The sequence below is a fragment of the Crinia signifera genome, chromosome 2 (assembly GCF_055691185.1).
Source record: "Crinia signifera chromosome 2, ASM5569118v1, whole genome shotgun sequence".
Classification (NCBI taxonomy): domain Eukaryota; kingdom Metazoa; phylum Chordata; class Amphibia; order Anura; family Myobatrachidae; genus Crinia; species Crinia signifera.
In genome coordinates this window covers 247,111,565-247,229,728 of record NC_139218.1, presented here as the reverse complement: position 1 = coordinate 247,229,728, position 118,164 = coordinate 247,111,565, and the positions used below count along the sequence as shown (strand labels likewise).

The 118,164-nt window shown below is 42.0% G+C and overlaps 3 protein-coding genes across 3 annotated transcripts; 1 reads left to right on the top strand and 2 right to left on the bottom strand.

Annotated features, from left to right (window-relative positions):
- Positions 1-16,738: 16,738 nt before the first annotated feature.
- Positions 16,739-33,107, bottom strand: IFT57 (intraflagellar transport 57). The gene is made up of 12 exons (XM_083174198.1): positions 32,950-33,107; positions 30,506-30,732; positions 29,406-29,568; positions 29,204-29,322; positions 27,837-27,927; positions 25,529-25,597; positions 22,953-23,075; positions 22,456-22,527; positions 21,995-22,126; positions 18,823-18,885; positions 18,166-18,232; positions 16,739-17,104 (listed from the first exon to the last, which is right to left on the bottom strand). Exons 2-12 carry the CDS (start codon positions 30,658-30,660, stop codon positions 16,926-16,928), a joined length of 1,233 nt encoding a protein of 410 aa, XP_083030324.1. The 5' UTR covers positions 30,661-30,732; positions 32,950-33,107; the 3' UTR covers positions 16,739-16,925.
- Positions 33,108-42,740: 9,633 nt separating this feature from the next.
- Positions 42,741-44,810, top strand: LOC146059017 (uncharacterized). The gene is made up of 2 exons (XM_083171178.1): positions 42,741-43,614; positions 44,655-44,810. The coding sequence occupies exons 1-2, from the start codon at positions 43,407-43,409 to the stop codon at positions 44,762-44,764; spliced, it is 318 nt and encodes a 105-aa protein (XP_083027304.1). The 5' UTR covers positions 42,741-43,406; the 3' UTR covers positions 44,765-44,810.
- A 4,265-nt stretch (positions 44,811-49,075) lies between these two features.
- On the bottom strand, positions 49,076-113,252 carry MYH15 (myosin heavy chain 15). The gene is made up of 42 exons (XM_083170789.1): positions 113,162-113,252; positions 111,297-111,400; positions 109,437-109,580; positions 107,215-107,371; positions 105,707-105,734; positions 105,118-105,223; positions 104,001-104,009; positions 102,936-103,028; positions 101,315-101,378; positions 100,627-100,725; positions 98,555-98,658; positions 98,303-98,441; positions 95,818-95,936; positions 95,287-95,436; positions 94,434-94,604; positions 94,143-94,322; positions 93,752-93,884; positions 92,252-92,310; positions 91,162-91,249; positions 90,246-90,363; positions 89,485-89,608; positions 88,753-88,889; positions 84,451-84,706; positions 83,594-83,836; positions 80,265-80,441; positions 80,024-80,169; positions 77,496-77,586; positions 76,188-76,577; positions 75,633-75,759; positions 75,281-75,399; positions 74,627-74,823; positions 73,616-73,965; positions 72,078-72,202; positions 62,754-62,869; positions 59,693-59,885; positions 58,519-58,722; positions 55,650-55,775; positions 53,427-53,597; positions 51,274-51,378; positions 50,247-50,342; positions 49,874-50,005; positions 49,076-49,150 (listed from the first exon to the last, which is right to left on the bottom strand). The coding sequence occupies exons 1-42, from the start codon at positions 113,250-113,252 to the stop codon at positions 49,133-49,135; spliced, it is 5,799 nt and encodes a 1,932-aa protein (XP_083026915.1). The 3' UTR covers positions 49,076-49,132.
- Positions 113,253-118,164: the final 4,912 nt, after the last annotated feature.

Here is a 118,164-nt window from a genome sequence, read left to right as displayed (position 1 = left end):
CTGTTAATAAATAAATAATTAATATAGTTACAACATCACTTTTTATTTTTTCATTTTCTACTTTTAGCACTGCTTGGAACCATTAAGGTTCACCATTTTCTTTGCATTTCCTATGTCAATTTGCATTAAATCTTGTCCGTCATGATTGTGGGGGGATGAAGGCTGACCTCACCGTTTGTAAACTCCTAAATCTCCTGTTTGGTTTGTTTGCCATTTAAACAATAGAATGGGAAACATAGATGTGCTTTAGTTAAAGATGACCCAGACACACAGTGAAAGCAGACATGCTTGGCTATAAGGCTGTTAGGTAACTGTGCCATTGCCTTATTATTATGTATGAGGCTAGAAGTGTATTGTACTGAATGAACATGCTAAATTGTTATGAAATCAGTTTAGCCAGTAAAATGTATGTGTACGAAACAGCTTTATACTAAAGCTGGCCATATGATAATACCTCCAAATTATATTTCAGCTATCCAACTAGTTATATCTGGTAATGTACAGAATAGGAGTCAATAACAGTCCATCATTCATTCCCAGATCTTGGAAATTAACAAAATCAAAAGGATTTAACCAAGTTGTTTAAACAGCCATTTAGTGGGTTTTCCAGTTTCTGGGAGCAAATGGGCATTTGTCATTAAATCCTACACATTACCGGATTTTCATGCCAACCAACTACCTTGGAATCATAATTGAATTTTAATATGTAAATGATTGTAATTTTACAATGGGCCTAGTTCATCATCAGTTAAGTGTGCAAATCACTAATCTGTGATTTCTGCACTTCTGCGTGAGCCCTAAAACTGTGTTTTCAATGGGGAAAATGCAATCACAGTGTAACGGCCAGCAGGGGTGGCTATGTCGCGATGGTGGGGCGTGGTGCGGACAATGCAGCCCCGGACCATTTGGGGGGGGGGGGGTTGTGGGGCCTGAGTCACACGCAGCTGCTGCAACCACAAACATATCTGCCTAGTGCCTACCTGCACAGCTAGGCTGTGCAGGTAGGGGCTACCATTAGGATGCTTCACTGCTAATCATAGCATTTCCATTTTTTTGCGACGCAATTGCAAAACTTTTCAATCACATCCCAGTGAGGGACCATGCATGCAGTTGTAGTTTGGTATTTCTTACAAAAACTAATATTCACCACTTTGCTCAATCCACAAAAGACAAAAAGAAGTAAAAGAAACAAACAAATTATCAGAAACATAATTAAAGAAAAGTGCCTTTATATATCATGTCCATTAAATAGAATGTGTAAGGAAGGCACAACTTGGATACAGAAATTAATAAGTTACCAATCTGAATTGGTGATTGCATTGTAAAACTCTGATAAGACCAGCAGAGACAGACAGAGAAATGCGGTACTTACCAATATCCAGTACCTGATCTGGTGTATTCTATTCCTTCTGTCTCATAATACATCTATCCTCTTAGAATACAAACCTCTTCTTGATGGACTCCACCAACATGACACACTCAGCAATCACATTACACACTGACATTCAAAGGGCATGCTTTTAGGTGACTGTCACTTAACCCTGTTTGTTTGTTTATTTATTTATTTATTTATTTACAGTTTCTTATATAGCGCAGCAGATTCCATTGCGCTTTACAATAGTAGACAGTGACAACAGACAGACTTGGAGGTAGGAGGGCCCTGCTGTAAGCTTACAATCTATAGGGATATAGGGGGGAAACACAGGACAGGCATCAGTAATAGCATAGCAGTCCCACCAAGTTACAAGTTCATCTTGTTTAAACCCGGTTTATCTCAAATAGTACTATACATACACCTCTAGCCAAAATGTATAGCCTGTGTCTCATGTGACTATACCATATAGGGATGGCCATTGACCATCGATGATCTAAACCAGATGGTTTCCCACCATCGATGTCTGGCTTAACTGAATAGTTATTTTAGTTTTTTTTATCTAGGGGCCGGGACACGGAGCATAGCTCCAGAGGCCAATCTTTCAAAGCAAATGGATGACCATCGATATGTAAAACATCGATGGTCACCCATTGCATACTTATACACCATCGACGTTCAGTTGCACTATTGCCATCGATGGCAAAGGCAAAGATGGCCATCCCTACACCAGAGCTACAGTGCTTTTATGGGCTGCTGCTTGTGCAGCCCAGAAACAATTCCTCTGCAGTGAGCATGCCCAGACTTTAGTGAGTCACTCAGAGTGATGCAGCTAAAGGTAAGAATGCATTGCACAAGAGAGGTGGAAGTTTTTTTTAATTTTAATAACTGAGCCACTGTAAATAATATTTTTTAAAACTGTTATTTGTGTGTAGATCTTTATTAAGAGTATAATGTACTTTACTTAATATTAAAGTTATTAAAATTGTGTATTTTGCTCTGCTCTGTTACTGTGTTCATAGGCGTGCGCAGCACATTTAATTAGGGGGTGCACCACCTATTGAGCATGTGTAACACCACCCATAAGGTGTGTCTAGCACCAATCAGGCGTGTCTCCCATTATCTATTGGCACTCGCTACAGTATAAAACGTCTCTCAGCCACACCATAATCTCCTGCCTATTTCAGTTTTAATCTTCTAATTACTCTGTGTAATAGTACATGCAAATTAAATAAAACAAAATATATGGATGATGCCGGTATGTAGTGATATGACAATGGTCTAGTACAATTGACAATGCAAAACACACATAATTGATTGATGGATGCTTCTTTTAATAGAATACAGTTCTAAAAAGCAAAAGTCTTTAGTAAAAGGTATTGGTGGTTGCTAGCGGCAGGGAGGTGTTCCTAAGGGTGGGCAAAGCATTAGGGGGTGCCTGTGCACCCCTAACTCTCAATGTGCGTATGCCTGTGTTTGTGTGAATATGAGTACATAATGTATTCATAGTAAATGCACACAAACACTGGTACAGAGCAAATCAAACTAATAACCTGCAAATATATAATGTCCGTTTGCAATGAGCAGCACCCAGAAAATTGCAGCCCCCCTTAAGTCTAAAGGCAAAAGCCGCCACGGAGGGGGGCTGCTGGAGTACCACGATGACGGCACCTCCCCCTGTCGCCGCTGGTCCCTGCAGATTCCTGTGCTCTGATGAGAGGCGCCGGAACTGGAATGTATGGTGGGACCTTGGACTTTACTTTGCATCATTACTATATACCATCAGCCTTAGTAATACTTATACACCTAGAGTATATGGATTCTTCTAAGGGATGCAAACTTAAGACACACGAGAACTGCCACTGTAATAAGTTTTATTATTCATGTATATTAGTGTGGCACCTAATAGCCTTCTGTAAGGATAAATGTGTAGCCCCTCGACCTGGTGGCCCCTTAGGTACCCGTGAGAATGTAATCTTAACACTACACACCAAACACACGGTGGCGAGTCAAGAAACATTCTGGTTTATTAGAAGTTTAACAGTAAGTTAAAAAGACATGATACATGGGTGTGGACAAATGTGTGGTACTTTGTTATTGGCTGTTTAACAGTTGCTGGGCAGATTAAACAGGAGGCATACAAGATATTATACACAAGAGAATGGGTGAGAGAGGGGGGTTTTCGATTATAGAGGAGTTTATACATGAACACACTGCATAGCAATTCCAAGAGGGGGGGTTGGGAGCAGAAGCTCAGTGCCGAAGTGATAACGCACACACAGGCTTGTTATCTGTAACCTTGAAATGTAGCTATAGAGAAACAGTCTACTGAAAATGAGAGCAGTCTACGTGCAAATTCTTATATGCGACATGGGTTCTAGATTTTAACCCTTCAATCCCCTCTTAGAATCATGAATTTAGATGATATGATTCTTCTTACTGAATTCCTTATTTCTATGCTTAGCAAGATATTGTTTATAGCCTTCAGGGGAATTTGCGTGTGCAGGGGCAATGGATTCATACATAAGAGTATTTTCAATACCTTTGGTAGCAAGTTTTCTACAACATGGTATAATGCAAAATACAACAATACAGATAATAGTAAGAATAATCAATATATAGATTGCTAATTGAACAAGGGCCTGCTTCCAGTTTTCAAACCATCCAAACCATTGGCTCCATGGGTTATCGATGCCTGAATTCTTCTTCAATTCTATTGATAAATCCTCCAGTTTTTTAATAGCTAGAGTAACTTTACCATGGGGGCCTGTGTTGTCAGGGATATATGTACAACATCCTTCAACTTTTACTATATAAACACAAACTCCTCCTTTCTCTGCTAATATCATATCTAGAGCCATACAATTTTGAAATGTCATTTGTGATATGGCTTCTAATTGTTCTGCAATGCCTTTTAAAGCATCTCTTGTATCATTTACAAATCTCTGCTGGTTGTAGTAAATGTAATTAATCCAAGCAACATTTTTGTTTGCAGTGATTATGGGTATGATGGATTCAAAGCCAGCCGCAACTTGATCTCTGACCTTAAATTCATCTGGGACCCCTCTTGGGACACCAATTGCATCAATATATACATGTGGATCAAAACTCCCTAAAGGTGTTTCCCTTTTCTTTCTATTAATTGTGTCTTCAGGCAAAGGTGCCTCTATTTCTGCAGGTAGTATGTGTAAGGGCATAATAATTTTGGCTAGAGCACACTGTCCCTGCCAAGGAGTATCTAGCTTAGTTCTTATCTTCATATCACCGCAAATATAGTAAATGTCACCAAGGGATTTAGTCTGGTTGACAAGTACAATGTGTCTATATTTACTACAGTATCCATCAGGAAAGGTTCTTAAATTCCTTCCTGTTGTGTCATTGGATACATAACATGTGTAGTTACCTGGGTAAATGGTGATGGTGTTTCCTGGGTTAGAATTCTTTGACAATATGGGATATTTCATTTTCCATAACTCACATTCACTATCATTTGTACGAGTACCATTATATAAACTGAAAAAAACAATTCTCTTGGGATTCTGGGATGTTTAAAGGTACAGTGCCTAGATGAGGCCTGGATTTTGCACAGACATAACAATTACTTCTATTATGTGTATCAGCTAGTTTTGGGAACTGGAAATAATCAAGTACAAATGTGGCAGTATGAGTGTTAGATGAGTTAAACCATAGGGTTAGTAGTTCACCATTTTGGGTTTTATCTACTTCAGCTTTAAGGGGAATGCAAAGAGCAAGAACGAGCAAAGTTATTGGGGTCAATATCAGGGGCTGGTCCAGAGTTGGAGTCATCATGGAATGGGTCCTCTTCTCCACGTTGGAGGTCAGGGTTGTCTACCCTCGTTAGTACCTCGTCCTGTTGGAGGTCAGGGTTGTCTACCCTCGTTAGTACCTCGTCCTGTTGGAGGTCAGGGTTGTCTACCCTCGTTAGTACCTCGTCCTCGATCTGTTCTCTATCCGGGACGTTACTCGGGATTCTCTTTACCCTGGATGCGTGTATCCACACTGGACTCTCTTCTGTAAGGACAGTCGTCCTTGTTACCGCTACGATCTCTGTTTCTGGACCATAGGTGAAGTCTCCTGGGCTCTTATTTCTGGCGAGGACCTTCACAACGACCTTGTCTCCAACCTGGAAGGGGTGTGTTGGTTCCTGTGGATTAGAAGGATTTTTACAAATAACACCATGTTCAATTTCACTAAGTCTGGTGATGAGGGACCTAACATACTCTTCTCTAATCTGTTCTAGATCTCCTTCCTGGACTATCATTGGTTTCTTGGCCCAAGGTGTGGGAAAAAGTCTTCCCATCAGAATTTCAAAGGGTGAATAACCCAGAGTCTTTTGGGGGGTCATTCTAATTTCTGCTAGGACTATGGGGAGGGTTTGTTTCCATTTATTAAATGTTCCTCCTGTGGCTTTCCTAAGTTTGTCCTTTAAAGTCCTATTTATTTTTTCCACAATTCCTGAACTTTGGGGATGATAAGGAATGTGAAATTTCCAATCTATTTAAAGTGCTTTCACTAAAGCTTGTGTGACTTTGGCTGTGAATGCAGCTCCTTTGTCACTATCTATTTGCAGCGGGCATCCCCATCTAGGGATGATTTCTTGTGTTAGTATGCGTGCAACTGTTTTTGCATCTTCTGCTTTTGTGGGAAATGCCTCTGGCCATCTGGAAAACATATCCACTATAACCAAAGCATACTCCTGTTTTGTACCTTTGTTAGGTATGTGTGTAAAATCAATTTGCAAATGTGTGAAAGGAGTAGTTGGGTACTCCGGGTGTTGATGCTTTGCTTTCATTGGGTTATTAGGGTTGTTGCGCAGACAGGTAATACATCTGCTAATGTACTAATCTACCAATGTTTTAGCATCTGTGATATAAAAGTCTTTGCTCAAAAGTATAGCTGTGGTGATTTTGCTATAATGTCCTACCCCATGGTAGTGAGCAATGAACAATGGGGCGCTTGATTGTGGTATGCATGGTCTCCCCTCTTTGCAGATCAATCCTGTTATAGGATTTTTCTGCAATATTGGAAATAACCAGTCATCCAAGTCTTTTTGTGATGCTGAGCTTTGTAGTTCAGTGATCAGGTTTATCTTTCTACATTTGGCAAGCTCTTGTGAGCGCTATGAGTTCTGCAGCTTGTGCTGATTGATATGGAATGGGTCTCGCTTCTAAAATGTCATTTGGGAGGCGTACCACTGCGTAGCCTGCCTGATATGTCGAGTCATTGGGTCTACTACAAGAACCATCCACAAATACATGGTCAGAACCTGGTATTGGTACAAGGGAAATGTCAAGTCTAGGGGAGGTCTCTGACTCTATTGATGCAGAACAGTCATGATCGTCAGGAATGTCATCCTGGGAGCCCTTTAGTCCTAAAAGTGCATTTAGAATGGGTGCGGGGCCTGAGGATGCGTTTGCATACTTAATGGTGAGTGAGGGGCTTCCTAGCAACAGGACCTCATCTCCACTAAGACGCTGGGCTGACATGTGTTGTGTGTGTAGCCCTTTAAGTAATGCTACAACATTATGTGTGGTATGGAGAACAGTGGGTGAGCCTAGGGTGAGTGTGGTTGCCATCTCAGCTACCATTGCACAGGCCGCCAGTGCCCGAAGACAGGCAGGCATACCTTGGACCGACACCGGCATCACTTTGGAAAAGAATGCCACGGGGCGCAGCTTACCTCCATGTTCTTGTGTCAGCACACCCGCCATGGTTTTACATTTTGTCCCTTGCATATAAATGAAATGGTTGTACATAGTTTGGGAGGGTCAATGCCGGACTTTTCATCAACATACATTTTTAAGGCTTTCATATGCATTTAACATTTCTTGTGACCATTGTATCTGTTTAGGTTTGTCATTGAGTGTGGCTTGTCTCAAAATGTTATCATAGTAGGAACAGTCAGAAATCCACTGTCTGCAATAATAGTGTTTGGGCGGACCAGACCCAGTACAGACTGAATGCGTTGTGGGCTGACTTTCCTTTCCCCTTTTGTCAAGACAAAACCTAAATAATCAACATTCTTTTTGCACCATTGCATTTTTGCTTTTTGACACTTTGTGCCCACATTCACAGAGCCAGTTTAACAGTGATATACCATCCTCTCGGCATGCCTCCTTTGTTGAACTACAGATAAGCAGATCATCTGCATACTGTAGCAGGACTGAACCATAGGGGGGGTGCCAGGGGGGTTGTGGCTTGGAGCACGATGCTGTACACAACAGGGGAGTTAATATACTCCTGTGGCAGTCTGCATCATGTTAACTGCTGGCCTCAAAAGAAAATGCAAATAACAGTTGTGTCTGGGTGTCCACAGGTATGCTAAAAAATATATTTTTCAAATCGGTTACTGAGAAGTAGGCGGCATCTACAGGGATGGCTGAGATGAGTGAGTTTATATCAGGTACAGTGGGTGCAATGGGAACAATTAATTGGTTTATTGCTCTGAGGTCCTGTTGACCATGTCTGAGGATTTACAGTGTCTAATTCTGTGTTTGGGTCAGAACTGTCAGTCATGAGCAAGTGTGGTGATGAAACATCAATTCCCTTTCCTGCTTCTGATGGACTTCTAGCACAGAGAGAAGATCTCTGCCTAGCAAATTCATTGGGCAGTCAGGTATTACAGTAAATTCATGTTTTCCTATGTCATGGCCCTTTAAGGTCTGTCTCTAGGTCTGGGTTGGCTGGGCTGCATGGGGTTACTGACCTGTCGGGGTTTGTTTGAAGGGAACGGACAGTCTCTAGCCCAATGGCTATCCCTTTCACAGTTATAGCAGCTTGTCTGCCTGTTGGGTGGGGGTCCCGCAGGAGCCCTCTGAGGTAGTCTGTCTCTAGGAGAACGGAATGGTTTATTCTGTCTCCTAGGATTGTTTTGATTTTGGAAGCGTGTGAACGGGGTATGTGATGGTGTGACAGTGTTTCTTTTAACTTCAAAACAACCTGCTGCTTCCTTTTCATACAAATGTTTTTTTCAAAATCCTTCACTGTGTCAGAGGTCCAAGTTGAAACATTCTGCTTCACAGCGAGGGTATATATCGGCAGCAGATTATTAATGAAAGTAGAAACAAGTAAATTATCATTATGCAGAAGCGGCAGACCTGCTTCCTCGGTCCCGCACTTCTTGAATCTTTTCCAGAAATTTGTCACTGTTTCTGTTTACAACTTACAGCTATGGGGAGAGATGAGCGTGCTTTAAACACTTCATTCATATGTGCAGCAAGTTGATCCCACATAGCATCTATGCCTTCTTGTGTATTAAGTGGGTAACCTACAGTTGTTTGTGTGACTGAGGGTACACTGATAAGTGGAACTTTTTCCCAGTCTCATTTATTGTAATGGTCAATTATATCATTAACAATGAGTCTCATATCTCCTTGGGTAACATGCTTTCTTTAAATATATTATACATCCTATTGGTGTTATTATTGTTTTGGGACAATTTTTAATTATCCTATCTATCCCGCTAAATTGTCTACTCAAGGGTTAATGAAATAGTAACTTGTGGGGGAGACACGGGCAACATATTCTTTACATGTCTCTCCTGGTAAAAGCGGGGGATATTCTGTTTCTTTACTCTAATATAATCCCATAATATAACAGTATGTCAGTCAATATAGTCACAATAATATCTGTCACAAGTCAAGTCGCAATTGTACTTAAAATTACTTTAAACAAAATGACATTCAGTAGCCAAATCACTTTGCAAATCTACTTAGAATCGCTCTACACAACAAATGACACTCAGTGGCCGTACACTCACCACCCGTTCACTGAGTATCCCTAATACAAAAATATGCAGTACAATTGTATATAAGACAGACAGAACACTTCAGCGTACGTGCACTTACCATCCGTCTACTGAGTGTTTAAACAAATACACAGTTTGCAACATTAACAGACAAACATGTACATACATATATTTAGGTGATCAGATCGAGGAGGCTTTCTCTGTGAACCCCTGGTTCAATTGCGGTATCCCGGATACCTGTTTCGTAATCTCAAGTCCCGGACTTGAATTACCTTTACGTGGACCCCAGGTCCTTTTTTTATGACGTGGACCCCTGGTCCTTGTATCCCTGATACATTTATGGCGTCATAAATTTCCTTACATACAATTACGTAATATTAAGTCCCGGACTTAAATATTACCTTGTCACGTGTTCCCGGAACACGGAGTGAGTTCAGATTCTCAAATTCAGCAGGTGGCCGCAATCCCGTGGAGGGGACGGCCGGCTGAATCCCAGACGAAGCCCTCAAATTGTAAGGATAAATGTGTAGCCCCTCGACCTGGTGGCCCCTTAGGTACCCGTGAGAATGTAATCTTAACACTACACACCAAACACACGGTGGCGAGTCAAGAAACATTCTGGTTTATTAGAAGTTTAACAGTAAGTTAAAAAGACATGATACATGGGTGTGGACAAATGTGTGGTACTTTGTTATTGGCTGTTTAACAGTTGCTGGGCAGATTAAACAGGAGGCATACAAGATATTATACACAAGAGAATGGGTGAGAGAGGGGGGTTTTCGATTATAGAGGAGTTTATACATGAACACACTGCATAGCAATTCCAAGAGGGGGGGTTGGGAGCAGAAGCTCAGTGCCGAAGTGATAACGCACACACAGGCTTGTTATTTTTTTTTTTTTTTTTTTTGTTTCCAATTTCTAAGGGGTCTGGTATTCCCCTTAATTAGAAACAGCTGCAGTGCATAATCCCACAATCTGCGCTCAGAACCCATCTTTTGTTTTGATCTTGTTATCTGTAACCTTGAAATGTAGCTATAGAGAAACAGTCTACTGAAAATGAGAGCAGTCTACGTGCAAATTCTTATATGCGACATGGGTTCTAGATTTTAACCCTTCACCTTCCTTCTGACAATCTTTATTTTTTATGTTAATAAAAATAATGTAATATTTTCTATTAAATATATTGTTTTCACTATTTTGTCCTATTTAGTATTGTGTAGCAGCACTTATGTATTTCCTTACTCAAGATGTATCAGTCAAACTAGAAAGCATTCAGAAATAGAATGTTCACTGTTTTATTAACAATCCTTCAAATAGTTTCAGTGTATAAAAAAGTGTTTTTTGGCAAATGCACATTTAAAAAAGCATATTTTAAATAATAGAACTTATAAAGAGATTATTTGTTTCTTTATCAAGCAAGCTTGTTCACTGCCCTGGTGCACGGCTGGACAGCAGAAGGTCATAGCCTCAAAACTGGACAGAGTTTGTTTTACCTCCCTGTATCCTACACACCTATGACTGCTGGTATTTTCTTATTACCATTACCCTTGAAAATTATTTGGGAATAGTAACACTATGGGCCTGATTCTGAGTTGCACACATTTTTTTCAGCAGGGATCGCCTACTGTACTTACTTTCTAATGCTAATGCAAGAATCAGCCTGAATATACCAAAAATGGTTTCCTTTGCATGTGTAAAGGCCCCATGCATTAGTGTGACGTATCTGAGCTCCAAGTCACATACGACTTCCCTTGAACTACCCTGGCTCATTCCTGGAAACCCTTCTTTACGATTTGGTTCAATAAGGCAGATGTATTAAGCCTTAACAAGAGATAAATGCAATGGTGATAAGGAGAGATAAACGTCCAGCCAATCACCTGCTAACTGCCATGTTACAGGCTGTGTTTGAAAAAAGTCAGTCAGGAGCTGATTGGCTGGACATGTATCTCTCTTTATCACCCTTGCATTTATCTCTTGTTAAGGCTTAATACTGCCCCAATATGTGCTATTTGTACATGCAAAATATATTAAACAGCAAGAAATCATATGTGATTTATCAAACTGCATAGACATTTACCATACGAGTTATCTGATGTGCTGGACTACAGGCTGCTAGGGGGTCTGGCTTAAATAGGCATATATAAAGCAGGCGTCACGGTACTCTTTACTTAGAACGGCGCCCACGATTTTGATCGTGGGCATCGTTAGTAAAAAATTTCGGGCATTGAATGCACTTAAAAATCGGGTGCGATCAACCGACGAGATGCCCGCGATTTCCCATAGGGAACAATGTTAAATGTCTCAATTGACCCAATTTTCCTGTTCAATGCCTCAATTGACCCGGTTTTTCCATAGGAAACAATGTTAAATGGGCCACAGAGGCCAAATAGGCACCCTGAAGTGTATAATGGCCACCCGAATTGTTAATGCCACCCCACGATCAACGTCAACCCGATGCGTGGCGAGCGCAGCGAGCCCGCGAGGGGCGGCGGTACGCGTCCTACGACCTTTTCATACCCCCACTATCCACGTCGGCGTGGAGTTGAGAATAGAAAGTGTGGCGAGCGCAGCGAGCCACCGAGCCCGAAGCGTGGCGAGCGCAGCGAGCCCCGCGAGGGTGCGCGGACAGCTGTGAAGCCCGCGAGGGGACGTGGATACCTGTGAAGGTATCCGCGTGCGCTCGCCACGCTTCGGGCTCGGTGGCTCGCTGCGCTCGCCACACTTTCTATTCTCAGCTCCACGCCGACGTGGATAGTGGGGGTATGAAAAGGTCGTAGGACGCGTACCGCTGCGCTCGCCACGCTTCGGGTTGACGTTGATCGTGGGGGGGCGTTAACAATTCGGGTGGCCATTATTCACTTCAGGGTGCCTATTTGGCCTCTGTGGCCCATTTAACATTGTTTCCTATGGAAAAATTGGGTCAATTGAGGCATTGAACAGGAAAATCGGGTCAATTGAGACATTTAACATTGTTCCCTATGGGAAATCTCTGGCATCTCGTCGGTCGCATCGCACCTGATTTTTTAGTGCATTCAATGCCCGAGATGGCCGCCCTTCTAAGTAAAGAGTACCGGCGTCACTTTGTGCACACTGCACTGTGATTAGTGAGGCAGGCTTACATGATGAGCGCTCCTCATTGCTTCCATGCTTTGCTTTATTTGGCTTGTCTCAACAAAGTGCTAAACCCTATTCTGTGATGGATTCCTATAGTTAGCAACTTTTGCTAGCCTATGGCTTTCTGAAGGGAAGACGCGAGAGGGATCAGGAATGGAGGAGTATGAGGCCCTGCTGGACAAAGGAGTGCTTGATAAAGAGGCAGACTCTATCGCTACCTTCCAGGAGTTGCTGGGTCTGGGTACTCCCAGCACCAGGCTTTGCAACTCCAGGTTCAGTATATTAAGATGCAGAAGATGATGACTGGTGGCTTCCCTGAAGTTCCTGGATACAGAGGGTTCACTGGAATATATAGCATTATATATATATTCAGAGCTTCTCTGCACAGGCTTTGGAGTGTATCATCCCTGACACCTGCAAGGCTATCAATAAGGCGCTGCAGAACCAATTTTTAATGGTAAGAAAATACACACCACATCTGTTTAGTTACATAGTAAAACTTTATATAAGAAAAACAATGTAAGTTTTTATTTTATATATTTTTGTTACTTAAAACATACCTTAAAATACATAACAAAATGAACAATGGTCTATTTAAAAATTTAATAATTCCCAATAAATATGGTGCAGGATATATACCCAACATTGGACGGGGAGAATATGTTGTTTTGGTCACAGACTTGAATAGAAGGCATACATGCTGAGAATCCCAACTCCATGACTATGCACTTACAGAATGTGTGTATCCACCACCAAAAATCTGCAACCAAAACACCATTTACCATACAGCTGAGGAGTAGGATGTGTTATCAGTAAGTCACTGGCCAACAGCTGGAACTGCTATGCTTGTTCTGGAGCAGGATCGCACAGAGGTGGCCAGGTACTCTGCAAATTTGTAAAAGCAGTTGGGGGGTTTAATGTCTGCTTCACTTGCATGAAAATGAGGTCATCCTCCTGGTTGGTATTTTTCTGCTTCCTGGTTCACTTCCTGGAAGCTTGAAAAGGCTTGCCAGAACTGCTACAAGAGTTTCCTCTAGTGAAGGCATAGGGGTTTGGGTTTCCTCTGTGTCCTTAAGTAGACTGAGGTCTGGGGTGTTTGGGATGTCTACATCCTGACTTTCAATCACACTTTAAAATACATGTAATAATCCATTTGTTTTCCATTTTTTAGCTACCTGCAAGCAGGGAAGAGTAGCAAGCTATGGTAGAGGAGATTGAAAACCATTTCCCTAACTGTGGTGGATGGCAAGCTCGTCTGCATAGCCCCTATTGCCAACAGTGGATTGGTTTATTATAACCAGAGGTTAAAGTGGTGGTGGTGGAGGGAAATGGGTGGAACTAGTTCAAACTCTACCTTGACCCCGCACAGGGGGATGGGAAAAGGTAGTTAGGTAAAAGAGGAAAATTAGTTCCCCTACCAGTCCAGGATTATTTTAAATCGTGATTAGAACTACAAGGGCTACTTCAGTATCATGCTGATGGTAATGGTGAATAGCAACTATCAGTTTATCTTTATTGCTGTTGGTAAAAATGGATGTGCTTCGGATGATGGCTCCCTGAAAAATAAGATATTTACAAGTGTCTTACAACAAAGACCCAGAAGATGCCTTCCAGGGTGGAAACAAAACACATTCTCAATTTTGTTTTCATGGCTGACGAGGCCTTCGCTATCCTTGAGAACATAAGGAAGCCATTTCCACAAAGGTACCTAACTGGGGAGATTATCTATAATTACAGGCTAGCAAAGGCACATTGTATTGTGGAAATGCCTTTGGCATATGCTCCAACCACTTCCGCATTTTCCATATGGCTATCAACCTGCCGATGGACAAAATTGACTGGATGCTGACTGCATGCTATGTCCTACATAACTACAAAGCTACCCAGCATAGAAAAGGATCAGAAGAACCGGACCATACAGAGGAGTTTGGACAGTTGTTCTCTGTGGAAGTACCTCCACTCCACTCACGGCCACACATGCCCATTAGTGGGTAGAAAACACTTTGGGCCCACAGTAATTAATAGGGTACAGTGGCTGCGGAAACACATGGCCATTAGCGGGTAAAGAAAACATTTTGAAAAAACAGCATTAAGTAATGGTGCGTTATTAATACAATGGTGACAGTGGCATGGCCTGCTCAGTGTGGCCTCTGATCACATCAGCTGCGCAGAGCCGCACGCTGGGGTCAGAATAGTCGGGCAGGGTCTAAGTGGGTGCTAGGCGCTGCCCGGGAGTCTAACCTCGAAATTAAAATCTCCAATCCCAGCATTTAAATCCCGGCAATTTGGGGTCCAAATACCAGGATTGGCCACCCTAGTGGACAGTGTGATTATTAATACATTGGTGGACATTGTGGACCTACTTGCAAATCTATTTATTCACAGGATCCAAATGAAAATTAAAGCACTGCAATACTCCTGGTGACACTGTGTGGGTGGATGTTCAGAGTCAAGTGACTCGTGACACATCGCATGTAATATATCGCTTTTCATCCGAATTATCATCCCGATGAGTCAGAATCGTCGATGAAATTGTCCAAAATTGCACTAGTGTGGGCACCTTAAGCCTATCCCACCCACTGGTTTTATACCTGAAGCCGCAACCTTCATCATTATTAACGCTGCAATGCCATAAAACTCCCCCAAGACATGGTCAGTACCTAATTTCCATGCAGAAACACCTATTACACAGTGAACTCCGTCAATGGATGAATCAAATCTGTGCACACTAGTAAACTGTTCATATGTGCACCTGATACGGCACATGGCAGAAGCCTATTTCTTTGATGTATGCTGGAATCCCCAAGATCTACAGTATGTGCCTCAGAATGCAGGCCACTGTTTGCAATTGATTTTATACATTTGATGGACAGATATATTCAACTGCACATTGGGCTTAATTCAGTGAAAAGTTAGCCACCACCCAAACAGAAAGAAAACCCACTCACAAATCTGCGAGTGAATCCGATATCCTGTCGCACATCCATACGCAATTCAGGAACCATCAAATTATTTTTTCCCTTCTTTGCAAATGTGACTAAATTGTAAGTGAAGAAGAGAAAGAAAGTACTCTCTTGGTCTGACCCTTCCATAACTCTGCAACAGGTTCAGGCTAATCGAGGCTGGCGCTGCCATCACACAACCTCCCTTAAAATGCCTGGCACTCCCAGAGAACGGACAAATTTCTATACAGCGAATCGCTTGCATATCACTGGTAGCCCCTGGCTGCACCGCCTCATTGCAAAGCCCCCCATTATCCCTTTGAACGCAGTTGCATTGCTTGCACTGCGATCACCGTTTAAAGGATGTGCATATTACCGGGGTAATACCAATTTCGCAATTAGCGTCGCTTTCTAAATTATGCCCCTTATCTCTTGTTTTGCCTTATCCACAGAGATCAGGCTGGTTTTGTTGTTCAGGAATCCCATGACACCACCACTTAATTGATGATTCAATATCTTACAGGGCCTCCTATGTAGGGAATAGAGTAAACTGTAAATAGGCCACTTGACAAAAAGAATGTCATGACTTTCATGCATTTGTGTGAAGCTCCCACACCCAACACATACTATAAACTGGTTTTGGTAGTTTCTGTACTTGGAATTCACCACTTGAATCAATCATGTGACACCGCACAACGGAGTGGAGCAAGGTCTGAACACAGGAGCCCTATGGACCCTTACCACACTCTGGGCACAGTGGCTCGCTCATATCACCACCTACTTACTGAAGGCAACAGCTGGTTGCGAGGATAGTGACAGTGCCAGGCCACCGGCCATTCTCCTCCTCATCGGCATGAAAAGTCCTTTCTCCAACTTGGATCTACAGTAGCAAATAAGGAACAGGATTTTTTGCTTCTAGGACTCTGGTCTCTGCCATTAAGATCCTCTAGAAGTCACTGGGCCTGCTGCTATCGTGCTGCTATTGAGATGTAACCAGGTGACTCTGTGAACAGCTATTCAAACCATAGGTACAGATTGTTCTACGCTTGTACGAGTAAGGACTGCTTTGTACAGCCAGTTACAAGCACTGGCTACAATTAGCTGTCACTTATAAAAGCGGGATGGATTCTGTATGCACACCGGATGTCAGCTGCCCCCCTACTTCCCCCCGAGGCAACCTTACATATGTGTGAGCCTTTGCCATGATGGGGGCAGATCCCACCAGGCTGCGAATGTATGTTACTCTGTGCAAACTTGCCTTGCGATTGAGTGTCAGGCAGACACCATTTGCAAGGCATGGTTTGGTAGACTCACAATGCTGCGAATTTGCAGCCTTGCGAATCAACCAGAATTACCCCCTCAATGTTAAATGCTCACATTAGTATTTTACTCTTTGCCATCCTCTCTTTATACCCACTAAAGTATATCTGCAAAGGATTTGTGCCTGACTACAAGCTCAATAGAAGTACATTTATCTTTGGTTAATTATTTTTTATGGTCACAATAATGAGCATCTCCCTGTATTACAGTCAACATTAAAACTACTATAAAAACAAAAACACTTTATTTGCAAGTAACCAATGAGTACTTACTGTATGCTTACAAAATCATTACAACCTGGCAAAAAATAATGTATTATACAAAATGAAAATATATACATATACAACTATAAACCTCAAATGTTCATAAAAAAACACATGTAATAAATTAAGGAATATATTGCAAACGACTAATAGTCTCCAGTGGCTGATTCCAGGATGGCTGTAGCATGCATGTCTCTGGTCATATTAGATTTTTCATTGAGCTTTGACTGAAGCAGTGTATGCTCCACAACACCAATCCTAATATCCATCTGGACGGTCTCTTGCTTCAGCTTCGTCAAAGCTTGCTTCATTTTCACAAGCGGAGCTGTGTAAAATAAACATATAATAACCAGTGATTATATTATATATAGAGGCCTACCAAACAAGAAACACAACAAGGTATTCATGCAGGCACTTATGTTACCTTATTACACATCACAGGCCGAGTATTACAGAGCGTAATAGTATACATTGAATAACTTTTATACGTAATGAAATATTATTTTTTGCACATGTTAGAGGGGGATCTTTACAACTATAGCAGGTATAAATAAATGTGCGGATTGATGGAGTCATACACAGTGTTGGTAATGTCAGCTTATCTCGGTTTTAAACCTTTGAGTGCCAACATCTGTGAGAGATGTTCAAAATATCCGCTAAGAAGTAAGCGACGCTCACATTTGTTATATAAATTCAAATAAAAAATGTTGTGTAAAAAATGACTACATTTCCGATATATAAAAGGTAAACATTACAGGTCATTATGATGAATAAAAATGTTTGCTTGGCAATTTTCGCACCTATTTTGACAAATTCAGTTGACACTCAAAAGGGTTCATTGCACCTATATAAGATTCTAGTAGGATACTGTGCTAAGTAAGTGGAAGAGGCTGCAGCTGTTTTCAATGGAGGAAGAGGGAATTGTTAATAGCTGCAGTGGCATTGTTAATGATCAATGTATTGATGATTCTTTTAATAATGCACGGCCCTGCACTAGGGCCTGGAGTGTTCGAGGTTTGGCAGCATGCAGGCCAGTATAAATGCTGGAAGCAAGGCCGCAGAAAATATTGGTTATATCACATCTGTAACTCGTAGTTGCTGATTCCCGAAGAATTATTTCAGAGTGAAGGGAAGCACTGGGACCATACTGTCCGAGGTACTGTAGGGGTAGAACTTTTGGTGGAAGGATAAGAGCAAGCCCAGAAAGTGCATCATACATGTTATTTGCAGCATCAGAAAATGAACTCCTATGAGAAAGCCTAGAACATTGGATAAAAAGCTTCTACAGGATTTACTGACAGATCTGCAGACAGAAATGAGAGAACAGCGCCTTTGGCAAAACAAGGTTATTGTACTGTTTATTGTGAGCACAATGTGATAACTCACCTCCATCTGTGATGCTACTTCCTTTCTCTTCAATTTCCTGCTTTACTTTTTCTAACTCATCATTCAGCTTATAAAAAAAAAAAAAAAAAAAATAGCTGAATTCAGAATTTCTTTTCATTTTAGTTTACATTCAATGCAACTATATAACTGGGAGGAATGTAAACTAGGTACATTTTGGTTATTTTAGCTATAACATTAAAACCAGCAATCTAATATTGGGCATTCTGTAGGTCCCACTCCTGCACCAAAACAACTCTGTCCCAGTTGAAACATGAACAGAAGAATTCTGTAGGTGTGTGCTTTGGTATGATCATTTGCTGCCTAAGAGGTGCCATTGTAAAAGAGATAATACATGTTATTCACTTCACTTGTCAGTGGATTTAATCTTATTGCTATAATTACACCTACATATATATATATATATATATATATATATATATTTATATATATATTATTACTACTACATACTGCATCTTTCACCCACTGTGACACATTCATCCTAATTTTGTAACCCCCTATGTGTCATGACACAAAGGTTGGTGAACAATGTTAACATGAAAATTTCTCTGAAGAGGTTACCTACGTTGGTATGTTGGAATTAATCAGCCGGTGGAATACAGAATGAGGCATGAAAAAAAAATATATAAAGGCTTTTACCTCTGACAGGATTCTCGACTTTTCTGTAACCTTTGATGTTAATTCTTGGTGTTGCTCTTTCAACTAAGAGGAGAAACAAAAATAAAGAATTATAAAACATTTTGTTTGGTTAATGTTGCATGTTTCTGCCTACAAATAACACCAGTCTGATTTTCTATTGTCAGCATGAACAGAAACAGAATTCAATATACACAAATTCATTTTTGCCATTCACACCATGTACCAAGTGAATGTAATAGCACAAACTACTTTCAGCATGTTGTATTAGATACTACATTTATGACATCTGAAATACTAATGGAAATGTTTTACTCCTGTATAGCAATCCTGTGTATCCAAGTATCCTTTCCAGAGTACCCTCCAGCGGGTCACCACTTACCATGCTCTTATGGGCAGGGTACTCTATCCTCTAGTACAGTGGTGGCCAACCTGTGGCTCTTGAGCCTCATGAGGCTCTCCCCCTTGTAAAGTGCGGCTCCTGCTCCCACTGCTGCCCGCCGCCCGCCACCCACCGTCTGTCCCAGTCCCCCCTGCTGCCGGTTCCCTGAATCCCTTCTCCTTCTGAGGGGAGGACAGCGCGCATCTCTCCTACCCCTTACTGTGCATCCTTGTGACTGGGTCATCCGCCAATTAGAGCTCGTGGGCCAGCAGCCAATCAGCGAGCTTTGATTGGTGGACGGCCCAGTCACAGGGAAGTGAAGGGGAGGAGACGCGCGGTGTGCTGTGCTGTGCTCTCCTCCCATCAGTGACATGACAGGAGGACTGCAGGGGGACACCAGACTGTCCTCTCCCCGCCTGGCAGCGGCAGCAACAACGGTGAGTGCTGCTGCTGGGAAATTTGCACTGTGGGGCATAGCAGCTTGTGGCACTGTGTGGGCAGAGCAGTTTGTGGCACTGTGGGGGAATAGCAGTTTGTGGCACTGTGGGGGCATCCCAGCTTTTTGGCACTGTAGGGGCATACCCGGCACCGTGTGGTGCATACCTGGCACCGTGAGGGGCATATGTATATCTGGCACTATTGGGGGCATATGTATATATGGCACTGCACTATTGGAGGCATAATTGTATCACACCCACCCAAGGGGTCAAAATAGAGTACGCCCCTTTTTTTGGCACATGCGCCTTCGGCGCGCGCATGATGTCGGCTCTTTAGCTTGACTACCGATATTTTTCGGCTCTTTACCTCTGACCGGTTGGCCACCCCTGCTCTAGTAGTATCCACATCCTCAGCGCTCTGCTCCTGTCTCCTACTTCCCATCAGCAACAGGGACACAGATTACTTGCATACAAGATTTGTACAGGAAGACTGATTTCTGCTCTCACCATCTGCTTACTCCAACACAAAGCTGAGTGTTGCCCTACAAATGCTGCTGTTACTGTTTTAGGCCAGTATCCAACTGCCTGCGGTAATTGGGCCTGATTCAACTTTATTTGCAAAGCAAAAAAGCATGCAAATAGGCAAAACCGTGTTACACTGCAGGTGGTGCTCATATAACAAGTGCAGCAAGAATTAGATTTGGGTGGGGTGCGTTTAAATGGAAATCTATATGGTGGTGCAAAAATAAAGTACATTGGTCAAACAAAAAGGAAAGCTAAAGCAAGAATAGCTGAACATATTTATAATATCAAAAGAGGATTGACCACACACAGCGTCTCAAATCATTTCTTAGAAAAGCACAATAAAGATCCCACTGGATTAAACCTCATTCTAATACAAAAAATCAATCAAAATTGGAGAGGTGGCGACATCGTCAAAGACCTCCTAAAACATGAAACAAGGTGGATTTTTGAACTTTCCACCCACGTGGATTAAATATAGATATTGCACTCAATGCCTTTTTAGAATAATAAAACCCATGCATAACTTCAAATAAACTTCACATACAATATGAGTGACACCTGTCAAAATGGAACACATGTGGTTCCCACCAAAATATTTTAACTTCCTCTATGGAACTTCTGTTTGATCAATAAAGTTTTAAAATAAAAGAAGGGAATTTCCAAACAAACTGTATCCTTAAAAAAGTGCCCATGTGGCATTAAACGCGTTGGAGCAGAGAACAAGAGAACTCACCCCATCAGCTATCCCTACAAGAAACAGCTGCAGAATCGTAGATTGTGCAGGGACGCCGGCTGAACTGACTTAGGAAGCTGCAACTCCGGTGCGACACGGAGCCGCGGGAAATAAACATCTGACAGCCGCCGAGCTGCCCCGCTGGCTAACCGGAAGGTAGGGAAAGTTAGGCAACTGGGGACTCTCCACTTACTCCAAAAGGAGTGTAAACATTGTCTTTTAACCAAAATTCTTTTTCAGGTGTCACTCAAATTAGCATAATCAGAGTGCTCCGACCTATTGCACATAACCCCCATTTTTTTTATCAGGAGCTGCCCAAACATAGAGCGCGGTCATTCCTATATTTTATAGCAAAAATAAAGTTGTCTAACATCTGTGAGCTACACACAAACACAGACAGTATTTAGCCTGCAGAGAAACAATATAAATGTATTTGCTTCCCTTATATAGCAACATGGTTTATTCCTGACACAAAAAGACATACTTTTTTTTGTACTGAATCTGGCCCAATCACAGGCAGGGAAAGCCTAATCCCCAAAAGCAGCCCAGTTTTTGGGCAAAAAACGTGGCTGCGGCCAGCAAACACACACACGGGCTTCTCTGAAACTGTTTGTTTTTGGAATAAAATGCATTTTTGTGGGGTGGCTAAATTTTATAGCCCGAAAAAAATATCAGAGGAACATCAAGAAAAATCGCTAAAACCATCAGTTTTACACTCCAAATGTTTCTTCACAGATAATAGGATACTCCCCCCATAGTCTTTGATCCCTGCAGTGGTGCCTTTATTTATTATTTCAATACACTAGAATGATTTAGTAAGTTAGTTTTGTATATTATTGAAATTAATTAAACTAGGGATCTCCATATATTCTATAATGCTGCAAGCCTTTACGAAAAGAAAAAAAATAGCTCACCATAGCGCATCAGTGAAAAGTGGCAGATCAGTTACTTTGCTTCTCATAGGAAAGCATCAGCATCCTAGCTACACTGTGACAGTACAACAATGGCTCTGAATCAAATCTGCAGCACCAAGCACTTTAGTAGTAAAATACTTAAATGGAGAAAAGTGTAATTAGGACTGCACAATTCCACCTGTACCTCACTCAATTGGGCTTGTGCAGCTCGATACTCTTGGACCAAGGAATCCAGCTGATTATTAATATACCTCTCACGACTGCCCACTTTCTCCAACGTCTTACTGATCTCATTGTGGAGCTTGTCCAGATAAACCTGAGAACACATTTGGAACAGGTGCATATAATAAGGTAGTTAGAGCAGTGCAATAGAGTGTAATGTTCTTATGTGTTCGTCTATACGGAGATTGAAACTTTCTGACAGATTCAGATATGGGGCACTTCCACTGTCATGTCCACTGATCTGCACATGCGCAGTGCTGAACCTGCGCATGCGCAGAGGAGTAACCATCAGGGATGTAAGCAAACCAACGGCTATACGGGCGTCTCTGAATCAGCCATTTTATCGAACTAGTCCTTCATTTTTTACATTGCATTTAATTTCTTATTCCATTCACAAATATAGTACAATTAACTTATACACACCTTTGTTTCTTTTAATGATGATTCAATGCCATCTTTGTGTTGATGCATTTGGTCAACATGAACCCTCCAGTCCTAAAAAAAAATGAACATAAATATTTGATAATTCAAGTAATCCAAAAAGTAGTTAAAAAATACAATAAAAATCACTACCTTCACTAAAACATTGTATTTATCAAATGACAATTATATATATATATATATATATATATATATATATATATATATATATATATATATATATACATATACACACATACATATACACACAGTTAATATTACTAGCAGATTTTTTCTATAAACCAACTTGCATTTGAGATTTAAAGGATCTCTTATATTTTAGGCAGAGGGGCCGAGTTACAAATGCTGTGGCATTTAAATGTAGGACCGGCTGATTCACTCAAAAGTGCTCGCTGCTCTATGGAGTAGCAAACACATTTGAGTGAGATCCCCCACCCATAAAGTGCACCGGTTGTCATGCAAATTCTGTTACAGCTCACCTTGTTATCTGTTCTGACTGTGACTTTCAGCTGTGGCAGAACACGCTCCACCTCCAGGTACCACTCTGCTGCATCAGTATTAGACTCCAAAATCTCCTCTGGCTTAGAGGAGTCACCGTTGTTCTATGGGAATAATGATATTGATGTGTGTTAGTTCTATAGGTAAACAGTATGGGTGTAGATCCAGAGTGTACATATGAAGGCAAACAATGGAGAGCATATATTCTTGTGTATGTGTCAATTGTCTGTTCTGCACAGCTCTCCTCATTGTCTCTTTCTTTACAATCATATTATAGTAGTATATTAGTATAGCCATCACCATTTTGCAGGTAGCTGCAGGTCATAACAGATAATCTGACATTACGGAGTTTAGATGTATGTGGACACATATGTAGATCTATAGATCATTTTGCCTTTTTGCACATTCAAAAGCCCTTCTAGTCATATCGTGCATAACACATAACCAGCTTCTGCTGATTAAAATGATATGTGGCATGCCTATATTCTGTGTGTGTGACTGTATCTGCATATTAAATGCTATGTTACAGTTTTTTCCAGTAAAAACACTTTAGTGTTACATTTCGGATGCAGATAAAGCCAGTCAGGCATGTCGCATATCATTTTAATCAGCAGAAGCCAGCTCTGCATCCAATATGCAAATAAGACATATCAGAATGAAAAAAAAAATTACCATACAGACAATATGCGCTACAGAGTCATACAGGCCCTTATTCTGGTTGGTGCGGTAATATCCGCGTGCGTTCGTGCCGCCGATATTTGTGTCTGCGCATGTGCAGAGGCGTCTCTGCGCATGTGCGAGCGGGGCGTACGGCCAAATCCCGCATGAAATGTGAACACTCCGACCAGGGGGTGGAGAGGGGCGTGAAGGGCTATTTGGGCTCATTACCATATGCGTACGCCCCGCGTTTCATGGGCGTTCCCATGCAAACTCTGGGCGTACGTATGTTAATGCGGCCGTGACGCACGTGTAGGGGGCGGACATATGACATCGCCGGATGTCAGCTGCCCGCCCAGATCCCTGCTTTTGCACGGAAAAATGTCCGTGTGGTCTGAGGTTGCGGGAGCTGGTGGAACACTCGGTCCTGCATTCGATGGTCTGCGACCATCGAATGATGGGGGAGGTTCCCTGAGATGGAGGAGGCGTATTCCATGAAAAATACACGTGCGGTCCGTTCGGACAGCTTCTTGCCGCGTATGGACGGAGTTGGCGATCCGTATGGAAGGCGGGGTTTCGCACGCACGGTCCTGGCCGCATATTCGGATCCGGCCGCACCGATCAGAATAAGGGCCACAGAGCTTATGTGGTTACTAATAGATGATAGATGTATGTGGAAACATCTGTATATCTATCTATATCTATATCACACACAGATATATAAAAGACAATCTCCAAAATTGCGCTACTTTGATGAATAGTGGTCGCTATTGGTTTCCAACTAGTAGGAACACACACACCACCTTTTCACACCTATAGTAGTGTCTTCAGTGCCCCAAACATGCAATGTTCTTTTGCAATTTATAACAAATCAAATAATTTTTAAAACATTTATTTAAAATATATATAAATAAAAAAATGCAAGCTTCTTGTTGTTGGAGTGATTTTTTTTAATTTATTTTCAAAGATTTAACAGTACCCATGCAATTGGTCTCTAAAAGAGATTTCATCAGGGATGTTTTATCTTCATTGGAGCTTGGGCCCTATAGGCCTGAATAAATTAACATATATACTCGAGTATAAGCCTACTTTTTCAGTCCATTTTTTATGCTGAAAAAGCCCCCCTCGGCTTATACTCGAGTGAGGGTCCCACTTGAGTCAATACGTTTTCCCAGGTTTTTGTTTTAAAATTAGGTGCCTCGGCTTATATTCGGGTCGACTTATACTCGAGTATATACGGTAAACCTCAATATAGTTTATTGGCAATTCTATGTAGGTGGCTGTCTTGCAAAAAAAAAAAGAGAGGAGATCCTAAATATCTACTACGAGTGGTTTCACTCCATGTGGTAAGGACATGGTAAATGAATACTTTAAATGGTTTGATAGGTGGTTAAAATACGATAGATTAAATGAGCCTTAATGGATGAATATGGCCAAACCTTAAATAGATCAATCCCCAACAAGTGTCAAGGTGAACTATTAGTCAACCATTTTAGAAAATGTATAGAGTTGAATGAAACACCATTCCTAGTTACTGGTGTGTGTCTTCCTGTGTGTCCAGCCAACAAGTCTACATGTCAGCCATACAGCGGCTGAACCGGACAAAACTGGACTGTTGTCAGTTGAAACGGTTGTCAGGTGAGCCGCTGTATGCCTGATTGTTAATCATGCTGTAAAAAAACCTTCAAATACAATTCTTTTTTGCATCTTCAAACTTGTGAGTGCTGGTTCGGTTCTCTCTCTCACCTGGGGGAGGTAAGTGTATGTATCCTGTGTTTGGAACTTGCACCACACCAAAAGGTTAATTACTCCAATAACAGACCACCCCAGGAGATATTTATTTAAAAAACAGTGTACTGCACAAACACAAAGTGCTCTAAATAAAAAAAAAATGACTTACCAGATTGTTAGTTTGTGCCTTAAGGACATTTAAATCTATGAGATGTTCCTCATCATCTGACTCTTCTTCCTGGTAAAACAGTAACAGTTTTAGCTGTACAGATGTGAATATGCCTAAGGTCTGGTTTCAATGAGTTGAGTTTTCCATACCGGCCAGCATTACTTTAACATTTTCAGTACATACTCAGGGTTAGATTTGCCAAAATAATAAGAACAGCTTGCACAAGCGAATGTCGTGAATGACAAGTCCACTGTGCAAACTATATGAAGAGTGGGAAAAAACCCTGAACCCCCCCAATACTAGAGGACAGTGTAGAAGGTTGACAGTGGTCATAAGCAAATGTACTGGAGTATAACAATTTTTGCCAACAAGAATATTTCTGCAACTAGTTTATAGTAGTTTGGGCTACATTAAAAATAACTATTTTTGTAGGTATTGGCATGACTCTGGGGGGTGCAACTTGCACCCTGGTGTCACTCTATAAGGGGTGACCTCAAAATGCCAGCTTCTCCTCAGTAGAAGGGAGCAGTCCGGTCTCTGGGCCAGGGGATGCGGTCACTAGGTCTACAAACATTAGGTGGACCAATATAGGGTGACACATGAAATAGGCTGACATGCATTAGGTCGACATGAGTTTTTCATGTTTTTTTTCTTTAAAAAAAAAGGTGGTTTTTGATACTTTAACCCCCAAGTGGGCATACGGCGAGAACATAATAGTGTGCTGAGCACCGTGCCCGAAGCATGGCGAGCGCAGCAGTATACCTCTACCATGTCCATGACAACTGAGGTCAACATAGACAAAACAAAACACGAAAAATTCATGTCAACCTAATGCTTGTGTCGACCTAGTGAATGTCTACCTATAGTGGTCGACCTAAGTTGTGTCCACCCTATGAACCATACCCATGGGGCAGACCAGCATCTCTAGTCACCCCCTTTTTAGTGCTGCCCTTACATTCAAATTAAATATTGTAGAAATGACAGGTAATTCCCATCTGCAAGTTCAAAATTCTCATTCCCATCAATGCAACACCTCAACATAAATCAATTAGCTCATATTTCTGATGTTTAGATCAAATATCTAATAAATGGTTACATTGAACTATATAAACAACTCTAAATACATTAGTATTCATTGTAAGTGGTGTACCATAAATACATTACACAAGACACTATTCATAGTTATCACCTAGACCAGTGATGGCTAACCTTGACACTCCAGCTGTTGTTGAACTACACATCCCAGCATGCCCTGCATCAGTTTTACTATTTGGCCATGCTAAAACTGATGCAGGGAATGTTGGGATGTGTAGTTCAGCAACAGCTGGAGTGTCAAGGTTAGCCATCACTGTGCTAGACTGTAATAAAAGTCACAAAATTTCCTATTGAACAGGGAAAAGCCATAGCGGCAGGTTTTACCTGCAGTAACAATATGTTCTTCCTAGTTTGTTGCTAACAGAGCTGTGTGCTATATGCTGGCCACAGGCCATGTGACACTGGGCATAAGTCCACAGGATCGTTACTGCTAGAACAAACGATCAGAAGAGCACTGCCAGACCACATGCTCAGCCATCTATTATTATTTATGTAAAGAGCCAAGAGGACCTGACAGAGTCATAAATGAACAACTGGCCCCAGTGACTAATGGTCAAATATTGTCCAAGTTGATCATTAGTGGAAGTGCCAAATTGGACAGTGAACATGATGCTTGGCACTCTGGCTAGGTAGTATGACTGCAGTGTGTGGACAGCTCTAGATATAGATGCTTATATTCTTCTGTTAATACAAAGTTTGAAAATTAGTTCCTACAAATAATTTTACACTAAAGTTATAATAGTTGCTGAACAACAGGAATAAAAAAAAGGACACCCTGAATATATACATACAGAGGTTATTCTATGGGCAGTTTAAGATGGTGCAAATTAAGGCAACAAATCCACATTTACAGGATAGCATTAATTATGGATAGAAGGATTAGGATAGAAGTGAAATATCACATGTGTACACATATATTACAATTGAAATTCGGCACTATGCAGAAGAAGAAGATTTACTTTTTTTCCGATGCCCCCACAAACAAGCAAAAAAGAATGGAAAAAATAACTTTCAATAGGTGCGGCACTCATATGTATGTATACATTATATATATATAATATATATATATATATATATATATATATATATATATATATATATATATATATGCTGATAACTTGCGTCTGAGTCTGTTATTTTCCGTGAGTGCCATAACCCTATTGGAGTCTATATATATATATATATATATATAAATATATCTTACAATACTCACAGCAATTTCATCTTCAATTTTATTCAATGTTAGCTCAGCATCATCTTCTGCTACAACCTCTTCATCTAACTCTTCTGATGGGTAGACAGGCCTGAAATGGAACATCTCACATTGGGCCTTATTCTAGTTCACTCTTTCTGACAAATTCCTTCTTAGATGGACAAAACCATGTGCACCGCAGGGGGGCAGATGTAAAATGTGCAGAGAGAATTAGATTTGGATGAGTTATTTTGTTTCTGTGCAGGGTAAATACTGGCTGCTTTATTTTTACACTGCAATTCTAGATCTCACTTTGAAGTAAAACCCCACCCAAATCTAAGTCTCTCTGCACAAGTAACATCTGCCCCACCTGCAGTGCACATGGTTTTGTCCATCTAAGAAGGAATTTGTCAGAAAGAGTGAACTAGAATAAGGCCCATAGTAACATAGAATAGAGAACTGTGCTGCCTGGAACACTGGTCCATAGATTATAATAATAATGGATTGTAAAAACTGAATGGAGTACATCCATATAAAAAGGGGTTAAGAACCTTAACCCTTTTTATATGGATGTACTCCATTCAGTTTTTAAAAAAATTTCTTACAACTTTTCTATTATTCTTAATATTATTATGTATGATAAATTTGTAGAACAAACTAAGTAAATAATAAGCCTGCAGGGCGTGAGCCTCTTTTATGGTTACAGCTACAGATATGTCCACTTACATCTAGCCTCCTTGCGCATTGAACTGCCCTTCTAGTCACGCCAAGTGTCTTTGCGTGTGAATTTTTCTGTTACAAAGCGTCTTATACACAAAACTTGTTTGTTCAGCTTTGCTAATAAGACACTTTTTAACTGGTAAATTTTTTTTGTAAAAGGTGGCTAGTACATGGACACATCTGTAATATCACAGTAAATATGACAAAAGAATAAACTTGTATAACATAAAAAAAAAAAATGCAACACCAAAACTTGCCCCAGCCCTATGGCAGGTGTAGTTACTCTATGAGAGTATGACCTCCTGTGTGAGTCTGTGTACGCAGTCTCTTTCACCGACCATATTGCCCACGATGGGAGTGTGCAACGGCAATATATTGCCGGGTGCGCGCTCCCGTTTTTACCCCTGTAGTGATCGCTGGTCGCAGGAACATGCTGCTGCGACCAGCTGATTACCACTGCCGGGCTCCCCCCCGGCAGTTTCTTTTTCATCAGCGACCATCTCTGGTCGCTGATGAACAGGAGACACAGAGCAATATATTGCTCATCAATATATTGCTGAGCAATATATCTCCCCGTGTGTACGGGGCTTAAGTACAATGGGAGTCGCTGATGTTAATTTCATATGACTGAATCCAATTTTGTATTATAAAATTGGGAAATATCTTACCTCTTCCAGGTAAATCCTATATGTTTCAAAGCTTCCTCAGCTAAAACATCAAGTACATAGCACACTTGTTCTCCATAGCCTGCCTTTAGTTTGGAAGGGGGGAAATCTGCTGTACCTCCCTGAGAAACATAAAAAGTAATGAATATATAATGTACATTTATAGCGTGCTATGCTTTCAGCAGGAGAGGAGCAAGGAACTTACTAATGAACGCAACTCTGTGAGAATTTTGGAAACAATTGCATTTGGATCATCGTATTCTTGGGGCTGTTCAAAATGGTGGCCAGCTTTATTTATGAGCCAAGCGGACAGTGTGCAAAACATGTAAAATTGCTCTCCGGGATTTGTTGCTAACGCAAAATATATCCTGTTGGTAAAATAATAATAATAATAATAATGAAATACACATTACAAACATTTGGACCGTATCAGATTTCCAGGGCAAAACATAGTTTATACAATGGAGTTAATTAAATCAAAAACATCCAAAAGTTGGGTCATGCAAGTCATTTTTGTGCGTTTTCTGATATTTTTAGAAACTAGCATCTAGTTCAATTGGCCACAATGGAGGTATCCAATTAAATCTGAAGATAATATGGGAAGGGGGGGGGGGGGGGGGGTGTCCATGAATTTTTCAACATTTTTCCTGATGTTTCTTTTTAAGTCCCTGAAAAAAAAAAAAAAAAACCAAAACGGTGAAACCTGTGTTTGCTCACAAAAATGGAACTGCTTTCAGGATTTGGTGTTACCTACCAAGGCAGATGAAAAAAACTTATGATAAGGGGAGGCTCGTCCCAGCTTATCGGGGCTAATGGTATAGACTCCAACATGACAATTAAGTAATTTACTGTGGGTAATTGGATACCACCCAATGTATGGTATAGACAAATAGGGGGATTTCAAATGTTCCCTGGGCGACAGTAATTAATGGGCATCCAATGGACCAATTCAATTGTTCCAGGCACCTATTAATTATCACGCTTTGTCTTGCTCAAATAGACTGGATTTAGCCACATATAGCAGTTAAATCCATGTAAAGTCCTGGATAGGGTGCCCAAAACCATGTACTTTTCGCACTTTTTTTGTTGCTAGCTGAGGACACTGAGAGAAGAAATGTTCTCTCTCCCTCACGAAGCTGGTACCCAAACAGAGCAACAATTGAATTGCTCCGTGTGGCACCCAGTAGTGGCAACCAGGGGGGCAAACAATCAAATTGCTACCATGGAGTAAAATATACAATGTTAAAATATATGTCCTCATCCTTGAGAAATGGACATTGGAGAATATTTATACATAAACCATACCTTGACACAGGCCTCATGTTGTGTTTTCTTAGTACTTCCTCTTCATAGTCAAGCAATTTCAATTTCTCTATCAAGTCCTCCATGAGGATAAAGACCTTGAAAGCCGCTCCAGGGCCTTGATCATCATCCTCCATTCTTCTACTATCTTCTGCCATTATCAATCAAAACTCTTCTACTTCAATTAACCCAAGAAAACGTTTTATTCCTCTTGCTGTCCTGTGCTCATGCTATACATTTGAATTATGAAATTCTGGTGGTTAATATGCTGTATTGCGTACATATATTTCACTGAAAACTGTTTTAAATATTTTCAGTAACTTTTAGCAACAAATATCGAGGGTGATATAATTCTCCACAATGGTTGTGAATTGCCAGTGTACAGGCCTTACCACAACTCATCATCATTGCAGATTTCATTTGGCATCACATAGAGCAGGCATGTCCAAACTATGGCCCTTCAGCTGTTGTGAAACTACAAGTCCCATCATGCCATGCCACTGTTTTGCTAATAGGGAATGCTAAAACTGTGGAAGGCATGCTGGGATGTGTAGTTTCACAACAGCTGGAGGGCCACAGTTTGGACATGCCTGACATAGAGCATAATGTGTAATGTTACTGTACCAACATTCTTGATAATATAAACTTTTGTGCACATTACTAAAATTGAATCATCCCATTGTGTTCTAAGGGACTGATTCTGAGTTGGGAGCAAAGTAAGAAAGAGTAAGTAACTGTGGGGTATGGGTAAAAACCGGACCAGGACAAAACCCCCGGACCGCCGGACCAGACATCAAACTCTGCATTTTGGAGCTTGTTGCGAATGGTACGGGGCGTGTCCTGTCTGGAGGTTCTGTCTGTGAGAGTGTGAGGAGGAGGGGTAGAATAAAGTCTCCCTGTATGGTCCGGGCATGTAGCAAAAACTGGACGGTCCGGACCACACGGGGAGGCTGTAATCTCCCCTTCCCCATGTACCTGATGATAGCTATCACAGGGAAACCCCCCCCCCGGACAAGACACCCCCCGGACCGGACCCTATAAGCTCCGGACTGCAGATTTTGATGTCCTGTCCGGCGGTCCGGAGTCTAGTCCGGTCTGGTTTTTACATAGTCCCATAACTGTGCAATGTAAAATGTAATAGGGTGAGAGAATCAGAAAGTGAGATTTGGTAAGAAATCTCCAGGGTTTTTTTGCAGTGTAAATGATTGCCGCTTTAAGAAACCTGGAGATTTCTTACCAAATCCCTCACATTCTGATTCTCTCACCCTATTACAATTCACCCAAAATGTGCAGAGAGATCTAGATTTGGGAGAGACATGCACAAACTGAGATCTAGGCATTTGTGGGCTACATGCAAAAGCAGTCAACATTTATCCTGCATGCAAAAGAAATCTATGTATTTACACACATTTCATTTAAACATTGTCCAGGTAGACAACACTTACTTACACTATACTTCTAATGCAAACGTAAAGGATATCTGATTCTGGTAATTATTTACTAACAGGTTTTTATAAATAGTGCAGCAAATCCCTATTGGAGAACTCTGTGGCCACCAGCCACCACTGTACGATTCCACATCCCCTGGTTCCATTCATCCTCTCTTCTGCTCTGTCACAACTCTGCCTGGTTCCATCACTCCTCTCTTGTGCTTTGTAATGCCTCCATCATGCTTCCCTCTAGCTCTGGCTCACCTAGTGTTCATTCTTGCACCAACACCCAAGCAGTTCCTCTTGTCTGCCTGGGGTGTTAATTTGCCTGAACTTTGCAGGTCCCTTCCACTGGATAGTCACATGATAGCATACATGCCAAAGTCAGCTATCCAGACAACATGGCATGACAGCTGCTAATAACTGTCACCATCTCAAACTGGGTACACACCGATAGGTCTGTGAACAACGTTGTTCACACACATATTTGGTGGGTCCTGCAGCACAGCTGATACCTATATATCTGCATGTCTGGCTGTATGTACATGCGACCGTGCTGACTCCGTGCATACTAACATTACAGCTGGGCAGGCATGCCTGCCAGTTATGGTGTCAAGAAGGAAACATTGACCAGCCGATTGGTAAAGGTGTACACGTACCCATGGTTGCTTACGTGACTATCTCTAGTTCAACTATCTCCTCAGTCTGCACATTACATGGCGGTGCTATGGCTTTCCATGGTCAGGATCAGTTAGGGCCACATAGACGTATCCACCAAGATGGTAACTCACAGCAATGAAGATAACCGAGAACCATGAAACAATAGTACTGAATGGTGAAAACGTCTAACACTCCCTGACAGCTAATGCATGCCTTCTCATAGACAAACGGCTACCACACAGGCATGCAGAGTACAGTACATGATGACACACTGAAGCACTAAGCCGCCGAGTTCCACTACACAGGCATAAAGCAAGCAGTGACTACCAGCAGGAAAGCGCCATCATTCCGCCTTACCCTCCATGTTTCCACAGCGCCTATGTGGCCGCTACACTCGTCTCCAGGCAACGGTGGATGTGACGTCACGCACTGCGACGCGGGATCTGAGCGCCCACCGCTGCTGTCTCCATGTTTTCTGTGGGCAGTACTACACTGACAGGCAGTGGGCGGTCCCCAATGTAGTAAATGAACACGGTTTGGCGTTACGTTATGGGGTACAGACTAGTTACTAGGAATACAAGTGATTCGACTCTAGTGCGTACATGTAGGAAGTGATATATTGAATCATCAGGGAAAAACAGTGTGTTGCCTCGAGGAAAAAAAACATTTAACATTTCCACTTAATATTTGTTATGGCTAAGTATGTAGTTAGTGTGTAGTAAGCAAGTATATGCACAGGCCCATCTTAAACGTATGGGCTCAATTCTAGGGGCCTTCAAGCCTGGGCAGATTGGGTTGTGGGCATCTGCCTCCTGCGCTTCTTAGGAGGCAATAGAGAATGCTGCCTGGTTGTTCTGATTGTGAATTACACACAGTCAGAGCACACAGGAAGCATTATTTTCCTGTATCCCAGCAATGCTGTTAAGATGGCCCTTTTTATGCATAGGGACACAAGCCTGCTTAGCCCACTCATGCCCCTGGCCTTTTCCACCCAAGTCACGGGTTTGTTTTTTTCTGGATTGATGCTGTTCACACTGTGCACAGGTGGTGGGGCTCTCATGCTGTATCCATTTACGCTGCAGCTCAACTGGGTCTTTGGCATGTAAAACCTTGGGTATCCAGGAAGGATTCCCGAATAACTGGGCCCGTGTGGAGTAGCTTCCACTTATACCCCTTTTCTACTAAACTTCCTAGTCTAACCTAAGAGATAGAACACCAGTGAGTTCCAGACCAGGTTAGATGCAAATTACCCCATTTCCACCACAGCTCCAACCATAATTATTCCCTGTTAGGAGCTGTTTATAATTCAATGGAAGCTATGTTGAATGACCCAGGTTACCAGTTTACACTGTCCATTAACTTTGTGGCCTTTCCGGGGACCAACCGTGCAAGCTAGCCAGGTTACATAATTACATAGTAGTTAAGGTTGAATAAAGATGTGCGTCCATCAAGTTCAACCTTTGTTGTTAAAGTGCATGATCTATTTGCTAAATCCCTTATATAAACTGAAATCTGATTTAATTATATGCAGATTATGATTGTTATTTGTACCTCTGGATGTTTTTGTCCAATAGATGTTTGTCCAACTTTATTTTAAATGAATTTATTGTCTCAGCTGACACCACCTCTCCAGGAAGAGAGTTCCAAAATGTTACTGCCATGACTAGAGACCGGATTATATGCATTTGCATATTTGCATATGCATTTGCATATTTGCATATGCATTTGCATATTTGCCCGATTTTCAGCAGAAATTGCATATCTGACCTAAATGTCCTGATGGTGCATATTTGGCATAGCGCGGTCGGCGCGGAGCGTTCACCCTCACTTCCTGACTTTTTTTTTCTTTATGTGAGGAAACGCCGCTGATAGGCTGACAGAATCGCCCATCAGAGGAATGGATTGAGCGGCCTGTCAGCGCGGCGGGGGGTGGGATGTGGGTGGAAGAGCTGATATGCCGCAGTGTGTACTGTAGGCTCTTCCAGCTACATCCCACACCCGCCGCCCTGACAGGCTGCCCGCCGCGCTGACAGGCTGTCCACCTCTGCTGACACGCGGGGAATCACTGCGCGCCACACGGGTGCTGGAGGCCCCGAACAGTGGTGCTTCTGGACAGAACACTGACCTCAACCAACGGATGGCAACGGTGAGTGTAACTAACAGCAAAGTTTCTGATGGGGCATTACAGTATGTGCGGTTTTGCTGGGGGCATTATGTGCACTTCTGCTGGGGGCATTATGTGCACTTCTGCTGGGGGCATTATCTGTGTTATACTGCTGGGGGCATTATCTGTGTTATACTGCTGGGGGCATTATCTGTGTTATACTGCTGGAGGCATTATCTGTGTTATACTGCTGGGGGCATTATGTGGGGTATACTGCTGGGGGCATTATGTGGGGTATACTGCTGGGGGCATTATGTGGGGTATACTGCTGGGGGTCATTTACTACTTACTAATTGTATGCTGATTTAACCCCTTCCCGACGAGGCCTTTTTTGTTAACTTTTTTTTTTTTTTCCTCCTCGCGTTCAAATAAGCGTAACTTTTTTAATTTTCCGGCTATATAGACACATGAGGGCTTTTTTTTTGCGGGACAAGTTGTACTTTTTAATGGTACCATTTACTATACCGTATAATATTCTGGGGAATCAGGAAATAATTCAATGTGGGGTAAAAAAAAAAAAAAACGCCATTCCACAATTTTGCGCTGGTTACGTTTTTTTTGGAGTTCATAGTTCGTTTAAAATGATGGGTTATCTTTATTCTATGGGTCGTTACGATTCCGGTGATACCAAACTTATATAGTTTTCGTTACGTTTTACCACTAAAAAAAAAAATAGAAAATGTTACGGTTTTTCTAATTTGCGTCGCGTCGCCATGTTCTGCGGCTTATAACTTTTTTATTTTTCCACCTACGGACCTGGGTGAGGGCTCATTTTTTGCGGGCTGAAGTGTACTTTTTAATTAATACCATTATGGGATATGTGCGACTTTCTGATCTCTTTTAGTTACATTTTTTTGGGTAGGCGATGCGACCAAAAAACGTAGTTTTGGCGTTGGGAATTATTTTCCGTTTACGCCTTTAACCGTGCGGGATAACTAATGTTATATTTTAATAGATCGGACTTTTAGGAACGCGGCGATACCAAATATGTTTATTTTTTTTATTTTTTATTTATTTTTATTTGTGAAATGGGGAAAGGGGGGTGATTTGAACTTTTAATATTTTTTTTTTTTTTTTTTTTTTAACTTTATTTTTTTTTTTTTTTACTTTTACTACAAGGCCCCCTAGTGTACTTGACCACTAGGGGGCGCGATCGCCTGTACTAGGTTCAGCCATAGAGCTCTATGGCTGAACATAGTGATTTTCAGCACTTCCTATTACATCCTGCCTCAGGCAGGATGTAATAGGAATGCTGACATGGCCAGCACAGGGGTCTACATTAGACCCCTGGCTACCATGGCAACCGATCGGCACCCTCCGATCTCGCCGCGGGGGGCCCCGATCGGCGCCGGAGGGGGGCGCCCCCCCTCCGATCAGCTATTAAAGCACTGCGGGCGCTTTGCCCGCGGTGCTTAAAGGGTTAAACGGCCACGATCGGCGAACTCGCCGCTCGTGGCCGTGAGAGCAGGTACCTGGCTGTAATATACAGCCATTACCTGCTCTCTTTCAAGCCAGCTCACTCCGTGAGCTGGCTTGATTCCCCCGCAACCGGCATATGACGTACATTTACGTCATATGTCGGGAAGGGGTTAAATAAAAAATTTCACTTTATTTTGTATTTTTTATTTAGCATATTTTGACGCTTTTCATGCATATTTTAAGTATTTTTCATGCATATTTGCATGCATTTTCGAGCTTTTTATGTTGCATATAATCCTGTCTCTAGCCATGACTGTAAAAAAGTTTTTTCTTTTGAGAAGACTTTCTTGACAGTGATGACTGTCACTGCTGGTGGCCTTCATCAGGCTGCCTTTAATGTTTTACCAAGCACTTGTTTTCATTAAGAACCCATAGTATACCTCCCAACATTAGCCAAACAGGAAGAGGGACACTGTGCTTGCTGAAGGCACGCCCCTGAAAATTTTGATGCCAACATGAAACCATGCTGTGGGGGCATGGCATGGGCTCTGTGAGCTGCTGGCCATGCTTCCAGCCCTACTGGCTGCAGGAATACACACAGCGTTCATTCACGGGTGACAGGGGGACTCCCAACTGCCCACCCAACGCGGGACACTGCCGGCCTCAGACAAAAAACAAGCATGTCCCAAAAACGGGGAGGGTCCTATGAAAATCGGGACAATTGAGAGGTCTACCCATAGGCATATCTATAATAGGTGCAGAGTGTGCAGTGCAATTATAACAAGTCGGTTTGTATTTTTTTTTCCCCAATTTAACCTATTATACTGTAAATAAAAAATAAAAGTGCTTGGATACAAGTCAATGAGATTACTTTGAAAACTGTATTTCAGTAATTTAGGACACTAAAATCACATCACAATTAAACTTTGAACTTTTCTTAATTGCACCCAGTAATGGGTTATGTTCTGTGTATGCTAGACACAGAGGGGCCGACTCATAGTTGATGACTATTTAGCTATTGATGTTCCCTTTTGAGTGCACAGAAAAAAATGATAGTCATACATAGACACTTTGGGCCCATTTCATTGTTGCACACAATGTGGATGTTCTCAGAGTTGGCCGAGTATTTGATAATGCACAGGTGTCTAAATTCATCAAACTTGAATGGTGCATGTGTTACATTTTGAGTACACAGAGAGACTGTGGCATCACTATGGGGGTGTGGGCTTCATCAGGGTGACACCAAAGTGCTTACTCCTCCTTAGTGACAGGAGCCAGCTGCTGTACTGAAACATTATGTGTAGCGCCCGTCACAGTGTAGGAGCTGACAAAGACCTGTGAGGACACACACACTATGGGGTTAATTTACTAACATGGGAGTTCTATTGAAGATGGGCAACATCCCAGCTTAGTAAATGTATCCCTATGTGTCTTCCTGAACTAGGTGTTGCCTCAAGTAGGGACACCAGTGCATGGAGATGCAGTTGCGATTGAGACGCACAGTAGCAGAAATGGTTGCATATGCAGATATTTAATCGGAGGCATTACTTCACTGGAAAATCTGCCCCTAATATGTTGATGGTGCACATTTTGGTGGTGGCATCTAAAGAATACCAAGTAGTAATACATAATCTATAGACACTCAAAGCGGGTGTCTCGGTCCTTGCATTCAGACACATGCTTTTCCACTATTAGAAGGACTTTATCTTTTCAATCAGTCCTTTGTAATCCTGTTTTGGATCTACCATTTATTGGAAAGGTAGATACATCTAATGCTGACCATACACTAGGGCGATATTGCATACAATCCTTCGATTTCGACTGCATCTGTGCGATAAATCGAAGGACTGTATGGGTCCTCCGATATGATGCGTGGGCCCGCTGGTTGCATTGCGTTGATACATATTACGTGCTGCACATAATATTTATCGAATTGCTTGAGCGATCGCATGTGGTTTTTACCCACATGCGATCACTCGCAATGTGACGTGTCAGGTTTGGGGAGCGGGGTCTGGAGTGCGGATTAGTGAAACAGGGGCTTGAGCGCAGGTGGCGGTGGAGCCCATCACTGTGAAGCACTCTCTCAGCCAATTGGCTGCTGCCTGAATGTGAGGCCTCTGATTGGCTCTCTCAGCGAATCATAGCCACCCAATGTTTTAAATAGTTTTTTCACATTCTGCCGCTGCCAGTGCTCCTTCACAGCGCTGCGCTACTCCGCCGCCCACACAAGCCCTCTTCCAGCTCCAGTGTTTTGGATCTAATGCTGCTCATATCAAATCCAGGTAGATGCATCTAATGTTGCCCATACACTAGGGCGATATTGCATACAATCCTTTGATTTTGACCACATCTGTTCAATAAATCAAAGGATTGTAAGGGTCCGCTGATGTGATGCGCGGGACCGCTGGTTGCATGTCGCTTCCATAGATATTACGTGCTGCATACAGTATAATATTTATCGAATTGCATGAGCAACCACATGCAATCCCTCTCAATGCGACTGGTGGCAGGTACGGGGAGCAGGGTCTGGAAGCGCATCGCTGTGAAGGAGTACTGGCAGAAGGCCCGTGCCAGCCCTTTTCCAGCACCCAAAGTGCAATCACAGATTGATTGTAGGGTAATTTTTTACCATCTCATATGATGCACATCCAAAAGGGTGAACTGACATTTGATGAGGTTCTCTTGATACTGTAACAATATATCATATCATATGGGCACAATATATATTTACATCGTATTGGCCCGTCGCATGATAGAATCATTTTGTTATCAACTTGAAACTTTAGGTTTAAACAGCCTTCTATGAAATTCAGACCTAAGTAGGGGACCTCTAAACTTGCTGGGAACTAAGGTCATAATTCAAAGTTGTACACTATGCTGTTGTTAACGCAGTAGAGAGATTATCAGCAGACTGGCGTTTTATCAGCAACTGGCATTTTTCACGATTTTCCTAGGATCACCACAGCACCGTAAAGCTACTCGGCCACTGCACACGGTGGTGGTGGTGGTGGTGGGAATCTATTCGATGTGAGTGATTGCAAATGGATTTCCCTATATTCACACAGCTGTGATGCCATTCCCAGCCGTGCACAGAGGTGGGATCTCACTTTGGCCCTTATTCTGATCGGTGCGTACTTTCCCGAATTCTTTCGGATCGCGTTTTTTAGCCGTCTGCGCATGCGTGGGGAACGCTATGCGCATGTGCCATGTATGGTCTCCGTACTTGTTCTCACTAATACCGTACAGAAATGTGCACCGCAATCAGTCGGCCAATATGGGTGTGTTATGGGCGTCATGCGGAATGACACAGGGGCGTAGTTTCAAAGTGGGCTAAACTGGGCGGAAACATGGGCGGACACGGGGGAGTACACTTATTTTGGTGGGCGTGCATTCGGACAGCACACCGAATGCACGCGAACAAAAAGGGAAGAAATGTGCGGTGTCCAAAAGGCTAGTATTGCTTAGCGGACACCACTCGGTCATGCGCTAGGCAATCGGAACGCCTAATCAGGACGGACGCACCTCAACCAATGTCAGGTGAACACAATACAATCACCTAATTTACTCATTACTTGTAAATTACACGCTTCTCACTGCTTCAATTGAAAGCAATGCACCTTAAATGGACCATTACTAAACACACACATATATGCTGCAGTTTGCACACACTTTTACACTGCAAATAATGAACACAGCTTCATATTACTAATACTAATACACATGTCACTTCTGCATGTATCAATTAATCCAGACATTTTGGGGCCAAAAATAACATTTATTAAATCAACAAAGAAAATATTTGCAAAACCATCACAAAATAAATGGTACCATAACAGGACAAAAATTAAATAATATATAAAAATAGCCACAGCAGAATCATTAGGAACACATCAGGTGGCTTCACAACAAAAGTACAGCAACAACACTTCAAGTACAGCACACAGTAATGCTAGGCCAAACAGGGCAACAGGGGAATCAAACATGACATTTGAACCGCGGGGAAATGTGGTGACCCTCGGCACGGAATTTGACAGCGGATGCTGACACACACAGCTCGATGGAAGATTTGGGAAGACATAACGGTGGAGATTAATGGGGACACAAGTTCATTTGCGAGCACGTTTGCCCCTGGCAGGCTCCTTGCCACGTGCAGCAGCTCTTCGGCCTCGCCCACGGCCACGCTCAGATGGAGGGTCACGTGGAGCACATGCTGGGGAGGGGGGGGATGTTCTTCCCCCTCTGGCAGCAGGGAGTGATGATGTTGTTAATGCACCCGAAACGGATGCTATCAGGACCCTATTGCTGATAACTAGCTCCACCATAAGCTCATTATGGCGGAGGAGGAGGTCATTTTGCCGCAGGGCTTGATCAGCCAGCACCTGCAGGCTAGCAGCAATGGATTGCTGGGTGACAGCCATAGCCTGCAGGCTCCCAGCGATACTCTGCTGGCTGGTGGTCAAACCCTGCAGCACCTCCTCGGCCCTACGCACCCGCTCGAATGCCGAGTCTCCCTGCTGCACAATACTGTCTAGCACACGGCCCCACGTGGACAATTCAGCCGCGGACATTGGCGCCTGCTGCTGTACGGGCCTGCTACTGGGGCCAGGTGGCACAGACTTCACAACCTCCTCAAGAGATTCTTGACCAAGCGGTGGGGATGCTGTTGAAGGAGAAAATACCAATTACCACACATTCCATGCAAAATTCAAAACATCTACTTATGGCCTGGCAAATAATTACCTTCAAGCGTAGAAGCCATCACTTCCGCTGGGGACTCGCTGTCTATGGTGCTCACCCCCCGGACCTCCTCCACTGCTATGCAGCACTGTGCAATCTCTTCCAGGGGGGTGAGCTTCAGCTTGGCAGGCATGGGGCCAGCCCCAGAGGTGTGGCTGTGTTGCCACCGCTCGGTCAATTTCTTCTTGAGGTTGCCTTTGAAGTCGTGCCACCTGCAATCAAAGTGTACATATTAATACATGTCACTCCTCATGTTTGCTGTAGCACCCATTGCAATGTGAAACATAATACAACATGTGCCTCCTGACACCAAACTTACATTATATTCTTTTTGAAAAACAACCCTTAGAGGATATAACCACAGTCACCCTACAATAACTATCAAATCAATATCATGGCAAACATTTCTGTGCCTCCAAGCAACGTGACCACCCATTGACCAACTCCATCTAATATTGAATGTAAACATTACTGGACTTGGACTGCTCAAATGTAAAACACATGTACTTACCTCTTCTTAACGTGCTCCGTCTCACGAACTTGTGGAGCCACTGCATTAATCTCCGCCGTTATCTCCTCCCAGATCTTCCATCTCCTTGTGTGTGTCAACTTTACCGCTGGGCACTCTATCAAATCACGTGCCCGGGTCACCAGGATGTCAAGCTCCTGCGGTTCATATGCCATGTTACTTGTGGTTGGTTCCTCTGTTGCCCGACTGCGGCCACGGCCACCGGTTGCTGTACTTGAAGTGCTGGCCTGGCTACTCTGTTGGGAAGCCACCTGCTGTGTTCCCAATGATTCTGCTGATGCTGAGGATGGGCCAGCTGCAGCTTGGCCAGATGTGGATGGCCCATCTGGCTGCTCTGGGTTGAGGGGGACATAGGTGGTGTTGGACTCCATGCGGGCCAAGAGGTTCTGCACCACCTGTTCTTCCTCTGACTCTGAGCCAGCCATGTTTGCAACAATTGTTTGCCTTTCTAGGACAACTTTAAATACTATTTCTGTAATTGGCGTTAATCAGCTGCAACCTGCGTTCCGTACGGCCGCGTTCCGTACGCCAGCGTCAACCGTGCGGCGCATACGGGAAGCCCCTTGGTGTGGAAAAATATTTCTCAAAAACCAGGAAAACTGAGTAAGTCAGATTTAGTAGCTAAATGCAGATTCCAACACCAATTACAAAATAAAACAGAGGTCACACATGAACTGTATATTTGAATGTACATCTGTACTGTGCACTTGTTTGGTATGTAGTACAACTGACACTACCCATTCCATATGTCAATCCAGTCCACCACTTAGCCACAAGTAATCAGTGCTAGCATCCAAATCACATGTGAAAGCACTCCAAATTCAGGTTGGATGCTAGCTACTTTTCATTCCACCTCTGTAGTAGGGGCCAGTAGAAGGTAAGTGTACACATGGCAGCATGGGCTAATTTTTGTAAAAGCTCTGCCACTATTTGCTATGTTTCTGCTGCATAGCTTTCATTATAAAATAGCTGTTTAGAACCTTGTGGAGTTAGGTGTAAGTGTCTACTGATGCAGACTATTTCACCTGGTGCTTCTACCCATGTTTGGTGGATGGTATCGATTATATATAATGTGTTTCCATCTTATTTTACACTGTCTGTTTAGGATGGGTGTGCGATGCAATGGGTTAGCCGTCTGTTCTGGCGCATACACGCTGTTAGTGTAAAAATGAACAATAAAGTTAATACCAAATATCACTCTGATCAACCAATGACAGCACATGATTGTTTGATTTGTGCCATTGCTAAGATGGCGGCCTATGGGTAGAGCAGCCCCATTCTCTTCCGTGGAGCTGCGAACTCTGGTCTCCGTTATGGAGACCAGGCTGGGGCGTGCCGGCCCTTTTATTACAAACCGGCAGAAGCGCCAGGCATATGCATCGGCCCGCAGGCGCATATTCGCGCGCACCCAGGTGCGCAGGACCATCGCACAGCTGGAGCGGCGATGGTCTGATCTCAGGCGGCGCCAGCCTGATAAGCTCCAGCAAATACGGGCCAGCATTGCTCGATGTAAGTGTTTACCCATTAAATGCCCAATTGTACAATATTGCTGACATGACCATTTTTCAACCAATAAGGTAACCTGCCTGATCCATGAGTTAAACATGGCATACAATATATGAGTGCTACTTCCTGTTTGACACCCTGTAATGGTCATAAAATATGTTATTGGGGAGGATTAATGCTTGTGATGCTTACAATGGGCCAAATGTCACAGCATACCTGCCATGTTACAGGCTGTGTTTTGTAAAGGCCACTAAGGAGCTGTTAGCCTGTACAATTATCTGTACTTCTAACCTTTGCATTTATAGCTTGATAAGGCTTAATAGTAATTACCACTAATTGTCACTTTTTTGATTTTTCACATACACAGCACGTGCTCGCGCAAGACAGGCCCGGGAGGAGGCAGAGGTGGCCCTCGAGGACCTGCCGCAGGAAGGGAGCCCGGAGGAGGGGGCGCAGGAAATGGAGCAGGAGGAGGCAGCGGTGGCCCTGGAGGACCAGCCGCAGGAAGGGAGGCCGGAGGAGGGGGCCCAGGAAATTGAGGATGACGAGGGGTGGGCTGTGGAGGCACTGCCACCCGAGGAGGACGTCATCGAGGCCGAGGATGGAGCATTGGAGGCCCCTGAGGAGGAGGTGGAGGCCGATGAGGTTGTCCAGGCAGCCGGAATTGGTATGTATACATAAGGATTAATTTATCCGTTTGGCATGTACTATTTGCTATGTAGCACTGGTGATTCAATTGATTTTTACAATACTATAAAATGACAAAACAAACGGGATAGCAACAGACACACTTTGGGGTTAGATAGGGTGGGCAAACCATCCCTTTCAGCCAGGACACATATTAATGACACAGGTTGTGAGGATGTCTTTCATATCGATTTTAAGTGCCACTGAACCTGTGTAGTTAATCTGTATCCTGGAAGAAAGGGATGACTTGCTAATGTAAGTGTTTCATGTCCCTGCTGCTTGCCTACAATCTGTAGCCTCATATAGGTGAGTAGAGTTTACTGGTGAATGATCTTTGTAAACTAGATTCAGTATGGCATAAATGGAGTATGGACAGGCGTGGCTTAGACTGGAGTAACAAGTGGTCAGTGCCCCTGGGCCCTCCTCTAGCTAACCACCCCCTGCGGCCTGCATGTATGTTTTGCACCATAATTGTGTGTGTATTTGGTCTTAGTAATGCTTTTGTGCATGTGAGTGGGTTAGTGCTGCAGCTTCCCCTAACTGGCATTCTGACAATGATTTCTGGAGCACACCATCAGCAGGCAAGCCATGCTTGATTGCACAAATGTACTGAGCATTCCTGAGAGTTGTGTAACTCCCCTGCCAGGCTCCATCATATAAGAGACACTGAACTTTGTTTGCCGAATTGTGATTGGTGCAGCGCATGACATGCTTCTCAGAGCTTAGTCATGGGTGGGTTTGGATTGAGAAGGAGCAGTATGACTGTGAGGTGTTCGACAGAGTAAAGGGTAGAGGGCCAAAATCAGGCTTTCCATGTAGTATGTATGCATGTATGTATAGGTGTATGTCTCATATATATAGTTAGATATGTGTGTATATATATATATATATATATATAAAAATATATATATATATATACACACACACCTGTCACAATGCATGTTTAAAAAGTAGGTTTGACTATGTTAAATGTATGCATGAATATCATTAGTCATTTTTTAATTTGAATTTCCTCCACAGATGAGCCTGCCCAAGCAGAGGAGGGTCGCCGTGGGGCCCTCCTTAGACTGAGAGACCTGATGAGGCAAATGATGGATGAGATGGACCGCATAATTGATGGGGAATTTTAATTTTTTGGTTGGGGCCAGTTATTTTTGAATAAATCGTTATTTAAAGTTCAAAGTTGTCAGTGTTTTTTTCTAACATGCTAAAGTATATGTGCAACTTGTTTAAAATCTTTAAAAGAAGCAAAATGTACATAGTGTATCTAGATGTATGTTAGGGTCACATGCTGTAAGGGTTAATGTGTGTCATGAATGTAGTAGGAATGTGGGTCAGTATAGATGAGCATTTAATTGATTGAAATTGATAACAATCCCTTTTTCAGGAGGTTGGCTAATTGCCTAAGTGGGTCATGTGATCGCTGTGTGTACTCAGTAAAAAAGTGTGGGATTGAGCGTAAATACTCCGCATCGGGGCGTACGGACAGCTTCCCGTACGTTCTGACGCGGTAAGACCGTGCTTGTGCGGGAAGACCGTGCAAGAATCTGTACGTTTCCACCGCACACGCACGGTTTGTATGTCGTCCGTACACACGCCCTGTTCTTAAAGAGTGAGTCCGTCCGAATGCGGAGGACACGTGGGCGTTTCTACGGACGAAGCCCGCACGCCGCCGCACAGCGTGGCGTGCGGACCGCACCGAAAGAATTCGGGAAAGTCCGCACCGATCAGAATAAGGGCCTTTGTGTGGTGGCGGCAAACTGGCTGCTGGGCTACAAAAAGTAGACACCCAGCGATCAGGTCTAAATTACCCCACAAGCGCTGACCTATATCCTCTAATTTATGGCTTTGTGAAGTAAATCAGGGCTACTACAGTTATAAACTTTACATCAGCCTATAAACATTTTTAAATATATAGAAATATTTTAAATTGTAGTAATACTAAAATTCATATAGGCCGATGTAAAGTGTATTATTGTGAAATCTAATTAAAGTGTGTAATTTTTTACCATTTCAAAAGCACAAATTTGTTTGTTACTTAACAAAGCTATACTGTATATTGCATTGGACTGATGCACTATATAGTGAATAGTAACAATTCTGTTTCTCTTTCTTCATGAATGAACCAGAGAGAGATGGAAGAGGGGCAGATGTGAAAGACACACGGACAGCATGAGGCTGGAAAAACACAGTGCCGTGCGGTGGGGTTAGTGGTTGGTGAGGCACAGGCTTGGTGGAGCCAGTGGCGATGGGCTCTGTGGGGAGTGCTGGCTCCCTTCGGTTTTATGAAAAAGACAGAATGACACTGTAAAAGGCCAGACTTACATTATTCATGTCTGTACACATACCTATTATTTGTTATATTATTGTGAAAGCACATCCCTGTCACTGAGGCACTTCAATAGGTGCCACTTATACAGCTTTTTTGAATGGGCTTTTACAACCTGGTGCTCGGGCCCGCCCACTGCCCACCCCCTGTTTCTGCACCTTTACCATTGTCAGCCGAAGGCACCACTCTTGGTGCCTTCTCAACCATTTAAAATAAAAGGGGGGGTTAAAATGATTATAATATTATAAAGCATATACTTATGATATAAGTATTTTCTGTATTCTCTTTGTATTATTTTATTTTGTTACTCATTAATGACAGGGGAGGCACTGCCTCCCCTGCCTCCACTCACAGCACATCCCTGGAAAAAACACAGGGGTGTATGAGGTAGGAAAAACACAGGTGGCACGAGGCTTGACAGATATGGGGACATGAGGGTAGAGAGATGTAGTTGGGTCTTGAGGCTGTAGAGAACGTTGAGTGAAGTGGCTGGAGAGGCACACAGTTACTATATTGTAGTCACACTGGCTAGCAACCCTGCGGGAACTGTAAGTGCATGACTCCCAACATTTCTGTTGTCATAGCCACCAATCATATCTGTGCACAGTATTTTTAAGACCGATGAGAAGTGGGGGTAACGCAAGCACTCCCAGTCATTTTAAAAATGTGCTTTTGCACAATTGAGACAACTCACACAGTTTAACTTTATTTTTAGTGCCAAAGCTGCAGGAGTGAAGTAGGCCTATATATTAAATGCAATTGTTTTAATTAATGTTGAGGCTAGTTGGGAGAAAACGTGCATATTAATGAAATGTACTGTAGTTGTTGTTAATTTATCTGAAGCTGGTTGGTGGAAATCCTACATTTTGAAAATTGCAATTCATTTAATGTAAACATTAAGGGAAGGAAGCAAAACTATTATGTGGTTACTACTGATTTAGTGTTGAATATAGGGCAGGGGCAGTGAAGTAATTTTTAATGAAGTCCGGATATCTCGAATTATTTTGATCGAGGTCCACAAAATCAATTATCTATAATGTAATTAATAACAAGTTTTTATTTTGGTGCTAAAACTTATAATACATTCCTTAAAATGTAAGTATAAGTTTTAGCACCAAAATAAAAACTTGAGGCTTAAAACTTTTAAACAAGCCTGCACTGCTGAGTAGCTTGATTTCAGTCAATCTCCTGTGCCTTTATATGTGTTTGCTGGGTCCTTGGGGCTCCTCCATGTTGCGGTGCACAGAGGACTGGGATGCACTCAGAGCCTCAGCCTCCACATCAGTCACTTCCTGGGATGCCGCATCAGTCTGCTCACGTGACTCATGTAACCAATCGGTATATTACTGGCAACATGGTGAAGGAAGAAAGATGGATGCGGTGGCCTCTCTGCATCACTACAGCACGACTGCTATGCTACTGTAGTGCTGTGGCACTAATCTATATTCTATAGAAGGTCCAGTTACCTGTACTTCGTGGTCCGGAGTTAGACCACGGTCCGCCAGTTGCCTACCGTTGATATAGGGGAAAACTAATTGGCATATTGGTAAAACAAATGACGTTGACATTGACACTTACTTAGTTGGCGGGATTTTTGTGCATGCATCCAAATCTCTAAAAAACCAAATGGCACATACATCTCATGGTGTGCAAATGGCAGTTCATTATTTTAATTGCTTTAGTAAAAGCCTGCCCATCGGCATCAAGCAGGTCTTACGTCCCTTAAAGTGATTTGCCCGTCTGGTAGTCTCTTACCCTTTACAGAACTAATAGACAAATTTAATTTACCTAGACAAGACTTCTACAAATACCTACAGTTGCGTCACTGGCTGACCTCGAGCTCTGGGGGACCATATGTGGCGCTTTCCTTTCCTAAAAGGATGGTAGCAGGATTGTCTTCACAGGTCCATAAGGGTGGTGTTTCCAAATGGTACATTTACCAGATTGGTAAGCTTAAATCTGGTAAACTGGTGGCCCAAACTAGATGGGAGAATGATTTAGGTAGGACTTTAACTGTGGAAGAATGGGATTATATATCTCACTCATGCTTCAAGATATCCAAATGTCTCAACCATTCCGAGATGTTCTATAAACTATGCCATAGAGCATATTTCACCCCAGACGGCTGCACAAGATATGGCCATCAGTTTCTAATTTATGCTGGAGGGGATGTGGACATGTTGGATCTATACTACATATCTTTTGGGAATGTCCAAAGGTATGCCCATTGTGGACTGGGGTATTTATTCTTATGGGAGAGGTCCTGGGTTTTCATATACCTAAAGATCCTGTGGTAGCCTTGTTTCACTACTCCCTATCCGTTTCCCAAAAAGATGCATATGACTTAGGACAGATCCTGATAGCTACTAAAGCTGCGATAGGTCAAGCCTGGAAATCACCTTGGGTCCCTGATAAACAACATGTTATAAATAGAAGCATTATCTATTCGAGACAGCTGATCATAGATGCAATCCCTTCGCAAACTCTACCCATTATAAATGGATCAAGTGGAGTGAGTATAGTGAGAGAATGAGCATTCCCCTTGGAGTCCACCACCAGACAGATTTATCTATATTGTCATCCCCTGAACATGAAGCCGAAACATGAACTATACTTCCATCCTTAGTTGCATAATAGATGGCCGTATTTTTCTTTTCTCTTTGAAAAAAATAGTTGATATGTGCTTGATATACCTGGAACACACCCCTCTCCCTATACCCTTTGACCCCGTGTCTGTATACCCTTGTGTATCTGTCTCGTACGTCAATCCCTTTTGGTTTGCTTCCTTCCTTTACCCTCCCATTATACTAATTCTTTAAGTATAAGTCGGTAGTACTACCACTGGAACTAGCACAATTTAGTTATACCTCCTCAGAGACTTTATTAATTCTTGTCGCACAGTTCTGTATCATTGTGATTTGGTGATGTAAAAGTCACTTGTTTTTTCTACCTGACTTAATAAAAATGTATTATGGAAAAAGCCTGCCCATCTACAACTATATATCCAGAAGCATTTCTTAATACAGATTTGATTCTGAAGTGCTTAAATGTAATAACAGACAACACCAATACAGAGTAAATGTTCTATGAGTTTTATTTCTCAAAGTTTGTATGATAGCAGTGGCAGTTCAGAGAGTGTATTCTTCTGAGTCCAGCACAGTCTGACTGTTTATTCTTCTTCACGCACCTATATATAAAATACACACTATGAAAAAAATATAGTAGACTTATAGCACTTTACATGTGTCCACTTAAGGATGAGGGTGTGGGGGGCTGCAAGCAGTGGCGGAACTTGTGAGTGGTGGGCCCAGGTGCAAAAGTATAATTTAGGCCCCGCACCAGTGGGTGACAAGGGTACAAGCTGCTTGTCTGGGCAGCAATGGGCCCCTTAGTCCTCAGAGGCCCCGGTGCAATGCACCTGTTGCACCAATGGTAGTTCCGCCTCTGGCTGCAAGTGTGGACAGGAGGGAATTGCCTGCTCTTCACAGCACCTCTCCAAGTATAAAAACACATGTCTCTGTGACCACAATCTATAACAGGAAAGGGGGCAAGGGGAAATAAGGAAAGAGGTGGGACATGATGGCAACAATCAAATCACTGTAGCCTTGCCTCCCACTGAAGGTGGCATCGCTACACTTATAAAATTCGGCCAGGACCACTGCTCGGCCCACCCACTTTACTGGTTAAGTTGTCAGCTCCTTAAAAAAAACAGGAGACTTGCCTATCCTTCCAAGGGGGCCAGGAGGGTGCTCTGATTTTTATGAGCCTCTTGGCCATTCTGGGGGGAGGGGGTAGGAAAGTATGCATTATGATGATGGAAAGATCCTTCTAAAAATACAATGTACATGCAGTATTCAACATGTGGAAAGTGATAAAGAAGTGGACAGATGTGACACAGGTAACGGCTTACCTTTCCACCATCTCTTGTTTTGCTCCTTAATTTATTCACTTGAGATTCAGCAATATCAGCCCTTTCATGGGCATCATCAAGTTCATGCTGCAGCTTCTTATATTTTGTTAGATACTGATTGGCTTGTTCCTCCTGTTTATGGCAGCAGATTATTAACCAAGTAAGGAGACATACAGTATATTTTCCCATCTGCATGCATAAATCATATCTAATTCTGGTCCAAGGTAAATGCCAAAGGGATAAAAGATATCCAAGAGCAAATGTGGCCAACCCATGAAATTGGCATCATTTGACATCAACAAACTATAGTCTGTCCCAACAGTGTGTGTATTTATTGTATTCTTCTAGTGCATGCATTTGGTTATATACTCACAGTTTCTTCAGCTTGATGCTTGTAACTCTTTACTTTCAGTTGTAGCTTATCAATTAAGTCTTGCATTCGGTTAAGATTTTTCTTATCCTCATCTCCCTTTAGAAATAAAAGAAAAAAGCATTTTGCAGAGATGTCTAAATGGTCCTGAATGAAAAATGTCAGTCCGTTCCTGGTTATTGGTGACTATTTGGTGGTGGAGTGAGAGGTCTAAAGGAGGATAAGTCTGGATAGGGCCCAGCAAGTGAATCTATGCAGCTGTTTGAACAACAGCATATATGTGTATTACCAGCATGGAGTTTAGTACTGTACACATAACCGGACACTGGCAGAATGGTTCACTAGCCATAATTGGCACTATTAATTGTGTAGTGGTCATTAGGTAGAGCTCAGCAGTGTGGAAAGGACACTACTCATAATACTAGACTCTACTGTATGCTAAAATTCAGGGGTGTGATATTATATACTGAAATTCAGAATCTCAACACATAAAATCAACATGTTGGGAATGTCAACAGGCACAATATCGAGACTGATATTTTAGCCTAAAATGAACCCTAATCCTAATTACATGCGTCAGCAGTCACAATGTTGGTAAAATTGGAGGCTATTTCAAAGAAAACACCCATTTTTGGAGGTTAGCCAGAAATATTATGTATCACCATTCTATACCTTCTCCAATTCCATTCCCACCGGCAGTCAAAAGTACCAATAACAGATTGAAGCTGTAGTTCCAGCAGGCATCCCCAGGAATCCTCTACTGCAAATGGCCGCTGTGCATGGGGACCAGCGTGACTCTTCATGAGCAGCAACCCTGTCACCACCGTTGACACATCGCAGATAAGGGCTCCTTTCTGAGCCTCTGTTCCTGCCTGTGCCAGGTGTTTCATTCACTAATGTCGCACCCAGATTGCATTGTAAACGCAATCAATGATAAATGGGCCCCTTAGTTTCTATTAGTGTCTCATATTTCATTAATAAGCATTACAATGGCCTATCTGGCCTCATTTCTAATACTTTCCCATAATACCTGATATGTTAGTTCCTTGATGCGCCGTTCAAACTTGCGGACTCCCTTCAATGAGTCTGAATTGCGACGTTGCTCTCCTTCCAATTCATTTTCTAACTCACGCACCTACAGGTATGGAAAAGGATTATCAGTGAAAACAGAATAATGACTTCAAGATTAATACTTGTTTACACTGATGTTGTAAGGTATAGTTATAAAATCAGGGCAGAATTATTACAGGCACCAGTTGGAATGGTGCATCACACATTTTACAGGTAAGGAGTGTTCTTATTGTTGTGAACTTTCCACTTTCTGGTTAATGTCAGTTACCTCCTAGCAATGTTCCTGTGAGAGGATGCGTGGGATTCGGTCTCGTGCTCTGTGCATGAGTTAGAGTCTGAGTCTAGGGAGTTTTTCTAGGGGCCTCACTAGATCAACAAAACACCACAGGCTGATATTGAGCGCTGATTGAATATTCTGTACTGCTGCTGAACCTTAAGGGGGATTACCAAAACCCCTCACAGTATATGCACAAGGAAAAAAGAGAAAAGTAGGAACAGCGCTGTACTGAATATATAAAAATATTTAATTAAAAATTGCAATTTTACATATTATCACAGTCAATTTAAGACAGACAAGACTTACACACATATAACACAGAGAACTCCCCCTTATATAACTGGGGCTGGTTAGACTTTGTTAGTTCAGTATGCAATTGCGGTTTTCTTGCTCATATGCAGAGCCAGTTAGTAGGTTAGTACTGAGTTCAGTCCCCACAGAAATGTGCACATTTAACGTGGTATACCTATTTTATAATCCTGGGGAGGAAGCCGCTGAAAGGACTGTAAGGCGGAGAAACGCGTTGAGAGGGGACACTGAGGCTGCCAATAGCATCGGGCTGATAATTGATGCTCGGATATGACCTAGTGCTAAAGGTCGGAGAAATTCACCATTGCCTACAAGCCATACTTGACCCCAGGATTACAAAATAGGTATACCACGTTAAATGTGCACATTTCTGTGGGGACTGAACTCAGTACTAACCTACTAACTGGCTCTGTATATGAGCAAGAAAACCACAATTGCATACTGAACTAACAAAGTCTAACCAGCACCAGTTATATAAGGGGGAGTTCTCTGTGTTATATGTGTGTAAGTCTTGTCTGTCTTAAATTGACTGTGATAATATGTAAAATTGCAATTTTTAATTAAATATTTTTATATATTCAGTACAGCGCTGTTCCTACTTTTCTCTTTTTTCCTTGTGCCTCACTAGATCGCTTAGAAAATGCCCCTACATCGCTCCTTGTGTAGGGGCCATAGCGATAGCATGATGGATAAATCTAGTAATCGCTTGTGTCAGGGCCAGTGTTCTCACCAGAGAACACTGGCCCTGACCGATCACTCAACACACAGTGCTAGCAAATGTTGCTGAGCGTTCTGAGCGATCGAACATCGCTCAGAACGCTCAACATATCTCCCTTTGTGTTGGTCCCATTATGGTACAAAGTAAATTGTGTCCTATGGCCTAGACTCAGGGTCTTCCCACTGGAAGTCAGCGACAGCAATACAAGGTAACATAAGTCTAGTAGGTGCTTAACCAGTATATGATTTATTTGTATGTTTTCTTTTTGCTGGTCTCTGTAAAAAAAAATAGATGTGAGTGGGTTACATTAAAATTCTAGGCCTATTTGAGTTATGTAAGCTGCACAAATGAACCGTTCACCCAGGGGATGGTGATACTGATAAGTGACTAAGGCCCTTATTCTGATTCACTCTCAAATTCCTTCTCAAATGGACAAAACCATGTGCACTGCAGGAGGGGCAGATGTAACTTGTGCAGCGAGAGTTAGATTTGGATGAGTTATTTTGTTTCTGTGCAGGGAAAATTCTGACTACTTTACTTTTACACTGCAATATAGATCTCACTTTGAAGTAAAACCCCACCCAAATCTAACTCTCTCTACACAAATTACATCTGTGCCACCTGCAGTGCACATGGTTTTGTCCATTTGAAAAGGAATTTGCCTCTGAGAGTGAACTAGAATAACCCCCTTAGTCACATTATAGTAGAACCAGTTTTGTCTGTGCCCCCCTTGTGTGCGTATTCATCTATGTTTCCCAGAAATGCAATATATTAACTAAATATGTGCCAAGTAACGAAGATACTGTACCCGGGACTCCAACTTTTGAATCTGCTTTTTCCCCCCTTTTAGTGCAATCTGCTCTGCTTCGTCCAGCCTCTTCTGTAGGTCTTTAATGGTCTGCTCCATATTCTTCTTCATTCTCTCCAAGTGAGAACTGGTATCTTGTTCTTTCTTTAGTTCTTCCGCCATCATGGCAGCCTTAAATGTAAATAAACTGTAATTTTCCTCGGAACATATGCATTGATTGATTGCAATATAGCAGTTCCCACAAATCAGGAAAGCTTTGTTGTCTGTAAAATAAGTTTTGCTGAACATTTCAGAAAATATGAGGTGACAAATCCGCTAACAAAAATTATGCATTTTTCCTTTAGCAAAAGTAATTCAAGAACAATTTTATATTTATTGTTGATGACAATTACCCAAAAAATAAAACATTTCTTCTAACTTGTAAATGAGCTGTCTTAAGAAGAGGTACAAATCACCTTTATATGAACATTCAATTTACGCAAGTACATATGAAAATAAATCACGACTGTCAGTTTACTAAAGCTCCCATTGTGTGAAATTACAAGGGAGGTGAATCCTAAGCAGTTTTGGAGCCTTTGGGATATATGCAGGCGTGTTTGTGGAAAGCATCGTGCAGATAATATAAATATAATATAATAGTGATCTGTGCATGCTTTTTTTTAAATGACAGGTTGGGCATTTTTATCTTTCTTTTATTTTGGTTTTGCATCACGATAGGACTGATGGGGATTGATCACATATTCTATTCAGAAGGTCAAACCAACATCTAGTGTATATACTGTGTTTTCAATTTAAAACCCGCTGTCAATCTTCAAGTGGGTTGTTCCTGTTTCAAAACACCAGCAAAACTGACATTTATTAAATTTACCCCTTCGTGTAGTTCAGCTTTTATTTTTCCCTCATTTATTTGAGCTGTGTTAATAATTTGTCTACAAATCAGCTTTAAGTGTAAAATGAGTAATTCATAGCAAATATTCGGATCTGGCGGGTATTGCACAGATGCAAGAAAGTGGCTGTGCAATATCGTACAACAATTCTCTGCTGGGAAGCATCTGTATCAAATAGACGCCTCCTGTCAGCATCTGGATCCAAGTTCAGCATCTAAAGATGCAGAATCAGATTAACATTGCAACCTTTGTAGGAACTCCTGTTCCAGGTCCAGGAAGTATGCGCCTGGCATCACCTACAAAACAGGAGCGCCACATTCCTGTTTGGTAGAACAGTCCAGGATGCTGACCCCAAATGCGGCATCAAGTCCATCATTCGGTGGCTAAGGGAGGGGTGGGGGGAGTTCTGCACATACATAAAGCCTCCCTCCTCCTAACCTCTTTTGATCCTCCTATCCTGCCTCCGTTCCCCTCCGTTCCTACTTATCCTGTTGTTTTTCGTACGTCCACCCACCTATTTTTAGTATGTTAACTCTTATGAGCAGGGCCCTCCTTCCTCACGTACTCACCCTACCTCATTACCTCACCTGTGCTCCTGTCCTGTTCTTCCCTTCCTCTACTTCATCTTCAGTCTCCTTGACAATTTTGACACCTACTTCTGAACTGATGCTGATTTTAGTTCGACCAGCTATACCCCTATTTATACTGTATCTTTCAACACACCCTGTATGTTACCTTGTAATTTGTTTTTTTTGTTTGCTATGTACAGCGCTGCGGACACTTTGCGGCGCCTTATAAATAAACGTACTACTACTACTACTACTAAAGCAGGTCATGCACATGGGCAAGAATTATACTTTTGTGTAGTAATCTGTATAAGGCTCATTATCCCCATCAAGAATACACTACGTAGTGCAACCACAAAGCACATGGGTTTATGTGGGGATTAGATGATTCAATAGGATGTATTGTGATTTCAGCATTAACACTATGAAATAAGTTGAATATGAAAGAAACATGTACAGAAAAGATGGAGACAGAAGAATATATAAAGTATAGTCTGCTAACATGACAGTAATTACATTAAGTAACAAATTCTATTTTAATAGGAAGCCTGATTCATTTGCATTTCTGAAATGTAGTTTATGTATGTTACTACTGAACCATTAAGGACAATACAGTTCTCATAATCATATATGAAGACATTGTCAGTGTTCATAATCCGTAAACACTGATCACAGTGAACTAAGTCTGTTAAGCAAGCAACGTGGTCATGAAAAATGCAAAATATGTCCCCAATCTTGGAATATATGTTTTGGATGTGGCCTAGACTCACATCAGTGATGGCTTTCTTGGCTTTATCTTCTGCATTTCGGCATTCCTGAATGGCCTCCTCTACTTCATTCTGCATATGAGACAAATCGCTTTCCAACTTCTTCTTCTGGTTGATCAGACTTGTGTTCTGTGCAGACATGGAGACAGAAATGTATTGGACCAGTGCAGTAGTTTGTGAGTTGTACAACGTGATGGATAATTCCTTTTACATAGAGGCGGAACTACCATTGGTGCAGCAGGTGCATTGCACCGGGGCCCCTGAGGATTAAGGGGCCCACTGTTGGCACCCACTGGTGCGCAGCATATTGTGAACTAGCAGTGGCGGATTCAGGGGGGGGGGCACCCGGGCACGTGCCCCTCCTGTCATTAATTTTGTATATGAGGACCAAAGCTTTCCAACGAGCCCAGCCCCATGTCTCTAGCCCCCCGGGAACCGGAGATATCGCCTGGCAAAGCTGTAACATTTTTTCCCCATAGGATAATATGGGACCCGTCAATTCCGACCCCCACCCAGTTCCGACAGCTGCCAGTTCCCCCCCTGGCATCACAGGAGCTTGTGATTGATGTTATTCAATTCCAAATCGCTGGGCCTTCAATATGATACCAGGATGGTCCATATTGGTCAATCGGTTCCAGAGATATAGCGTGATTTTTTTATTTTTGAAATGTAATTTCATGGCTGTTCATGTTCTTTGAGGGCAGATTACTCTGGAACCAAACATTCCAGTTTTACTGGACCAAAATCATTCAAAGCCCACTCAAAAGTTCTTCAATATGATACTTGTCTCATGTAAATGGGTCAGTTAGTTCCGAAGATATAGCCGGTTAAATGAGATAACTGGTTAAAGGGGGGGGGGGGGTGGTTTTCTCTCCCCCTCACACCAGAAAATGCAGAGACTAGGCTGGTGTAAAAGGGGCCAACCTGGGAATGCATTTTCTGGTGTGAAATGGGTATTATTTCGAATAGCTGGGACCTGCAGTGCTCGGAATACAGCCAGGCTCTGCCACTGTCAGTGGCTATCACTTCTGCCTGGCAGGGGCTGTCCCCCATTTACCACGAGCATGTATTCTCCGTTGGCAATGAGCATGTAATCCCACATGGCAACGAGCATGGAACCTCTGGCAATGAGCATGGAACCCTTGGCAATGAGCATGTAGATAAGTAGCACTTACTGTATGTAGCATAATTTTTAATAGGCATTATGGTGTTTGGCATAATACATAATGGACATCATGCCGTGTAACTTAATGTGCAATGGACATTATGGTGTAAATGTTTAATAACGCCTTTGGTGGACAATTGTCCCTGTTTATGAAGTTTATTGTGAATTTTGTCTTAATCTGTGTGGCATTATGTGAATTCTGGCTCAATCCGTGTGGCATTATGTGAATTCTGGCTCAATCCGTGTGGCATTATGTGAATTTTGTCTCAATCCGTGTGGCATTATGTGAATTTTGGCTCAATTTGTGTGGCATTATGTGAATTTTGGCTCAATCCATGTGGCATTATGTGAATTTTGGCTCAATCCATATGGTATCTTATGAATTTGGCTCAATCCGTGTGGCATTATGTGAATTTTGGCTCAATCCATATGGCATTTTATGAATTTGGCTCAATCCGTGTGGCATTATGTGAATTTTGGCTCAATCCATATGGCATCTTATGAATTTAACTCAATCCGTGAGGCATTATGTGAATTTTGGCTCAATCCATTTGGTATTATGTGAATTTTGACACAATCCATGTGGCATTATGTGAATTTTGACACAATCCATATGGCATTATGTGAATTTTGGCTCAATCCATTTGGCATTATGTGAATTTTGGCTCAATCCGTGTGGCATTATGTGAATTTTGACACAATCCATGTGGCATTATGTGAATTTTGGCTCAATCCATTTGGCATTATGTGAATTTTGGCTCAATCCGTGTGGCATTTTGAGAATTTTGACACAATCCATGTTGCATTTTGTGAATTTTGACACAATCCATGTTGCATTATGTGAATTTTGACACAATCCATGTGGCATTATGTGAATTTTGACACAATCCATGTGGCATTATGTGAATTTTGGCTCAATCCATTTGGCATTATGTGAATTTTGGCTCAATCCGTGTGTTATTATGTAAATTGTGGCTCAATCCGTGTGGCATTATGTGAATTTTGACACAATCCGTGTGGCATTATGTGAATTTTGGCTCATTCCATTTGGCATCATGTGTAAGGGGCAAGTATAATGGGGTCTAGTATTTTGTTGCATAATGTGTAGAAGTTGTATATGGTGTTGTACACTACACTCAAGGACATGCCCCCTGTTGAGTGGCCACACCCCCTTTTCCAGAGCGCGCCTTAGGCGCGCGCACAACTACATCCTTCACTTTTGTTGCCATGGTGGGCCTGCGTACTTTAAATGCCAGGGCCTATTTTTAATCCCATTCCCACCCTCTCTCTGCCGCTCTCTTAGCATATACACTGGCACCACTAACACTGGCCCTCCCCCACCTAAACCCTATTTTAGCATGGTGCCCCCCCTGTCATTTTATCCTGGATCCGCCCCTGTGAACTAGGGTTGGAATGGAGGAGGGGGCCCAAATTAATTTTGCCCCTGGGCCAACCACTCACAGGTTCCGCCACTGCTTTTACACATACATTTCATGGCAGTCATTCTACTAATCATAATTGTCTAATATCTAAGGTTCTTTAAGAGTGGACACAAGTGATTTAAGATAAGCTGTGAAAGTCAACAGGTACAGTTTGTGTTCAAATGAATTTATGCAGTGTGTATGAATACTCATTATTACTGAAAAAGTTTAATGACTAAGACTGGAGCCAAGGGAAAGCATTGGTAGGAAAACACTGATTGTAAACCTGTGAATGAAGCAAGTTGACTCTTTCTGTAGCTTCTAGGAGTTCCTGCTCTGCCAGCTTCCGTGCACGTTCTGTTTGGTCCAATGCCCCTCTCAGTTCTTCAAGCTCAGATTGAAGCAGATTGCTCCTCCGCTCATTGACTGCAGACTGTTCCTTCAGGTCCTCAGTAAGGTGCATTGAATCATCCAGTTGGACTTGCAGCTCCTAAATGCAACAAACAGCATTAAAAGATAGAAAAAACAATCTCAAGTGTCACTGGAAATTATAGACAAAACTGAAAAACAACTGTGTATTTATAGAGGCACTAAGTGATCGACACAACTGTAACCAGGAGGCTGGATCCTCCTTAAGTTAAAGGTAAAGGATCCAAAGATGTTTTTTATAGCTCTTTTTCAATGAAGGGGTACTGTCTTTCGAATTTGTGAAAGATGGCACTAACATTATTATTATTATTGTTTATTTATATGGCACCAAAAGAGTTCAGCAGTGCCTAACAATACATAAATGAGCAAAAACAAGAAAACAATGACTTACTGTACAAGGCAATTCAGAGTCAGGACATGAATAATAGTTATCAAAGTGGACAAGAAAAATTGAAATTATTTATGGTCAATTTAATAAGGAAAATCAGTGCTTGTGACCTCCAATTATAAAATATGTGGATAACCAAAATTAAATTCTGTTGCTCAGAGTCATCATAAAACTGGACCTAAGGATGACATATAAGCGCAACTTATTTCATTTAAAATAAAAATAAAAACCTGAAACTCTCTGTTACAAACTTTTGGCCCTGAAAGTATTCTGGTGTGCCTTGATCCAAAAAAGTTTGGGAACCACTGAGCTATTGTATTAAAGACATAACATACCCAATGCTATATTATACAGCATATAGAGCATAGTGTCATGTGGTGAGAAACACAGAACGCATTAGTTAGCTTTCATTGGGCATCTGAAAACCATCCATAAATTTGAGAGGCCACTGATATGATAGGTAATAATTACTATTTCCACTCCCTTAATCTCAGCCAATAAGCATTTATTCTGTATATTTTTATTATAATTATTATTTGTTATGAAAAATTATAAAAAAAAATATTTTGATGGTCCATATCCTTATCTTGATGAATGCCTGCCTGAACTGAACACACAACCTGCCATTCAATTCCATCAATACCTTGATCTGTGACTGTAGGTTCCGCATGGCTTTAGTTGCCTCTGTAGCCTGTCGGGTTGCATGGCTCAATTGAATTTCCATTTCATTTAGGTCTCCTTCCATTTTTTTCTTCAATCTAATTGCCTCATTTCTGCTCTTGGCTTCAGAGTCCAGGTTAGATTGCAGTGATTCAATCATACGCTGTTGGTTTCTCCTAATGTTTTACAAATAATTAATAACAGGGTAGCACATATAGCTTCACAATAAATGTAACACTATATACTGCTCGATAGAGCGAACACTTGTATTCATGTATGGTATATCCTGGACAAATTCATCAATCTTACCACCAAGTATTAATTAGTACAGTAGGTCCTATATCAGTTGTAAATATCGAATATCAATCCCAAATATGAGATGAATCTCCCATTGCTTCATATTTCTGATCGATACCAGACATTTATATCAGTACTTGTTTCCTAGCACGGTGCCAGCGATTTTAATTGTATCCATCAGGTCCAAAAAAATCGCATGCAACCAAATCGCATGCGATGCGATTGACGCGATTTTTACATTGGAACCAATGTAAAATGTTCCCTGAGACCCGATTTTACATTGGGCCCAATGTTAAATGCCCCCAGACCCCAATTTTCATTGTATACCCACCCTGATAGGTCAAATCCCCCCCCCCCATTGTTAACGCCACCCCACGATGAACGCCAACCCGAAGCGTGGCGAGCGCAGCGAGCCCGCGTGGGGCAGCAGTACGCGTCCTCCGACCTTTTCATACCCCCACTATCCACGTCGGCGTGGAGTTGATTTTATATAGTGTGGCGAGCCACCGAGCCCGAAGCGTGGCGAGCCCCGCGAGGGGACGCGCATTACTTCACAGATATTACGTGTCCGCTCGCCACGCTTCGGGCTCGGTGGCTCGCTGTGCTCAACACACTATATAAAATCAACTCCACGCCGACGTGGATAGTGGAGGTATGAAAAGGTCGGAGGACGCGTACCGCCGCCGCTTGCCACGCTTTGGGTTGGCGTTCATCGTGGGGTGGCTTAAACAATGGGGGGGCATTTGACATACAAATTACCCATCAGGGTGGGTATACAATAAAAAATCGGGTACATTGGCCCATTTAACATTGTTCCCTATATAAAATCGGGTCTGTCGCATTGGTCGCATTGTATGCCATTATAATGGCATACAATGGACCCGATTTTACATAGGAATTTAACATTGAGTACAATGCATTCAATGTTAAATCGTGTCGGTCGCATCGCATGGCATTATAATGGCATGCGATGGACCCGATTTTTTAATTGTCGGAAAAAGGCTAATAATAGCCCAAAATCACGTCAGTCGGGTCCATCGCATACTTTAACTTAAGGTATGCGATGACCCACGATGGGCGCCGTGCTAGGAAACAAGTACCTTTATATCTGCTATATCCTTCTTATGCAGCTGTGTTTAACACTTATACTTGGTGTTAAGATTAATATGCCTGCTTCAAAGGCTCAATTATCGTCCCGGTTCCCAAGAGCTCAACTGCGAAAGACCTCAATGACTACAGGCCGATTGCACTAACATCAGTGGTCATGAAAGTGCTTGAACGTATGGTGCTGAACCACCTGAGAGTTGTTACAAATGCTCACCTCGACCCCCTGCAGTTTGCCTACCGAGCAAACAGAAGTGTCGAGGATGCAGTCAACCTAGGGCTGCACCACATTCTACAGCACCTGGACAGTCCAGGCACCTATGCAAGGATACTATTTGTTGATTTCAGCTCGGCATTCAACACTATCATCCCTCACATCCTGGAGCCAAAACTCTGTTCACTAGGAGTCCCAGAACCTACATGCTCCTGGATCACTGACTTCCTGACTGAAAGGAAACAGGCGGTGAAAGCAGGCGCATTCATGTCAAACACATGCACAATTAGCACCGGTGCCCCTCAAGGATGTGTCCTCTCCCCCCTGCTCTTCTCCCTCTACACAAACGACTGCACCTCAGCAGAACAGTCAGTAAAAATTATAAAATTTGCAGACGACACAACGGTTATCGGCCTAATCATGGATGGAAACGAGTCGGCATACAGACGGGAGGTGGATCGGCTAACTAAATGGTGTAGCGGAAACAACCTTGACCTCAACCCCCTCAAAACGGTGGAGATGGTGGTGGACTTCAGAAGGAAACCAAATGCCATGCACCCACTCATAATATCTGACAGAGTAGTGTCGAGGGTCGACTCCTTCAAATTCCTAGGAACAAAGATTTCCTGCGACCTCAAATGGGGTCCCAACATCATTACAACTGTCAAGAAGGCTCAGCAGCGGTTGTTCTTCCTGAGGCAACTCAAGAAATTCAACATCCCGCAGGAGCTGCTGCTCATCTTCTACACTGCCATAGTAGAGTCTGTCCTTTGCTCCTCGATCACAATCTGGTTCGGAGGAGCAAACGAGAATGACAGACGAAGGTTGCAAAGAGTGGTGAGGATGGCAGAAAAGATCATTGGGGCGGAGCTCCCCACTGCCCAAGAACTATACCTAGCCAGGGTCAATAAGCGTGCAGGAAAGATCTTGGCGGACAAGCTACACCCTGGCCACAACCTGTTTGAACCCCTTCCGTCAGGCAGACGTTTTAGGTCCATCCCAGCAAAGACGACAAGAACTACAAAAGGCTTCTTCCCAATAGCTGTCCACCAACTAAACCGTATTGGACGTACCAAATACTAACTCGAACTGTTCTAGATATATGTGAAATGTATGTGATGTATGTTTATGCCTCTCTTTCCACCCCCTTTGTGTTCCCTGATTGATGCTGCACTGTTACCACAAAAAATTCCAAGCAAACGCAAGTATACCTGGCCAATAAAGATGATTCTGATTCTGATATATTTGTAACAGCTTTACAAGGATACATACATTTGCTGATTGCCATATGTCCTGGCCCATGGCAAAACAAGATATGCAGATACATATTGATTAAGGGTTAACTTTTACTACCTCTATACAATAATTAATTAAGACATACAGTACATTTAATACAATTATCAAATATAATAGTTTTAAGACATAATACCTTATATTTTCCATCTCTTCCTCTTTTTCAGATAGTTTTCTCTCAAACTCTGCTTTTATTTGAGATAGTTCCAGCTGAAATCTGAGGGTTTTGCTTTCTTCATGCTCAAGGGCACCCTTAGGAAGACGGTAAATAAAAGTATTATAATCTATTAACGGGCTGTTTTTTATAGTCTAAAAATTGTGTGAAACTATAAAGTGTATTCTCTAATAGTGTAATGAGTAATGAGAGTAACAACAAATTTTCTGGGCAGTATGTATTGCGTTGCGAGTCCAGCGGGTCGGGGTGACACCGACTGAACGCAGAGTTTAAAGGGGCATGTAAATGACATACTGCAGCAACAGCAGTTTGTGGATCTAGTTGCAGGTTAATGCAGATAATGATGCTAAACTGATGCAACCACAGAGATATTAGCCACAGCCACAGGATAAGGTTTAGGGTACGTCTCACCAGAATAGCCACATTGCCGAAGCCTCGATTGTCATCATTGTAAGTATCTCTACATTGAATCCGTGTCCCTTTGCTTAACCCCTTCCTGACAGAGCCAGTTTTTGCGTTCCTGACAGAGCCCTTTTTTTCAAATCTGACATGTCTCACTTAAGTGGGGATAACTTTTTTTTGCTTTTACTTATCCCAGTGATTTTGAGATTGTTTTTTCGTGACACATTGTACTTCAAATTAGTGGTAAATTTGGGTCGATACAGTCTGTGTTTTTTTGTGAAAAATACCAAAATGTCGTAAAAAAATGGAAAATTTAGCAATTTGCAAAATGTTAAATTTTCTGCTTGTGAGACAAATAATCATACCACTCAAAATAGTTAATAACTAACATAGACCATATGTCTACTTTATGTTTCCATCATTATTTCAACTTCCTTTTAATTTTTTTGGACACTAGGAGGCTTACAATATGAATAGCAAATTCTCAAATTTTCAAGAAAATTTCAAACACTGATTTTTTTAGGGACCAGTTCAGTTCTGATGTGACTTTGAGGGACTTGTATGTGAGACACCCCCATAAATGATACCATTTCAAAAACTGCACCCCTCACAGTATTCAAAACAGCATTTTGGAAGTTTGTTAACCCTTTAGGTGTTTCACAGGAATTAAAACAAAGTGTAGGTGAAATTTCAAAATTTCATTTTTTTTTGCAGATTTGCAATTTTAATACATTTTTCTAAGGAACACAGTACATTTTACTAGAGAAATGTGACTAAAAATTGATTCCCCCAATTCTTTTGTTTTCATAAATATCCTATATGTGGCCCTAGTGTGCACGTTGACCAAACCACAGGCTTCATAATAGAAGGAGCACCTACTTGATTTTGGAGCCTCCTTTTTATGAGATTATTTTTTAGGCACCATATAGGTTTCTAGGCACCATAAGATGCTAAAATTTAGGAACCCCCCCACAAGTGACCCCATTTTGCAAACTACACCCCTCAGGGAATTCATCTAGGGGTATAGTGTACATTTCAAACCCCCAGGGGTTTCACCAATTTTGATACAACTGGGCAGTGAAAATGAAAAATTACATTTTTTTACACAAAAATGCAGTTCTGGCTCAAAATTTTTCATTTTCAGAAGGTATGAAGGAGACAAAGCACCCCAAAATCTGTGCCCCAATTTCTCCCGAGTACGGCAATGCCTCACATGTGACCAAAAAATACCATTTGGGTGCATGGCAGGACTCAGAAGGGAAGGAGTGATTTTTGGATTTTGCAGCTCAGATTCTGGTGGAATTTTGGTGGGTGCTATGTCGCATTAGCAAGACCCCCCAAGCACCAATACAGTGGAACCCCCCCACAAGTGACCCCATTTTGCAAACTACACCCCTCAGGGAATTGATCTAGGGGTATAGTGTACATTTCAAACCCCCAGGGGTTTCACCAATTTTGATACAACTGGGCAGTGAAAATGAAAAATTACATTTTTTTACACAAAAATGCAGTTCTGGCTCAAAATTTTTCATTTTCAGAAGGTATGAAGGAGAAAAAGCACCCCAAAATATGTGCCCCAATTTCTCCCGAGTACGGCAATGCCTCACATGTGACCAAAAAATACCAGTTGGGTGCATGGCAGGACTCAGAAGGGAAGGAGTGATTTTTGGATTTTGCAGCACAGATTTTGGTGGAATGAATGGTGGGGGTGCTATGTTGCACCAATACAGTGGAACCCCCCCACAAGTCACCCCATTTTGCAAAGTACACCCCTCAGGGAATTCATCTAGGGGTATAGTGTACATTTCAAACCCCCAGGGGTTTCACCAATTTTTATACAAGTGGGCAGTGAAAATGAAAAATTACATTTTTTTACACAAAAATGCAGTTCTGGCTCAAAATTTTTCATTTTCAGAAGGTATGAAGGAGAAAAAGCACCCCAAAATATGTGCCCCAATTTCTCCCGAGTACGGCAATGCCTCACATGTGACCAAAAAATACCAGTTGGGTGCATGGCAGGACTCAGAAGGGAAGGAGTGATTTTTGGATTTTGCAGCTCAGATTCTGGTGGAATTTTGGTGGGTGCTATGTCGCATTAGCAAGACCCCCCAAGCAGCAATACAGTGGAACCCCCCCACAAGTGACCCCATTTTGCAAACTACACCCCTCAGGGAATTCATCTAGGGGTATAGTGTACATTTCAAACCCCCAGGGGTTTCACCAATTTTGATACAAGTGGGCAGTGAAAATGAAAAATTACATTTTTTTACACAAAAATGCAGTTCTGGCTCAAAATTTGTCATTTTCAGAAGGTATGAAGGAGAAAAAGCACCCCAAAATATGTGCCCCAATTTCTCCCGAGTACGGCAATGCCTCACATGTGACCAAAAAATACCAGTTGGGTGCATGGCAGGACTCAGAAGGGAAGGAGTGATTTTTGGATTTTGCAGCTCAGATTCTGGTGGAATTTTGGTGGGTGCTATGTCGCATTAGCAAGACCCCCCAAGCACCAATACAGTGGAACCCCCCCACAAGTGACCCCATTTTGCAAACTACACCCCTCAGGGAATTCATCTAGGGGTATAGTGTACATTTCAAACCCCCAGGGGTTTCACCAATTTTGATACAAGTGGGCAGTGAAAATGAAAAATTACATTTTTTTACACAAAAATGCAGTTCTGGCTCAAAATTTTTCATTTTCAGAAGGTATGAAGGAGAAAAAGCACCTCAAAATCTGTGCCCCAATTTCTCCCGAGTACGGCAATGCCTCACATGTGACCAAAAAATACCAGTTGGGTGCATGGCAGGACTCAGAAGGGAAGGAGTGATTTTTGGATTTTGCAGCTCAGATTCTGGTGGAATTTTGGTGGGTGCTATGTCGCATTAGCAAGACCCCCCAAGCACCAATACAGTGAAACCCCCCCACAAGTGACCCCATTTTGCAAACTACACCCCTCAGGGAATTCATCTAGGGGTATAGTGTACATTTCAAACCCCCAGGGGTTTCACCAATTTTGATACAAGTGGGCAGTGAAAATGAAAAATTACATTTTTTTTACACAAAAATGCAGTTCTGGCTCAAAATTTTTCATTTTCAGAAGGTATGAAGGAGAAAAAGCACCCCAAAATCTGTGCCCCAATTTCTCCCGAGTACGGCAATGCCTCACATGTGACCAAAAAATACCAGTTGGGTGCATGGCAGGACTCAGAAGGGAAGGAGTGATTTTTGGATTTTGCAGCTCAGATTCTGGTGGAATTTTGGTGGGTGCTATGTCGCATTAGCAAGACCCCCCAAGCACCAATACAGTGGAACCCCCCCACAAGTGACCCCATTTTGCAAACTACACCCCTCAGGGAATTCATCTAGGGGTATAGTGTACATTTCAAACCCCCAGGGGTTTCACCAATTTTGATACAAGTGGGCAGTGAAAATGAAAAATTACATTTTTTTACACAAAAATGCAGTTCTGGCTCAAAATTTTTCATTTTCAGAAGGTATGAAGGAGAAAAAGCACCCCAAAATCTGTGCCCCAATTTCTCCCGAGTACGGCAATGCCTCACATGTGACCAAAAAATACCAGTTGGGTGCATGGCAGGACTCAGAAGGGAAGGAGTGATTTTTGGATTTTGCAGCACAGATTTTGGTGGAATGAATGGTGGGTGCTATGTTGCACCAATACAGTGGAACCCCCCCACAAGTCACCCCATTTTGCAAAGTACACCCCTCAGGGAATTCATCTAGGGGTATAGTGTACATTTCAAACCCCCAGGGGTTTCACCAATTTTGATACAAGTGGGCAGTGAAAATGAAAAATTACATTTTTTTACACAAAAATGCAGTTCTGGCTCAAAATTTTTCATTTTCAGAAGGAATGAAGGAGAAAAAGCACCCCAAAATATGTGCCCCAATTTCTCCCGAGTACGGCAATGCCTCACATGTGACCAAAAAATACCAGTTGGGTGCATGGCAGGACTCAGAAGGGAAGGAGTGATTTTTGGATTTTGCGGCTCAGATTCTGGTGGAATGAATGGTGGGTGCTATGTGGCATTAGCAAGACCCCCGAAGCACGGTGAAATTATGAACCTAATAATCCATAGATGTGTGGTATATTTTAAAACACTCCTTTATACATAGGCCGGGTTTGTCGGGGCAAGTGTCACACTGGAAAATAGTTTGCTTTCTTATTCCCTTTTTATAGCAAACTTTGCACCTTTTTTGTGTCCTGCCCTTTTTTCCAGTGGAGGGGATTTCATCAGGAAAATGCTGCCCTGGTACAATACGGGGGCCAGTACTAGAAGTACTGGGGCCCTCTGCCTGCTGGTTCCCAAATATTAGGCCCTTTATGACTTCCTCTTGAAAGTGCATAAATGTCCCCCTCTGGCCGGTAGAACGGAATAGCACGTAAGCGTTATACAGTGCCATCTGGATGATATACACGGCCAGCTTCTTGTACCAGATTTTTGTTTTCCGCAGGGCACTGTACGGCTTCAGTACCTGATCTGAAAGATCCACTCCGCCCATGTACCTATTGTAATCCAGGATACAATTAGGTTTTGAGGTGTGGGTACTGGTACCTCGTACAGGGACGGAGGTGGTACTGTCTCCGTGAATTGTTGTCAGTATAAGGACATCCCTCTTGTCCTTATATTTGACCAACAACATATTTTCGGTGCATATTCCCCTGCTTTCACCCCTTCTCATTACTTGGGCAATGTGCGTTTTTGGGAGGCCTCTTTGGTTCTTGCGCACAGTACCGCAAGCTGCTGTACCTCTTGAACCAAGGGCCTTAAACAGGGGGATGCTAGTGTAAAAGTTATCCACATAGAGGTGATAACCTTTATCCAGGAAGGGGTGCACTAAATCCCAGACAATTTTTCCACTAACACCTACGAGGGAGGGGGGGCATTCTGGCGGTTCAATTCTTGAATCCTTCCCTTCATATACCCTAAACCTGTGAGTGTACCCTGAGGTGCTTTCACACAGCTTATACATTTTTATGCCATAGCTTGCCCTCTTACTGGGAATGTACTGGCGGAATGTAACCCTTCCTTTAAAATGTATAAGGGACTCGTCTATGCAAATGAATTTATCTGGGATGTACATGTCTTCAAATTTGGCACTGAAATGATCAATGACCGGCCTGACTTTGAATAGCCGGTCAAAGGTGGGATCATCTCTGGGTGGGCACTGTGCATTATCGTTGTAATGCAAAAATTTAAGGATCGTCTCAAATCGAGCCCGGGGCATGGCCATACGGTAAAATGGGGTGCTGTACAGAACATCTGTACTCCAATATTGCCTAATTTCTGGCTTTTTTACTATGCCCATATGAAACACCAGACCCCAAAACGTCATCATCTCTACTGCATCTACAGGGGTCCACCTATCAAATGATGACGTGGGGTTTTGAGCAATAAACTGCTGGGCATATAAATTAGTTTGGTCCACCATTAAATTTATAAAATCATCAGAGAAAAATAATTTGAAAAAGTCAATTTCTCTGAGACCTGTGGAATCAAATTGGATTCCTGGCATGGCCAAAAACTCAGGAACCTGGGGCTCAAAATTGTCTGGTGGTGGGGTCCATACGAGATCAATTATTGGGGGGGGGGTCTCAGCTGCTCTACGGGGGCGTCTTTGAGGGGGTCCCTCATCACCAGAGGAGGAAGAGGAGCTTAAGGCGAATCCTTCAAATTCCCCGCTTGCATCACTGGCTGTGTCAGAGTCAGAAGCAAGCATGGCATATGCCTCCTCCGCTGAATACATTCTTCTGGATGACTGGGATGACATTTGGGATGACATTTGGGATGCCATTTTTATTTTTGTGTTACTGGTAATGAAATGTTTCAACACGTGTATAGTGTAGGGGGGGGTACAAACTTTATTTCAACCCGGGGGGTATGTAGTGTGTAGTGTGTATGTAGTGCAGAAAAAAAAAATACTTTATACAAAAAAAAAAAATTGAAGGGGTTAAAAAAAAAAAAAATGGAAGGGGTTAAAAAAAAAATGGAAGGGGTTAAAAAAAAAATTGAAGGGGTTAAAAAAAAAAATTGAAGGGGTTAAAAAAAAAAAAAAAAGGTCCTGCGCCAAAAATTGAGCACAGATGTTGGTCAGTAACGTCCGTCACTGAACAGCGCTCAAAGGCAACAGGAATTTGATCAAAAAAAAAAAAAAAAATAGATCAACCCTGTGCCGAAAAAGATGATCAGTGATGTACGTCACTGATCAGCGCACAGCGGCCACAGGACACCCACAAAATCACAGTGTGTGTAAAAAAAAAATTAAAAAAAGACCCCACAGCACACACACAAAAAAAAAAGGTGATCAGTGATGCGACACTGATTACCAGTGAGGGGCAGCAGGTGCACAACCTTTGTTGCAACTGACAGTGCAATTGGCAGGTATATATAAAAAAAAAAAACCTCTGCACCCCCAAAAACTTGCTGATCACCTCAGATATAGTGATCAGCACAAAAGGCGGGGGCAGCAGACACAAAATTTAGCACTCTCTATCACTCTCTGTCTCTATCTCTCTATCTCTCACTATCTAACACTCTATGACACTGCAGCAGCAGCAGTGACAGGTATATATATATATATATAAAAAAAAACCTGCGCCCCCAAAAAGTTGCTGATCAGTTAATTTATACTGATCAGCACAAAAGGGGGGGCAGCAGTCAGTTATATAAAAAATATATAGCACAATCTGTCACTATCTCTATCTCTCTCTCTCTATCTCTCTCTATCTCTCTATCTATAACTATCACACTGCAGCAGCACAAAATATAGCACTCTCTGTCACTAGGCCTCTCTCTCTCTATCTCTCTCTATCTCTCTCTATCTCTCTCTATCTCTCTCTCTCTATGTCTCTATCTATAACTATATCACACTGCAGCAGCACAAAATATAGCACTCTCTGACACTATCTCTCTCTATCTCTCTCTATCTATCTCTCTCTATCTAACGCTATTACACTGCAGCAGCACAAGTTCACAACACAGGAAATCACAAGTAACAGGATCCAGGAAGCATCCAGCACACTACAAGCAGTGATGAAGCAGTGATCAGGCAAGGTATTTGCAAGGATCAGGTAAGTATTTGGCAAGGTTCAGGTCAGTATACTGCGGCAGCTAGGCACGGTGACCGCACTGCACGCAATTCCAGACCGGAATGGCGTCTGCAGTGCAGTCACCGTTAGTTTAAATCCCCCTCCTTGGCTGTGATTGGTCCGTCGGTCCGACGAACCAATCACGGCCTTTGGGGGCGGGCGGGGTGAGGTGGGGTGACACCAGTGTCACCCTTACACCCCGCGGTGATTGGTGCTGTACTTTACAGCACCAATCACCTCCGATCGCGTGTCACCGGCGAACGTTATTCGCCGGTGACACAGAAAACGCTGTAATTGGCTGTTCACACTGAACAGCCAATCACAGCGATCGCCGACGGGGGGGCGGCATCGCAGCCCCCCCTGGGCATGCACGGACATGTCTGCTGTCAGGGACAGCAGACATGTTGAAACTGTCACCGCGTCTATAGACGCGGTGACAGTTACAAGCCATGACGTACATTTACGCCATGTGTCGGGAAGTACTTCCCGACCATGACGTAAATGTACGTCAATTGTCGGGAAGGGGTTAATGTCGGCATTTTGAATAATGGCGTTCTGCCAACAAACAATGCTTGTTACTCCCTATCCTGAATTAGTGGGGTTGCAAACAATTTCTTGCCTTGTTCCAACATACTGAAGCTCCCTCAGGCCTTGTATTCTATATTAGTATCCAAAATAAGTAAGCAGAGTAGTTAAGGATTATCCCTATTGGTTTGTATTACAGCAGTCACCAACTGAGTAGTACAGGGAGCTTCAGTATACCAGAAAAGGTGATAATTTGTCTGCTTCATTAACATGAGGTCCCTTATACAGTTCCACTACGATGTCCACAAATGTCTTGTTATACCCCTGGGTAGGGGATTTATTTACTAGTCAGGGATTTTTTGAATGGTACTGATTCGAATTGTAAATTAAATAAACTAGGGTTTTACTGTGTACTTTCATATTCATGCTAGTGGAAACTTCATTTATTTACCTTATACCTGTATGGTAATATATTATTGATATGTAACGTGCTATCTAGCGGTTATTGTGTGCATTCTATGTTTATACCCCTTTTACACCAAGGGATAACCCAGGTTGGACCCAGGTCAGCTTTGGTGTAAAAGGGGCCAACCCAGGTCCAGTAACACTGGTCTCCTACCCAGGTCCTGACCAAGGTTGAACCTGGGTCGTGGGCGGTGTTAATTTTTCCCAACCCAGGTTGGGACATCCGGGTAGTGCTGAATGCATACCAGAAGTGCCAAAAGCCTTTCCACAGTGCGCCACACTGGCAAAAGACAGCAGGCAGGAAGGATACGGGCAGTGCACACAGAAATCATATTTGGATAATTGGATGCAGTATCATTCATATTTCTTTTTTTGGGGGGGGAGCACGTGGGAGATATTCGGTCTGCTGCTGCAGAGGAAGGGGCTGGGGAGAGCACATGGGTGATGCAGCACTTTTATACCACTATGTGTCCTTGAGCACTGAATAAAACTTTTTGAAAAATATTTTACAAAATAAACAAACCAACATTTTCAATGCTAACTAGTCATATCTTTTAATTTTAAATCATTGAGGAAAGGTTGGATGGCAGTTTATCAGTCCTAAAATGGACATTTTTAATGTCATCCATAGGGAAAAGCAGAGCTCACCTAGGTTCAGTGTAAACGGCGCAGACCTGGGTCACTGTGTAAATGGGGTATGAAGCTGGGTCTAACCCTGGAAACTCCAGGGTCCGACCAGGGATTTTGGTGTAAAAGGGGTATTAGATAAATGTGATGTTCTCACCTCAGCTTCCTCCAAGGCCATCTGCACCTCTGACTTTTCCTGTTCCACTTGTTTCTTCACCTTATCTATTTCATGTAAATTCTTATTGCTCTCACTGACCTGGTCTGTCAGGTCTGAAATCTCCTCTGAAAAGAAATATATATATTTATTTGTATCCTTGGTATATGATCCACCTATTGCAATACAACAGAATGCAGATAGACAGTTCTATTTGACACTTGCCTGTTAAAGTAACGGTAACTGGTCTGCTAAATGTGTTACAGGTGTAAATGTCCTTTAGTGTAAACTAAATGTACCGTATATAGTCGAGTAAAAGCGACCCAAATATAAGCCGAGGCACCTAATTTTACAGCAAGAAACTGGGAAAACGTATTGACTCGAGTATAAGCCTAGGGTGGGAAATGCAGCAGTCAACTGACAATTTCAAATCCTGCCGCCATGGATTAGAATAAAATCACTGCAAATATGGGTAACTGGAAACACCAGTACTTCTGCCAGGTGAAGGCTCCCATGCATCAGAGATGTACTTGGGGCAATGGGCTAATGCTAGCTAGAAAGTATGACAGGAGCACTAACTGTCTTCAGAACACACAGAGAAGCAACCTGACTGTCAGGATCTTGTCATAGGGGGCTTGAGCACAGCAGGCAAGCCCCCTGTGACAAGATTCTGACAGTCAGGTTGCCTCTCTGTGTGTTCTGAAGACAGATAGTGCTCCTGTCATTAATAAAATTTATACATAGAGCACAGCAGCCAAACCAGCAAGTGAGGCAGTAATGACTGTAAGATGAGGAGGATATGCTGCACTGTACCAAGGTCATTTAGGGCAACAGCAGAGTATAACAGCAGTAGATGTGACAACTAGGCTCCTCAGAATCTCATAGGGCATCAGATATGCCTCCTGATGGCAGCAGGGCACTCAAGGTGCCTCCAGACCCCAGGGTCTAAGCACACCAGCAGCCTATGTGTAAAGGTGGTGCAAGCCACCTCCAATATGGCCGACGCTAGTCTTCTGGGAAAAGGGAGACCTGGAGATATAAACTCCAGTCTACCCGCTAGTGGCACCGATGTGGGGCAGAAGGAGTCACCTAAGGAGTGGACGGGGGATCAGCTTATCCCTCACAGCAGGTCCCAGCTGTTAGGAAGCTCCGGATTGCCGTGCACGGCCGTGGACCACCATATGGAGCTCTGGAGGCAAATGCGGGGCACACGAGTCCCCGACTCGGCAGAACGGGGAGGCCGCAACATGCAGGGACAAGTCACATCATCTCCTCCTCCGCGGCTGATTCCCCCTTGAACCGGACAGCTGGAACAGCTGGTATGCAGCAGCCGGGGGCTAGATAGAGGGTGGATGTGATGGGGAAATGGTTAAAGAGCAGGAGCTCTGCTGAGTCATTCGAGTATAAGCCGAGGAGGGCTTTTTTTAGCATAAAAAATGTGCTGAAAAACTCGGCTTATACTCGAGTATATACGGTAAGCTCTCATCGCCATTTATTTCCTGTCTGCTAAATTCCTGCCCATCATAGGCTACATACAGTACCTTGCAGGTTCTTGTTCTCCCGTTTTAAAGTTTCTAAATTATCCAACACTTCTTCATAGGCATTCCTCAACTTGAACAGCTCTGTGCTTAGGCCGCGGGCCTCCTTCTGTGAGACCTCAAGCTCAGCCTGGGCCTCCTCATACTTCTGCTTCCAGTCAGCTATAACTTTGTCAAAGTTTCGCTGCTTCTTGTCCATGGCAGCGGCAGCAGCATTAGACCTCTCCAGATCAATCATCATGTCCTCTAGCTCACTCTGCAGACGGTGCTTGGTCTTCTCCAGGGAAGCACACTTAGCATTTGCTGCCTCCACCGCTTCTTCAGCCTCCTGAAGACGTATAGCTAGCTTTTTCCTATATACATAGGATTGAAAGAAGTACAATAAAGATCTCAAATATATAATTTCTATTCTTAATTTTGCTATGTTATGTTTTAAATTGAAGTTGAACTATAATATTTTTGATGGAGAGAAAGCTTGGAGAGATACACTGGAGAGAGTTAATTTACCAACCAATCAGATCTTAATTCTCAGTTTTCAGCTCAGCTTGTAAAGTGATAGTTAGTAATTGATTGGCTGGACTTTATCTCTTGCCAAGCTTGAGACATTTTTCCCCTATTTCTCCAATATAAAGTAATGTGCAGTTCTATAGGCAGTTAGATACATGTGGTTAGGGGAAGAGGCCAATAGCGCCCATCTCATCTCATTCAGTCATTCTGTTGGCAGTAACCAAGACATATACTGTCATTTAAAGCTCTGCTGTTCTCGATCAGTGGCAGAAATGCCTTTTACAACAGTGCAGAAGGTCAGCATCTCAGAACAGTGGTGGGAGCTGTACGGGATGAGTTCATTGCTATTGTGACTGGAATTCTACTTTTGCCAGAAGGATGTTACCACTGATTTATACATCAGTTGCTGATGACTGTCATATTGTAGAAGTGCACACTGGGTGTTAATTAGCAATATGTAATATAGTGATCATGCCCTATTGCTACAGGTAAATATATACAGCATACTTTGCTTCCTCTAATTCCTCTGTCCTCTGAATAGCATCTGTTTCGTATTTGTTTCTCCACAGAGCCACCTCGGCATTGCACTTGGACAGACATCTCTGGAGTTCACCTTTAGCTTCTTGTTCTTCATCAAATTGCTCACGTAGGAGCTCGCAGTCATGTCTGGAAGACTGCAGAGCATGAGCCAGTGCATTTTTGGCCTGTGGGGAAAAATCAGTAGCTAATTGTACGTGCCTCCCATTCTGCAAATTGCCAAATGGACAGTCTCATTCTTTACAGCAGCATCAACATCAACCTCTGCTCTCCTGATATAAGAGTTTCCAGGGCAGAGGGTCATTGCTCTTGATGGGAATAGTTGCCCAAGTGATAGGCTGGGGTGTGGGCTATGGTAGGAACCACTGGAGCTTTGTAAAGAGTTTGTGGTATGCTGTGACATCTGTATGCTGCAATGCTGTAACCTTCCTTGCTAATTCCTTGATTACCTGGCCTGCTACAAAATAAAGACCAAGACTTCAACTTATCAAGCGTATTTGATTCCTTGTCACAATATATAAATACATATTTTTATACAGATTTATTATTAAGTATTACAGTATTGTCCAAATAACCGGACATGCGTGTGTTGTATGAAAATAGATACTGTTCTACATATATTACTTTTGTTTCTTCATCAAGTTGTCTTCTCAGTTCCTCAATTTGCTGAGTAAATGAAGATTTTCCCCGGGATAGTTGGCTTATTAAAGATTCCTTCTCTTCAAGGAGTCTGGAAAATTCTCCTGTTTTGTAAAGTTTCAAAAAAAGGAGTTCATTATTTTTTTATAATAATATTGTAAAATATAAATGTATTAAAAGTTAGGATAAATGACATTGCAGATCATGTGCCGTGTGACAGTGATGGCTTGTCATTCTAGGCAGTGAGAATATTCCTGACTGCTTATCTATATATACAGATATTTTCATATGCTTTTCATAGTGTACAGGGCACAAAAATCTTTATTATAGCTCTCACCATTTTCAGTCTGAAGTCTTCCTTTGTTAGTGGTGAGGTCAATCACTTGACGGGTCATTTCATCCACTTTGGCCTTGGCTTCATTAAGCTGGTCTTCGTATGTGCGGCAAAGTTTCTCTGATATGGCCTGTATCCAATTATATAGGTTCACGTTAAAATGGAACATCTTTCCTATAAAACCTTTGTAGTCAGTGTTATAATGCAGCTACAGTATTAGTTTCCATTTCTCTCGCCACCAGACATGTAATACTCATGCACACAGAGGGAAAATATGTTATATTTTCTCTTTGTAAAACATATTTTTGCATAATACACAGTAACTAATCTAAACATATATGATAGAGCACAGGTTATCAAACTCAGTCCTCAGAACCCCACAAAGTGCATGTTTTGCAGGTCTCCTCACAGAATCACAGGTGAAATATGTATCAATGAGTAATGAATGCACCGGTGCACCTGCCGGGTGACCTAAAATACGTGAATTGTGTGTGGTCCTGAGGATCGAGTTTGAGAACCCCTGTGATAGCATGACCGTTGTGCCTAAATTTATATTACCTTAGATTTGGCCAACTGTTCTATATTTGATGACAGATCATCTGCCTCCAATTTGAGTTCACTCTTCTCTTTCTCTAGTTTCTGTTTGACCCTTTGGAGATTGTCAATCTGCTCCCCGAGCTCTGACACGCTGTCTGCATGCTTCTTCCTCAGTGCTGCGGCAGTAGCCTCATGATGTAAAGTGGCTTCTTCCAGATCTCTGCGCATCTTCAGGTACTCTGCTTCCCGTTTCTTGTTCATTTCCAGCTGGGCAGATGTTGCTCCTCCTGCTTCTTCCAGCCTCTCACTTAATTCTTCTAACTCTCTTGAGAGATCTGACCTCTGTTTCTCTACCTTGGCCCGTGCCGCTCGTTCTGCTTCCAGTTCTTCTTCTAACTCTTCTATACGAGCCTGAAAGGAAATAGCAGCAACATTACAAGAAATAAAATAAAAAAAGGGGGAATATACCTGGAAAATTTTAAAATAAGTTTTCCCCTCATTACATTCATGTTTTGTATAACTATATCGGGATCGACTCGGGATCGAAGCACGTGGCAGTGTATCCATTCGATTTTGACTATATAGTACAGATCTCTACTATATAGTCTTGCCTGGACAGTGTGTTTTTCTATTTGATATAGACTGAATGGGAGTGCGCATTGGTATCAAATCAGGATCAAATGAGGCTGAAAACTGTTCAATACCAATTCAATTTTGACTATAAAAATCGAATAAAAAATTGCCCTAAATCGCATCGTGTGTACAGGGCATTAGACAACAGCGGTCTGTTTTTAAAAGTCTTAGGGATCCCCCCCCCCGCCGTGACCCTGTCCCGTTCATGGCTGTCGAGCAAGCTAAGGGATCCCCGTTCTCGGTCAGCTCGACCGAGAACATGCAGGCAGGATTCAATGTCCTGCCTGCCGGGGAGCGAGAAAGGGGCGTGGCCGCAAGTTGCGGCCGGGAAGTGAGGAGCTGCAGCTGGCAGCTCCTCACTTCCCGGCTGTTCTCGGCAGAACAAGCCCAACAGCTTGTGATGTCGGGCTCGTTCTGCCGAGAAACCCTGCTCAATGCTGTCGGAGAAGACAGCATGGAATAGGGCCCGGCGGCCATCTCCCCCGTGAGGAGATGGTCGCCGGTGATTGAATACCCCCCTTAATATGATACATTTTTTACTATTAACAATTGTATACAACTCACACACAGCACATATGTTTTCCTGGTTGATAGAGGAACAACCATGGATACTTTGCATCTTCACAGACCACTTTATTTAAGGGGGCATTCATTTACTACAATAATTACAGTGGATTTTAATGTAATTCTGCTTACTTGAAGCTCCTTTATTTTTTTCTGGAGCTGAATGACAATGGATTGTTCATCTTCAATTTTAGATGTCAGCTGATTGATTTCAAATTCCTTCCTGTTCAAATGAGAAAGTAAAAACTATAGTCAGCAAGAGTTGTACCACTTTTAGCAATAACGTAAAGTAAATAAAATTGAACCACAATAGTGTAGGCTCTACAAGTGTCATTATGGGAGCCTTGCTAGAGCCAGTAGTCCACCTCTAAAAAACAATATTAATTATACGGTACTTGTGTATTATCACAGCGCCCACTACACTACTTTCTTAGTGGGCTATTCTGCGTAGTGAAATCGCATCGCATGGCACGTTTTCGTGGCATGCGATGCAATCTCACTAGTTAATTTATTCACTGTACCCTGTTCGCATCACACCGCATGACACTAAAAATCGCATGAAATCGCATGCGATTTTCTGTGCGTTGCGATTTACTACTAAACCCCCTGTGTATGCGTATATGTGATGCAACAAAACCCAATGTGGGTACAATTGCATCACATATACATATACATTGTGTATATGTATATGTGATGCAATTGTATTTTTCACACCCCACTATCCACGTCACCCTGAAGCGTGGCGAGGGGACAAGTTACGTGTCTTCCCGACTTTTTCATACCAACCCACTATCCACGTTGCCGTGGAGCTGATTTTAAATAGTGTGGCGCGCGCAGCGAGCCACCGAGCCCCACAAGGGGACAAGGATTACTTTACATGTATTCCGAGTCCCCTCGCCACAATTCGGACTCGGTGGCTTGCTGCGCTCGCCACACTATATAAAATAAACTCCACGCCGACGTGGATAGTGGGGATATGAAAAAGTCGGGAGGACGCGTAACGCGTCCCCTCGCCACGCTTCGGGGTGACGTGAATAGTGAGGGTGTTTAAGGAACACATTCACACCTGCCATATCATACATCTGACACAGTAATGACGACATGTGTTAACGATTAACTGGAATTTACTTAATAAATAATAATTAAATGTCATTAAATAAATTAATCACAATAAATAATTACAATAATAACAATGAATCAAGTAGAACAACATTAATTAGAACAAATCATGAACCAAAAAACTTTTTAAAACAATCAGTCGTGACGCAGAGACAGTGCGTGAAGGATACGCTCGAATGCATTATCAGCACCCAAAGTCTTACGCCACATAAATTCCTGCAAGTATGACTGCAAATGGTGATGTGCTGTGCCTCTTTGGCCCTTATTGCGCCATTTGCATGAGCCCCAAAGGCGTTCTATATTTTGTGTGTGAACACCTGTGTCCTGGTCCACAAAGTTATACCTATGATTTACTCCAGCAATCTGAATAAATTGTTGTGCCCAGTTGGTGGAATGATGGCGAGGGGATCCATATTACAGGCTCACCTTTTTGGTTCCATTAGCCAAGGCTAGTCAAGCCTAGTACTAGTAAATTAGGGGAGTCAAGCAATTTCCATGTTTTCGTTAATAAATAGCATGTCTCCAACAAACATGCTGGAAAAACTTTAATGCTAGTGAATATGGTTCCTAATCTGGAAACCATTACTGAATGACTGCTCATGTAGCCTTGAACTTGCAGTTTATCACATTTGGTGAGTTTACACTCAAGTTTGCCCAAAAGTTGCTGCGAACCTTGGCAAGATTAATTTAATCAATCAAATTTATGTAATCTTGTAACCTTTTACATTTCTTCTATAGTATGGAACTGAATATGTGGATGGAGCCTGTGCATTTTCAGATGTAGCAGAATGAGTTTCATACGTGCTTCGGGGTGATCAATTGGCGGTCTTAATACTTTTAATAGGAATCATTTTGAACCATGTGTATTAGTAATCACATACTGTAATATGTAAACATGTGACATTTGGAAAGGAAAGCCATAATGTTTCCGAAAGGTGCCCATACACGCTCCGATCCCGGCATGCGCTCTGGGCTAAAATAGCATCTATCACATCGCATTGCATGCCTTGTGCATGCCTTGTGCATGCTATGCGATGTGATGAAAAGCAAGTACAAAAAGTATGTGCAGCACATACTTTTTGTACTGTGCGATGAGGTGCCGCGGGAGCACGCACCTCATCGCACACATCGCACCGCCAGGATCGGAGCGTGTATAGGCTTCTTTATACTCATCTCCTCAAACTAAGAAATACATGGTTCATTGAGTAGAACTGAAAGAGCACTAGAAGAGTCAGTTAAACGAATAGGTTGTCAGAAAGCAATGGTAGTCTGGACTTTGAAGTTTTACATTCACTGAAGTCATGTGCACAATTTTATACTAGACCTCAAGCTTACAAAATGTAGCTCAAAGCACCTGTGTGAACAAACATCCACAAGTAGCATTGGAACTTTCAGCTACAGTATGTAAACAAATGATGGACAAACAGATTCATATTTACATAAAGTGTATATCCTGGCCCTAGATCTTTCCTTTTAACCTGTAAACAACATCCAATGAATTTTTTTAGTGTGTAAGGTTCATCCTGGAATAATATCCTTACTTTTTTAGTTTCTCATCCAACTGCTGCTTATCATTTTCTGTATCCATTAGACTCTCTTGTGTCATCTTGAGATCCCCCTCCAGCTTACGTTTTGCCCTTTCAAGATCCATCCTGACCTTCTTTTCTTGCTCTAAAGAGCCCTCAAGCTGAAAAATAAGGAGAAAGACTTATTGATTATTTAATTGCAGCTGGTATTGTGTTAAAAGCACACAGTTAATCACAAGTATCTTTGAACTCTTACATCATCCACTTGTTGTTCCAGCTTTGTTTTTAGTTTTGTCAGGCTGTTAACTTTGTCTTCTTCTGCCTGAAGGTCATCTAGAGTCTGCTGATGTGCCTCCTGCAAAGCTTTCTTCTCTCTTGTTAGCTTAGTAATTGTTTCATCAAGAGCTGCCATTTCTTCAGTCAAGTTTTTTACCTGTAGGAATGTTGAGGAGTTAAATATGTTGACTATATGGCTATGCAGATGCACAAACATATATACAGTAATCAATATAATATATCAGAGTGGCAAATTAAACAAATATTTACCTGTGCTAACCTAACTTCAGTTTATTATACACAAAATCTAGCTAGAAATTAGGCTATTATTGAAAACATGATATTCATTATGGAATGTAGATTTATTATGTTCTTAAACCATTAATATTTAATATTCATGATGTGGCCATTTCTGTAACTATGTAGAGCAGGTGGTCCTTTCTGTAACTGTAGAGCAGGTGGTCCTTTCTGTGACTGTAGAGCAGGTGGTCCTTTCTGTGACTATGTAGAACAGGTGGTCCATTCTGTGACTCTATAGAGCAGGTGGTCCTTTCTGTGACTCTGTAGAGGAGGTGGTCCTTTCTGTGGCTCTGTAGAGGAGGTGGTCCTTTCTGTGACTCTGTAGAGGAGGAGGTCCTTTCTGTGACTCTGTAGAGCAGGTGGTCCTTTCTGTGACTCTGTAGAGGAGGTGGTCCTTTCTGTGACTCTGTAGAGGAGGTGGTCCTTTCTGTGACTCTGTAGAGGAGGTGGTCCTTTCTGTGACTCTGTAGAGGAGGTGGTCCTTTCTGTAACTGCGTAGAGCAGGTGGTCCTTTCTGTGACTCTGTAGAGCAGGTGGTCCTTTCTGTGACTGTGTAGAGAGGGTGGTCCTTTCTGTGACTCTGTAGAGCGGATGGTCCTTTCTGTGACTGTGTAAAGAGGGTGGTCCTTTCTGTGACTATGTAGAACAGGTGGTCCTTTCTGTAACCATGTAGAGCAGGTGGTCCTTTCTGTAACCATGTAGAGCAGGTGATCCTTTCTGTAACCATGTAGAACAGGTGGTCCTTTCTGTGACTACATAGTGCAGGTGGTCCTTCTTGTGACTATGTAGAGCAGGTGGTCCTTTTCTGTGACTATGTAGAGCAGGTGGTCCATTCTGTGACTATGTAGAGCAGATGGTCCATTCTGTGACTCTGTAGAGCAGGTCGTCCTTTCTGTGACTCTGTAGAGGAGGTGGTCCTTTCTGTGACTCTGTAGAGGAGGTGGTCCTTTCTGTGACTCTGTAGAGGAGGTGGTCCTTTCTGTGACTCTGTAGAGGAGGTGCTCCTTTCTGTGACTCTGTAGAGGAGGAGGTCCTTTCTGTGACTCTGTAGAGCAGGTGGTCCTTTCTGTGACTCTGTAGAGGAGGTGGTCCTTTCTGTGACTCTGTAGAGGAGGTGGTCCTTTCTGTGACTCTGTAGAGGAGGTGGTCCTTTCTGTGACTCTGTAGAGGAGGTGGTCCTTTCTGTAACTGCGTAGAGCAGGTGGTCCTTTCTGTGACTCTGTAGAGCAGGTGGTCCTTTCTGTGACTGTGTAGAGAGGGTGGTCCTTTCTGTGACTCTGTAGAGCGGATGGTCCTTTCTGTGACTGTGTAAAGAGGGTGGTCCTTTCTGTGACTATGTAGAACAGGTGGTCCTTTCTGTAACCATGTAGAGCAGGTGGTCCTTTCTGTAACCATGTAGAACAGGTGGTCCTTTCTGTGACTACATAGTGCAGGTGGTCCTTCTTGTGACTATGTAGAGCAGGTGGTCCTTTTCTGTGACTATGTAGAGCAGGTGGTCCATTCTGTGACTATGTAGAGCAGGTGGTCCATTCTGTGACTCTGTAGAGCAGGTCGTCCTTTCTGTGACTCTGTAGAGTAGGTGGTCCTTTCTGTGACTCTGTAGAGGAGGTGGTCCTTTCTGTGACTCTGTAGAGGAGGTGGTCCTTTCTGTGACTCTGTAGAGGAGGTGGTCCTTTCTGTGACTCTGTAGAGGAGGTGGTCCTTTCTGTGACTCTGTAGAGGAGGAGGTCCTTTCTGTGACTCTGTAGAGGAGGAGGTCCTTTCTGTGACTCTGTAGAGCAGGTGGTCCTTTCTGTGACTCTGTAGAGGAGGTGGTCCTTTCTGTGACTCTGTAGAGGAGGTGGTCCTTTCTGTGACTCTGTAGAGGAGGTGGTCCTTTCTGTGACTCTGTAGAGGAGGTGGTCCTTTCTGTAACTGCGTAGAGCAGGTGGTCCTTTCTGTAACTGCGTAGAGCAGGTGGTCCTTTCTGTGACTCTGTAGAGCAGGTGGCCCTTTCTGTGACTGTGTAGAGAGGGTGGTCCTTTCTGTGACTCTGTAGAGAGGATGGTCCTTTCTGTGACTGTGTAAAGAGGGTGGTCCTTTCTGTGACTATGTAGAACAGGTGGTCCTTACTGTAACCATGTAGAGCAGGTGGTCCTTTCTGTAACCATGTAGAACAGGTGGTCCTTTCCATGACTACATAGTGCAGGTGGTCCTTCTTGTGACTATGTAGAGCAGGTGATCCTTTCTGTGACCATGTAGAGCAGGTGGTCCTTTATATCAGTGGCGTAACGAAAAATTTTGCTCCCCCCCGCCGAGACAATTTTGCCGCTGCCCCCCGTTAAAAGACCCCCCTGGGGAGCTGACAGGGGGGTCCGTGCGGCGCGGAGGTACCTGTATTCAGGGAGAGCCTGGAGGTCCCTGGGCCTGCGGCGCTGAGTATGATGTTGCCGGGGTCCCTGCAGTGAAATGGAAATAACGCGCTATCTCCGGCAGAGATAGCACGTTATTTTCACTTCACTGCAGGGACCCCGGCTGGCAACATCATACTCAGCGCCGCAGGCGCAGGGACCTCCAGGCTCTCCCTAAATACAGGTACCTCCGCGCCGCACGGACCCCCCTGCCAGCTCCCGGCTGCACCCAAAAGCAGTGGGGAGCTGGCGGAGAAAAAATAGCGCCCGCAGACCCCCGGCGCCTCCCCGCCACCGCGGGGGCTGCAGCCTTATAGTTACGCCAGTGCTTTATATGACTATGAAGAAGAGCAGATTCCCTTTCCCAGTGACAGACACTAATTATTTATTAGAGCAAGGACAGAATCACTTCCCATTAATTTTCTTTTTAAGGGATCTGGCCACTTACAACATGTCATCCTTTGCTTTTTAAAACCATAATATGCAGCCACATCCTCCTCCCTATAGATCAAACAATGGTGAGGCCCCTGGAAAACATAATGTGGTCTACTGACAGAAATGTTATGCTGTATTGTAAATAAGATCCCCATTGTTGGAAATGGAATACAATAGAATGTACCTTATTTTCCGTTGCATGCTTTTCTTTTTCTGCTTTTGCTAATGTTATCTCCAGATCATCGATGTCCTTCTTAAGTTCTGAGCACTCGTCCTCAAGTTTTCTTTTCTTAGAAGTCAGCTCTGAGTTCATTTCCTCCTCGTCCTCTATACGTTCTGTGAGGTCTTTAATTTTAGATTCCATTTGGATCTTAGATTTAATTAATAGGTCACATCGTTCCTCTGCATCAGCCAGGGTGTCTTGCTCCTACAAAAGTTCACGAACCCTGTTTAAGCATTTTTTTTACTAGTCACTGTACATTATTGTTTTATTTAGTGTGTGAGTGAGTGATCTATTAAAATTTGGTCTACCTACAGTAGATCCATGACATAAGTATACTTTTATATTACAAATTTCAACTGTATATGATTCATTTAGGTATGTTGAGTGGGACATACTTTCAGGGTTTATTACTTTCATGTTACCCACATGAGTTTTTGAAAGATTTCAATCAATAATTACCTCTCTAGGGGGACGATTAAGGATCGATGGTTTGGTTTGCGCATGTGCATTTCTGCACATGTGCAAACCCCCACCAGTGAACAGCTTCAGCCCCCTAGAAAGTTACACACTCGTGCGGCGCTGGTGGCGGGCGTTTGGCAGGCGGTGGGCAGCATTTAGCTGCACGCTAAGCAGTGGAAAAATGCTGCTTAGCGAGCCACTCTGAATCAGGCCTTAAGTTTAAGTGTAGAATATGGCAGAAACTATACAAGCATGAAAGCAGATTTTCTGTGCACATAGACAGCATGAATACGCGTATTTTACTTCAGAAAAGATTCACTACATCGGTTGCACTGTGCGCAGGATCTAGGTATTCTTACCGCTTGTAACTGAAGAGTCAGATCATTTTTCTCTTGCACCAAGGTGACTTGCTTTTCCTCAAGTTCTTTCCTTCTGGCTTCTGATTTTTCAAGTGCTTCTTTAAGCTTCAGGAACTCATCCTTCATATTTGCCATTTCTTTCTCAGTTTCTGCTGACTTTAACAAAGGCTTAATCTTGAAGAAAAGCTTCATCCATGGCCAATTTTTGACAGCCATAAAAGCACGAATGTTCCATTGGATAACCAGCAATGCATCCCTTATAAAGAGCACAGCAAAAAAACAAATAGTGTTATTTCTGTCCACTATCGGGAACAATAATATGTATATTTAATTGTATATTAAAAGTAATTACCAGCAACATGGCTTGCTACAGATTCATTGGGAAACAAAAGTTCTCATTGCACATTTCCTAGACTGCTATTCAATTACATCCAAATTGATTTGCTTAAAGCAGGCATTCCCAACCATGGTCCTCAAGGCAACAGTGCAGTTTTTAGTGATATCCAGGCCTGAGCACAGGTGACTTAATTAGTACCTGAGTGATTCTGATTAAACCATCTGTGCTGAAGCCTGGATATCACTAAAACCTGCACTGTTGGTGTGCCTTGAGGACCGTGGTTGGGAAAGCCTGGCTTAAAGGGTTAATATTGATGAGAGTACAGCCTAGTAACTTACCAGGAGGCATAGGTAATGGGGTCCGATTTTGCTGAAGGTGTAGTATGCCAGACAATCTCAGACTTTTTTTTAAAGATGCAATCATTTACAAGGCAAACCCAAACTTTGCCTACCGATAATTGGTATTAATGTTAGCTTTGGTTCCAAGTGAATTATTAAGATGCATTTGTATGATTGGATTAGCCAATAAAATGAATGCTTCCACTCTGTGTAGAAAACAAGGGGGTGTATCCAATTAGTGGTGAAAAGTCATCGGGTGCGTAAAACCTCTGTTTAATGCAATTTTTTCTGATATTCCACAAAAAAAAATAAATAAAAAAAAAATATATATATATAGATAGATAGATAGATAGCGAGAAACAAAGTGCGCCCCTAATAGAAAGTATCCACCACCAAATATCAAAAAAAGTAATCAAATTACTGTACTGTTTTTTTTAGAAAAAAGAGGGGAATGTCCTGAAAGGATTTAGACAGAACCTGATGATACTATAGGAATCTGTCTGAATCCTTTCAGGCCATTCCCCCCTTTTTTCTAAAAAAAAAAGGGTCCTATATGGAAAATGATTATGTTTTAGATGCAGTCATGCATCAAGTTTAAGATCTCCAAAGGATCTACTCTTATACCTTTTCACACTGGGTCAGAAAAGTTATTTGACATCTGAAGTAAAACACCCTTATTCAAGGTTAAGTTACCTACGGAAAGTTACCCCTGAGTAAGTCGTTTTAACGTTGAAACGTGTTGGGTTTTCCTTGCATTTGACCGAAATTGAATCAATGACTCCGCACAGATGAAAAGTGTTTTATTGTTATTTTAAAATTTGTATTAAAACTGTTGAACAGTAATTTGATTGTTACTTTTTGATATTTGGTGGTGGATACTTCCTATTAGGGGCGCACTTTGTTTCTCGCTATCCATTTCTTCCCCATCTCCCCCACTAACAGGGGGGACTAACTAAGTCGCTGCCCACCCACAACTTATAGCGCATTGAAAGGGTACCCCTTTTTGTTCTATATATATATATATATATATATATATATATATATATATATATATATATATATATATATATAGCAATCCACTTATGCTGGCACTCTGATAGAATCACCTGCTCCCGGTGCCACGATAATAGCACATCCAATTTCCAAATGAAAAGAGCACTCAGGAGACTTGTTCATCGGTACAACATGTAACTGTATTCACGGTATAAACAGCCGTTTTCGGGACCGCAGCCCCTTCGTCAGATACCTACAGCAGTTAAACACATACACAATCCCCCCTACATATACCCCATCACTCACCTGGTCCCGGCATCGCTGCACGCTGAATCCGTCACGCCGGAAGTCGTCAGATGCCGCACTTCCGGTTATAGCCAGCGCGAAACCATGGTGACCGCATAGCTTGCGTGTCACCTGGCTTACACTGCGTTCCACAGACTGCCCCATCCGCCTTGACTCCAACAGCGTTGCCCGGACAGCGGAGCAGCACAGAACCCGATGGCAATCTAAATACAGAAAAGGGAAGCACATTACACATACAATAAATGAAAACAGATACATATACAAACAAGCATAGAAACGGATAGTACAACACACAACCTGTAAAAGTAATTAATGAAAGGAGTTCCAATTGATCTTGTCATTCAGGCCCCCCGATCTGGTGGTGCCCAAGCGCAAGATCCACTGGGACTCTCTAATAATCAATGATTTGACACGATCACCCCCTCTCAATGACAGAGGGACATGATCTATGATAAAGTATTTTAAATCTTCAAGCGTGTGACCCGCCGCCTTAAAGTGACGCGGCACGGGTTGGTCTACTTCCTTGCCACGTAGAGTCAGACCAATGGCAGACCTATGTGCGGCCATCCTCTCCTTGAATTTGCGAGAGGTCTGGCCCACATATAGTAAGCCACAGGGGCAAGTGACAATATATACCACAAAGGTGGTATTGCATGTGAGGACATGCCTGATGTCATAGCTACGGTCACAATGGGGGTGGGGAAATGATTTGCATGCAATCATATATGAACATGTGATGCAATTAAAACATTTATAGCAACCTGGAGGCTTCACATACACATTAGCCATGGGACGCTCAACTTTAGTGACATCAGCATTTACAAGGCGGTCCGTTAAATTTCTGCCACGTCGATATGACAGTAGCGGTTTGGACTGGGAAAGCATGTTAAGGTAGTGGGTACCGATAAGGACCTTAACATGCTTTCCCAGTCCAAACCGCTACTGTCATATCGACGTGGCAGAAATTTAAGGGACCGCCTTGTACATGCTGATGTCACTAAAGTTGAGCGTCCCATGGCTAATGTGTATGTGAAGCCTCCAGGTTGCTATAAATGTTTTAATTGCATCACATGTTCATATATGATTGCATGTGACAGTAGCTATGACATCAGGCATGTCCTCACATGCAATACCACCTTTGTGGTATATATTGTCACTTGCCCCTGTGGCTTACTATATGTGGGCCAGACCTCTCGCAAATTCAAGGAGAGGATGGCCGCACATAGGTCTGCCATTGGTCTGACTCTACGTGGCAAGGAAGTAGACCAACCCGTGCCGCGTCACTTTAAGGCGGCGGGTCACACGCTTGAAGATTTAAAATACTTTATCATAGATCATGTCCCTCTGTCATTGAGAGGGGGTGATCGTGTCAAATCATTGATTATTAGAGAGTCCCAGTGGATCTTGCGCTTGGGCACCACCAGACCGGGGGGCCTGAATGACAAGATCAATTGGAACTCCTTTCATTAACTACTTTTACAGGTTGTGTGTTGTACTATCCGTTTCTATGCTTGTTTGTATATGTATCTGTTTTCATTTATTGTATGTGTAATGTGCTTCCCTTTTCTGTATTTAGATTGCCATCGGGTTCTGTGCTGCTCCGCTGTCCGGGCAACGCTGTTGGAGTCAAGGCGGATGGGGCAGTCTGTGGAACGCAGTGTAAGCCAGGTGACACGCAAGCTATGCGGTCACCATGGTTTCGCGCTGGCTGTAACCGGAAGTGCGGCATCTGACGACTTCCGGCGTGACGGATTCAGCGTGCAGCGACGCCGGGACCAGGTGAGTGATGGGGTATATGTAGGGGGGATTGTGTATGTGTTTAACTGCTGTAGGTATCTGACGAAGGGGCTGCGGTCCCGAAAACGGCTGTTTATACCGTGAATACAGTTACATGTTGTACCGATGAACAAGTCTCCTGAGTGCTCTTTTCATTTGGAAATTATATATATATATATATATTTTTTTTCATGCTATTCAATTGCCTGCCAAAAAAATACATTTTCTCATGGAAACACACTGGTTCAGTGAAACCTGTGTGTTGTTGCCATCCGCAGCCCCAATTTCGCTTGGAAATTGGGCTGTTTTCCGCGGATTTGGTTTCGACTGCTAACTGGATGAGACAATTAGGACTCTTGCTTGCATTACATGCATTTTGTTCTTGAGTTTATCAGATAAAACTAGTTTACAACATGTTTCATGATTCAAATGATTTGTCTGAACATTGAAAGCAGTATGTGTGAGTGCTGATTACAGTTAACCATCGCATGGTTACTGTGCATGCAAACGGATCTCATTATGAATGCATGCAATGTTTCAGTGCTCTTTTACCTTCTTTCTAAAATCTTCTGGAATTCAATTCTCATTAGTTTTCCCCGGGCTCTTGCTTGGATTAATGTGAGAATCTTAGATAATCTTTCATCTCGCATTTCTTCCAGATGTCCTAAGAGACCAGCCTTGAAAAACACCTAGTACATACGCAAGCACACTTCATAACATGGAAGGCATGTTTGTGCTATTATTATTAGCATGTATTTATAAGATACCACACAAAGTTTTGCTGTGCCATACAGAGCAAAGATACCATATATAAATACATGTGTAGGCATAGTATAAATAATATATTATAGACTGCCACTGTGTCCATAGTAGAAATCGTGTATATCATCCGAACAAACTCTGCACTCATCGGATTTGTATAAAAAAGAAAACTCAGTACATTTAGTTGCATAGCATCTTGATGTACTGAATTTAATTTGGTATAAGTCTGCTCAGTCTGTTTGGATGATATAGACCAGTGGTAGCCAACTCCAGTCCTCGAGCGCTACCAACAGTTCACATTTTCTAGACCACCAAGCTGGGGCACAGGTGCACTCATTACTTGCTGACATAATAAATGATCCACAGGTGGAGCTAATTACTTATGAATCTGTGAGGAAACCTAGAAAACGTTAGCTCTCGAGGACTGGATTTGGCTATCCCTGATATATACTATTTCCACTTTGGGCACAGTGGCATATATACAGCATATATAGGATAATTATTAACTTAAATGTAAATCACCTTTGTATGCCCAAATCGATACTGAGTATGATCAATGTCCAAAGTCCCCAAGAGTTTTTCGGATGCTTTTCTGCTGTCTACAAACTTGTCCTCTGGGATAGCATTAGGATTCAGAATGCGGTACCTGCCAAAACCAATCAGTAGAGTAGACAGATGTGATAAAACCTAAAGTAGGGATATTAATTTTCCTTCCATGGTAAGTTATATTTACAAGTGGGTAACAACCAAAGTGAAGGTTATTTCTTAGTTTTGCTAATGTAATAATTCTGTTTTTAAGCTAATAAATATAAAGTTACTATACTATTTGGTATTACAACAAAATTGGCTCCCAACAAAATTAACCATAGAACAAATGTGTGTGTGTGTGTACATATGTTCTGGAATGTAGATTGTAAGTTCCATTGGGGCAGGGACTGATGTGAATGTTCAAATATTCTCTGTAAAGCGCTGCGGAATACAGTACTGTATGTATGCGCTATTCACATAACTGGAAATATATATATATACACACACATTACAATTATACAATAACTTCCACAGCCAGCACTCAAATACAATATAATGCTTGTCCTGTGACGACTCTCTCGTACATTCTACCTCTCTGATTGTAAGTGTAGATTGAGTCTATACAAGGATAGAAGCAGTTTTCCTGTGAGAATATGTGTATTTGAACTGGTAATAAATAATGACATTACAGTACTCTATTGTTCAAAGTAAGATTTTTTTTTTATTTGCCATATACTGTATGCATGATTTATTACCTCTGTTTGAAGTCAGCATAGTAAACTCTATTTGGAAAACCTTTGCGGCAAATACGAATTCCTTCTAAGACGCCATTGCAACGGAGCTGATGAAGAACCAGGAAAGGATCCATTGCACCTAAAAGCCATTCAATATAACCATCAGTCTAAATCATGAACTAGTCTTTGGAAGATTAACATATATGCGTTATGCGTTAGAGCTGCTTTCTATCTATTAATAGTCAATACTAATGTCAGAAAGCAGGTGAATTTACTTTAAGCTTAAATAGAATGGCCTAATTATTTGTTTAACATAGGCAAACCTAAGTACTTGTCACAATAAGTATTGAACCCGTTTGAGGTTAGAGTGACTGTAAATGCTGGAATACACAGAGATAGTTGTATTATATCTGCACAGATTGTGCCAGTATAGCATTTCCTGCTTCACCTCTTTACCAAGGCAAAGCAGGAAGCAATAGCGACAAGACGTAAGAACATCTAGTTTGCCAGAGAAGGGGAGTCAAAACCCCTACCTCTGGCGGTCCCTGATAGAGTAAATAACGCATCAGCACTAGGCTATGTGTCTCCTTCCAACCAGCTCCAATGGGCATGTGGAAGATCTTGCTAGCACCGCAAGATCTCCCATGCAGCCCAGAGCCGTTCCTGCCACGGTGATGGAGCAATGACATCTGCAAATGCTAGGTTTCAAGATGTAATAGACAAAGCCCCTGATTCTGATTTGATTGGTCCCCTGCGTGTTTGCACATATGCGCATGTGCAGGGCTTCTGTGCAGGCGTCTTCACCGACCTGCACTGTCGGTGTGGCACTCACACAGGGGGAGGGGGGTGCTCCAACATGGGAACACCCGGCGATCTTGGCAGCTTACCAAGTCAACCAGAATCAGGTCCAAAGATTGATTAGATAAGGAATAATTACCTGGAGTCTTCGTTTCATTCGGAATAATGCAGCGTACAAAATGTGGTGATGTTGATTTGAGATTGGTCATTAATTTATTCAGATTTTCCTGAAATAAAAAATAATGTGCTTAATATTATGAAAAAAATAAGCAAAATAATAAGCCCATTATATACAAATATCATTTACTATACAATAGAATTTAACAATTATCCTACCTGAAAAATATAATTAAACAGAGGAGTGATGGGGGAGTACTGCAAATGATTTTCAGGGTACTTTAATACAATACCACCAGATAAACTGTATCATTATTATATCACAGAATACTATACCTTCTCAGTTTTGAAATGATTCGCCTCTGAAATGATAAATTTGGCAATCTACTCACATTCACTGTGAGTCGCTTCTGAAATGATCACTTTGGCAATCTACTCACATTCTCTGTAAGGAGTGCTGCATTAGACTATACTATGAGGAGCACTGCTGTGCAATTTCTTTTGTTGGATAGTTTAGTACACTACATGTATGGTGCTCTAAACTATGGCAAAATCTAATACTGAAAGCTGCAAGTTCCATGAATTCCAGATAATAGATCTTCTGTGCCAATTGTATGTAGCAGTAAAGCACCATACGCACTAGGTGATATTGTTCACAATATCACCTAGTCTGTACACTCAATATTGTTAACGTTGCGCGCTCCAACACGTCATTAATGACCCCCTCCCTCGTCTGACCAGGTTCAGAGGAGGGAGTCCTCTTTAACAACAGCCATACTGCAGCATCACCAATGCTCCCTTTTCTCCCCGGCATCGGCAAGTTTGTATGCACTTGCCGATGCTGGCACCCCACCATCCCCAATATCGGCACTGGCGGGACTCGTTTAGTGTGTATTGGGCTTTGCTCAGAATACTAATGATTTTGTGTTACTTGTTGAAAAAAGGTCATAGGAAGTACATACGACACTTGATTTCACCATAAACTTAGAGAGAGAAAGCAATTCATTGCAGTTAACAATTTAAGGTTTTTATTCATAAGTGTACTCTACAGCAGTAGCCAAATTATCCCCAGGGTAGCACAGTTAGGTAAGAAGAGCAAAGTAAAAAATGACCTTGTGCATAGATGACACGGTCTGGAATGAGGCTCCTTTCTTGCGCTTTTTTTCTCCACCTTGGTCAGCTGTCAACAAGAAACAGATGATCAAACAGTAAATGAGCCACTATCTGATCGCCAATTTGGACCATACATATAGGGGTGATTCTGATTTACGTGCTCTACTGCGTGTACGCACAGGGGAGCGATGTTCAGAGTCTGCGCATGAGCAGCCACATTTCTGCGCATGTGCAGAAGCTGGATGTGAGTGGGCATCGCGAACTGCTTGTTCACTGTCCCGTTCGCACCTAGCAGTGCAGGCAGGGGTGTGGGGTGGTGGTGAGTGAAGCAGGAAGCAACCAGCAGTTCATGGGCGTTCCCACTGGCCGTTTTCATGGTAATGGGCTGGTGTTGCTGTTGTGGGGGGGCGGGCAGCTGACATTAGCTGACTTCAGAGGATGTCAGCGACCCATCCACTTCCCACACGAGGTGCTCGCATATGTAAGACACCATAGAGGCCTTCTTCATTGCTGTCAGCGCCCTGATTACTATGGCACATTACTGGGCACTGCTGCTCATGACTGGCTGCCGGACCATGTGCTCTGGGACAAGATTTGAAATAGCCATGGACCTGCTCTGAATACAGCCAGGCTGAGTACCACTCCCGCCTGGCTGTCTCCGCTCACAAGAATTCAACTCCCACTTGGCAATGAGCATTAAACTCCCTTTGGCAATGAGCATGTAATCCACCTTGGCAATGAGCATTTCAATCCCATGTGGCAACAAGCATGAAACCCCCTTGGCAACAAGCATGAAACCCCCCTGGCATTGAGCATATAACTGAGCAAGAAACCCCTAGCAATGAGCATGTAGGTAAGCGGTACTTATGTGGCATAATATGTAATGGCCATTATGGTGTGTGGTGTAATATGTAATGGGCCTCAGGGTGTGTGGCATAATATGTAATGGACATTATGGTGTGTGGCACAATATGTAATAGGCATTATTGTGTGTGGCACAATGTGTAATGGGCATTACAGTGTGAGTTATCCTGGTGCAGTGTGTCTAAAGGGCTCTACCTGGCACAGTGTGTCTAAGTGGCACTACTGTGCAGTGTAATGTGAATTTTTACTATTATGTGGCCACACCCTAAATTTTTGACGCACACTGTACCTATTTTTAAGTATCAATTGATACTCCACCCATATTGTAGCTCCACCCACAATATACACAGTGTGGGCACTAAAATCTATGTTTGCTTACCAAAAAAACTAGGCTCGGGCCGACCCTGCCTACATGATATATTAACTTATTATGTACATGAGCTGTACACTGAATATAAATGGGAAGAAATTATGGAACAGGACCAAAGATTAGGAATAAACCCAAACTTTGCTCTAAATAGCTTGGAACATTCAAAGTAGGAACTAAGATGTAGTTTTTACTAATGGTTAAATAATAATAATTACAAGCATGTATATAGCATAGCAAGTTCTACACATAATATAGTTGTACTAACCACTGTCTGAACAGATGTAGTTTTCAAACAAGCAAGCCAGAAGTTTGTTGGAAGACTTTTGGAAGAGCTGGACTACTGTTTCATTAAGTGGATCCTTGTTCTTCTCCAACCATCCACTAATGTTGTATGGCACCTACAGTAGCAAGTGTAGAGTGAAATTACTACTGAATTGAAAGCATGTTCACTTAATAACACTGGGCCGTATTATCACTGGTGGTAAGGGTCAAAAGCCTTGGAGAGTGACAAAGTGGAGAGAGACAAATACAGCTCCTAATTCATATGTTACAGGTTGTGATTGAAAACTGCTAGTTAGGACCTGATTGGTAGGCAGCTTATCTCTTCCACTTTAGCACTCTCCAAGACTTGTTACATTTGCATCTTTGTCACTTACCACTCCAGCATAGTGGACAAGTTCAAAATGAGCTTCGTATTTTCTCTTCTTGTCCATTCTAGGTTTTAGGAGGTTGGGTGATTTTCCTAGGTGGTTGTCATAAAGCTTTGCCTTGAAAGACATGTCTGTAGCCTTAGGAAACATGCATTCCTCTTCAAGTATTGACAAAATTCCCATAGGCTAAAGAAATATATGTAAATATATGTTATATATAAAACAATATATTAATATGACAATAAACTCATTGTATTCAATAACCAATACAGAGATATAGGAAATTAAACATTTTACCTTTTCAATCAGGTCAATGCAAGCCTGCAAATCTAGGCCAAAGTCAATGAACTCCCACTCAATTCCTTCCTTCTTATATTCTTCTTGTTCTAGCACAAACATGTGATGATTGAAAAACTGTTGCAACTTTTCATTTGTAAAATTGATGCAGAGTTGTTCAAAGCTGTTAAACTGGATAGAACATATTATATGAGAGGCCATTTTAAATGATAAACATCTACATGTACAACAATTGTGCCTTTTTATTTTCTTTCTAGAATATTTTAACAATCAGATGTATGTTAATATCATACACATTCTCACAATGGAATTGGAAAACATCTCACTATTGGTTTCTATCAACCACTAAGGGTGGGATCCAATTACGTGCACTGCGTTTTTGGCTAATAAAATCGACCTGATGGTCAATATTACGGTATTCAATTAGAGGCCATTTTTATTGGCTGAAAAAATACCCAAATTCATGGGATCCCATGGGTTATAACGGCTCTGATGTTCAGTTTTTCGTAGGCCATGCATAAAGCACCCAAACCATAATCCCCAATAAATACCAGCATTGGCAGGAGAAGTGTGCTTCATTGAGGCAAACTATATAGCCCCTGGCAAAGGTATCAGCAATTGTTGCTGCTAATAGGATACCCCCTAAATCAGCATGTTTTATGTTTAAAATAGCTAATGCATCATATTTATGGAATAGTTTATAACAATCTATACTTCATACTACAAAGGAAAACTACATTGGCATGCAACTTCATCTACAGTAAATTATTTGAACTGGAGATGCGTTTGATATACATTTACTATCACACATTATAGTTATGATTGCTGAGGAGCTCCACAAAACATGACTTACATCAAAAATCTCAAATCCAGCGATATCGAGTACACCAATAAAGAACTGTCTGGGTAACTTTGTATCCAGTGTCTTGTTAATACGAACCACAAGCCATTTAAACATTCGGTCATAGATGCCTTTGGCCAATGCTCCGACTGAATAGACGACCTAGAGACATAGAGCACAAAAAAAGAATCATTAGGAGCGCCCATCTCACAGGTTGTTTGCAACCTGTGAGATGGGACCTATAAAAAAAAGTTTTAGTATCAGTCTGATGCTGACGGTGAAAGGAGTATTGTATTGAATTAATTACTGCACTTTTTATAGCATTCATAAATGCAAATTAAAGATGCCATGAACATAACTAACTAATGTACTAAAGGTGGGTGGAAAATGTGATGTTAGAAAGGTACCTTATTATAACTATTAGTTATAAACTTTAAAGAAATGTATTTAAAAAAATATACTGATACAGTTTGCTCCCTGTTGACCAAGTCTATAAAGATGACACAGTGGCTGCATGTCTGTACCTCTAAATGATGGTCTCACCTGTTCTACTGTTTGACCTTTGGTCACATACTCATTGCCCACTTTAACTCTGGGATGCATCAGGCCTTTCACCATCTCAGATGAGCTGACCCCCATCAAATAAGCAGCTTTATCTGTGCCTAATGAAAAAAAAATGAAAATGTTGGTACTCAAAAAGTACCCCAATACAATAAACAAAAAAGTAAATAATAGTATTGAAATATACCATAGATTTGCTGACAATTTTTAAAGATTCAATTAAATAAAAATATATATTTGGTACTTGTGTACTAGCACGGCGCCCCCGATATTGGTCGTGCGATATCGTAACCACATTGCATGCGATGCAACGCGATGCAACGCGTTTTTTGCCCCCTATGACATAAAAAGATTGTATAAGCACCCTAAAGGGTGCTTACAATGCTAAATGCACCCCCACGCCACCCCCCCCCCACTATAAACGTGAACCCGAAGCGTGGCGAGCACAGCGGTACGCATCCTCCGACCTTTTCATACCCCCACTATCCACGTCGGCGTGGAGTTGAGAATAGAAAGTGTGGCGAGCGCAGCGAGCCACCGAGCCCAAAGCGTGGCGAGCGGACGCGGATACCTTCACAGGTATCGCCGTACCCTCGCGGGCTTCACAGGTATCCGCTGCGCTCGCCACGCTTCGGGCTCGCCACACTTTCTATTCTCAACTCCACGCCGACGTGGATAGTGGGGGTATGAAAAGGTCGGAGGACGCGTACCGCTGCGCTCGCCACGCTTCAGGTTCACATTTATAGTGGGGGGGTGGCGTGGGGGTGCATTTAGCATTGTAAGAACACTTTAGGGTGCTTATAACAATCTTTTCATGGCATAGGGGCTAAAAATCGCGTCGCATCGCATGCCATCGGGTGCATGGGATGCGATGCGATTACGAAATTGTATGACATTGTACAACATCGGCCAACATTGCCCGATATCGCGTCAAATCGCATACCATCGCATGCCTTTTGGTATGCGATGTCGGGGGCGCCGTGCTAGTACACAAGTACCATATATTTTTACAAGCATTTGTAAATGTTTTAGTGAAAGGAAAAAAAAACATCTACAGGAGTCAAGTAACCCTCAAAATGTGCCTAGGTCTTCATTGAAAAATAAACTTGATTTCCCCCCAGTGGCAACAGATTCTCAAGTAGCAATAGATCACCTAATGGCTTTAAGCTCCATCCCCCCAATAGTTATAGATCCCCTAATGGTTTTGCAACCACCACCTTAGTGTCTGTACGTCCCCCTCTACCACCCTTCTACTCCCCGATGGCAAAATTTAATTTAATAGTATCCCCCCTCCACCTCAGTAACAATAAATCACATTGTGGCATTAACTCCACACACCACTGTTCTATTAATCCATTCTATGGCTATGGATGCCCCTCCCCATGCCCCCACAACCAGGAGGGCCACATGGGGACAGATCGTTACTCAGAGATCAGCTAATGGTGACCAGAGGGAAACATCGGTACTCTCTTTTTCCTGGATTTTCACTGTACTGCCAGGCTCATGCACTCCAAAACGACATGCACATTCTCTTGAGCAAAATCGGCAGTGATGTCAGCAGTCACAGTTTGCTATATAACTCCTGGGCTAGAAGAAGGAGTGCAGCAGGAGTGTAGTCTAATAGGGACACAACTGTGTCAGAAAAAGCCCTTCTGGCAGCGGTTTTATCTGTGACCTCTCATATATACAATATACACTAGGCTACTTTTCGCTAACATTTTTTTATTTTTAAAACTATTGAGCCAAATATAATAGGGTGTGAGAATCAGAAAGTGGGAGATTTTAGGAGAGTTTCTCCATTTTTTTTAAAGGCCAACAATTACATGGCAAAATCAACCGGGTTTTGCAGTGCAAATGATTGTCGTTTTAAATAAAAATGGGAAAACTTTCCCAAAATCTCACTTTCTGATTCTCACATCCTATTACATTTGGCCAAATATCTTTTATACATAGTCTACTAAATAACTGCTAAATACACAATGCAAACAATTGATTAAACTAGGAACCATTTAGTTTGTTATATAATAGAATCCAAGACCCCCAAAACAATAATCTATATGATAAATCTGATTCACTCCAAATCAAGTCAGTGTATCCTGCGTCAAGTCAGTGTATCTCAAGCGTACCATAGTGATTGTGAGACGTTAAAAACAGATATACACATTAGTTCCTTTCTTACTCTTTTCATGTACAATATATGGAGAAGAATCTGATTGGATGTACTGTAGAAAACAATAAGGAACTTTCCGACACATGACCCAGATAGGGAAGTATATACATATATATACACCCCCTTCATTACCACTCTTGGTGTCCGAATAAGGGAAGCGCTTAGGTCGGTTTTCCACCCCCCTCCTTTTCCTATCAGTGTATCCTGGTTTCCTATGATACGAAGGCTTTGTTCACCTTCTACTCTCTAACTATACAAAGTGACAATATACATACGGTCAGCAGATGATTGCCTTACTTTCAGTGCCATCAGGCTCTGCTTGTTCTTCCCTTTGTTTTTGTTTAAATTTCATGTTTCCAAAATGCATTATTGCACCTGTCAATTTGAAAGAACCATATTTCTCCTCAGGGATAAACCCCAATATGTCAAACGCTTGCTGTGGAAAAGAGCGGGAAAACATTGGGTCAACAACCAAGCTGTTTGTTACCCTTTGCTGGTCGGCATGGATTATTTCAGGGGTTTTGCCTATTCCAAGCAGTAAGTACTTACATCAGTTGCAATTAATTCTTCACAATCATCCAAGTTATCTACTGTTACAACTCCTTGTGAGCTAAAGTGGAAATCATAAGGGTTTGTGGTAACTAAGAGCATGTCTGCAAAACACCAAAATATACATAAAATCAATTTAGCATTTATATACAGGCAGTATGGGATTAATAAGGGAGGGTGGGTGGTCACCAGGGGCCCACACACAAGGAGGGCCACCTCACAGGTATATTACCAGCATGCGGGGCCTGAAGCATAATGTGCACACAGACTTCTGTGTCCCATATATTGACCTGGGTTCACTACAGTGTGTAATGGGAGAATTTACACATTATACTTTTTAATAACAATGCCAGAATATCATATTGACAATTTTATTGGTAGGGGCCACTACAAGTTAGATGCCCCGGGTCCCCCACAAACCTTAATCCATCCCTGTTAGATTTCTAACCATGGTCGGCAAAGAACACTAACAGTCCAGATTTTAAGCATAGCCATACGTGTGTACAGGTGACTTAAAGAGCACCTCTGTTATTTTGATTTAACCACCTATGCTCAAGCATGGATATCACTAAAATGTGGAATGGTAATGACCGTGGTTGGGAAACATTTGGGCAAGGATAGGAGAGATCAGACAGGAGCTAAAGGAACTCTAATATATAGCTATGCTTTCCTGTCCAACCTACTGTACATATTAAGATAACATACCCAAATGCAGTAGACTAAAGGCCCCCTTACACTTGTGAGATTTTTTCAAATTTCACCTAATTCAGATGGATTGGGCCAATTTATCTGACCAAATCTGATGTACCTGTATGACCAAATCTGATGAGCCTGATGTGTAGGACCCAATGCACAATCCCGTGCGCACTGGGTCTAACCAAGAGATTGATCGTCCTGCACATAGGATAAATCTCAAGTCAATCAGGTCCAACTTGTTGGACATAGGTGGCCATACACACGCAGATTGATCTGGCTGGTTGGAACAAAAACATGGTTATGGATGAGAGCAAATGACAGTTGACCATTTGCTTGGAAATGCTGGAAAACTGTCAAACTGTCACTCATCCATAACCATGTTTTTGTTCCAACCAGCCAGATCTGAAGATAAATCTTACTAGTGTATGGGAACCTTAAGGGGGCCTTAAGGCTGTCTAACTTTCAGAATGTGGCTTCATATTATTTTCCAGGTTTTTATGATATAGTATTTACAAAAATAACAATAATATTGATGATATACTCAACTGCTTAAATGAGTAATACCATATGTAATATGTCATCCTTTTTTATGACTATTTGCCAGAACTATCATAGATACAAACGTATTAATGCAGAAATGTGGGTGGTTACAACGCTCAAGTTATGTGTGCGTAGGGGCTGCTCGGTAGAGTGGTCCAATCTCAAATAAATATCAATAATACAAGATGTACCAAGCGCTCACCTTAGTTGTGTGGTGTATTGTAAGTTAGTATGAAATAAATGTAAGCTTGTACAAACTTATATACAATTTGTGTAAGCTTACACTTATTTCATACTAATTTACAATACACCACACAACTAAGGTGAGCACTTGGGACAATAACAACACATGGATAGGACTCTGACTCTTATTCTGGTTCACTCCCAAAGGCAAATTCCTTCTCAAATTGACAAAACCATGTGCACTGCTGGAGGGAGGGTGGGGGGGGGGGGCAGAGAGAGGTAGATTTGGGAGGGATTTTACTTCAAACTGATATCTATATTGCGGTGTAAAAATAAAGCAGACGGTATTGTTCCTGCATAGAAACAACATAACTCACCCCAATCTAATTCTCTCTGCACAAGTTACATCTGCCCCAACTGCAGTGCAAATGGTTTTGTCCATTTGAGAAGGAATTTGCCTTTGTGAGTGAACCAGAATAAGGGCCTCTGTGTGGACAGCATTTATGTTGACTGTTCTGACAAGAATGTTATTCAGTAATCATTTTTCGTTAATGGCCCATACTATTTGTAACATTTCCATATATTTGTCTTGGTTAAGAACGAAAAACAGAGAAAATAAGGCATGATATTAGCGCCTATGTATTGTGTCTCACCTTGTAGCTCACTCTTTTTCCCACTAGTTATCTGGTAGAAGATATGGTAGCTTCGTTCTCCAGGTTGTTGAAAAATTACTCTGGATTTTTCCAATAAATCTATCAATAATAATAAAAAAAAAGCACAAAATGTATAAAATGATCCACGTTAACATAAAATTGACAAAAGATGATGGATAATGTGATCTTTTTGCTATGGTTGTACAGGGTGCATTCTGTATGTTCTTACAACAATGTGATGAATATGACACTTGACTGGTGCCATAGATGTGGTGACACAGCTCCCACCCTTAACTTTTAACAAGCCACTATGCAGAGTTATCCGGCACATTAACAATTATGTGGTTCAGTGATGGGGCGGGAACCCCACCATGTAGTTACACAAGGGTTGTTATCCCAAACTGGACAAATTGTCAACTGTGTTAAAAAAAATCCTTTTCATGAATTAACTAGTCCAACACAGGTGATGGCAATCCTAAATTATGTAAAAAGTTCAGGAGCAAAGAATTTTTGTTTTACTTGGTGGAAGGGGTTGTGTTGGAGGGTCTGTAACAGCTAAAACTTGCTATATTATGATTAATGCTTAAATTGGAATTTTGACAGCAACATAAGACACTCAGGTGAAGACTAGGCATAGTAATTCCGGCAATATGCACATAAGAACAACATCATATATATGCTAACTTACAAATTTCAATATCAGCAGAAGACAATTTGCCAGTGGTCCCAAAGTGGATTCGTATGAATTTACCCTGAAGTAAACAAAAATAGATAATACATAAGATAAAGAAACATTACACACACACATATATATATATATATATATATATATATATATATATATATATATATATATTGTGCTACATATATGGTAATACAAACATATGTAGCATCTTTAAAATATATATAGGAAGAAAAATTTGTGGTGTGCGCTGCGCAATTAAAGGCAGCTGACACAGGGTTTAGTCACAAACCCAAAATATTTATATATGAAAAACAGGGGGAGGTTTGTGTCAGCGCCTGCTGTTTAAATAATTGTTTACACGGTTCTCTTAAAAAATATATAAATTTAATTAGAGTAAGAAATATAAGTATAACAAAATACCATTCATATAATTACATACATATAATAAAAATAATAAAAGAATATCTCATATTGTGAATCAATTAGCAGCAGAAAAACTTTTTTTCCTTTTTTAGGTTTTTTAGGAGGTATAATTTGGCGACAGTCCTGTAATAAGGTAAATGAATGCTGATGTTAATATTACCATCCCTTGGCGCAAGTTGTTGTGTTGGCCAGTTCGATATCTTGTGACGCTTTAAGGTTCTGTTTGCCTTATAATTTCAAAGGCTCAAAGGTCCTGAATCGACAGTCCTAATTTCCTTCTCCTTGGAACAATTAGGGATAATTGGAAACCCAGAATATTTTGAAGTGTCCAGGAAGAATATTTTTTGAAGGTGGACGTCTCAGGGATGAAAAGATGAACCAGGTCACTTGTGTGGTAAAGGATGGATCAGCAATAGATAAATCGCTCATGACTGTCGATTCAGGACCCTTGAGCCTTTGAAATTATAAGGCAAACAGAACCTTAAAGCGTCACAAGATATCGAACTGGCCAACACAACAACTTGCGCCAAGGGATGGTAATATTAACATCAGCATTCATTTACCTTATTACAGGACTGTCGCCAAATTATACCTCCTAAAAAAGAAAAAAAGTTTTTCTGCTGCTAATTGATTCACAATATGAGATATTCTTTTATTATTTTTATTATATGTATGTAATTATATGAATGGTATTTTGTTATACTTATATTTCTTACTCTAATTAAATGTATATATTTTTTAAGAGAACCGTGTAAACAATTCTTTAAACAGCAGGCGCTGACACAAACCTCCCCCTGTTTTTCATATTTAAAATATATATATTATATATATATATATAGTATATAAAAATAAACAATTTAGAGAAAATAGAACAATATGAGATGATTCATATCGAGACCCATTATCTGTGCATAAAGATTATAATTATTCAGCATATGTGTGTGTGTGTTTTATGTCAGGAGATAATCTTATATCATAAGCAAGTAACAAAAAAAAAGGATAATAAATGAAGGCAATTTCTTCTTATCACAGAAATGAAAAAATATGTTATATGCAATTTGTAGTAAACTGATAGATTAACATCATTACATGTATAAAGAGCTTCCATAATTCACTAATATACAGTCTTTTAAAACCATTTATAATTTATGTCAGAATGATGGTTTCACAGTCTGGAAACAGCAAATTATGAAAGACTTACAAAACGGGAAGAATTGTCATTTCTTAGAGTTTTGGCATTTCCAAAGGCTTCTAGGGCAGGGTTTGCCTGGATGATTTGATCTTCCAGGGTTCCCTAAAACAGAGATAAACAATTATTTCATTACATACTGTATATATACTGTACTTTGTATTGTACTTTTATACTGTATGGGTGGTTACCTGTTCATAAGTACACACCTTGTCTAAATTTTATCACTTCCCTACTTTTGGACCAAAGGACCTCAGTGTTGCCCTTCAAAAATTTTAATAGCGGCCATCATGGACACTCCCTCACTTTAATAGATTGCTTTGGGAAATCCCAGGAGGTAATGCGCCAGCGTACCCCAGGTGGATGGAAGAGAAAACAGGATTATTTGCTCACTGTAAAAAATCTCTTCCATCTGGGTACGCTGAGATCCGTCCCTTTATTTTTTGGGTTCTGATGACATAGTCCCTTGTTCAAGTTGTGTTTTTTTTAATTCCTTTGTGTGGCTTTGCTAAAGGTAGACTGAAGTGCTGCTGAAAGGGGAGGAGATATGTAGGGGAAGGAGCTTATAGTCAAATAGATTAACTGTTTTAGTGCCAGACTCCAAAAGCAACCTACACTAACCCCAGAGGTAATGGCTCAGCGTACCCCAGATGGACTTTATGGTGAGTAAGAAATTCTGTTTTTCCTTCACTGATGCTTAGAACATGGAACTAACAGTACAGAGTGGTGTTCCAGGTCCAATGTGGAGGCCCCTAGTAAGCTAAAAGTGCCGTCTAGGTCAGGAGAGTCCAGGGAAGCGTAGAGAGTTCAGTAGTAGTAGTAGTAGTAGTAGACAGGAAATTAGGAGAGAATGGTAATGAAGGAGATAAGACCATCAAGTGAGAGAGCTTGTAGATGTTGAAGGAGAGAATAGAAGATGATGGACTGAAATAGGGATAGGTGAGTTATTAAAGTTAAAGACCGCACATACTGTAGGGGAGAGAAGAGTGAGGGAGTGGTCGCTGTTGTTACTGGGTAATGGACGAGGCAGACTGAAAAGTTACAATGTTCAGATTTCATGATAACCATAACAAATACTTGCAACATCTTTGTATTTCAATGCATATACAAAGTAAAGTACATATATAAATAAACAGTATGTATGTATATATAGATATATATAGCTATATATATATCTATATATATATATATATATATACATACAGCGGTTTTTTTTTTTACGGCCTCTTCACCACTTTCAATTCCCTCTCCTCCTCCTCTTCTATGCTTGGTTTAACAACCCCTTTTAATTTAAATACACCTTCCCTTCTCATCTCTAAACCTGCCTCCACATTTCTTCACCACCACATTTACATCTGGACTCTCCAAGGTTCTGTCTTTTGTTCTCCTAAATGAATTTCCCTCTAAAGTTAATCAACTTCTCCAGCCTTCAATGCCATTAGTATGTCACTAAACCAGTGGCTCCCAACCTTGGTCCTCAAGTACCCCCAACAGTTCACATTTTCCAGGTCACCTGGCAGGTTTACGCATTACTCACTGACACATTTTAAGATCCACAGGTGGAGCTAATTATTTCATTTACTATTCTGTGAGGACACCTGGAAAACTGTTGGGGGGACTTGAGGACCGAGGTTGGAAACAACTGTACTAAACTATTATAAGAACATTAAATAATACTTGACAAAACTAAGGTATAGTACACTATTAACTGTAGAATGGTCAGTTAATATACAACAAAATACAGTATTAAAAGTTACAGAAATTTGGTGCACGTACCCCAGTCTTTGTTGCTGGTTGCTGTCAAACAGAAAAAAAAATCAAACAAGATTTTCATTAAATTGCTAATCTCTTATTCCATATAAATATTCAGAATTTTAAATATATCTTACACACAAACTATAAAATTAGTCTAGTAAAAGATAAAATGCACATCTGCAAGATAAAATAATACAACCAGCCAATCAGCTCCTACCTGTCATTTTTCAACCCCAGGCTGTAACATGTCAGATAAGAGCTGATTGGCTGGCTGATTATTACTCTTCATTTTATCACTTTTTTTGAAGCTTGATACATTTGCCCAAAGTGTGCTAACCAATTTATCCTGAGGATGCTATAAGCCAATCCTAGGATACTGAATTTCAGTTGTACCAAATTACACGGTGCAAATAAAAACAGAAGTCACAATATTTACAACAGTACTTACATTCTTTTTACCAGTGGGGTCACCAATTGCAGCAACTGTTGCAAAGTACTGAATGACACGTTTTGTATTGACAGTCTTGCCAGCACCAGATTCTCCACTAAGAACATGTTCGAAAAAACATCCCTTTAACAATTTTCCATAAAAGAAAATAATAATAGTACCAAAACAAAAAATATACTGTATTTCTAAAACAAATGTATAAAACAAAGTGCAGAAAATCAGTAAAGGAAAATTCCTTAATATTTCATGCTCACTTTTGAATATACAATATATTGTATAAAACTTTTTACTATAAATACTGTTCCTATAATTGTTTCAGGTAAATAAATATTGCAGCAAAAGGATACTTTACACTAAACGTTTAATAAAATCACAGCAAACTGCATTATGTTATTATTATTTTGTTATTTAGAGCTTTGATAACTTTGGAAATAAATGTATTATTAGTTTTAGTGAGTGATTAGTAAAACTTAAAGACGTAAGGATGAGTTCAAATCTTAAAGAAAGATTGAAACATAGCATTTAGTAGGATAGACATATTAAAACAGATACATTCTATAAGTGTTTTTGAACTACTCACGTGATTAACATTGACTGGTTTTCCCGATCTAACAAAGTTAATCAGATTTGCAATTAGAGTCTCAAATTTATTACACAAAATATTCTGAAAACATGAAACATGAATCATGAAAACATAAAACTGGGGTTTTTTCACACAAGACAATAGCACAGGAAAACCAGTAAAGGAAAAAAAAGGCAAAAGGAAATGCATATGTGTAAATGGCAATCGGGATGCAGGTGGTCAGAAGACCGACTGAGGCCTCCCGGTACACAGAATCCTTGAAGGGGTCTGGTAAATAAACCTACCCCTCCATCCCTGCAACCTGAACCTAACTCTCCCCCTGCAGCCTAACCCTACAACTCCCTGCCTAATCCCAAACCTCAGCCTCTGCAGCCTATCCCTTCCTCCTTGTAGCCTGACCCTAACCCACCCCCTTTCCTACTACCTAAGGGCCTAATTCTGGTTCACTCGAAAAGCAAACTCCTTTAATGGACAACACCATGTGCACTGCAGGGGGCAGATGTAACGTGCAGAGAGCATTAGGTTTGGGTGGGGTTTGTACTTCGAACTGATATCTATATTGCAGTGTAAAAATAAAGCAATCTGTATTTACTCTGCACAGAAACAAAATAACTCGCCCAAATCTAACTCTCTCTGCACATGTTACATCTGCCCCACCTGCAGTGCACATGTCCATTAAAGAAGAAGTTTGTTTTTGGGAGTGAACCAGAATCAGGCCCTAACTGTAGACTCTGGGCTGATTGCGGGTTATAATTAAATAGCCCCTGAAGATCAAATATCCCATCATAATTAACCGTGGCTAAAAGAAATAGTCTCTGACTGAAGCAAAGCATTTTGCATTCACACAAATAACCATATCTCATACCTCCTAACATCTGTGTCTCGCTAATCGGGACACTTGTGGTGTGGTCTATGGAAAGGGGGGCATGGTCTCACGGGATGATGTGTCCTCAGGCCATGCCCCTGTTCTCCACCCCTCTGCATCGCTGAATAGACGCTGTGCGCATGCTCACAGCGTCTATTTGTTTCAGGCTGGGGGGACTCCCAACTGCTCCCCCTTACCGGCGGCCCCAGGTAGGACTGTTCCCATGGAAAGCAGGACAGTTGGGAGGTATGATATCTTATTATGATATCTTATTAGGTAATTACTATTCCTGAATTCGCGCATAATGTTTTGTTTTGTTCAGCAATATAGCAATGAAAAAAAGTATTATTAGCACGCTTTCCAGAACCAATGCATAAAGCATCGATGAAGACCACACTTAGGGGCAGATATATTAAGCCTGGTAAAGTGATAAAGCAGTGATAAAGTGGAAGGTGATAACACACTAGCCAATCAACTCCTAACTGCCTTTTTTTTTAAACACAGCCGATTGGCTGGTGTATTACCTTCCACCGGATCACTTTACCTGGCATAATACATCTTTCCCTTAATAACGGATTTCATATATTTGGAAATGACCTGTGACTTGTTTACAAAGTATAAGATATAAAAATATACTTACTGCGCAACATGTCATGGTAAGCATTGTCAGCAATGGAAAAGATATGAGGCGGGGCTTCAGACCGTCTCTTTCCCTTATAGGCAGCAACCACTTCAGTCTTGTAGACTGGAAGCCACTTGTAGGGATTCACAGTTACACAGAAAAGCCCAGAATAGGTCTGAAGTGTAGGAAACAAATGATATCATCTGACTCAGTAAGTGGTGCATAACTGGTTAAGCTTGTTATTATTATTATTCATGTTACTAAACATTCGGCTTGGCAAAAAAAAACAACTAAATTAAGCAAATCTTCAAAGATAAAATAAATGACATTTGAGTAGAGTGAGATCCAGAGATGAATGCACAGGCCATCGCAGCTGCACAATTGTATGCAGTGCCTGTGCACACATATGCAAATGATGCTGCCATCAGGTTTTGTATAGAGATGTCCACTGAAGGTGTCTCAGATCCGCTTCTTATATGAAGAAGCAACTATGGGATGCCCATTGTTTTACTATCGATCCAGTGCCGGATTATCCTCGGGGCGACAGGGACAGTCGCCCCAGGGCCCCCACATAGGCACTGCGGCGGTGGTGGGTGGGTGGCAGGCAGTGGGGTCGGGCAGCGGACCAGCCTCAATGGTCAGGGTTTGCGCATGCACATTTCTGCACATGTGCAAACAAACCTTGGCAGCGAATGGCTTTGGCGATTGCTGGACACCGGGCCAGAGGAGGGGAATGCCCAGCATTTTATGGGTGTACCCATGAAAACGCTGTGCATTCCCCTGGGAACACATGCAGGCCGATGCGTACCGACACACCGGCTCCCTGGTCCCCGGCTGGTGTGTGGGGCTTTGCATGTACCTCCTTCTCTGCCCGGATCTCCGCATCCCAGCCCCTGCTTTCCCCACACTGTGGGTGCAAGATCCTCTGCCCTCCCCCCCTCTTTCCCTACCCGGCAGCTACACGTACCGACACAACGGCTCCCCGGTCCCGGCTGGTGCGTGGGGCTTTGCATGTACCTCCTTCTCCGCCCGGATCTCCGCACCCCAGCCCCTGCCTTCCCCACACTGTGGGTGCAAGATCCTCTGCCCTCCCCCCCTCTTTCCCTACCTGGAGGCTACACGTATCGACACAACGGCTCCCGGTCCCCGGCTGGTGCATGGGACTTTGCATGTACCTCCTCCGCCCGGATCACCGCACCCCCATCCATGCATGCCTGGCGTAGATGGCTCCCAACCCCGTAGGCGCCATGCCCGGAGCCTGAGCGTATTTGGTAGCCTGAGGGCAGGGACGACAAGGTATATGGGAGAATGCAGGTGCCGGGCGCCACATGTCTGAAAGTTTGATCCCGGCTGCTGATAAGTGAGAGCCGGGAGCAGACAGTGTGGATATATGTAAGGAACATTATGTGTATATGGGCATTTAATCATGTGGGGAAAATGTGTACAAGGCCTTGTGTGTATATGGGCATCAATCATGTGGGGCATAAGTGTACAAGGCCTTATGTGTGTATGGGCATTAACCATGTGGGGCATAAGTGTATGGTGCATTATGTGTATATATGCATTAATCATGTGGGGCATATGTGTACAAGGCCTTATGTGTATGTGGGCATCAATCATGTGGGGCATACAGTAAGTGTATTAATCATGTGGGGCATATGTGTACGGTACCTTTTGTGTATACGGGCATTAATCATGTGGGGCATATGTGTACGGTGCCTTATGTGTATATGGGCATTAATCATGTGGGGCATATGTGTATGGTGCCTTATGTGTACGTATATGGGCATTAATCATGTGGGGCATATGTGAACGCTGCCTTATGTGTATATGGGCATTAATCATGTGGGGCATATGTGTACGGTGCCTTATGTGTATATGGGCATTAATCATGTGGGGCATAAGTGTATGGTGCATTATGTGTATATGGAGGTTGAGCGCAGTGGCACGTGCAGGATATGCAGCTGCTATGGCACCCTTGATGTTTGTAGGACCTGCCGCTCCCCTGCACCAAGTCATTTTGCTTTCTGCTGCCAGTGCCTCACCAACCACTGTCCTCACCGCATGTCACTGCACTATAAACACCATACACACTGGAAATGTAATTATAAACCAGCATACAACAATAGCTGGGCAACATAACAAAGTCATGCAAAATAAAGTAACAAATATCTGTTATATACAGCAGTAGAATGCAGCAACTGACCAATACTGTATAAGGAATGACCCGGGTTACTTACATAGATCATCCAGTTTGCGTAGCGTCTGCGTAGATTAGACAGCACAGAGGCTTCATTCAGATGAGTTAACATGGCCATATCTTCCATCATGTCAAACTTTGGAGGGTTCATCTGTTGAACATCTGCTTCTTTTACTACAACAGTCTAGAGAAAGGGTACAAATGGGCAATATTTAGCATATGCGTGCTTAACACCTGTAATAAGTGTAATGAGTTGCAGATTTTCATAGCCAATGTTTCAGTTCTTACATAAACCATGGACATTAGGATGGGCCATGAAGGAGATGTGGTCAGCGTCCAGGCGCATGGGATGCTGGCAGTCACAATACCGATGCCGGCATCCCAAGTAGCGCCAGAATGTCGACATTGCTGAGGATACCAGCGTTACAATCCCAATTGCCGGCATACCAAATGTAAGTATTCATGGAGCGTTCACGTTAGGTCAGGGGGGAGAGGTTAGGGTTAGGCTGCAGAGAGGGGATGTAAAGCCCCGTACTCTATATGCGATAAAGGCAGACAATAGGCATGATAACGATATCATTTAAGATATTATTGTGCATATCGTTCAGTGTGTACAAATGATACCAATAATGATGCGTGCTAACATGGGTCGTTAACGACCCTCTTTCTCCTCTCTACATGCAGTCAAGTTTTGCCTATGTTGTTTATGACTAGGTGCATATCGTTCAACGTATACTAATGATAAAGATAAAGATCCATTTTTTATAAAACAAGATGGTCATGGTAAAGCAAACAATTTATTTGTCTTTATCATTTGAACTCATTCAGTGTGTATGCACTGTATTGTTCATTCTGTAGCTGCGGGATGTTCAAGGGAAATTATTAACTATATTGTTGTTTCCCTTTATTGCATAGTGTGTATGCAGATTTTGTCTATTTGTACTAAACTGCGAAATAACCCCTTTGATACTGAACACTTTAGTTACCTGTATTCTACTCTATGCAATAAGAAATACTTTTACTTACACACAAGGCCATAAACCAAACCACACCAACATACATCTCCTCTCTTACCTCAAAATATCTTCCAACACGACCTCTTCCACTCCTTACAAGATCTGCGTCTCTCATCCACACTCATTACTCGCTCCCATTCCCGATTGCAGGACTTTCCTCGGGCAGCACTGTGGAATGCCCTTCCACGCACAATAAGACTCTCCTCCAATCTCCAATCCTACAAGCATTCCCTGAAAACTCACCTCTTCAGGCAAGCTTATCAAATTCCAGAACCAGACACTTAGGGGGAAATTTACTAAAGGAAATTTGTAAAAAAAAATAGGTGTATTTGTATTTAGAAATACACTTATTTTTGACATTTACTATCCCGAAAATACGGCAATTCATATTCGTATTGATAGCACATCAATACGAATACGAATTGCCGTATTTTCGGGATAGTATATGTCAAAAATAAGTGTATTTCTAACTACAAATACACCTATTTTTTTACAAACTTCATTTAGTAAATTTCCCCCTTAACCTTCATATACCGTTCCTATCCAATCACATCCCCACTGTAATGGCCACACATATCCTCTCTCTTTTCAAATTTTCCATCCTCCTGACCCCTGGTCATACTGCTGGGTCACCGTATCATACAACACACCAGGAACCTTTGCATTCTGGTGGACGTTATGCAATAAAGAATATCTATCCTTGTGTATCAATGTCTATTTCCCTATAGATAGAAAGCTTGCGAGCAGGGCCTTTATACCTTTTGACTGTCCATAAATACCCAGTTTGTTGTATCACTGTCTCCTACTGTAAAGGAATATGCCATGCTATATAGGAATTAGGAAACTGTTAATAAATAAAAATAAATAAATAACACTTTGTATACCTTTCCACCAGCAACTTCAACAGTGACTTTTTCTCCAGCTGTCTCCTTAATCTCAGCTTCCAGATAAGCTTCTTTTTCATCAGGTATCCAACACTTTTTCTTTCCTGTTCAATAAACCATATAATTTACATTACAAAATATATTTAAATGTTAATGCCATGAAGTTAGGAATAGCGTTTGTTACAATTATGTACTGTACATAAATGTATCTTAAGCCAATCGGACACATAAGAAGCTTCAGCTTGTTAAAATGACTATATTGTGTATATAATTACGATTGTAGCTGCATAAAAATGTTCTTCTACAGTGTTTCCCAGTTATATGGTGTCACATACATGCTATGTGGCTTGCCTGTAGTTTGTGTGCAATTGCTACTGTATCTGCATACCAAATTATGTTACACTCTTTGGCTAGGAAATATTGTAGCGTAATTACATACAGAATATAGGCATGCTGCATATCATTTTAATCAACAGAATCTGCATGTGCATCTGATTAGTGTAGCGATGCACATAAGATGCAGTCAATAGGGGGGCGGGGGGATCTACAGTCCATCAGCTATTTTGAAAGAAATAAGTATAATTTTGCATTTATAAGGTGGTAAATATTTTTACAATGTTTGTTACAACGGGGTGTGTACTTATAATTCATTTTGAACATTATCAAATAGAACTCACCCAAACAAACCATCAAATTATGCCCGACTATAAAACTTAGCTCCCATTACATTGGCTGGTTGTACATGGCCAAAACATCTGGATCTGACTTTTTACCGGCAACTCTTATTCAGAGGTGAAATGCTATTGCATTACCTGACTTTGTAAATGTCCAATTTTGCAGTAAAATTGGGCATTTCACAAAATGGTCTGCCATTATATCCTGCTTAAAATAGTTTTCATTATAGTAATTCATACATAAAAAAACAATACATTGATTCATTTAAATATGATTCAACTGCATTCAATTCTATAATAATCTTTTTGAAGACAGCAGCAAGTTTATTGAGATGGTAATTTATATTATAAAAGCTGATAAATACACACTGGTCTGAATGAAGAGTGTAATAGATGAATATTCCATCTTTTGGGGAATTTTTCTCTTCACAAAACCACATTCAAATTCTACCTTCATAATGGAAATGACAAGGATAATGATGCATATAGATTATGATTCTATGTATTGCTTTATGAATTAATTCATTGTTACAATTAAATAAGTATTATATACATATTTACATACATTGTTGCCAAATATTATACACTCATCTTCAACAAAGCCAAAAATAATATAAATGTACTGAAGATTAATTGTAAAAGATAAAAGTATCCCAGAAAATCAAGAACAATTCTTTATGAAACTAAACGGGGTAAATTTACTAAGCAGGGAGTTCTATTGTAGATAGGATGTTTTCCATAGCAACCAATCAGATTTTATATATTATGTTCTAGTAGGTGCTAAATAAATAAGTAGTAGTATATGACTGGTTGCTATGGGCAACACCCCATCTTGAATAGAACTACAATCTTGGTAAATTTACCCCAAAATGTCACAGTAGCACAATGGTTACTAATGCCGTATTTTCCTTAATAACTTTATGTGAATCTTTGCAAGGTCGTTATAAAGTCATATACAGACAGAACATTTGTAAAACACAAAACAAACTAGTGATATGTGTGGGTTCGGATTGAAACTCTGTTCTTAGCGCCAAATTAGCGCAAGTTTGGACATTGGCTAGCCAAAACATGTGACAGCCAATAGCCAATAAGATCCCGCTTTAAGATCCAAGTAGATCCGGGTACATCCGAACCTGCACATCTCTAAAACAAACTCGTAATAAAATGAAGTAAAATAAAAAGTGAACTTGCCATCAAAAGCCACCGTCTGCTGTATCATTAACTCTTTATCAGTCTTTCTCAGGAAGGTCGCTGCCTCCCCGAAGTCTGACATGTCCATCATTTTGGCAGCTTGTAATGATCTACAATATCAGTCACTGTGAAACAAACATGTTCACAAAGTCAAATATAATATATTTATAGGGTACAAATAATAATATACATACAAATATGTGGATAGAAGGTCGAAGGACCTGTACATACACGGACAAGGAAATGATTCAATAACCTGCTCTTCGTGAGTCCTGTCTTTTATATGAGGTCTCCAAGGTCAGCAAGTCCCGGTAACTTTTGGTTGATTCTAAATTAGTCTGTCGGGTGCTGGTAGATTGGTGACATTATACATGCAGTTTTGGGGGGAGTGGCTTATCAGGCTCTTGTTTGTCTCACTTCATTGTTGGTACATAGTTGATAAATGACCTAATGGAACAAAGAAATTGTTTTCCTAATCACATGCCACAAATACATGTGATAAAATATTTTCTTATCACAGAATTCATTTTGAAGTTGTTGGCAAAGTAAAGAGTTGGAATATTTATTTGCTGAGAAGGTCTGTACTAATATACAATCAAGTTATCTATAAAAATAAAAAAAGGGATAATTCAGCATCAGTTGCAGTTTTCCTAAAACTGCAGTCTTTGCGCAGCAGCACAGGGTGAAAAGTCCTATCCTGCGCTGCAATCACATTGCAGAAGTCACTGCAACAGGTGTTCCAGGTTGCAGCGCATGTGAGGTCATGCAGCCTACCTGAAAGTGGTGTGGAGTATGCCCCTTAACGCAGTATTCCTGTCCCCTTGACTACGGCCGCTGTCACTCAAATCACACTTTGAGGTTTCATGCTGCACATGTGCAGAAGTGTGAAAATTGCCTGTTTGCGATGTTCACGCTTCTATAACTGATGCTGAATTAGCCCCAATAACCATATTTTCGTTTAATGTTCATTGTATGTGGGCATTTTATGACAAATAAAGATATCATTATTATTATTATTGCCACATAAAAGAGGTTGTCATGCCTCGAGTTTTTCATGGTTTTTTTTAAGGTGTTTTTTTTTATTTTTTACTATGCAACTGGACATAGACTTACATTATAATAGTGTGCCGAGCGTAGTGAGGCAACGTGCCCGAAGCATGGTGAGCGAATGCAGTGCACCTATACTGTGTCCATGTTGACCTATATCTACATAGACACTCCAAATAATGTAAACCAATGTTGACCTTTTCGATGTCAACCTATAGCTTGTGTCAACTTTTTAATCACGTCCACCTAAGGTATGTCAAACTTTTTCATCTGTTGACCAATAGTGGTCAACATATCGCCAGTCAAACTTATTACTGTCAACCCTATGTCCAATATCTGTCCTTCTGTGGATGGTTCAATTCTAAAAACTTGTGTTATTAGATGGTAAGCTCTTGTAGAAAAGGGCCCTCAGTCCAAATAAAAGTAATCCTTGGCATTTTTGGTGATATTCTATAAAGTAAATGTTGCATTAATCTAAATAGACTTCAATGTTTAGGTCACGGCGGTCGAGCTCGCCGTGACCCTGTCCCGTTCTCGGTCAGCTTGACCGAGAACATGCAGGCGGTCCTGCCTGCCGGGGAGCGAGAAGGGGACGTGGCCGTGAGTTGCAGCCAGGAAGAGGCGAGCTGCAGCCGGCAGCTCGTCACTTCCCGGCCGTTCTTGGCAAAACTAGCCCGAAAGCTTGTGAAGTCGGGCTCCTTCTGCCGAGAAACCCTGCTCAATGCTGTCGGGGAAGACCGCATTGAATAGGGCCCAGCGACCATTTCCCCCGTGGGGAGATGGTCGCCGGCGATAAAATACCCCCCTTAAATAGAATATGGTATAAAATGATATAGGTAGTCCATTGAAGCCTTGCTACTCCCATATACTACACAGGAAGGAATATAAAACCTAGGGGGTTATTCTAGTCCATTCTTTCTGACAAAATCCTTCTTAGATGGACAAAACCATGTGCACTGCGGGTGGGGCAGATGTAACTTGTGCAGAGAGAATTAGATTTGGGTGGGGTTTTTCTTCAAAGTGAGATCTATATTGAAGTGTAAAATCATGCAGTCAGTATTTTCCCTGCACAGAAACAAAATAACTCACCCAAATCTAATTCTCTCTGCACATGTTACATCTGCCCCCCTGCAGTGCACATGGTTTTGTCCATCTAAGAAGGATTTTGTCAGAAAGAATGAACTAGAACAGGGGTCAGGAACCTTTTTGACTAAGAGAGCCATGAAAGCAAAATATTTGGAAATTTATTTCAGTGAGAGCCATATAATATATTTTAAAAGTGAATTCAACTAAATGTCAGTATAAAACGCCTCCAAACGTTTTATTTTATTGCTGGATCCGGCGTTTAAAGGTGGCATATGGGGTGGGGGTGGGTGGCGTCGGGCGGGTATGGTGTGGGTTTCCCGCTTACCTTCCCGGCGGTGTCCGGCTGAGGGTACTGTGCGGGGCTGCCTGGGTGTGTGGGGGTGCAACTCCCAAGATGGCGTCCGGTCTGTGGTTTGCTGCGTCTCAGCTCCGTCTCCGGGAGCAGCGCAGCGTCTGTCAGTCTGGTGTGAGGAGGCAAGAGCGGGTAGGAGTATTCTGTGTCCCCCGGTTCTCCTCTGCGGCGTCAGGTCCCGGTGCAAGGCTGGCGGGGTTAGTGGGGCCGCAGCCTCCAAGATGGCGCCCGGCGTTTGGTCGGTCACAAATTTAGGCCGCGGCTTCAGGGTATGAGCTAGGCCGCAACCTGCAGAGGCCTCCGAGCGGCCTCCCGGCTCCGCAGCACACAGCTCAGGTTAGTGGGGTGTAAGGGCAGGGTAGTTTGGAGTGGGGGTGCCTCCAGAATTCGTTGTTATAGCCGTTAAGGGGGATCAACAGCAGGAGCTCAGCAAATACACGTCCTGCTGCTTCCCCAGTCAGGTCACGCCCCTCGAGAATATTTTGTTTTATCTGCGAGCCATATGCAATCATCAAAAGAGCCACACCTGGCTCGCGAGCCATTGGTTCCCGACCCCTGAACTAGAATAAACCCCCTAATGTCTATGTATCAAAGAATGAATTTGCTTTATATTCCATTTCCACATAACTACAGTATATTTTCCGCAAAGGAAAGTGACAGTGCTTCTAGTACAGTGTTTTCAAACTCAGTACTCAGGGCCCCACACAGTTCACAGGTGCATTCATTACTTACGGACACATTTTTATAATATTCACAGGTGGAACTAATTATTTTACTTGATTCTGTGAGGAGACCTGTAAAACATGCACTGTGGCCCTTATTCTAGTTGACTCGGATGGATGCGTATTTTTGGATGGCCACTGAGTGTTCTTAACCCCACCTACCGCAAGGATCGCTCACACCGTCCGAATGCGGTAAGACGCCAAGTGAATGGATCGCAAGTGGATGTTTCATGTGAACAACTGCCCCATCTGTGGAACCTCCCCCATCCTCCGATGGTCGACGACCATCAAATGATGGACCGAGTGGTCAGACAGCTCCGAGTGCTACAGACCACTCTGACATTTCTCCATGCGAAAGCAGAAATATGTGCTGGCAGGTGGCATCCGGCTATGTCAGCTGCCCGCCCCCCACACGTGCCTCACAGCTGGATTACCATACGTACGCCCATCGTTTTCATGGGAGCGTCCATGAAACGCGGGTGTACGCATATGGTAATAAGTCCAAACAGCCCCTCACGCCCCTCTCCACCCCCTACTCGGATTGTTCCGACCGATCGTTTTCATGTACGGAATTCACGCCGTATTCGGACGTGTGTGGCATGCGCACATGCGCAGAAATGCCTCTGCACATGCGCAAACACAATACATTGGCCGTCCGACCGAACACGCAGCTGTCCGACTCAATCAGAATAAGGGCCCATGTGGGGTCCTGAGGACCGAGTTTGAGAACCTGTGTTCTAGGTGAATGTATAAGTGATTAGTACTGCAATACACAAAAATGCTGTATGGAACATAGTAAATTGAAAGCATAGATTTTCCTCACAAACACAAATCACTGTACAGTACATATAACATTTCATGTACAATGAAAGTAGACTAATATAATCAGCTAGCATCAGAGACAACTTTTTAAAAAAAGATAAGTCGTCAATTAACCACTGAGACAACTCATTTTTTTAAAAGAACTGATGACAGTTTTATCTTGGATGATGTCACACTATTAAGAAGCTTTGAATGACTTTGAACGACTTCACCAGATCAGCCTGTTCGTGACAGACATTGAGCAACACTGTCTCTTATACTGTAGAGACATGTCAGGCAATACCAGAATTAACAACAGACTACATTTTTACATTTCATGCACACTGTATTAGATGTGTGGGTGTGTGGTCATTAAAACCTAGTTTAATATTAAAGTGTACATTAATCTTGTGCATATATGAATATATTGATAGCTATTTCCCCATTGAATTAGTCTACAATGCCAGTGATACAAAGAATATTTTTTACTATTTGCTGAATGAGTTTAATATGGGCCATATATCTAAGGGGTGATCCCCAAGGCCCAGTGGGCTCCAATGATCTGGGAAATCCAGCAACTGAACCAAAATGTTTGGGCAGGAATCAGCAAATCGAGATTTTACAACATGTTGCATCTTGCAGATCACTTAACCCAGGAATTCAGGTTTTGCCCCTATAGATGTCTGATATATGGTCCCCCTTAACCCTTTGAGTGCCAAGTTAATTTGTCAAAATAGGTGTAAAAATTGCCAAGCAAACATTTTTATTCATCATAATGACCTGTAATTTTACCATATATAGGAAATAAATATATATATATATATATATATATATATATATATATATATATATATATATATATATATATACGGTATATATATATATTTTACACAACATTTATTATTTGAATTTATATAACAAATGAGAGGGTCGCTGGCATTTTTAGTGGATATTTTGAACATCGCTCACAGATGTTGGCACTCAAAGGGTTAAGT

What these genes read in the sequence shown, in the direction of transcription:
- MYH15 (XM_083170789.1), bottom strand. Translation starts at nt 113,252, where the DNA reads ATGATGGACATGTCAGACTTCGGGGAGGCAGCGACCTTCCTGAGAAAG. An exon ending in TGACTCTTCAGTTACAAGCG is followed by an intron (nt 83,837 to 84,450) that starts GTAAGAATACCT and finishes GAACTTTTGTAG; the next exon opens with GAGCAAGACACCCTGGCTGA. An exon ending in TTGGATGAGAAACTAAAAAA is followed by an intron (nt 77,587 to 80,023) that starts GTAAGGATATTA and finishes TCATTTGAACAG; the next exon opens with GAAGGAATTTGAAATCAATC.
- LOC146059017 (XM_083171178.1), top strand. Translation starts at nt 43,407, where the DNA reads ATGGAGCAGGAGGAGGCAGCGGTGGCCCTGGAGGACCAGCCGCAGGAA. An exon ending in TGTCCAGGCAGCCGGAATTG is followed by an intron (nt 43,615 to 44,654) that starts GTATGTATACAT and finishes TTTCCTCCACAG; the next exon opens with ATGAGCCTGCCCAAGCAGAG.
- IFT57 (XM_083174198.1), bottom strand. Translation starts at nt 30,660, where the DNA reads ATGGCAGAAGATAGTAGAAGAATGGAGGATGATGATCAAGGCCCTGGA. An exon ending in CAGTCAGAACAGATAACAAG is followed by an intron (nt 22,528 to 22,952) that starts GTGAGCTGTAAC and finishes ATTTTTTTTTAG; the next exon opens with GACTGGAGGGTTCATGTTGA. An exon ending in CATCATTAAAAGAAACAAAG is followed by an intron (nt 22,127 to 22,455) that starts GTGTGTATAAGT and finishes ATGTGTTCTCAG; the next exon opens with GTTTATCTGGACAAGCTCCA.